Raw genomic sequence first — 119,360 nt, 5'->3', positions numbered from 1 at the left:
AATGTGCAGAGTTGCGTCCCTTGGGCACGCCAGAAACCTATGACTGTGGGTTCGAATCCCGGTTCGCCCCAATTATGTTTCTAGGTTTGTCAGCACCATACCCCATCTTCCCGAGGCAAGAGAGTTAACCGACTTTAAAAGTCCAGTTTCCACCCTTGCCGAACTAGGCTGGAATTCCTGGGCTCCACTGTAGCGCCACCAGTGGCTATTACGAGTTATGTCGCTTCTATGCCTCTCCTATGGACCAATCAGATTCCACCTCTCGTATCACTTGCATTTGCTTCAAACAAAACGGCGGCGCCCAGTCAAGACGATCTGTTCGATAATCAAGATCTATATTGTGATAAAACGAGTCTTACATCGCGAAGTTCATCAAATCACGGTGAGCACATTGATTAAAAACATGAAAAGATTTAGAAAATATCTGTTGACAACGTGTTAGCGGTGCACATGCTTTGCAAATCCTGCAGTCGACCGATACCTGCATGACGGTTTACGAACCGGATTTCGATTTCGTTGCGCGATTGGAAATTGGACTTTTATAGTCAGTTAACTCACTTTCCTCGGGAGGAGGCACCATACCCATGCTCGTGGGTTTCACCGAAGTTGTAAACGTCTAAGACCTGTATCACTTGGGGCTTTGCTCCCACATTAAGCTGAGACGCCGTGATATGGCTGGAATAGTGTTAAAAGCGGCGTTAAACACAATTCACTCACTCCTGGATTAACATGATGCAATTGCTACTTTCTTTGGTGGCACAGGCCACAAGATGAGATTATGTTGCGTGACAAGAAAAGTCAAATGTACTGTTTGATATATATTTTCTTACTGTAGTGTTTATATTTATTATACAAAATTATACTGTTAATTGTTCTCAGTTTCATAAGAACTGCAGAAAACTCTGAGTGAGTGAGTGAGTTGGGTTTAACGCCGCTTTGAACAGAATCCAAGTTATATCCCAGTGTGTCAACTGAATGTGGGAGGAAAACCCGAAGTGATGCAGGTCCCATACACTTCCCACTTGGTGAAACCACCGAGCATGGGTATAGTGCTGACAAACCTGGAAACATAATCCGGGCAAATCGGGATTCGAACCCTCGATCATAGTTTCCTGGTGTGCCAAAGGGACAAAATTCTGCTCAGCAAATAACAATATGTTGAGAACCTGCAGTAATGTCAGAAACTCTACTCTGTGCTATTTCGATAACTCCTCTCCAACAGGAATTAATTTATCTTATTTGCATTGTCTATACTTGATCAACGTCCAAGGTTTCAGAAAGGTTCACATTCAAGGAAATTAATGCTATTGTCACATGTCCTTAACATTATTTAAAAAAATGTTCATGATACTAAAGAATGCCATATCAATAGTTGGTAAAATCATGTAAAGTCTAATTCCAATTAGTGTCTTGCAAAGTCATCGAATGTCCAGTCGTCACTGAATGTTTATTAGTCACACGTAGTGAGTGAGTTTGGTTTTATGCCGCTTTTAGCAATATTTCAGCAATATCACCGCGGAGGACACCAGAAATGGACATCACACATTGTACTCATGTCGGCAATCGAATCCGGGTATTCGGCGTGAAGAGTGAACGCTTTAACCACTAGGCTACCATACCGTCCTAGTCACAACTATTTTCTGTTTATTTTTACATTCTTCAACCAATGATATCGGAGAACCATAAATTATTGCCCATCAATACTGCGTGGTTTTTATATTTGCAGTGAGTAAAAATTTAAATCACATGGGCAATATATCGGCCAAATATCGAAAGAAGTGAGGTGAAATGGGGTTTAACGTCGCGTCCAAGATTATTGCACTTATATAGCGACAGACATGCACGTTTGTCTGTGGCTGCTTGTACTAGACCGGACTGATGCCGATTTATAGTGATAGCCACTTAAATACCATGCCGGAGTTTAACACTAATACCATACTCAGACACAGTATACTGACTCCCAGCCGACCAGTCCTTGTTTTAGCCCCTCAACGTCGAGCGCCAGACAGGGTAACAACAAGTACCATCTTTTAACGTTTTTTGGTATGATGCGGCCAAGGATCGAACCCCGGACCTTCCGCTCTCTTGGCGGACTCTCTACCACTAGACCATGGAGGCGGTCAAATAAATATCGAAGGAAAGTATAATAACCAGCAACATATTTTCATTAATAACTAGTTGAAGAATGATTAAAATAGTTTAAAGGTTATACCCATAAACAATGCCACAACATAAAATCACGGCTGTAGATCGGCAGTGACGTCACTTTGCAAGGTACCATGGGAATGTACTGAAGCTTTGTTTTTCACATCGTTCTCAGCAGGATTTAAAACCATTGCTTTAGTCGCTGGCGGTAGGCAGCAAGTTTAGCCAGCAGTAACAGATAACTACAGTAACAGTAACTACACCACAAAAAACGTTTCCATAATCACAAGAAGTCTCTACTAAAAAGAGTCGATTTTACGATTCTGACAATAGGATGACTATGTGTTTATGAGTCACTATAACATAGTGATTCCAAATTTTGTTCACGAAAAGGTGAACGTATCCTGTGCCACATGTGTCACAAACACATGCACAGGCAAGTTAATTGTTAATATGAACTAACTCCGGCATCAAACATTACGTTTGTCAGTGACGCGTCAATTGCGGATTGTCCTCCACCTGTATACCATCAAACTTTATGAAAGCTTTACTGAGGTCTTGAAAGTCGTACCCCTGAAGATCCGGGGTAAAATAGGTCTTCAGCAACTCATGCTTGCCGTAAAAGGCGAAAATGCATGTGGTAAGAGGCGACTAACAGCATCGGGTGGTCAGGCTCGCTGACTTGTTTGATACATGTCATTTGAGGATGTATTGATAAGGTAGACAAATTTTATGGATAACAGCTTCTTTGGTACTGTAAAAAGCGACGTTTCAGTATAGATCCTTATACCCTTGTCTGACAAATGGGGAAACACTGTCCCATTCAGCAGTCGGGGAGACAGGATGTTTTTTGTGAATACCTAATGCCCCATTTGAAATATTGTGAAACACTCATAATTCCTTTCACCTGACACTTGAATTTAGGAGCTGACAAACCTGGACACACATTCAGGCGAACCAAGATTCGAACCTAGGATAATGTTTCTGACATCCCCAAGGGATGCAACTCTGCACAGTGGAGTTGCAGTGCCTTCGACTTCTGAGCCACCCATACCCCTACTAGTCTTCAGAGGGTAAACATACCAAAGACAGAACATCATCTTTTGGAGGCAAGAATGTCCACTAGCCTATGCCAAAGTCTAGTTTTTCTTAATTAAGGCCAGTGGAGGTGAGGAGAAATGTAGTTTAATCATATTCAAGACTATTGCACTTATATATCAAACGTGCATGCACAGTGTGTGTGTGTGGCTGTATGTACTAGTCCGGACTGATGCAGATTTATAGTGCCAGCCCACTGAGATACCATGCTGCAGTTTAACACTCAGTATACTGACTCCCAGCTGACCAGTCCTTGTTTTACCCCCTTAATGCCGAGCACCAGGCAGGGTAACAACAAGTACCACCTTTTAATGTCTAATGGTATGACGTGTTGGGGATCAAACCCCCGACCTTCTGATTTCTTGGCAGACGCTCTACCACTAGATCAAAGAGGCAGTCTTAGGCCAGTGGATGTTGGAAAGATGGGGAGATGGGAAGATGAAACGTGTGGTAACCACTCTCCACCAATTACTGATTATCTTATGCAGTAAATTTATAAACAAAGAAAAGAGTTTCAATATTTATCCTATTTATACTTTATTGTCATCAACATTCAGATAAAACATTATCACATTATGCATATTCACAAAAATAATTCATTCAAATTTGTACAAGTAATATACATTTCATATTGTCAGATATATGATAAAAGGCAAATATGTTGAGATTATCTTTAACAAAGCATTGAAAGACAGCCCTTCAGCACCTAGACAAAAATTATTTTAAAAAATCCAAAATAATTCCTGAAAAATTCCAGCAAATCATGGACACAGAACACTCTGGAAAAGACAAGGTGATGGGTATGCTGGACCTAAAGGCTATATGTAAGAAGTAATCAAACATTTTTGAAAATATAGTATTAGTTATAAGATGCGTTCATATGAATGAGGACTCGACACTTCAATGCATATTTTGGAATTATAACAGCACTAATTGAACACCTACAAATACAAAATCTGTAAAAAGGCTGATTGTAAGTAGTTTTCAAAATGCATTTCTAAGTATTCAAACATGAACAAATCTTTGACCAAGCTAATTTTTTATGTGGTAAAAAATTATCTTGGGTCATGGAGCTAAAACCTTATAGTAAGGTTCTTGTTTTTAAGTTGACTTTTTCACTCATCTTTGCCATGTGTATGTACTTTATCATGCTTGAACAAAAATTGAAAGTGTTAGATAGAAAGTCTAACTGTCAAGCATTCAAACAAATCTTCAAACTATTCATTAAATTTAGAATCTGACATTCCGGGGGGCCAAATAGGGCCCATATCATACCTTGTCCTTTTACCTCCAATTTGACCTCCATATCACATATGCGACCCATGAAGGTCCGGGGAAGAATAGGTCTTCAGCAACCCATGCTTGTCGTAAAAGGTGACTAACAGGATCGGGTGGTCAGGCTCGCTGACTTGGTTGATGCATGTCATCGATCCCAATTGCGTGGATCGATGCTCATGATGTCAATCACTGGATTGTCTGGTCCAGACTTGATTATTTACAGACCGCCGTCAAATAGCTGGAATATTGCTGAGTGCGGTGTTTAACAACAAACAAACCAAACCATATCACATATGCAGTCCTCTGAATCACCGAAGTCCATTATTTTAGACCAAAGTCTAATTTAACTGTACATTAACATGTGCTGCTGTGGGACAATGTTATGCAACAGCAGTCCACCAAAAGGTTTGAACCTGGTTCCTGGTACAGGGAAACCATTGAAACAGGGAATGTTGTTGGATTATGATACATCATATGTCATACTGAACTCAAATTCCCTGGGTATTGAGGTTTAATCCCCTTGTTTCACTCACATGTTAGAGGGGGGGCAGGGGTGGTGGCCCAGTTGGCTTAGACGCCGTGATTCGCTGGGCAGCGTTGCATCCCTTGGGCATGCAAGAAACCTATGATTGTGGCTTTGCCCTGATTATGTTTCTAGGTTTGTCAGCACCGAAGTGGTAAACGTCTGAGGCCTGCATCACTTCAGGCTTTCCTCCCACATTAAGCTGACATGCCGTGATATAACAGGAATACTGTTAAAAGCAGCGTTAAACCCAACTCACTCACTCACTCACATGTTAGAGTAGACTTGTTTTCAAGCTTTAACAAGATGTGCTGCATTCCATAATGACATTCTAAGATGAATGAGTAAGTTTGTTCTTAATAATATTCAAGCAATATCATGGCAGGGTAAACCAGAAATCGGCTTCACACATTTGGCTATTTTTAGGAATCAAACCTCTGCCTTAAATAAAGACAAATTAAAATTGCCAAAAATAACTTGAGAAATCCCCTTAACAAATTATTTCTTGATTAAATATGGCCTGCACATTTATATCATTAACCTTTGAGCTTAAACAAGCAACACTTCAGTTACTTAGTGGCATCAAAGAATACCACAGACTTGGAACCAACAACACAGGCGTTATGAACCGTATTGGCCGGCACATCGATCATATCACCTGGTTCTAGAATAGCAGTCTGACCGTACATTGTGAACTGGAACTGACCACAGGTGATGGAGTCCTTCTTGGATACTGCATGGGTGTGGTCAGGGAAGTCTGTCCCTGGGGGGAATGTATACTGGATGCAGTTGTAGCCTTGTGACTTCAGCTTCTTCTTCATGTTGGGCACATTGAGTTCTCCATCACGGTCTGGGTTCCACTTCTCGATCGTCAATAGATTGGCCATGGTCTCTCCTTCAAGCAGATGCCTAAATACAGGTGACAAAATAGCATTCATTAGGCTTAAAAAAATAAATGAGTTGGTTCTCAGGCAATGACTTTTGAAAATATAGTGCGATAGGGCAGTGGTTGTTTTTAACCAAATAAACAGTTGTGTACCATCAACCTGGGAAAGGGCCTTCCTACATTAACAAGCATACAAACTCCTACTGATGCCATGACCATAACACAAGATGCGCAGTAAAGGGAAGTAACTGTGTTCTATATTGGATATCATTGTTATTAAGTATTAGGATTTTTTACACATTTTGTAAAAAGGACTAAGATGAAACGTAGGGCTGACTTTATGATGATAGGTGCAGTGGCTGAGAACCAAGTGAGTGAGTGAGTGAGTGAGTATGGTTTTACGCCGCTTTTAGCAATATTCCAGCAATATCACGGCGGGGGACACCACAAATGGCCTTCACACATTGTACCCATGTCGGGAATCGAACCCGGGTCTTCGGCGTGACGAGCAAACGCTTTAACCACGAGGCTACCCGACCGCCCCCTGAGAACCAAGACTATTATTTTTTTTTTTTTTTTTGGCCTCAATTTTTTAAATCAAATACCAAGTCTGGGGGTTTCATTATTTTCTGTTTTATGGTCTGCCTTACAGGGATGAGAATGTTTGTTTTAAAAAAACACACTGACAGTTAGCCTGGGTTGTGTGGGCCTATGTATGATTGATGGGTACATTATATGGCATGAATCACAAAAGAGACCCTTGGCGTAACGTAACCTGCAGAAATTGTCATCTCTGGTTTTATCAGCTTCATGTGGCGATGGGGTAGGTTGGTTCTTGACATGGTCATTCCTCATGGTGATAGAAGGCCCGGGTTTGAATCCCAACATATGTAAAATTTGCGAAGCTAATATTTTGTGTCTTCAACTGTGATATTGATGGAAGAAGGTGGTTGGCTGTTATGATTAAAAGTGCACAATTCAATCTGTGAAAATGCAAACATACAAATGCAAGCACATGTAGATATGAATATACATGTATTGCAAATGATTCTGTGGCATTTGGTTGGCAATGCACTGAATGACTGCACTGATTTGGTACTGTTGTCTACAGTTTTGTTAATGAATAAATAAGCAGTCTATTAATGTTGACATATTTCTTAGTAAGAATTGACTTCAAAATATTTTTGAGTTTATGGATTTATAACGTAAAAACTGGTGTGCATGTATGATTTTACAAAGTATGCACACTAGTTTTTAAGCATAAACCTCTATAAACCAATAAAATAAGTAAGTCTAAATGATAAGGGGCCCAGTTGGGGTGTCACGATACACGTTGTTTCCTGATACACAGGACGCATGGTAATTTGAACACAAGTTAAATTGATATCAGGCCAAGTAATGCCTTGTAAACATTACTCTGAAAATTGATATGGATTCAAAACATGAAGTGAGTGAGTGAGTTGGGTTTAACGCCGCTTTTAACAGTGTTCCAGTTATATCACGACGTGACAGCTTAATGTGGGAGGAAAGCCCGAAGTGATGCAGGTCTCACACGTTTACCACTTTGGTGAAACCCACGAGCATGGGTATGGTGCTGACAAACCTAGAAACATAATTGAGGCGAACCGGGATTTTAACCCACAATCATAGGTTTTTAGCGTGCCCAAGGGACACAACTCTGCACAGCGAATCGCGGTGCCTTAGACGACTGGGCCACCAGTGCCCCCTATAAATTTGTGATCCATCGGCACGCATGATCTATGAGAGCCTGATACTACCCAGGTCAAGAGCTACTCCATGAACCAAATGACCCCAGGCTTAATAAGTACACTTGCACTCATTAAAATATGCCCTGCTTCTAGTGCTGGGACAGGTAACTCAGGGACTCGGGCAGGTTGGGTACTGAGTTGGATCCGGGTACCCACATGACTACCTGGACCCGTGGTTAGTCACATGAAATATTGTTTAATGACAAAAATTATCTAGAACTCCATGGTTACACTACAAGCCGCTAATCTTGGCAGTTCTTTCTGATAAGGCAGGCATTCCTTCTGACTTTTATATGTTTGAATAAAGATAAAGCTTCAGTAAACTTCAGTGTATACGTGACCAGATGGTTTTATACATGTAGATCTATCTAAATACTTTTTTCAAGAGCTCCATTCAAGCAATTCCCATTTGGACATTTTTATACCCAACTCTTAAGACCTACAGCGGGTACCCGGGTAGGGTCAGGTAATGGGGTGTTGGGTACCTGGGTAGTAGGGCTGGGATGAGTCCAGATTGACTACCCGGGTACCCACCTCCCTATTACCAGACTACCCGGGTACCCACCTCCCTATTACCAGACTACCCGGGTACCAACCTCCCTATTACCAGACCCTACCCGGGTACCCACTGTAGGTCTCAAGAGATGTCTCAAAATGTCCAATTGGGAACATTTTTAGCATAGCCCTGGCAAAACGTATTCAAATGCATGTATTAAACAATCTGGTCATTCATACACTGAAGTTGAAATAAGTTATATCTTTATCCAACCATATGAAAAGTCAGAAGGAATCGGAGCAGTCAGAAAGAAATGCAAACATTATTCACTTGTAGTGTTACCATAGAGTTATAGATATTCTTGTCATTAAACAATATATCACGTGACTAACCCCGGGTCAGGGTAGTCCTGTGGGTACCCGGGTCCTACTCAGTACCCACCCGACCCGGGTACCCGAGTTACCCGTCCCAGCCCTACTGGGTAGTAAATTTGGACCCATCCAACCCCTACTTTCTTCTGTATCAAATGATAAGCCAAAGTAACAAGGGCATCCCATTATTGTAACACACTAAGAGTAAAAACTACAACAACCTACAGATCGATAGATATTGAATTTCTTTTCTATACTATGAATACACAAAAAAAACGACGCTTACATTTAAACAGAAATGTATTTGTTTTAGAACAATAAAAGACAGACACAAGGGGACAACAAGCATAAGTGTTTGTTTGTTTGTTAGTTTGTCGTTTAACGCTGCTCTAAGCAAAATTCCAGCTATATAACGTCGGTCTGTAAAATAATCGAGTCTGGACCAGACAATCCAGTGATTGACATCATCAGCATCGATCCACGCAATTTAATTGGCATCGATGATATGCATCAACCAAGTCAGCAAGCCTGACCACCCGATCCCGTTAGCCGCCTTTATCGACAAGCATAGTCACCTTTTACGGCAAGTATGGGTTGCTGAAGACCTAATCTACCCCGGAATCTTCACGGGTCACAAGCATTAGTGAATATCTCTGCAGCTTAAAAAAAGTCCAGAACAAATAACGTTGCGAAGTTGTGTGGCAGCGAGTTACCACCACTGAATGACAGTGACACCTTAAGGAATATATTGTCTTACAAACACCACAAACCACTGATGTTGACGGGGTTCTTACGCGAACAATCAGCTGATGGCAGCCTAGACTGAGAACGATGTTTTGTCAGCGGGTCACCCCACTGCTGTAACTTGGGTAAGGGGAGGTAATTATGACAAGCATAACGATTACCTTCCCTTGACACAGACTCCCCATCATGACGTTTGTGAGATCTATTATTAAAACACTATTTTGCAAAGATATTTAAGTCATGTTTTTGAATATATCTCTTTACAATAATTAACTTCCGTGTAGTTATACACCACATAGTGTCAGAAAATGACTGGAAATTATTATTGCTTTAGATCTCGATTTTGTTGAAGACAAAGATCTAAAGATTTAGTTGTAGATCTAAAGCTTTAACATCTTCGAATAAAAAAAAGATGAAAACAAATCAGCGTTTGAATTTTAAAAAAGTAACAAGGGAGCAACCATTTGTCAAAATGTCATTGATCACCCAAACAAAAATCCATTCTGATCTCAAACCAAAATCTCAGATAACATTGCGTGTCAGCTTGACTTTAGAGGGAAGCTCGAGCTGATTCAGGTTTAACCTTATATTAATGAAGCTGACACGGCGAGTGCCTGCCTGATTCACGCGCATGCGTGATGATGGCACTTCCACGTCATCCTGTCGTCTTGTGTTGTGTGACTTGCGTCTCTGTGTGTCAGAGAGAAACACAAATATGTCCACCTCTGCCGTTGTATTCTTAGAGCAAATACACCAAACCTGGCGACCTGTGTGTAATTCGGTACAATTTCCTGACATCTATTATCACCATGACCATATATACTGTGCTTCATGGCCCGTAACCATAGAAACCACGATGCTCTTACAATATCAGGTTGGGCTTCCAGTTCTGCGTTCTTTCGAATATTCTTGAGACGAACATCAAACATTTATTGCCAGGTCCAGGAGATTATTTTTGTATTTTCCCAAGTAAAAAGTCTTTGACCACGTGGACCATTTAGTCAGAAGTTTACCCCGTAATAGATTAGACTCTACAGTAAAGTACTGCAACTTTCTGTGAAATGAACGATGTATGTGTATGTTATGCAAGGTGCTGATGGAGCCGTTTGCCAGCCTAGTGGTTAAAGCGTTCGCTCTTCACGCCGAAGACCCGGGTTCGACTCCTCGCATGCATGGGTACAATGTGTGAAACCCATTTCTGGTGCTCCTCGCCGTGATATTGCTGGACTATTGCTAAAAGTGGCATATAATTATAATGATGATGATGATGATGATGATGATGAAGGTGATGATGATGTTCGACGATGAGAGTAGTGGGTTGTATGCCACTTTTAACAGTACTTCAGTTATGTGTGAAGCCTGGTAACGTGAGGTCAGTGTTGTCAACCATCTGTAACATCATGGCAAATAAACGCCGTCGGCGACGAAGCCCCATGTCGACATATAACAACACAATGCAGACACGAAACTGCATGCATATTTTACTTGAGGTACAACTCAGTAAAAACATTTTGATCCATTTTAAACAATATCTAGAGGTTTTCCCACAAATGATATCAGTGCCGTAAGCCAGCCGGGGGGGACAAGTGATACTTGTACAAATATTTGACCCCTCTGTCAAAAAAGTTAACTACGGCCTTGGATATTGCTTGTAAAGGTACACAAAACCACCTCTTCATTATTCATTTGTCCAGACCAGCGGATTATCACCAAGAACTGGTTACTCACAATGTATTCAGGAATCAACTGAACCGTTCCCATCTCTTCTGTTAAGATGCAAGGTATTTCGTACCAGTTTTCCTGAAGGACGGTCGATATTTGTTTTTTAAAAAAAGGAGAAACAGAAAGTGCAATATTCTTGACAATGTAGTTAACGGAAGCGCACGTAAAATACTGTAGCTTTTTATCTGACCCGTTTTCACGACCAGCTTCAGCAGCGCACACACTGCAGTGAGTGAATTGGGTTTTACCCATTTTGTTTGTACGGCTCGGAAATATGGGGCATTGAATATTTCGAATCCATTGAGAAAGTTCACACTTTGTATTTTAAGCAGTTTTTTATGCATTGGTAAATAAGTACTTGGTGAAACTGGTCGCTGTAGTATATATGCACATAGCCAGCTGCGTGTTATCAAATATTGGATAAATATATTAAAAATGGAAGCTCACAGGTACCCATTTCAATGTTACAAAATGCTAAAGCAATTAGATGGTGAAGGGAAAACAAACTGGGTGTCAGGTGTAAGAAGCATATTATTTAATACTGGATTTTCCTTTGTATTGACCTCACAAGACACTGGTGATGAAAAATTATTTTTGCTCAAATTTAAACATATTTGACATATTTCAGCAAAACTGCAACGAACAAGTTTCCTCTTCACACATTATCAAGCATTATGCTGGTATTAAATCATTGTTACAACCAGAAAAATATTTAAGCATATTACGGGATAAAACTCAATTGAGAGCTCTTTGTAAATTTAGAATATCTCTCCATAACTTCCTTGTCAATAAATATCGTAGAATCAAGGATAGTGATTTTGAAAATAATATATGCTCTAATCATACCAGCCAGGAAAATTATAAAACGTTGAGATTAAAGTTTCTACCTAATTTAGATATTACACACAAAGACAATCAATTGATGATCAATTTGTTGAATTCGACCAATGAAGAAGTTATCAAATCTTTAGCAATATTTTGAAACATGTATTTAGACTCAGGTGAATATATTATACTATGTTCAAAATCCCGTTGATTTTTATGTGTTTGTTAAAACTGAACTGTACTATGGGTCATATGGCCTTGAATACTGAATAAACTGTCTGTCTGTGAGTTGGGTTTAACGCCGCTTTTAACAGTTTTCCAGTTATATCACACCTGTCAGCTTAATGTGGGGGGAAAGCCCGAAGTGGTGCAGGTCTCAGACGTTTACCACTTCGGTGAAACCTACGAGCACGGGTATGGTGCTGACAAACCTAGAAACATAATCGGGTCGAACCGGGATTCGAACAATCATAGGTTTCTGGTGTGCCCAAGGGACGTAACTCTGCACAGCGAATCGCGGCGCGTTAGACGACTGGGCCACACGTGCCCCCGCACATACTGTATGTACGCCTACATTGTACTGCGGGTCACGAGGTTTACACTAATGTCTAAATTCTAATGATACACGGAAATAATAATAAAAAAGTCAGCGACGTATTGTTGGGAGGTAGTTTATTCACAACATCGAATTTACACCTAGCGTCTGTCGAGAGATTTGTTTAAACGCTGCTTTGAACAGTATTTCAGTCATATCACAGCGTGTCAGTTTAATGTGGGAGGTAAACCAATGGAGAATAGGCAAGATCATCTTTATCACTGAGGTGAAACCCGTCGTCCGGGCCTGACAGACCAAGAGTCATAATCGGGTAGAAATCAGCGGATCCTGGCATATAAGGGAAGCAACTCAACATAGCGTACACCACTAGGCCAACCGTTACACTGTTGTGTGGGCCTTCGTCCTCACGTACCAAGGGTACAGTGCCCCCATTCTATTAATAGAGATACCCTGGACCCCCTTGCACAAAGCGATAAGCGTTAAGATACTTTAACATAGGCTTACAATAGTCTTAGCGCTAAGATCGCTTTGTGCAAGGGGGTCCAGGGTATCGTCAACATCGCCTCGTTCCGTAAGTGACGTAATCGTCTCTCGCTCCTGTTTCTAACGTGGTTTCTCTGGCTCATGAGAATAATTTGACTTGACGGCTATTTATAGCGCCATGTCTTTCGTATCGGGATAAAAAAAAGCAAAGGTAACGAATGGGTCCAGGGTATTTATCCCAATAGAATGGAGAAAATACCCTAGATCATCGAGGATGGGAGTCTTTGAAAGTAAAGCTATTTTTAATAGTTATTATAACCAGTCACTTGCACTGTTTGCCTGGAACGTAAACAACAAACCACATAAAAGATTATGCACATATGGACAAAATATTGCTACCCCTACACTTTAAACAGAAACAGTTTTCTCATGTACATGTTACACAGTATAATGGTGGATCAGAAAAATATATATACAAATCCATTGGTTTAATTCATTTTCCATTTCGTTGTAGTAGTGGTGCGTTCGAGTGGGTGTCGTTTCTTCTAACGCCGACGTCCCATGAAGTCGAAGAGGTCGTTACTGAAGATGTTGTTCTTGGAGACTGGCTGTTGTTTGTTTCCTGAGGGGGTATAACACAACAAACATTGAGTGAGTGAGTGACAATGTAGACTGCTGTAGCAGAACGTCTATAACATGGCGACCTGCACTGGGGCATGCAATTCAGTCTGTTGAATAACAGCCAAACCCTGGACCTATTCTAAACCGGAATCCAAAACAGGATATAATAGTGAGTAAGTTACTATGGGTTTACGCCGCTTTTATAAAATATTCCAACAAAATCACGGCGAGCGACGCCAGAAAATGGGCCCATGTGGGAATCGAACCCAGGCCTTCGGCGTGACGAGCGAACGCTTTAACTGCCAGGCTACCCGACCGCCAGTGGATATAATTAAAGTCAGAATGAACAGAAAACGCTTCCTGGTATTGTTGTACCTTGTTTGGGTGGGGCCACGAAGTTGTTGAATGGCTGGAACCCCTGGAAGTACCCCTGGTGATTGCTCAGCTGGTTGAACATGGCGTGTGACACTGGGTTGGCGTGGAACCCTGTAGACGTTAAACAACACATTTCAGGAAAAAAGCTTTGTTTATCGTCATTGTCAATGGCCTTTGCCGGATGTTAAACCAAGACGGCAACTCGCATTTGCCGCCAACCAGAAAGCTAAACAGTACCAATTGCTTTGCTATTTATACCACGAATGACACACTTGCCCAACCCCCTACCCAAAACAAACCCCTCAAAACAAACGAAACAAACAAAAACAACAATAAGGCAACTACAATACAAAAAGCAAACAAAAACAAACGACACGCAACAAAAACAACACAAAAGCAACAAACAGCCCCAAAAACAAGAAGAAACAAACAAAAAAACATCAAAGAAAAAAATAAAATAAAAAAATAACTGCAAAGAATTAAACATACCACCTCCAAAACAGGGAAAAGAAAAAAAGAAAAGAAAAAAAGAAAAAGTGAAAAAAAGAAGTAAAAAAACCAACAGACCAAATATATATAAATACAATTGAAAAATATAAATAGGTAAATAAAACTTTCCGGGGACCTATCGTGAATGATTGGTTGAATTAAACAAGACATGAAGAGTACATGTATTTCAGTTTTATCCTACCTTACCAATATCAAAATCAGTACGAATTTGCTATTCGAACCCGCGATCAGGGTGTCCTTGCAGTAGAGGACGCAACTCTTGAGAACGGATTGTGGCGCCACAAGCCACTGTGCCCCTCGTTCCATGAGGGCCGTGAAGTAAAATCTTTACAAATGCTGAAGTGTAAGATTTACAAGAAAAAGAAAATACAGAAACAGCGAGTCCTCGATAACTCGAAGACCCGGATATATCGAATATATATCGAGTTACTCGTGGCTGGAGATTCTATCGAAAGCCTCAGTCACATCTTCTTTGTTTATGCCATAAGCGAGTTCAAGTTGACGATCGTTACTGCAGTTTTGATAACCCTTTATCATTGTAAAGTATAATCCTCGAGACATCGTTCCAGGAATTACAAAATCTATTTGAACGGATAGCTGGATGAACTTTTGTGATAATAAAACATTCGGACGTACTAGTTGCATTAGTAAGCATATAAGTGAGGAAGGTTTTGCGCTACTTCGAAAAGTATTTAATGATTTTGTAGACAATTTCGGACAATTCATGTCATTCGACACTTTTAAAACTGTTTCAATATGTAACCAATTGTTTAACCTAAATAGGTGTTGTTCAAGCTGTTAAACTGTACAGTCGAATGTTACAAAACTTTGTTTTTTTTTACAATCTCCCTCTTTACCATTTTATACGTATCATCTGAACAAATCTAAAATAGGTTCAAGTATTTCTATATTTACTATAACAAACTATACGGAGGAGTATTCTCTTTGCTAAATATTGAAAACACAGTCATGAAGAATATCAATTCTGTCTTGATACTGCAAGACAGACTGAGAAGAGGTAACTGATTCAGTGAAACCCCGTTAATCGGGACGGAACCGTTCAACATGAAATCCCAGTGAGTGAAGTCCGGATAAGACACGAAGAAATGTTTCGTCAGTAATATATAACCCTCCTGCAATAGTCCGGAAGGTAGGTCTATAAAACTAATGGCGGTTCACTGTGTATGGAAGTGATGGTGTTGGTGTTGGTGATGGTGATGGTGATGGTGATGGTGATAGGGTTTGTGTTGGTGATGGTATTGGTGATGGTGTTGGTGATTGTGTTGGTGATGGTGATGGTGTTGGTGATGGTGTTGGTGATGGTGTTGGTGATGGTGATGGTGATGGTGATGGTGTTGGTGATGGTGTTGGTGATGGTGATGGTGATGGTGATGATGTTGGGATGGTGATGGTGATGGTGTTGGTGTTGGTGATGGTGATGGTGTTGGTGTTGGTGATGGTGTTGGTGATGGTGATGGTGATGGTGGTGGTGTTGGTGATGGTGTTGGTGATGGTGATGGTGATGGTGATGGTAGGAAAACGTAGACCGAAATTCGGAGTTACAAATTCTTTTGTTGGCGTGACAAGTATTTTGGGGTGGGTCATGGATAATGAACATCTCTACCTACTTGTACGCTGAACTGCTTACTGATGAAATACATAGTTTGGGCAACATGCATAACTACTCCATACTTTAACATCGACTTGCAGTCGTAGTGCTATGCTCTCTTTGTGTTGGTAGTGTTAAATTCAGCTGAAGATGGATGTAAGTTTTTTAAAGATTCATTTATAATAAATTCAGATTTAGTTTTTCAAATTTACATTCTGGACACGCGCAATAATATTCCTTTACTCCTATTTGCCGATTTACAGCACTTTGAATTAGACATATAGTTATGAGCGTGGCATTTTTATCACACTATTCACCAAAAAGTCCCGACCAGGGGTTTGCTAAACACAGTATGGGGGATTGACCGGTGGGTATAGCGCTATCTTTCACATAATCAAAATTACAATTTATTAACATACAGTAAAGTACGGTTATAACGAACTCAAAGGGACCGCTAATTTTTGTTCGTAATAACCGTAGTTCGTTATAAGCAGATATACAGCATATATGCAACCAATGGCCGGGACTAAAAAATACGTTCGTTATACCGGTCAGTTCGTTATAAGCGTGTTCGTTATAAACGTAGTTTACTGTATATGCTATTGTTCCCGACAGTGCATGTATTGGTGAAAATAACTTTTAGTAAAGGATACTCGTGTATATAAACAATTTCTGGCCAGGTATGTTTTGTTTAAACTGTAGGTGTATTGGTCGACATGCCAATTCAGATGTTGGTTTACGATAATACTCATATAATTCATATAATTTTATTCCAACATTTTGCTGACAAAGTGTGATTGTCAGTTCAATGAAATTACCGCTCTGCTCGGGTGCAGCCATTAGTCACCACTCGCCCCTTTCCGTAACCCGCAGCTTGACCTGTAATACCACGAGTTGGTCACGAATGCACGAGAAGGGCACGAGTCAATATTCGGCTTGTCCCGGAATAACACGAGTTCGTCACGAATGCGGGTGCAGCATTCGGATGAAGTTAAACGTCAATGTAGGTTTCAAAGGGCGTAAAGTTTTGAATATTTTACGCCCGTTTCCGTAAGCTTCGCCCTGTAAACATTACGAGGATAATTGGCAAATTGGGTTTAACGCCGCTTTATATCTAATTAAAGTGAGGTTTCTTCCAACGAGCCATTGTAACCGAACTTAGTGAAGATAAAGTGAGTGAGTGAGTGAGTTGGGTTTAACGCCGCTTTTAACAGTATTCCAGTTTTATCACGGCGTGCCAGCTTAATGTGGAAGGAAGTGGTGCAGGTCTCAGACGTTTACCACTTCGATGAAACCTGCGAGCTCGGGTATGGTGCTGACAAACCTAGAAATATAATCGTGGCGAACCGAATTGCGGGGTCTGAGACCACAGGGCCAAATGTGTTTGCTCGAACGGAGTATTGTAAGGTATTGTATGCATTTAGTCACATGCAAAGCTAGTACTACCACGTGGTGTGGTTATGGTTAATGATTCTCGAAGTTAATGGTAGTTGTGTCAATATCAAGGAGGCAGTTGGTTAGTCTGACAGATAAAGTGTTCGCTTGCTATGCCGAATGTTCGGGTTCTCCTCCGTTAGATTGGCTGGAGTATTGACGAACCCTACATACTCACATCAACCAAGGCTGTTGTTAAAGATGTTGTTAGAAAGCCACGCAATACAGATTAGGATGTTTTTCATTAGTTACGAGTGGCACTTACCGTTGCCATGGTTACCAGATCTGGATCCACCTTGGCCACTAAACATGTTACCAAAGCCAGTAAAAAGGTCATTGTCGTTGGTCATGTCGTGACCTTGGAAAAGGAAAATCATCTTGAATTCCCCCTTTGTATTGCGTTCACAATTGTATCTAATTACATGTTGTGTTGTTGCAATGACAATATCTAGGCTTCTTAATACTTTTGTTTGTTTTGTTTGTTGTTTAACGCCGCACTCAGCAATATTCCAGCTATATGACGGCGGTCTGTAAATAATCGAGTCTGGACCAGACAATCCAGTGATTGACATCATTAGCATCGATCCACGCAATTGGGATGGATGACATGCATCAACCAAGTCAGCGAGCCTGACCACCCGATCCCGTTAGTCGCCTCTTACGACAAGCATAATCGCCTTTTACGGCAAGCATGGATTACTGAAGACCTATTCTACCCCGGATGTTCACGGATCTCCTAATACGTAAGACATTAGGAAGTACAATGAAAATGGTCATGTCACTCCACTGCCTACTAATTTGCCGAATTCTTTGCTGCATATGATGGGATGAGACAGTTAGATATTGGTTTGATTCTAAAGTTACTTTAAACTGGACATATACAATGCTTGGCCATGCCTGGGAGTCTCTGAACCATTGTATTTCCCCTTTCACACAGCCTCTACTGTTATGTTTTCTCGATACTACATAGGTTTAGAATGTCATGTCACTCCTTTTGAATTTAAATGTAGCTGCACTTTTTGTATCGAAGTTATATATTTTCAGAGACTAAACTTCAGTATACATGCCTGGCAGCAGTGGTGTTTAAGATAAAGCTGTATTCGAAATTACGATGTTCGACCTTGAGCCTGAATACACATTCGAAGGTGTAAACTGCCGGGCAAACACGTCACCGTTTTTGCCGTTTACACTTGAAAATTGGATTGGACATAATAATTACGAACGTTATCTCAACGTTACTAGGCTGAAAACAGTCGCCGAAACAGTGCAAACTTGAGGCACAAGACACAACTATGATATCCGTATTAAACACATCACCAACGAAAACATCTTTATATTTCTTGTTTGTTTCATTACAGCCACCATCAAACATTGGTGTGTACTTTCTCTTGCCCAGCAATTTAGTTCGGTCAAATTTACCATTACAGTTTCAACCATCCTTAATTCAACAACCGACTTTAAATTCCGATAAAGATATGTTTTGATGTTTACTTCTGAAATGCCGTCTTTCAATAATGAGAACGAACAATCCTAAATGCAGTGTTCAGCAACACCACAAGGGTGAGCCTTGTGACTGACCTGCATTGTTGGCAGCTCCAAGGTCGTGAGTAGAGCTGCCACCGGACGTGGAGCCGGCGTTGCTGGAGCCGGTGTTGTAGGAGTTGATGTTGGAGGAGGAGGATGTCTTGCCAGTGTTGGTGGAGCTGGACGTCCCGTGAGATTTAGCTCCAGACGCTGAGGTATCTTTGAGGTCATTCATCTGGAAGACGTGGAATTGTATACCATGTAATGCGTGTGTCTACCGTCCAGGAAGTCATGTTAAATGGAACTAAAAGGTATCCCTTTGGCCACAGGGTCATTTTGAACACTGGAAAAATATGTTGAAGTCATATTTTGGAATTATAAATAATTATTGGCAGTGTGTGAAACAATATGTTGTTGCTTGTTTCTAAATTGATATGTGCAATAGGGGCGGTCGGGTAGCCTTGTCGTTAAAGCGTTCGCTCGTCACGCCGAAGACCCGGGTTCGATTCCCGACATGGGTACAATGTGTGAAGCCCATTTCTGGTGTTCCCCGCCGTGATATTGCTGGAATATTGCTAAAAGCGGCGTAAAACCATACTCACTCACTGATATGTGCAATAACACCTGGACGATTGAAATAGTTGAGCGCGATGCTGTGAGAAAGTTGTGTTAGACGTTGCGCTTTATATAGTCTGTATAAGGGGAGACAACTCCATGTTCGACCAGTGCATGCTTCTTCATTGTATTCTGGCGACCGCTGTTCGTTTACTTAAATGTGTACATAGATATTCTTAATATCTGAGCGCAAACGTAGGTATATAATAATGCCTGAATAATACACTTCCCTATCCGCTGACGCCTCTCGGTTTGATGCCTCTGATACAGGTTTGATCCCTCTGTTACAGGTTTGATCCCCCTAATACAGGTTTAACCCCTCTGATACAGGTTTGATTCCTCTGATACAAGTTTGATCCCTGTGATACAGGTTTTACCCCTCTGATACAGGTTTTAAATTTCAAAAAAACCCCAACTCCTTCCTGTTTTATACCAAACACCTTGTAGCGGCAACGAACCTGATTGTGGAGGCTGTCTGTGAGCTGTCCAAGCTGGTTGTTTGTGCTGCCGTAGTTGCCATTGTTGCCATTGTTGAAGCCACCGAGGTTCTGGTAACCAGTGTTATCCCCATAGGTATCAAAACCAAATCCGAAGAAGGGATCACCACTCTGTTGAGAACCAGCACTGGGATGACGGTTCTGAGGCCTAACATTGCCATGGATGCTGTTGTATGCTGGCACGTTTGGGAGACTGAGGGCTGGGAGGGTGGGGACTTGGGGTGCAGGGTGGCCTTTGGCAGTGTTGAAGTTTGAGGGGTCAGGGAAAGGAGCAAAGCCTGTGAATCCAGTATACGACCCTTTGGCATTATGTGTGTCAACAGGGGTTGAAACTAGAGGACCGAACTCTGAACCAGGAACTGGACCTGAAACAGGATGAGAAGCAGGGCCGGAGCCAGTGGAGGAAAGAAGAGCGGAAGTAGGACCAGAAGCGGGGGAGGAGGCAAGACCGGAAGTAGGACCAGAAGCAGGGGAGGAGGCAAGACCGGAAGCAGTGCCGCCATTGGTGTTGCTGGGAGGAGAAGGTAGGATGGAGTAGGTGGCTTGACCGTTCTTGGCTGGTTCACTGGGAAGGCTAGATTTATCCACAGCATTCTGGGGGACGGCGTGGTTGGATCCGGAGTTTGTGGGGAGAGCACTGATGACTGAGGGATTCGGTACAACTGGTAAGCTCGATTGAGGGATGCCAGCAGGAATGTTCTGGATGGTATGTGGAAGTGAGTTTTGTTCTTTCGGGAGAGAACTAGCAGGGTTATTGACGACTTGGGTTGGAAGATTGTTCAATGGATTAACAGGTACTGGTTCAGACTGTTGCGATTGGGCATCTGTAGGGTTTGGACCAGGGAGAGATTTATTTGCGCCAATTGGTGCTTTGGTAACTAATACTGGTGGGAGGTACTCCGTGTGAGAGTGTGTTTTGAATTCGGATTCAGCATTGGGTAGAGTTAAACCTTGTGGGGAAACAAGGTTGACTGCAGAAGGGTCAGCGTTTGCTGGCGTAGGGGTAATGGATACTGGGGAAGCAGACTGGAATCCGGCCTTCAAATCTGTAGGACCTGTTGGAGATGGTGGTGGAGATATTGATTTGGGGACATTAGCGTTAGCTGGGGATGCTGGTTGATATCCGGTATTGAGATCTGCTGGAAGGAAGGGGGACCCAGGTCCACGCGGGGGTAGGGTAGGGATCGGGTTGGGAACATTAGCGTTAGGTTGGGGTGCTGGTTGATATCCGGCATTTAGATCTGCTGGAAGAAAGGGGGATCCAGGTCCACGTGCAGGTGGGGTTGGGTTGGGTTTGGGAACATTAGCATTAGCTTGGGGCGCTGGTTGATATCCGGTATTGAGATCTGCTGGAAGGAAGGGGGACCCAGGTCCACGTGGGGGTGGGGTTGGGGTTGGGTTGGGTTTGGGAACATTAGCGTTAGCTTTGGGCGCTGGTTGATATCCGGCATTGAGATCTGCTGGAAGAAAGGGAGATCCAGGTCCACGTGCAGGTGGGGTTGGGTTGGGTTTGGATACATTACCGTTAGCTTGGGGCGCTGGTTGATATCCGGCATTGAGATCAGCTGGAAGAAAGGGAGATCCAGGTCCACGTGCAGGTAGGGAAGGGTTGGGTTTGGGAACATTAGCATTAGCTTGGGGCGCTGGTTGATATCCGGTATTGAGATCTGCTGGTAGAAAGGGGGATCCAGGTCCACGTGCAGGTGGGGTTGGGTTTGGTTTGGGAATATTAGCGTTAGCTTGGGGCGCTGGTTGATATCCGGCATTGAGATCAGCTGGAAGGAAGGGAGATCCAGGTCCACGTGCAGGTAGGGAAGGGTTGGGTTTGGGAACATTAGCATTAGCTTGGGGCGCTGGTTGATATCCGGTATTGAGATCTGCTGGAAGAAAGGGAGATCCAGGTCCACGTGCAGGTGGGGTTGGGTTGGGTTTGGGAACATTAGCGTTAGCTTGGGGCGCTGGTTGATATCCGGCATTGAGATCTGCTGGAAGAAAGGGAGATCCAGGTCCACGTGCAGGTAGGGAAGGGTTGGGTTTGGGAACATTAGCGTTAGCTTGGGGCGCTGGTTGATATCCGGCATTGAGATTTAAAGGCAGGAATGGGGACCCGGGACCATGTACAGGAGAGGCTGGGGCTGGGTGATGGGCGTTGCTGGGGAAGAAGGGAGTTCCAGGGAAGTTGGAAGGCCCTGACGGGAAGGGGTTGTGAACAGGGTGGCCAGGTTGAGGGAGTTGCTGAAAGTTGAAATTTGTGTGAGGCTGTTGGTTCTGCTGGTTGGGGATTACAAGAGGTTGATACACATTGTAGGCACCTTGGGGTACCAGATTCTCGTTAAATGAGTTGGCATGCCCTGCTTTGTTAGATTGGACTGTTGATGGATTGGGCTGATCGTGGTCAGGTGTGGCCGGCTTGTTAGCAAAACTCAGAAGGTCTCCGCCGAAACCAACACCGTCTAAAAGATTCTCATGTTTGTCGTGTGGGGTGTTCAGGCCCTGTAGGAGTCCATTTGACATGATGTCCTTCAGCTTGTCGTTAATTGTGAAGTTCTTGCCGACGTCTTCGACCTTGACCCCGCAAGAAGCCTTGCAGGAGAAGGTCATGCCTTGGTTAGAGCAGGAAACGTAGTATCCGGGATGTTTGTCGTACTTCTTGCAGAGTTTGGTCTCTGGAACCAAGTTCATCATACATATTTACCATGCAAGTTCATCTGTCTAATTCTCATTGTGTAAGACAACGCATGACTTTCTTAGCAGTCTGTTTGTCAATGTGAAAACATGCCTGGCTACGGGGCGGTCGGGTAGCCTCGTGGTTAAAGCGTTCGCTCCTCACGCCGAAGACCCGGGTTCGATTTCCGACATGGGTACAATGTGTGAATCCCATTTCTGGTGTTCCCCGCCGTGATATTGCTGGAATGTTGCTAAAAGCGGCGTGTGAACCTCACTCACTCACTCACTCACATGCCTGGCTAGGTATGATAAGAAAGCAGAATTAGTTCACAATGATATCAATATAACAGTTTGAAAAAGCGTTTATTAAGATCCTTGTGTCACCATCTGATGGCGATATCAATGTTTCATGACTTACGTTGGGTATGGAGGTCAGCCACGAGATGGTGATATCGATGACGTCATGACTTACGTTCACTAGGGAGGTCCCCTATCTTGTCACACATTCCCGGTTCTATATCTATCCTCGGGGGAGGGTTGTACACGTCGTCGCATTTGTCATGGTTGCCGTCGATAGGACAGGAGTTGCAACCTTCAACATACAACATCACCTACATTAACCAGGACACAGGAAATACTTCCTTTCTGTAATAAATTTCCCTCGGTTAATGTTACTAAAAAAAGACCCTTTTTGGTTACAGATTTTTGGCCCATAAATTCAGGTCGGTTGGTCGAATTTCTTGTTATAAAAATCCAATTTCAAATATTGATTTACTCTCGTGATTCGTTATACTTCTTTGTGTATTATGATATATATATTTTACATTTGCAACAGGTACTATCTAAACTATTTTAAATAATTTATTTATATTGACGGTAAATGAGCTTTTTTCAACATTTGACCTATTCCTGGTCGGCGGTACCCTTGCTTTTTCCATTTAATTGTTTTGGAGTAGGTGGATTCGTAAACAAGTTTGACAGAAATAAAGTTATATATTCCTGACCACAAATTAAATTAAGTCTATAGTCACTCACCACAATAGCTAGTACAGTATAAGTATTATTAAACTTTGACCATGTGGCGCGATCTGTTTAATGTAAATATACAACGTCAACGCAAGAAAACAACCAGTCTCTATTATCCGCCGAAACAGATTCCATTGGGCGTAAAAGGTAAAATAGCGGAGAATATTTCATGAAAAGATCGCTGAAAAATCAGTGATAACACCAGGTGTTCGCGGACAGGCAAAGCATGCCTTGCCCACCCAGCAGCACACAAATCTCATAAAAACGTAGGTGTTTGTTTGTTGCCCGACGCTGCACAGCAGTAACCTTGACAAGTATGCCACTTCTATAGATTTCACTACAAGCGTAATTATCTATTCCAAACATGCATTAACATAAACAACGACCCTTTTCACCGTGAGAACAGTGTGCACCGCGTCATTAACGTGTCCGTTAGGATATCGTTTCATGTATATTTATGACACACTGATCTCTCACCCGTCACCCCCTCTACTGCCATTTCTATCCACTGAAGCTTATGGGAATGTTATACGCTTAACGCCCTTTGACCAGAATACCAACACACATTGGCTAACCCGTTGTTTGTAACGGTAAACTGATTTTAACGGTTTTCCGGAAGCCTTATACAAATATTTGAACATGATCCATGCTGCTTTTCTTAGGAAATATGTGGTAAAACATTCATCTGGCATAACTGCTTTGCTCCTAGGTAGTGTATCCCTTTAAGTTCGATAAAACAAACCGTTTCACTTATTGTAACGGGTTCATCTCAGAAGTGACTGACTGACTGACTGAGTATGGTTTTACGCCGCTTTCAGCAATATCCCAGCATTATCACGGCGGGGGACACCAGAAATGGGCTTCACACATTGCACCCATGTCGGGAATCGAACCCGGGTCTTCGGCGTGACGAGCGAACGCTTTAACCACTAGGTTACCCGACCGCCCCTCAGAAGTGCAAGTGTCAGCCAATTCAACAACTTTGATAATTATCATACCTATAACTGTAATACTAAATTTTAAATTTGATATTTTCAGTAGGCCAGTATCAACGATCCTACCTCCTGGTTCAACTTGGAAATAACTGGTGTTAGGCTAGGGACAAATGGTGATGGTCTCTTTGCAAGCGTTTAACAGACCACAAGAATAATATTTTTACACAAGACAGAACACCATGATACCTGTCCCACGAAAGTGAGATGATTTGATTAAAAAGTGTTTGTTTCTTGCTTTGCGCAGTATTCAGTATCAAGGGGGTCTGTAAATGAAAGAGTCTGAGCCAGTGGATGATATCATGAGCACTTTCCCACACCGTGGAGGTACGATGAAACACAATCAGACAAGTCGCCATCTTGATCTCGCCACTGGCAACAAGAAACATTTATAACCTCATGTCATGCACATGTAAAAATATATATGGTGCAAGAGAACAGTTTAATCAATATTGTGAGATATGTTATTCAAATTTCGATAACACTTGCATGTATTATACACATCGTTGATATGAAAATATCTAAATATTGTGTGCATTTCACCTGGCAATTCTAAAATTAGCTCAACATGCTTATATAGTTTAACTTCAAGCATCATTACACACGATGGCAAAAAGACTCCTTTATCGTTTCGTGTAACAACGTGCTGGTTTGGACAGTAAGAAATAAATTTCAGTGAAATACAGCATGAAAGATCATTTTGAACATCGATAAAATCTATCCCTGCATATCTTAGATTTGTTATAGGAGATGTCTCCTGATCTTATACAGTATAATAAAGGTGACATTATTCATTCACTTAATCGTGACAGTTAAAACATAGAGGATATTTAATGTGTTTTCTCAAATTCTCTTAAATTTTTATTTTCACATTTACATATTTAGTATTTTGCATTGTTCAAAGGGGACCCTGTAGCATACAGCTAGGAACAGCTTACGCATCCCCTCACCCCCCCTCCCCCAAACACACACACACACTGAGTCGCTGCCCCCGGGGCATATCCACACTGATGGTATTCTATACAATGCTGTGGTCGTAAATCAGTGTCTCCCGCTGGGGTGAACGGCCTTGTAGGGTTTAAGGAGAAGACATGCCTTGAGATACGTCAATTACTCAGTCTTTTGTGTGACTAAATTAAACAATATATTTTAATGGGCTGCGAAATAGTAATTTGAACTTTTTATGTATCGTCACCTACGGGACGTAACGGTGTTATAAACAGTGTGCGGGCGTGTCAGTTTGTATATGGAAGGTCGACCTTACTGCTAGGAAAATCGGTTGTAGTTTCTCGATTCAACTTTTAAAATAATCACCCCCTTCAACTTGAATCGGTTACTAGGTGGCAGTGTTCGATTTGGTTAGATGGTTGCAAGGTGGTCTTGTTCGATATGTGAGATGGTTGCAAGGTGGTCTTGTTCGATTTGTGAGATGGTTGCAAGGTGGTCTTGTTCGAGTTGTGAGATGGTTGCAAGGTGTTTGTGTTCGATTTTGTGAATCGGTTACAATGTGTTCGTGTTCGATTTGGTGAGATGGTTGCAAGGTGGTCTTGTTCGAGTTGTGAGATGGTTGCAAGGTGGTCGTGTTCGATTTTTGAGATGGTTGTAAGGTGGTCTTGTTCGAGTTGTGAAATGGTTGTAAGGTGGTCTTGTTCGAGTTGTGAGATGGTTGTAAGGTGGTCGTGTTCGAGTTGTGAGATGGTTGTAAGGTGGTCTTGTTCGAGTTGTGAGATGGTTGCCAGGTGTTTGTGTTCGATTTTGTGAATCGGTTACAAGGTGTTCGTGTTCGATTTTATGAGATGGTTGCAAGGTGGTCGTGTTCGAGTTGTGAGATTGTTTTAAGGTGGCCATGTTCGATTTGGTGAGATGGTTGCAAGGTAGTCGTGTTCGAGTTGTGAGATTGTTGTAAGGTGGTCTTGTTCGAGTTGTTAAATGGTTGTAAGGTGGTCTTGTTCGAGTTGCGAGATGGTTGCAAGGTGGTCGTGTTCGATTTTGTGAATCGGTTACAAGGTGGTCGTGTTCCATTTTGTGAATCGGTTGCAAGGTGTTCGTGTTTGATTTGTGAGATGGTTGCAAGGTGGCCGTGTTCGAGTTGTGAGATGGTTGCAAGGTGGTCGTGTTCGAGTTGTGAGATTGTTGCAAGGTGGTCGTGTTCGATTTGGTGAAATAGTTGCAAGGTGGCCGTGTTCGATTTGGTGAATCGGTTACAAGGTGGCCGTGTTCGACTCGGTGAGATGGTTGCAAGGTGTTCGCGTTCGATTTGGTGAGATGTTTACAAGGTGGCCGTGTTCGACTCGGTGAGATGGTTACAAGGTGTTCGCGTTCGATTTGGTGAAATGGTTACAAGGTGGCCGTGTTCGACTCGGTGAGATGGTTACAAGGTGTTCGCGTTCGACTCGGTGAGATGGTTACAAGGTGACCGTGTTCGACTCGGTGAGATGGTTACAAGGTGGCCGTGTTCGACTCGGTGAGATGGTTACAAGGTGGCCATGTTCGAGTTGTGAGATGGTTGCAAGGATGATAACCAGACTGGAACTTGATTTCTACTTGATGCGTTTCATACCATTTAACATGCATTTAATTAGAGCCCGGCAGGACGAACGTCTTCCTAACAGGTCTCGTCACTACTAACAAATGTTGTGCAGTACTTAAAAAATCGGATTTGTTTAAACTCTTCCTGGCACACTTGGTTGACTGCAAACCCTAATATCAAACAGGACACTAAACGAGGACTAGGCATGGAGCATGGTCTCTTGTTAAGGGCGCCGTACATATTCAATTAGAACTATTTCTCCAACCGTTATCATTACACGTTTGTTTTCCTTTACTTACCGTAATACATTAAATAAAATCGACAAAATTATTACCATAAGCATAAGACATCTCTGCTTAAGCAGAGCTCAATGCATGATTTCGACTATATCATGTGTTTATGAGTGAGTGAGTATGGTTTTTACGCCGCTTTTAGCAATATTTCAGCAATATCACGGCGGGGGACACCAGAAATGGGCTTCACACATTGTACCCATGTCGGGTATCGAACCCGGGTCTTCGGCGTGACGAGCGAACGCTTTAACCACTAGGCTACCCGACCGCCCCCACGTGTTTATGAATCACTATCACTAGTGCTGATACTACGCATTCGGTTTTTTACCAGGTTGTTTGAGCAATATTTTCCCAGTATATCAACAGCTTGTAAGTTTATGTGTCTGTCGTTTCGCGTGAAATATTAAAATAAGAAAGACCAATAACAAACGTATATAGCTGAAAGGACTACGCGGATACCCGCCCGGCAAGCATGCCTATCATAGTAAACAATATCACTGCTTCAAAGAAACATAAACAGACGTTTAATATCGTATATTCTTGGCGATCTTTAAATATTTTAACTGCACTGTTTAGTTTTCATAAACAATGTAGGTAGATATAAAACGTCTACGCCAGAGAATAACCAATCTCGACTGTCTGTCGTAAAGGGGCAACATTGTGATAAACATTATTTGAATGGATTACTAAATATCAGTGATAAAACCAGGTGTTCCGAGAAACGGGTAAGCATGTCCTGATCTACTGTTAGTACGCTAACAATTTGCAATAAAAGGTTAAGCGTATGACACGTATTGAACGTAAACAACGAATACAACTTTTTAATTCATATGCCTAATTTTAAAGTGCTAAATACGTAATGGTTCAACTGCTGGTATTTTAAAGGTGTCAACCTTCAGATACTTTTGGCAGTGCTCAACTGTATCTGTACTTTTTTGTAATCTCAGTACAGTGGTACAGATGGAACGGTTGGCAAATGCTCCACAATTCGCCATGCCAAGATTCGCCTGACAGAGTCTTAAGTTCAAATCCCATATTCGAACAGATGATTGACCATGGCCACTATGAATAGACATCTATCTAGACTCTATTGTTTAAACGATATAGACAGTTGGTTGGCAATTCGTCATGGCTACATTTTTCTGGACTTATATTTCAAATAATTTATACTTGCATTTGGCTGAACTATTTTGTCCGAAAACATGTGTCGCCAGCGGGACTCGAACCTTCATCGAATGAGCTGAGGACACATAGTAGTCGTCCTCGGCTACGGCGACACATGAACGAATTGTGTGATATAAACATTTTCAAATATTTGTATAATCCTTAAAGGTTAAGATAATGTTTATAATATTTTGTTTGCTTGTTGTTTATCTCTGCACTCAGCAATATTCCAGCTATATGATGGCGGTCTGTAAATAATCTAGTCTGGACCAGACAATCCAGTGATTTACATCATGACCATCAATCCACACAATTGGGATCGATGACATGCATCAACTAAGTCAGTGAGCCTGACCACCCGATCCCGTTAGTCGCCTCTTACGACAAGCATAGTCGCCTTTTGCGGCAAACACTGGTCGCTGAAGACCTATGGTTAAAATTTTATAATTTTCGGTGAAAATGTTCTACGCTGTAACGTCATGCTTGCATATAAGATGAGAAGGGCAGTTTCACGAGCCCATTCAGAGATTTGGCCAGTCAGATTCCAGATCCTCTGTGCTCAGCTACAGTAGAATCCACTGATAAGTAGTATAGCTATGGCATAAAAGGCTGGCAAATGTGGGCAATAAGTGTCAACAGTATATATTCAGTTTGAATACGGGGATCAATACACATATTAGAATGTTTACATACCATCCGATTTGGCGAATCCGGCCCATGTCGTGACTACCAGCGTTATAACGAGGTATAGGTTCATTCTGTAAGCAAATATTGAGACGATGATAGAAAGTTTAAGGTTTAATTAACTTCATTATGAAATCTGAGATACAATTATCTGTTTGTAGTTCATCAGCAGCGTTGTAGGTCAAATATATTGTCTTAATAACAAAGGCATGTGACTAATATTTTTGCAAATCTTTTTGCATGACCAAATTTTCTGTGCCCTTTCATCCATTGCTGATATGAAATACAGTACATTTAATTGCCTAACAGTGGACGTTTATCAATTAGTCGATCGTCCCTTAATACCGTACAAAATTAATGTTAAAATAACACCGTAAAAATGTTCAACGCGCAGATTTTTTTTATATATTTCGATGAAATAATTACATATATAATTAATGTATATAAATTCGAATAAGTAAGAAACGAACAATTTAATATTGAACAAACTTGGTTAATCTTTCACAAGTACAAACTAAAACTATTTGAATTAGAAACTTTTGCCGACTAGCTAATATTTCGTATGAAATGAAATAATTTTCTATTTTGAAAACTAAATTCATAACTGTGTTTCAAAAAACTGTTTTTAGAAATTCTTAACACTCACCTGTCGCGTCCACTTCTTTGTGGTGTGCAAATCTCAACAGTCATCCACGTCCGTTACTTCTTTTCTCTCCAAGACTGCTTGTTCAAGTGCCCGTCCCAACGTCTCAACACCTCACCACCCCGATTGTGAAAACTATCCAATCAATTGTGACAAGTTAACAGTATTTCTCTTAAATATAGCACCTGTCCCACCATAAATTTTAATACCTGTTCACATCTCACGATTTGACCCCTGATCGAGCTGTGTGGAAACAATAAAAAGAATAGGATGGAGAAGTGCACCTTGCCGTACACCTAGCAGGGGTGGAGACGTAGTGAGCTTTAGCACAATTAAGTCTTTTCTTAAATGTATTTGTCCATGCGACAAAGGGCTTTTCGGATTCTCTCTTGTCATTGTAATTTTCAGTTATCGTGATTTATAACAGGTGTAGCGGCATCTCCTTGCATGGAATCGATATCTGTCACGATACATATGGATTAGGGAGACACTAAAAAGGCTTAACAGAAACCAGAAACATAGTGTGGAATGTATACATACTAAGGCTTACGTAGAGCTTTTTGATGAAACTTTTACAGTTGAATAACAATGTATCCGATCTGATCTGAATAAAAGTTTGATTTATACAAGTATTCGACACATCCAAATACCGTTTCACTACGTCATTCACCACGCGAAAAACACAGAACTTGAACGAAAGCAGATAACAGTATAGAATAGTTTAGTCACACAAGCAATGAAGTGTTATTGTTAAAAGCGACAAAACGTTGCATATTCATATGAAATATCTGATAAAAGCAGAATCACACTGACTATATCATGTGCACATGTCTTTGAATTATTATCAACTTATGATGAAACCAGGTGTTCACGAAATAGAGAGCGTATCCTGCACCACAGTTCACAAACACATGCAAAGGCAAGTCACCTGACACCTGACAAAACACGGAATTCAAAGTCAAAATAAAGAATTGCATCGGACATAACTTTTGTCTCTAAAGCGACAAAATTGGAAATGTCTTCCACATGTCTATCTGAAGCCACACGTTCTGAGTCTTTGAATGTTGAAAACTTGATCAAACAACTTTATGTTGCGTAATTAATACAAAAATATAAAATGTTGGACTATGTTGGAGGCATTATTTCAGTATTACGCGATATCATATTTGATAGAGTACCACACAGACAAAGTGTTTGTATATAACGTGTTTTGGAAAATCCAACAAAGCTGCCTGGTCATGCTCTGTAGAATTGATTACAACGAGTGAGTTAGTGAGTGAGTTGGGTTTAACGCCGCTTTTAACAGTATTCCAGTTATATCGCGGCGTGTCAGCTTAATGTGGGAGGAAAGCCCGAAGTGATGCCGGTCTCAGACGTTTACCACTTCGATGAAACCCACGAGCAAGGGTATGGTGCTGACAAACCTAGAAACATAATCGGGGCGAACCGGGATTCGAACCCACAATCATAGGTTTCTGGCGTGCCACAGGGACGCAACTCTGCACAGCGAATCGCGGCGCCTTAGACGACCCGTGCCCCCGAAATAATCTCATGGATCGACAAAAGGATGGAGGGTGCGCCTGCTGCTGTTGGAAATACAGGAAACAAAATATCGCTGTAAGGAGCTTGGAGAGGCCCATGCGACGTTGATATACTTTCCTGAGAACTACTGTCCATTAACCAGATTGCAACTGCTGCTCACGATAAAATGGAAATAAACTGACTTGAAATCGTGGGAATATTCCTTCACTGTCTCGTGCATAATCACGAAATATAACCCAGCATGCAACTGGATAAATGAATATGTAGATTAAGGGTTCTAAAATCGGCCTCAAGGGTAAATGCAATGCGATCGAGTTGACTTCTGACAGGAAACTTGTGACTTGTGACGTGGAGTAACACAAACAAATCCAATTTGTTCTCATGCAAATGCCTCCCCCCCCCCCCCTCTCTCTCTCTCTGTGCTGTATTGTCTACATGCACATGCACAGAATCCCCACCATCATATAATCGACCGCCTCCGTGGCCTAGTGGTAGAGCGTCCGCCCGTGGAGCGGAATGTCCGGGGTTCGATCCCCGGCCGCGTCATAACCAAAAGACGTTAAAAGATGGTTCTTGTTGTTACCCTGTCTGGCGCTCGGCATTATGGGGCTAAAACAAGGAGTGGTCGGCTCGGAGTCAGTATACTGTGTCTGAGTGGGGTATTCATGTTAAACTGCGGCATGGTATCTCAGTGAGCTAGCACTATAAATCGGCATCAGTCCGGACTAGTACAAGCAGCCACACAAACACACACACGTTCATGCACGTCGCTATATAAGTGCAATAATCTTGGACGCGACGTTAAACCCCATTTCACCTCACCTCACCATCATATAACCGAAATAGTGGTCACACCGCCTCTAATACTATCTCACATTCGCACTGAATATTAAAAGAGTGAGTGGAGTGGGAGCTGGGTTAAAACGCCTCTGTGAACAGCATTTCATTTATATCACGGCGTGTCAGCATAATTTGGGAGGAAAACCCGAAGTTATCTGATGTAGGCCTCAGGCGTTTACCACGGTTGTGGTGCTGACAAACCTAACCACACTGTCGGGGCGAACCGGGATTCGAACCCATGAGCATTGGTTTCTGGTATGCTCAGAAAGAGAAGCAGCGGTGGACATCAAATTTCGGCGCCTCAGACGACTCGGCCACCCCCAACACTCGGTAAAGGAAAACAGTTGCTGTCACGAACCTTTTCGGAGATCCTATACGAGGACAAAGGTCAAGGTCACAAATACTGGTTGGTGTATTATGTTACACAGCAACATACATATATTGATATACTGGCGTCCCTGCGTTGACACGTATACGCAGTCGCAATGAAGAACTCACAACCCCTGTGACTAATCCAGATTTTGCCATATAATCCATACCGTCCCATGGCGGCTGGATAGCGTAATTAAATAACGTCGAACAGCGCGGGGTATAACCTTCAGTTGTATGTAAGTTAGTTCTGTTGTCGTAAATCACCATGAGGTGTTACATTTTTACGGTGGCCCTCAAGGGACATGGAGTCTGATTTTCAATATTTTGATATTTCACTTACTGTTATCGTAACCTTTTGCAAATCAACACGATTTGTCATACAAATGTGTCATAAATCATGTATAAAATAGCTATTGAATCGCTGAAAAGTAAAGCGAAAATGTCAAAAACTAAAATGAAAATGCAGAAAAGTATTTCCACCGCGGTGATAATATTATCACCGCGGTGGAAATACTTTTCTGTATTTTCATTTTAGTTATTGACATTTTCTCTTAACATTCCAGCCATTCAGTAGCTACATGAAAATACATTTTCCATGCTTTCGGTTGTTTTTATACATGATTTATGACACATTTGTATGACAAATTGCGTTAATTTGCGAAAGGTTACGATAACAGACTCCATGTCCCTTACGGGCCACCGTACATTTCCATGTCGGTTCTATTGTAAACTTCCGGGCAAATGATGTATGATGGTGGCAAAAATAAGATGTATTTGATACGGGTATCATGGATGTGTTTTGGACCTAAAGTTTGCTATGTTTCGGCGACTGTTTTCATTCTAATAGCATTTTAATCACGTTTGTTGAAGTAAAGAAATTGCAATGCTCCAACCCGACATTTTTTTAGAGCTGGGTTTTTGCTGGACAGTTTTCACGCTCGCATTTGACCTAGAATCACAGGTTGTCTAGTATAGTCGGTTATATACACAGTGTTCTGTACGCTAAGTGTCATTGGTATAATCATAGAATAGGTCTTCAGCAACCCATGTTTGTCATGAGAGGCGACAATGCTTGTCATAAGAGGCGACTGACGGGATCGGGTGGTTAGGTTAGCTGACTTGGTTGATGCATGTCATCGTATCCCAATTGCGAGGATCATTGCTCATGATGTATATCACCGGATTGTCTGGTCCAGACTCGATCATTTCCAAACCGCCGTCACATAGCTGGAATATTGCTGAGTGCGGCGTTAAACAACACACAAACAAAAGTTAACCATTACCACACCACGTGGTAGTACCTACTGTGCACGTGACTAAGTGCACACAATACCTTACAATACTCCGTTCGAGCAAACACTTTTTGCCCTTGTAGGGGCACGGATGACCCTGTGGTCTCAGACCCCGCAATTCGGTTCGCCCCGATTATGTTTCTAAAGTACACACGGAAATAAAAACAACAACTGTTTTTGCGATCTCAGATTTTAAATAAATGCAGTTAATATACAAAATATATAAATATTCAAACAACCCAATTAGTACTAATTGGGCATTGGCACAAATACAGCGTATCAAAGGTTTTTATGTCTTTTTACACGTAAAAGTGTGTAAAAATATGAACATAACAGACTATTGTGAAACTGAGCATAACCAGGTGTTAGTAGATCAAGGTGAATGTCCATGACCTATGACACCTAGACGACAGGTGAAAACAGGTGCTTGACAGCAACGTGCATGTGATTTGTCAGTGGTTAATGATTTGTAAGCGGCATTGTGGGATAGTGAAACATCGTCAAAATATCAGAACGTAAAAGTAACATATTACCTTCTCAAACAACAACTTACATGTCATTATTATAATGTACATAAACATAGCTGTTATTTTTATTGTTGTTTTGATAACTTTTTATCCAAGGCTAATTTGCATAATGCCTATAGCCTGTTTCTTCCATGTCAATTTGGACTTAGTTTTATTTTTGAATGTTGAAAGTGCCTACAAAATACCTCCTGTAAAGTACATTTTGTATTGAGTACTGAGATAAAACTAGCAAATCCAGACTAGTACTTTTCCAGTTGTTTTGTTATTTCGTATTTACATCTACATAATGCTTTGTGTTGATTATTAAATCCAGCAAAACAGGTTTTTTTTCATTTCCATGAGTACTTTAAGGCTGGTCAGCACAATATCCGAGCTCGTGGGTTTTACCGAAGTGGTACACGTCTGAGACCTGCATCACTTCACGCTTTCCTCCCACATTAAACTGACACGCCGTGATATAACTGGAATGCTGTTCAAAACGACGTTAACCCCATGGATGCCAGAGGGACATATATGTCCCTTCTCTTCAACCCCCACTATGAAGTCGAATACAATTCAAAATACATCACGCACGCAGATACACTTCACAGTTTGGAATAATGTGGGAAATTCTCTGTTCTGAGATATCATCCACTGGCATTTTCGGCGAGGCAAAAGTACTGAAAATGACCTCTGAAAAGTAGGTACATCGTAAATGTCGCCATTTTGTACACATCACCACTCACAGCGTTATTTACTACATGTTTTGAAATCTAAAACACAGTTTCTGTAAAACTGCCAAATTAAAAAAAATTGTCGCACAGTACTTTTATCGGTGTATGATAAAAAGGGGCGCAATTTGCTGTTTATCAAAGCAGAATAAATGATCGGACAACACAACAGTGCGGCGTTAAACAACAAAGAAACAAACATACAGTAAACTACGGTTAAAACGAAATCGAGGGGACCACTAATTTTAGTTCGTAATAACCGTAGTTCGTTATAAGCATACACATAGCATATATACAACAAATAGTCGGGACTAAAACATAAGTTCGTTATATCAGTCAGTTCGTTACAAGCGTGTTCGTTATATACGTAGTTTACTGTATATGCAATCAGTTAGAGAGAGAGAGAGAGAGAGAGAGAGAGAGAGAGAGAGAGAGAGCATATTTGTGTTTCCAGGTCAGAGAACTCTATATTTTCCTTCGCCCGGAGAGCGGAAGGTCCGGGGTTCGATCCCCAGCCGCGTCATACCAAATGACGTTAAAAGATGGTACTTGTTGTTACCCTGTCTGGCGCTCGGCATCAAGGGGCTAAAACAAGGACTGGTCGTCTCGGAGTCAGTATACTGTGTCTCAGTGGGGTATTCATGTTAAATTGCGGCATGGTATCTCAGTGTGCTAGCACTATAAATCGGCATCAGTCCGGAGTAGTACAAGCAGCCACACACACACATATACACGTGCATGCCCGTCGCTATATACTTCACCTCACCTCACCTATATTTTCCTTTATAATCAATAAAATACGTGGTATTTTTAAAGATATAGGTGATTTTACTCGATTACGTTTCAAAAAGGGAGCGGAAGCGCTCGTTAAATCTCCAATATGATCACCATCATCAATAAACGGAATTAAGAAAAAACAACGCACCTTTCGTGAACTGGTATGCGGCTGTCGGTGCATTACCTACTCTGAAAAGTATTATCTAATACTGATTATAATATATTTCCAAAAACAGTAAGTTAGTGTTGTAAGAAATATATGACATAATGATCTTTAGAGGGAGTTTAATGCAATTGCGCAACAAAAGCGAAACACATGGTACAGTGGTCAATTCGCCCCTGAGGCTTGCTAAAATCCGATTATCGCTGGTATATGCCCTGGGATGACCTGGTATGCCCTGTTATGTCCTGTTATGCCCTGTGTATCCTTCTTGATTTGTCAGTACCATACACGGTATGCAGTTCTTTGTCGGAAGATGCAACATCAGCTTGATAGCTTGTGATACGAAGAAGAAGAAAAGAAGAAGAAAATATTTTATTAAGGTGTCGCATGATATACATACATAAGGTTAAACGGTTAAAAACAATTATTGTATATCATCCGGCCGATATGGCCTATGGGACACCAAATATCTCATAAGTACAAATAAAAGCACATAGTGTGCTAAAAACACAAATGTTAAAAAAAAAAAAAAAATACATTCAAAATAAACGAGTGAGTGAGTGAGTGAGTGAGTATGGTTTTACGCCGCTTTTAGCAATATTCCAGCAATATCACGGCGGGGGACACCAGAAACGGGCTTCACACATTGTACCCATGTCGGGAATCGAACCCAGGTCTTAGGCGTGACGAGCGAACGCTTTAACCACTAGGCTACCCGACCACCCCTTAAAATAAACGATGTAAAACGTGTAAGAGGCACGGGTGCGCGACATGTATCCCGCATTAAGTAAATGATTGGAAAGATACAGGTAAATAAAATAGATGGATACAACTACATGTGCAACTGTCATAGCAATGCGAGACAGACGACGTGCGCCCGGGCCTATGGCATATTACTAGTTATTGTAAAATGCTTTCTACGCTGATACGTACAAGAATAGTGCGTTCTCTTTAACACGTATTCTTTGACGATAGGATCGTGTCCGTGGTCTAGTGAACAGAACGTCTACCCGGAAACAGGAATGTCGGATGTTCAATCTCCGGACGTGTCATGTCAAAAACGTTAAAAGATGGTACGTGTTGTTACCCTGCCTGACGCTTGACTTTAAGGGGATAAAACAAGGTTTGGTCGGCTCGGAGTCAGTGTACTGTGTCTGAGTGGAGTGGCCATGTTAAACCACGGCGTGGTGTCCAAGTAGGCAAGAACTATAAAACCGGCATTAGTCCGGACTCGTCCGAACAGCCACAAACACACACGCACTCACGCCTGTTCACTAAATAAACTGGGCGGCAAAAGAAAGCAAAGGTCGAGTTCTATGATCGATAAAAAAAATAACAAGAAGAGGTTTTGTCGTGAATTGTAATATAATCTAGGGAAGGGTAACAAATGATTGATCAACCACAGTTTGAATCACATGTAATGTAAGCTCAAGGTAAACAATGGTGGGGTAAACAAATTCATTTTCAAAAGTTGTCTGAAATGTCAGCACAAATTGTCAGACACACTACAAGTTCATTGTCGACACAGTTGCCTTCAATAGCGTGTATGACCTCCAGCTGCCTCAATGCATGTTGTGATACGCCGCCTCATCGATGACGTCAGTCTTCTGATGACCTGGACTGGAATCCGTTGCCACTCGTCTCTCAGGGCCTGCTGCAATTCTTGTCTGTTGACGGGAGTCAGTCTTGCAGTATGAGGCTTGGCATTGTCGTGTTGAAACAATGTCCCCTGCTGTTGGTTTTGTAAGAACGGAAGCACAACTGGCTGCAACACTTGGTCTATGTATTGCACAGTGTTCAGGTTTCCCTGTATAATCACCAAATCAGTCTTCTGATCTCCACAAATACCGCCCCACACCATGACACCTCCCCCGCCGAATGGATGGACCTCTCGAATACAAGCCGTTGCCAAACGTTCCCCTCTGCGTCGATAAAATCGTTCTCTGTCGTCATTTCGAAACAAGTTAAACCGACTTTTATCAGTAAACAGCACTCGACGCCAATTTCTCACTTGCCAGCGTCGAACCTGCCTCGCCCATCGCAGTCTCAGGCGTCGATGTTGAGCAGTCAGTACTATTCCTCGGAAAGGACGATACGCTCGGATTCCAGCAGCACGAAGTCGTCGTAGTACTGTACGTTGGCTAATGGGATGTCCCAAAGCTGTTGCTTCCGTCGCCGTCGCCGTCGCCGTTACGAATCTGTTTCGCAGGTGAATGACCGTCTTCCAGTGGTGTTGTCACTCGGGGTCGTCCGGTTCTAGGACTGTCCTGTGTGCTCCCTGCCTGCCTGTACCGTTGAATCAGCCTGGCTACTGTCAAAGGTGTACAACCAAACCTTCTGACAATTTGGACCTGTGTTGCCCCCATTTCGGCAATAACGACCTCTCTCTCTCTCTGCTCCTGTGGCAGTCGTGGCATTTCTTACTGTTAATTTCATCACGTGTGGTTATACCCTGCAGACGAACGCATTTATACAGCTAACATGCACGTGCAGTTTATGCCATAGGCGGGAAACCATTTTTCGTCACCGACCGAGCGCCGTCAAAGGTGGCACGTTCGGGTGAGGTGTTTTTGGTACCTGTCCCTGGGCAGTTATATTCCCAATACCCACTTTCCAATAGTTATCGCTGTTTTTAGGAAAATTACAAATTGACAACCTATACTTTCTTTTGCCGCTTAGTTTGGATAATTTGTATCTTCGTGACGTTTATTTGTGACGTCGTGGGTCGTTGCTCATAATATCAATCATTGGTATGTCTGGTCTCATCATATAGCTTGAGCTGTGAGGCGTTTAACAACAAACAAATACCTGAGTTTGTTATGGCATCAGTGGAGTCCATGTCCAGTTACAATAAAAGAATATTACAGAAAACAAACAAATATTATGACTTTTTGGTTGTAACATGCCAGATTTGTTAAGCCTACAAGTAATATCTTGACGACAGATCGACAAAACAGGTTGGGTTCTGCAGATTCAACACCCTAACTCTGCTAACCTGTCAAAAGGTTCGCAATGAGGTGAGGTGAGGTGAAATGGGGTTTAACGTCGCGTCCAAGATTATTGCACATATATAGCGACGTGCATGTACGTGTGTGTGTTTGTGTGGCTGCTTGTACTAGTCCGTACTGATGCCGATTTATAGTACTAGCTCACTGAGATACCATGCCACAATTTAACATGAATACCCCACTCAGACACAGTATACTGACTCCGAGCCGACCAGTCCTTGTTTTAGTCCCTTAATGCCGAGCGCCAGACAGGGTAACAACAAGTACCATCTTTTAACGTCTTTTGGTATGACGCGGCTGGGGATCGAACCCATTAGACTACGGAGGCGGCCGGTTCACAATGAATGACATTAATGGACTTTTAACGGTTTCTGGTTTATGGGCGTGCCTTACCAAAATAGTATTGTCATGCTACTCGCGCAATTTCTTTACACATTTCATCTGTAAATATTTGTATTTATGTCCTTTGTGTCCCATGTGACAATTGGTTTCCTGACAGTCGCTTGGCAGTTAGTAGTGAATGAGTTAAAATGTAAAGTCACGAAAGCATTATCACTGACACATATCCTTGACATTTAGCACACAAATCTAGGTAGCACAATACCAAAAAACAAAAAAAAACAATTAACAGACCACAACTTTTCCACTGTGTCAACATTGCCCGCATGTATGTATTGAACAGGGTCAGCCCTAAACAAGCGTCCTAACACCTACACCGCTTCCAGGGCCCTGACTCTGTGTATGGACAGGGTCGGACATGTCGGGGGAATGGAGCGATAATGTTACCTGACCCAACAGCGCATGAATATCTTCGGAACATGTATATCTATTTATGTCAAGGGTATGGCGTCAGGCTAACAACATGGCGCTCTTTGTATCCATGTTTCGGGAGGAAGGTAGAAATGAGAGTAGAGGTCGTTTGAGGAGCACGATTAGATGTACTTGCGTGTATGACTGAGAGCATATCGACCTTGCAGAGAACTTGTGGTGTAGGTAGGTATTGAATATAACAATGTGTAGCTTTACTGTGTGTATGTATGATGCGTACTGCTGGTTCGGCGCTACGGTAATAAGTTCCTGTCATCTACGACTTGTGCTCATGCCTAAAATTTAAATGCACCAATATACATATTTGTGTTGTCTCTTCTCGTCAGTCAAGAAGATGTGGTAGCATTCTATTATCACCAAGACATCTCTCAAGTTCGCGAACGCCCCCCCCCCCCCCCCCTCTCCCCCCCCCCCCCCCCCCCCCCCCACACACACACACGTCCCCAAGCGTGCACACCACATCGTAACTCTGTCTATCCTCATTCTGGGTAACGTCTTTCCCTCTTTAATTCGGCCTCTCTTTCTCATCCATTCTTTCTCTTGCCCCTTCTCATCTTTCTCTTATATGTCTCACTTCTTTCTCACTCTTGCTTCGCGCTCTCGTCTCTCGCTCGATCTCGCCCTCTGTCACTGTCTCTCTGTGTATCACTCTCTCTGTGGCCCCTCTCTCATCTCTTATTTCTCCTCACATCTCTCTCTTCCAGCCTCTTCCACCCTACCCTCATATATTTAATATCTCGCCCTATCTCTCTCTATCTCTCGCTAATCGCTTCCTCTCATCTACACTCCCTCATATTTCCCTCTTTTCTCTCTCATCTCTACTCTCCTTTTCATCTATTCTCTTTCTCCAATTTCTTTGCCTCTCACCCCTTTCTCTCGTTTCTCCTTTCAATACACCTCTCTCTCTCTCTCTCTCTCTCTCTCTCTCTCTCTCTCTCTCTCTCTCTCTCTCTCTCTCTCTCTTTTTCTCTCTCACCATAATAACTGTAAGTAATGAGTGATCGAATATTATATGTCGGAGCAGTGATCTGGCGTTCGCTTTTGAATACTCGTTACTGTATTTTTCATTTACCATTCAGAGCAATGTTGGACCCCCACAGATATCGCCTCCTTGTGGCGACGTGGGCAATCGTGGAGACGTCATTGTTCGGGGGAGTCATGTACGGATGGCCATCACTTGTCTACATCATCAAAGAGGAGGGACTATATTCTCACCTATGTACACCAAATATCTCGCAAAACTCGCAGACTGACCAGAATATGACTTCTGGCTCTACCTTGACATATAGCATAGAATCAACATCCCCGTCATACGTGCTATTCACTAGCAAGACACACTTACAGTACCCTCAAGTAACGTACGAACAGTATATGAATCGGAGTTTAAAGAGCTTCGCGGATGAACACAATTCAACTCAAGCAGCGGAAGGATTCGCTACCGGAAGTGTGAAATGTAAAGCCCAGGATTCAATGATTGCTTTAGGGCAGACGATTTCCGGTAGTGTGTCTTTCTTGGGAACTCTTCTCATTGGTCAACTTCACAGACAGATTGGAACCAAACGACTTCGAATCGGAATTTGGTAATATCGCATTTTAAAGAACTGTAAATGTAACTGGCAAGGAAATTACAACAGCCGATTATGTGTTCTAATATGACGTAACCATCCTTATTCACGTTGGCATTTAATGGGAGTATATTTTGATTCAGTGGTAATGGTATCAGTATACATGTATAATATGTCTACCATCAAAGGAAGTCATCTAGCAATACCCGCACACTGGAGGACCTAAAATAACCGACAGGCTCCGTCGTGTGTGGATAGAGCGTCTGCTCGGAGAGCGGAAGGTCGAGGGTAATCACAGCCCGCATCACCCCAATAAAAGTAAAAACTGGTTTTACTTGTTGTTACCCAGCCTGACGCTAAGCGTTGAAGGGATAAAACAAGGATTGGTAGGCTCGGGGTCTGTGTCTGAGTGGGGTATGGTATTTCGGTGGTCTGACACTATAACACTTTACCTGGTACAAGAAGGCACACACGCACGCACGCACGCACGCACGCACGCACGTACGAAAGCACCCACGCACGCACGTACGAAAACACGCACGCACGCACCCACACACACACACACACACATACGTGCATGCACGTTGCTATATAAGTGCAATAATAATGAACGTGACGCTTAATCACATTTCACTTCACTTCATCTGAATTAACACGTGGCCCAAAAGATCACAGTTGTTTCTTTTCTGCACAATACACAGTGATATAACTACATAAGGTTAAAGTGTAGAAAAACACACGACGCTTGAAGTTCGCTTTGGGATTACCCAGCGGTTGCAGTAAGTCTCGATGTCAACTTTCATGGAGTATTAGTTATATTTTTGTGGACCAATGTTTCAGCTATGTCCCAAACAAATTTCAGGTTCCTGTTTGTCTTCGGCTGCCTCTGTGTGGCGTTCGTGACGAATGGTGAGTTGAATTTGAAACACAAAAAAAAAGACTGTATTTGTATGATGCACCAAAATAGTCAATGTGTATACTATGAAACCCTCTGAATAGGATTTCATACCGTAATACCTGAAATCGCCCAGATCCACAAATGTCCGAATAAACGAATTGTGTGTATATGGTATATCGCGTTAACTATAAAAACACGTTGTAAGGAAATAATAAGAAAATCTTAATGTATGACATAATTTCAGCGTCTCCTTGGTTGGTATTCGTGGGGTACTTGACAGTCGGTCTATCTGGACTGGGGCTCCTCATCACCAATATACAGGTATGTAGTTAGAGCTGCAGGCTCCTCATCACCAATATACAGGTATGTAGTTAGAGCTGCAGGCTCCTCATCACCAATATACAGGTATGTTGTTAGAGCTGCAGGCTTCTCATCACCAATATACAGGTATGTAGTTAGAGCTGCAGGCTCCTCATCACCAATATACAGGTATGTAGTTAGAGCTGCAGGCTCCTCATCACCAATATACAGGTATGTAGTTAGAGCTGCAGGCTTCTCATCACCAATATACAGGTATGTAGTTAGAGCTGCAGGCTCCTCATCACCAATATACAGGTATGTAGTTAGAACTGCAGGCTTCTCATCACCAATATACAGGTATGTAGTTAGAGCTGCAGGCTTCTCATCACCAATATACAGGTATGTAGTTAGAGCTGCAGGCTCCTCATCACCAATATACAGGTATGTAGTTAGAGCTGCAGGCTCCTCATCACCAATATACAGGTATGTAGTTAGAGCTGCAGGCTTCTCATCACCAATATACAGGTATGTAGTTAGAACTGCAGGCTCCTCATCACCAATATACAGGTATGTAGTTAGAGCTGCAGGCTCCTCATCACCAATATACAGGTATGTTGTTAGAGCTGCAGGCTTCTCATCACCAATATACAGGTATGTAGTTAGAGCTGCAGGCTCCTCATCACCAATATACAGGTATGTAGTTAGAGCTGCAGGCTTCTCATCACCAATATACAGGTATGTAGTTAGAGCTGCAGGCTCCTCATCACCAATATACAGGTATGTAGTTAGAGCTGCAGGCTCCTCATCACCAATATACAGGTATGTAGTTAGAGCTGCAGGCTCCTCATCACCAATATACAGGTATGTAGTTAGAGCTGCAGGCTTCTCATCACCAATATACAGGTATGTAGTTAGAGCTGCAGGCTTCTCATCACCAATATACAGGTATGTAGTTAGAGCTGCAGGCTCCTCATCACCAATATACAGGTATGTAGTTAGAGCTGCAGATTAATCGTGTCGGAATTAAAGGTAGACAACTAGCGCCATCGGCTCCTCATCACGAATATACCTGTAGATAGTTAAAGCTTCAGGCTTTTCATGACGTAATTACAGGTATGTAATTAAAGCTGCAGGCTTCTCATGACGTAATTACAGGTAGATAGTTAGAGCTGGAGGCTTCTCATGACGTAATTACAGGTATGTAGTTAGAGCTGCAGGCTTCTCATGACGTAATTACAGGTATGTAGTTAGAGCTGCAGGCTTCTCATGACGTAACTACAGGTATGTAGTTAGAGCTGTAGGCTTCTCATGACGTAATTACAGGTAGATAGTTAGAGCTGTAGACTTCTCATGACGTAATTACAGGTATGTAGTTAAAGCTTCAGGCTTCTCATGACGTAATTAAAGGTAGATAGTTAGAGCTGCAGACTTCTCATGACAAAATTACAGGTATGTAGTTAAAGCTGCAGGCTTCTCATGACGAATGTACAGTTAAAGAGTTAGAGCTATAAGCTTCTACTGACGAATATACAGGTAGATAGTTAAAGCTGGAGGCCTCTCATGACGAATATACAGAGAAATAGTTACAGCTGTATGCTTCTCATCACAAATATACGGGTAGATAGTTACAGCTGTAGGCTTCTCGTGACAAATGTACAGGTAGATAGGTACAGCTGTAGGCTGAATATTCAGGACAGTAAGAACATACACATAGCTTGTAACTTTATTATTCACTTATTCACCGTGTCTCCTACAGGTGTCGTATCTGTTCTCCAAGACGAGCGGCACTGTGACATCCGTCATTTGCGGCGGCTACGATTTCGCCGGGTCCGTCATGCTCTTCATCAAAGTACGTTACAGTGTGTCCCTCTCCCCGAGAACAACTACTATTCTATTTATGAAATCAATACTTCATCAGTCAAAAAGGGACAGTTGACTATTGGACAGTTCAAGCGACACAGTACATGACATATTTGTTGCAGTTTGCCTACGAAAAAGGAGCGTCCCTCATGATCACACATCTTGTTCTGGCGGGGCTTAGTGTGATGACTGTCATCAGCGCCATCTGTTGGATGCCGTCGGGATTGTTTAAAAAGAATGACCAAGTAGCGCCACCTAACGACCAGGATCAGGAACAAGAAATGCAGCCATTCAGGGTCGAAGGTGACCACAAATGTGAACAATTAAAGACCACACACACACACACACCACACACACACACACACACACACACACACACACACACACACACACACACACGGTTATGTCGATCTACTCGTTAATACGGTTATGCCGAGCTACACGTTACTACCTGAGAGGAAATTCTGTTATGTGATAAGGTTCCTTAAAGTTGACAGTCACGATGTGGCTAAAATACTGCCGATCTGACTTTCAATCTTAACTCACCCACTCACTCACTTTAGGTGGAGATGGTGCATAGGTTGGATTTGTTTAGTTGTAACGTATATTTCATATTCACTTACTTCAACATTAACTTTACCTGCACATTCCTTAAAACTTTTGAAAGCCAATTACAATTCGAAGGTCTTGTTTGGATATTACGCTTTCGTTGTGAATTAGGTGTCGAAAGTGGGCATTTTAACTATAGTATGGTTTAGTAACAAAGAAATACAAATTCCTGTTTCTGGCAAAACGTAATCCATTTCTCGATTTAGTAGTTTGCCGTTGTTGTAAAAGAGTTGAAAGCGGTATCTCTGAATATTTGTGGAAATGAAAATGGGAACGTAATTAGAATAGATACATATACACACATCCAATAATATTATCTACATACCATTTCGGCTGGCCATGGCCAATTAAAAAGCATCGATGGTTATGTCCGTAATATAGATCAATCTCGATCACGGAACCGGTCTTTGAGCTTTGTGAGAGCTGTGTATTCCTATCTGGATGAAAAGCTCAAAAGCTGAAAATCGGTTCTATATCTTCATCATTCGCGGTTAGAATTAGTCTTCCTTGTCATAAGAGACGACAATCCGGATCGGAGGGTCAGGTTCGCTGGCTTTGTTGATGCGTGTCATCGTATCCATAGTTTGTAGATAGATGCTCATGATATCAATCGCTGGATTGTTTTGTCCATTGTCATATGACTAGTGCCGCGTTGTTCAACAAACACACAAACATATTTTAGAAACGGCCACACTGGCCTGAAAGCATCTTTCATGGTCACGACACTGAAAACAGAAAGGTGAGTTTGAAAGCTGAATAACTGGACCGATCTGGAGCTTTTTAGATTTAGATTTTTCAAAACCAAAGGGTTAAAGCAAAAGAATACGAAATCTTTGTTGCGTTGTCTATCGTTCCATCTTTTATTGATCAAAATGGAAAGCTCTGTTGTGAGACAACACAAGGGCTGGTATTAACAAATTTTGTATATTTCTAGCCTATCCCCACAATCGACTACTATCTGATATTGATACACTCTAGACGGGGACAGTGATCAACACCAGCCTGAGGGAGACAAGCAGCTACATCCGTCCAAAGAAGATACCGCCGGGGAGCAGATCCCGGGGGTGAAAAAGTACCTGCTGTCCCCCCTGTACCTGTTCCACCTTCTGTGGTACAACATCCTGCAGATCAGGTTCATCAACTTCACCTCCCTCCTCAACCCCTACCTCACCTACATAACCCGAGGCAACACACAACAGGGTAGGTCGGTAGTCTTTAAGTAGTTAGACCAGTATGTTAGAGAAAACATATTTTGATAAAATATAAATAAAAAATGATAATAGATTATGAAGGCAAATACATTTTGCCTTTTATTTTTTAGTTAAAACATGATTTCTCTCCTTGTAGGAAGATGTTTTAGCCAACAGAACAAAAACAAAGCAATTCCAAACCCCTGAACAGTGCTCTCTTGAATGAAAATAAAAGTCATTTCCACATGCATTGGTATTTCAGGGGAATCGTCATAGGTTTCCCTTCCATTTATAAGCGCAAGGGGGTTCAGATGGCCCAGTCGTCTGAGGCGTCACACATAGCTGTGAAGATACCGCATCCCCTGGGCACGCCAGAAAGCTATGGCCGTGGGTTCGAATCCCGGTTCGTCCCGATAATGTTTCTAGGTTTGACAGCACCATACCCGTGCTCGTGGGTGTCACCAAAGTGGTAAATGTCCGAGACCTCTATCACTGGGGCTTTCGTCCCACATCAAGCTGACATGCTGTGATATAACAGGACAACTTTTTAAAACGGCGTAAAATCCAACCCGCTCAATCCTGATTAGCGAATCTATGTATGAAACTTGCCGACAGTTATGACAAGGTATATGACTGAACCTTCTTCTACAGTCAGCCATTTCACCAACGTCTTCCTGTACGCCACCATGTTCGGTTACGTCACTTCCTGTCTGAGCGGCATCGTGTACGACTTGCAGAAGGCCAAATATAAAGGTCAGCATGCTCACATAGGGTTAAAATAGTTATGCCTTGTGCCAACCTCTTGTTTCATAAAACTGTATCCTATATTTGACGTTTATGTTTCAAGTAATTACTACAAATAAAGGCTTTTTAAAATACCATGATACATGGCCGTTTCATGGCTACGTCTTGCCCTTTCATCAGGTGAATACGGAGTAAGTGTATTGAGTTAATATATATTTTTGCTGAAATGTTTACACAAGGTAGGATTAATGTACAAAGATAACAAGATAAGGAGAAAACAAGTGTGATAAACGGAAGAGATGTGAAATTAAGTACAATGGAGGTGCAGTGGTGGAGCTGGATGTGGACATCTTGAGTGTCTAATTGTAAAAGCCATATAGCGCGGGCAGGTAGCATGGGTTGTATACTCCCCAGGGAGTTGAGAATGATAACTTGAATGCAAATGGTTCATTGGCCGGAGTACAAATAAACCGCATTTGAGCAGATATTAATACCTGGATAAGTGCGTTATGTCAATTTATAGACCTTTTTCACACTTTCGCCATCTTGGATCGAAAACGAGGCTTGGAGACCATAGCTCCATGCAGTGTGAGTCGCATCAGCTCATAGGGAACAGACAGCATGTTGTGCATTTCACTGATGGACATTTCAAACTAACAAAAAATGGTATCCTCTGTATCTAATACAGAAGATATTTCACATTTAATCATGAGGTCCAACTAAAATATGTCTGTAATACACTGGAATTAGTATTTTGCTGTCAGGATCCCGGAAGTGAATCGAAAGGTGCATTTCGAGATACGTATTTCAGAATTAGATTGTTTTAATATAACGTCGGCATATAGGTACAATGTGACAGTACATTCAATGACAGAAGTTTTGTATCGTAAATGAACCGCATAACATGAAACACGTCAGTGTACTTTTGCAAAATTGCCAGTCAATGCGAATGGTGAACTCGAGATCGAGATCGAGGTCATGTTTATTTCAGGTTTCATAGTGGTGTTTGCTACACAACGCACTATCGTTTTGCCATGAGTCCAGTTGACAAAAGACACTTTTTCTGCTATGATTTTCATTATAAAATATTACGATGTAAATGATATTTAGTTCACAAAATACTTCGTGTGTCAAAATAAATATTCAGTGTGTACAATGACCGATGATACTTTACTTGTTCTTCAAACATCACTTATTTAACTGATTATTGCTGATTGAGATTTCACCGTGCACGACAAAAGTAATAATGTGTGAACTGTTTAAAATAAGTTAAAAGTAAACTAAAAATTGATAAATATACATAATGCATGAAATTGAAGAAATATATGAATTGATACAACCACAAACTTCTTGAACACCCTCACCTAATCCTGTATGATGATAGGTAATTGTATATCAAATGAAGCTACTAATACATTTATCCTGAATAATTTGAAAATGTCTTGATCAGATATGAGTACAGATAAAATAACAAAAGATAAAAAGGAATCAACTTAAATTGGTAATCAAGCCAAGATAAACTATATGTATCGGTACAAATTATGTTGATGGAACAATCTGGATTTCTCATATTTTACAAGGAAAAACAAACCAACATTTTTATGTCTTTATTTCTCACAATATAAGTTTTCAAAACTTAAAATGGACCGGGTGTCTTTGTCAGTCAAAAGCACCCAATTAAATTCTAGGAGAAAATAATTTTCTTGCTTGTAAACAAATGGTACAATGTGCTTTTTTAGCGTCTGATAAATATTGGCCATGTTGTTTTGTGAGTGAATAAGGCTTTTCACTTCCTCATCCTATTTAAGTGAAATGTGACAGGAAGCACATTTGTTGATTGAATGAATATAGCTTTCCATTTCCTCGTCCTTTGACAGGACGCACATTGTAACCATTGTGTTACTGTCAGCAGAAAGCTCCTCCAGACATCCGTCACCCGGATACTAGTACTTCATTGTGTTGAATCGCTGGCCTGAAATGAATAATTCAATAATATTGTAATACTATTTCTACTTCAAATAACATTTTTTTTGTAAACAATGCATGTTCACCTTCTCTCAAAATATTGCTTATTTAGAAAACAACATTCTTCTGAAATAGAGACGTTTAAGGAAAATTAATCACAGTGTGTAACATTACATGCTACTTTAGAACAATCTTGAAGGCATCAATTTATCTGATATGTTTAAAACTCAAACAGTATATTCTGTGTAAACAGTAAACTCAACAGATGGATCAATTTAATGACTGTGTACTACAGCTCTTTATATCAATGTCACACAGAAATTCTCTCTTGTTTTAATGAAACACGTTTTGATATTTGTATTACAGGTATGTATTTAATCATGAAATACTTTGTTTAGTCTGACCATGCTGAAAACATACTTTCGCTAAAGTGAAATAAACAAGATTTTTATTAAAATCAGGTGAAATATCACGTTTTGTCACACCTACAGTCAGTCTGCCTCATTGACACTATAGTTTTCTGAGAAAGGTCATGAAGATCACAAGGAAAATATAAGACTTGAATTTATTTTGTCAAATGAAATGTTTATCTTTTCTTGTGGTTAACTAAAGTTGATATCTTGACATGGAAATATTAACTTTGTCAGATCACAAGATGAGATATTATTAAACATATCTTATTGTCCAAAAAGATAAAGGGATTGGGCACAAGTGCAGCACTTATTACCGCCTTCGCCCTATATACAGTTATACATAATATTGCATAATGAACATGAACAATTTACAGTTGAAGCTTCACATTGGGGAAACATAGTGCGCAATATATATATACAGTGCTCATATGAAGGATATGTACAATGTGCTGGAAAGTGAAGACAGTGTGCATCTCATACTCATACATATCCTAATATTATACATTTTAGTGTTGAATATAGATTTAACAATATTAATGATCAACAGTTTGGAAACAATAATTTGCTTGCTTCTGAATCTGTTAGTCGTTTCTATAAAGTTGTGTACAGGCAAGCATATTTTTGTATTCAGGAAAATATCTAAGTTTGGAGCAACAAAAAGAATACAATGTAGAGTTTTTGTCCTCCAAGATTATTGATAGCTGTCAGTAATGTCTCCCTAAAATCATCATACAAGGTACACTCGAAGATGAAATTGAATGAATTTTCACAAGGAGCATGCTATACAAGGAGCATGAAATAAATTCATGCTATCATCGTTATTTGACAAGGAAAGCAAATTTCTTCTATGTATTTATATTTTTTTTTATTTCTCGTTTTGATTGAATTATAAAAGTTATCAAAATTATCACATCACTTGACTTGACTGAAATAAACTAAAGTTCTAAAGATTATTAACGATAGTAAAATATTACATCAAAACAATATGATTATTGCAAAATGACACAGTAAGCACATCTAAATTCGTACATATAAATTGATATGATTAATAATCAATAATACATGACAATTGCTTGCACAAAAGAAATATTTTTGTTTTAAACGTTTCAAAACATATTTGTGGACATAATACCAGATGGGTTTCACAATTAAACAAAGCTAATAAATGAGTTATGATTGCAATACGCATTGGAATTAAAAATAATTCTGTTTATACTTTAAGTTTATAGTAATGTCAATATCAATTTATACATTTGAAATATTTGAATACAAACTGTTAAACAGTTATCTGTTTCTGTAAATTATATAAAAATCACATGTAGATTGACATCTACTGGCCATTAATTAGTTGGGTTTTTGTTAATTTCATGACATGATTAATTTGGAACAGTAAAGTAAATATCATTTTGGTAGAAATATTGTAACCAAAATTGCAGATCAAACTGTACTTTACTTCAATTATTTACACACCCTTTATGTAATAATTCAGTTGAAATATTACACCTCATGCTATCTAATCTGTCAACATTGACAATCAAAATAACAACTGTTCACAATCACAACAGCACAAGTAGATCTAGAGGTCTAATGTTCCATTGGAATGCATTTGAGTCCATTACAATTTACATCAAATACGCAACTGATGCAACATTCTGATTTGTTACGATTGTAAATTCTCAGTAGGTTACAATTTGATACATTATATCAACATATCAATTTAGTTAGTTTCTGACATATATCTAGATATGGTCAAAAGGTCAATGTTCAAGTACAACCCGCAAAGTTATTTAAACTCACAATAAATAGTTTGGCTTAATGGGATGTAAACAATGAATTATTCTTGCAAGATCTCATTAGCATTTGTATTAAGTCTGTTCAGCTACCATAAACTGCAATGGGAGTTACCAGGTGGTCATGGATATTTTAAATTGAAATCACAACAGAACGGCCAGACTCAAATTTATATCGGTAAGGAGACCAGATAACAGTAGAATAGTTTGTCAATGATAAGAATAAGAATAATGTTCAAAACTTACGATAAATGTACCGGGATGGTTAAATTGTGACAGTTTGTCCCGAGTGGGTGCTTTGTTGACATCTCCATGTGTTTCATGTGCTATCCGGGGCGGTCGGGTAGCCTAGTGGTTAAAGCCTTCGCTCGTCACGCCGGTGGCACCCATCACAAACACACGCATAGGTAAGTAACGTGTTCACGTGTTCACCTGTTCATCTAGTCATGTTGTTGTTTTACTCAATGCCCCATCTCCGTATTTTTCTTTATCCATGCATTGCTGGAGTACAAAAAAGTTCATCTGGTTATTTTCCTTCAAATGTTTATTTTCATTTCAATTCTGTAAAGGTGCGGTAGGGAAGGCTAGTGGTTAAAGCGTTCGCTCGTCACGCCAAAGACCCGGGTTCGATTCCCGACATGGGTACAATGTGTAAAGCCCATTTCCGGTGTCCCCCGCCATGATATTGCTGGAATATGCTAAAAGCGGCGTAAAACCAAACTCACTCACTCACTCATGTGCTATCCAGCCTTCACCTTTGCTCTCCAAGCCTCGCTTTCAAACCAGAAGTAGCGACAACACAACAAACTGAAGAAAAAACCTCATTCCTTTTTCCATGGATCATTTGGTGCCAAACGTGGTGCCCACAGTTACATCTCTATCTTCAGTTTCAGGACACATTGTCCAATATGAAAGCACATGTCATCTCCAGTTTACTGAGAAGACAAGGATGCTGGACTTCCTAATTGATAAAATCTCTGTGAATTTTAAGGAAAGGGCATTTAGGCAAGAATTAGGCATCCCCATGGGCACCAATTGTGCTCCCCTTGTTGATGATCTGTGTTTTATGTATATGAATCGAGATTGGCAATATATAAACAAGGGAATTTAGCAAAGAAGTCTAACTTTGCTTGAGGTATATCGTTGATCTGATATCGTTCAATAATAGCCACTGATGTACCCACCTGAACTAGAAAGAGTGAAACTGGCTCCTCCATGTCACATTTGGATGAATACGTAATAATTCAGACTAACAGGATGACAAAAAGGAACGACTTTGACTTTCCAACTTTCCCTATATGTCGACACATATTCCAACAGCTCCAGCCTTTGGTGTCTACATTACACAGCATTTGGGATACAATCGAACATGGTCTTTCAACGAAGATTTCAAGCGTGTCATACAACTCTTGCTAAAATTTCTACCTAACTCATCCCTGAGTTGTTTTTTCAGATTTGCCTTTGGATGTGTTTGGGCCACCGATGGGACAGGTGCACCTGGTATCGTCACTATTTGATAGTGAATCATAAAATGCTAATAATATAGTTGGAATCGTACAATGGACTTTTATTAAACAAGAGCGTGAATACGTCATTTCCTAATGCCACCGGAGGACGTTTTCAGCTATTTGCGGCCAAAACAAGGTTGTTGAAATACAATGATGGAACACATGGACTAACAAAACGTTCTAAAATGTCTTCAACGAGAACAGATTTCATCAATGCCACTGCTGTGTAATCAGTTCAAATCAATGTAACATTCTTATACTAACTATCCAGACACAATATTCCAACAACTGTGACAGTAGTTCTGTTCACGCCATCAACAACCATCAACATATCTCAAAATATATTCATACTGTACAAATCCTGAAATAATCCGAGAAATCTAACATCAACACAAAAGTACGCTAGTATGAATTAATGATGTCGTTAAATAAAGCTAGTTTTCCTCTCGTCTTTGCAGCACCAGACGACATAATAAGTAAAGATAAAAATATCTGATATTTTATTGATTTTTGTATATAAATAATATAATGATTATAGTTCGGAAGTTCGTCGGTGCATGATATAAGTTCGATGTAGTTCAAAATATTAATTAAAAGCGCTAAACACCTTAGTTGCCTAAATCAAGCTTCATGTGCTGGGGTGAAATCCCATTTTGTTTACTATCCAGCGAGAAAATGGCTACCTATCAACTTCCGGTTTGGCATGGATAGCGTTTACCCCTATGCTACCGGAACCACTTGAAACATATAGGCTTCCCACCCTGTCCAGCTACAAAAACAGTTCTAACAGTATTTTGCTTCTTTTAAATAAATTGAGGGCTCGCTCGATTGAGGCCGCGATTTGAATGTAGATCTGTCCTGAACTCTGGTGCAGAAGTAACATTTTCACTGCACACATAAACATCTGTTGTTTTTCTATCCAGCCTCGACACCTTTGAGACGGTCCCTCCTGCCAGCGGTTGTACCTTTGAGTGCGGCATCCTTCATTGGCGTCCTCCTGTCTGTCCTCATCCTCATCCCTCACCTGGAAGTCCTGTACGCCATCTTTGTCCTCACGACTGCATACAGATCGTTCCTGTACAGTGTGGCCGCGTCCTTCGTCAGCCAGGTGTAAGTGTTAATCACAACAACCTTCCCTTCTTGGCACCATTCCTCACTTCAATCACAAAAAGGGGCGGTCGTGTAGCCTAGTGATTAAAGCGTTCGCTCGTCACGCCGAAGACCCGGGTTCGATTCCTGACATGGGTACAATCTGTGAAGCCAATTTTTGGTGTCCCCCTACGTGATATTGCTAAAAGCGGCGTAAAACCATACTCACTCACTCACCCACCCACCCACCCACCCTCACTCACTCACTCACTCTTTCACTCACTCACTCACTCACTCACTCACTCACTCACTCACTCACCCACTCACCCACCCACGAATATATTTGCAGATGATAATTTATTTTATTTTTCAAATGGCCATATGGATTTATAGGTTTCCTGCTGAACACTTCAGCATCCTGTACACGGTGATGGTCATCTCTAGTGGCTTTCTCTCCTTCTTGCAGTACGCCCTGTTTTCCTGGTCGTACGCATACGAAGGGGCGTACACACACGTACGTACAGATCACGTAATGTGTTAACTGATGAGCAAGATGTAAGCTAAAGATAATATGGTCGGGATAATAATGATGCATTTGGTTACTAAATCTAAGCGGTATTTTAGTTAATTATCGCCTTGATTTAATCATAATTATGATCGTCGTCGTTATTGTTGATATTTTGATTGTTATAAATAATATATTATTACGATCACTAATACTATTGTGACGATCTTAAATTGTTAATAATCACCATGTTTAGTATATTGAAAATACCGGACTTCAGTTTTCGTCGGGTCTTAGAATTGGGTTTTAATCTACACCTGAAAACGAGGCACTGCTTCGGTAAACTATCATTTCCAATTGCGGGGTAAGAAATATACATATTCATTGTGGTAGAGTGTCCGCTCCGAGAGTGCAGGGTCCGGGGTTCGATCCCTGGCCGCGTCATACCAAAAGACGTTAACATATGGTACTTGTTGTTACCCAGTCTTGTGCACGGCATTAAGGGGCTAAAACAAGGACTGGTCGGCTCGGAGTCAGTATACTGTGTCAACGTGGGGTATTCATGTTAAACTGCGGCATGGTCTCTCAGTGAGCTAGCACTCAATCCTGACTAGTACAAGCTGCCACACACAAACGTACATGCACGTCGCTATATTTGTGCAATCATCTTGGACGCGACGTTAAACCCAATTTCACTTCACCTAACCATTTACCCGGTGCCATCGTTAGGTGAAGACCATTTAAGGTAGAAGGTATGTTGTCCTACGTTTGTGAGGCCTGGTCGTGGTGTCCTGTGTCTTTCATCCTTGTTGATTTTATTAAAGTCATTGAATGTGTGTTTAGACATAATCAACATATTGAGTGTTTGAGTTGGGTTTAACGCCACTTTGAACAGCATTCCAGTTATATCACGGCGTGTCAGCTTAATGTGGGAGGAAAGCCCGAAGTGATGCAGCTCTCACACGTTTATCACTTATGTGAAGCCCACGAGCACGGGTATGGTGCTGACAAACCTAGAAGTATAATCGGGGCTAACTGGGATTCGAACCCATAATAATAGGTTTCTGGCGTGCCCAAGGGACACAACTCTGCACAACGAAAGCTTAAAGGTGATATAAAAAAGTCAGTTAATTTGATGATGCTGATTAGATGAACAGTTGTTGATGACGAGAGTCGACTCTACATTACCAATCACCGTTGTCATCCTCCACAGATGTGTATCTTGATGCTGTGTTTGGTGCAACTGTCGTTCCTGCATCCCGTCTACATCGTCGTCAAGTGTCGTCGAGAGACAAGCGTCACCGTCAACAATAACGCCCTCAAACAGAACCTCTAATATTTCGTCATGTGATCATGTAATTACAATACTTGACCATCTTCCATAATTATGAAATCAAAAATGAGACATTGCCACGTTTTCGCCCTTGCTAAAACAGGCATAAAATATCAAAATTAACCAAAGCGCGACAAAGCTACAAATGGTCAAAATGGGCGTTGTCGCATTATCACACTCTGGCTAATTCTAAAACCTTTTATTTGTTTTCTTATGGGCAAATACGCGACAATGTCTCTTCTAGGATTCCAAACATGGCCCCAACAAAGGGATAACTCTATCATCTGTTTTTTAATTAACATCAAAAGGTGGCCCTTCACACAAAAAACACCTGCATTCAGTGTTGTTAGTCTGATGGCGACATTGATTGACTGCATTGCATTCCACTTACAATATTAGGTTCAATGTGTGCTTACGATTCTTGATTTAAATACAAATATATTTCGAAGGTATTCTATCTGTATCAGGAATAAATGGCTCATGAACTCAAATCAGTTCTGGTTATAAATGTGATGTTCACATGGGTATAGCTGGAATACTGCTGACTGCGGCGTTAAACAACATTCGCTTATTGTATATGTGATGTGTGTTTTGTTGATAGCTTACTGTGATATTTGTGTTCGCAGGGTGTGCAAATGTTCGTTATGTGTGTACTCGTACATAGAGAAAACACAATATCACCATAAATAGTTTTAAACATGGCACGCTTGACATCACATCACATTACAATGTAAAGAAAATATTACAATCTCAAGAATGCGTTGGACCGCCTCCGTGGTCCAATGGTAGAGCGTCCGCCCGGAATATACACGCCCTGATATAACTGGAATATACACGACGTTGTATAACTGGAATATACACGCCCTGATATAACTGGAATATACACGCCCTGATATAACTGGAATATACACGTCCTGATATAACTGGAATAGAAAACGCCGTTGTATAACTGTATACACACGCCATGGTGTAACTGGAATATACACGCCCTGATATGACTGGAATATACACGCCCTGATATGACTCTAATATAACACCCTGATAAAGCTGTTCAGTACTGTTCAAAGCGGTGTCAAAGCCAACTACGCACTCACTTGTAAAGCATAGTTGGTTAGTCGCTGTAGTCGTGGATGTGAGTGATGGCCATACACACCGTACTTAAACTTAAGCCTTCTCCCTTTGTAGTCCCTCAGTCACTCTTGGCAGAAAGCACCATCCAATAAAACAATCACCAGTCACTCATACAATCACTCGCCAAACTTAAAGCACTTCCTACCCATACACTCACGAGCAATCCATAGACGTATTGTCTGCACATACACACACTATCCACCAATACAAGCGGGGTCCATCTGTACGAAAGCTATCGAACCAACACTTGCACGAACTGCCTGAACAAGCACTCTCTGCATCTTATAAAAAACTATTCACCCGGACAAACATTGTCCACTTACACAAATATAAGCGACAAAAATAGTTCCATAATCATAAGAAAAATCTGCCCAAAGTAGAGTCCATTGTAAGATTCAGACTATGGAACGACTTCTGCCTCGTACATCCCTCCCCCTTAATATAAGGATTGAACGGCAATGTCTACATATATAACTTTTGGGATACGGGCTGCAGTCTTTCTCCGACGAAATCCTGAGCAGGTGTTCGCAAAAAGGTGAGCGTACCTATGACTATCATTTGAATAGAAGCAACTTGGAATCGCTGCTCTGATTGTTTTGGTGGACTGTGCCGTATGTTTCAGCGACAGATCTGTATGCTTGTCTTAATCTAGCTGAATACACTGTCAGTGTACTATTTCGTTACAATACAGATATCCAAGTTCAATGCAGAGGTATGTCGTAATGTCCTAATTTATACACGATATGAGAATGCATTCTGTGCATGTATACAATACAGCCGAGAGAGATAGAGTGTTATTGAGTATTTGATCCGGGGGTGACATCAGTTCCATTTGAACAAAAGTAATCCTAACCACCTATAGGAGGCGGGTACACACTGGACTTGCTGTCCAGGGTCAGGCGGGGAGTAGATGGTCATTAGTAAGTTCTTTTCACTGACTCCACTAGCATAATACGCCCTCGACAGAGACGCGAGTAAAAATTACTAGACTTCTTCTTGGACACTGTGTTAAATGCTTACCTCAGTGTTATTGAAAAAGAGGTCCCCTCGCAAAGAACTCACTGCGATGTAAATACTCCCGAGATAGTGGAACATGATTTAAAGGAATGCCCAGGCCACAATCATATGAGACTTTATTTAGGAAGTGCAGTTTCGGAGAAAGACAGCACGTTTTCTCTAATTACACTTTTGGGCCCCAATATATTTTATGGTTTAATTCATAGGGTTATTATTAGTGTCTGTATCGGTAACATTTGATATATTAGACGATTAAACCATTTTAAAGGTTTTCATTTCATATTTGATCTGCCGGAACACCCAACGGGATCAGACATTAACAGGGTTACAACCACCCCTTTATCACATCTGACATTTTGTACGTGCATTGCCTACCAAGATAACATGTTGAATTTGGCTGTTCAAGAAAAGGTGACAGTTGTTTATATACAGGGTTTGTGATTTATTTGGTAGAACCTCCACCCTCACCCCCACCTCCCACCCCGATCCGACACCTTTTTTAACTCCTGAATCCGCCCATGACCGTGACGCAGGTAACATGAGCTCTTCTTCACCTTTCTGAAACAGCGGCACGTCTTCGTCTCTAAGAAGCGACATTGTGGCCCCTTGTGTCAGCGATACCCACAAGACGTACTCGACTTACACGCACTGTTTACAGCCGACCTACTTTTCAATTGTATGAGACTGCACACCCCATATGAATTATACAATACAGCTTGTCCTTAAAACGAAAATATCTACTGCGCGTGAACGGACAAGGCGAAGGTCGAGTTCTGTCTGTGTACATGTACATAGAGACGCCTTCTGTACAAGCTCTCTCTTCTGTCATTCCTCGTACGGTAAGTACGTTAATCGATCTATTTGTGATAGATTATGTTTGTTTAGGGATTAAACAATGCTTGTAATGTATCAATGGATTCTGTAATGTGCTGGAATAGTGAATTTTTAGGTTGATGTAAATCTCGAGTTACTTCCTGGTTGTTATCAGCACCTGAATGATATAGGTTCCCTTGGACCCCGTCAAAATTAAAAAATCTATCTTCGTGTTGTCAGAAACATCGACACGAGAATGCCATGCGACTTTTTTTCGCTTTTCATAAATTGCCTTTGAAATAGAAATAAAATAAATTTGTCATGTGTTAGATTTTCTGTTTGACCAGTACTTTAATAACTTGTTTAAAATATCTGGTTACATCCCGGTTCCTATCAATATCTGAATGGTACAGGTCACACTGGTTCCCGTCAAAGATTGTTTGATACATGGAAATTTAATTTCAGTATATATCATGATCATTATGTCTTTTCCCAGACAAATATGTCGGATCTTGTCTCAGTGGCTGCGATCAAGGATCTTCTGACAGAGTGTCCAATATGTACAGAACACTTTGATGACGCAACACGAATTCCCCGTCGTATGCCATGTTGTGTACAGTCCATATGTCAGCCCTGTCTGGAAACCTACACTGGAGGTGCTGCAACCCTATCCTGCCCCATGTGTCGACGCGGACATAATCTGCCTGGTGGGGTGAAATCTCTGCCCAAAGAGACAGTCATCCTGAAGACTCTGGACTACCTCAAGATCCAGAAAGGTCTCCATCTTCCATGTACAGATTGCCCTGACAAGGAAACAGCTGTAGCCCAGTGTGACAACTGTGGAACATTTTTATGTTCCCTTTGTTTAAGTGCTCATAAACGGAATACGGTATCAAAGACCCACATTATAAATACCTTTGATGAGATGAAGGGCCGACCTGTACAGAGTTTCCGTCGTCTACATCAGTGTAGTCAGCACCAACAGCCTCTACAGTTCTACTGCCTCACTTGTGACAAGGTCGTCTGTGTGTCCTGCACTGTAGTAGATCATGATAAAGGGAAGGGGCACAACGTTGTGTCTGTGGATGAAGCACACCAAGAATGTTCAAAATCCTCAGATGACATTTTTGTCAAGATGAAGGAGACGTCAGAGAGATTGGGAAAAGCAGAAGCAGAATTAATGGAGATGATAGAAAATATCGAAATGTCAAAGAGGGTAGCAATAGATGATATCAACAAATCCTTTGACAACCTGATCAGTGAACTGAAGCAACGAAGAACAGTTCTCCTATCGGATGTTGAAAGAAAATCTGCTCAGAATCTTAAGCTGACAAAGGAGGCCTTGGAGTCAACAAGAGATTTGCAGACTAGAGTTAAATCTTCCACTGATTACACAAGACAAATGAGAAGTAAAGCTGACAAGATAGAGGACCTGCAAATGATGGGGTCATCAACTACCTCCTTGCGAGGCATGTTGGGGGAGACGCTACAGAAGGTGCCCTTTGTCAGGACTGGCGTCAACTATGTCCAAGCAAATATAAAAAATCTTCGGGATAATATCAAGACAGCAGGAATGGTCAGATCAGTCACATTCTCCCCAACAGAGAGGCCTAAACGCATGCCAGATACTGCAGTGTGTAACGCCTTAATTCTGGAACCTGCAGAGGTCCCTTCAGGTAGGTAGTAGAAAATTAGAACATATCTTATGTCTTACTACCCAAATGTTGCCAGTTAGTGCATCTAGCCTTTGTAGTAAGAAAAACGTAATGTGATTGGTTCAATCACATTGGATTTTGCATACTAACTGGTGCCCCAGTTATCTGAGATGTTGCAACTTGTTACACAGTACATGCACGTGGGTATGTGTGTTTGCTTGATCTAGTCCGGGCCACTGACAATTGTATAGTACTGGCTCCCTCAGATACGGTGCCACAGTTGAACATGAATATCCCACTCACACACAGCATACTGACTTCGAGCCGACCACTGTTTCCGACCTCTTTAATGTCGAGCGCAAGTCTAGGTAACAGCAAGTACAATCCTGTGTAAACTCCGTCCCCTTTACGCTACGACACCATTCTCCCGCAATCCACTTTATGGTGACGTCACATAGTCTCACCCCGATATTGGTTACGTCATCACTATACTATTCCTAGCATTTCGCTGCTCTTGGTATCTTCGCTATCATCTGTATCCATCACATTTCGATTACATTTCCCTACCTTGCCTCATGTCAATTTCCAACTGTCACTGTCCATTTCCGTATATGGTTTATACTATAACAATGAATGTTTCTTTTCTTGAACAGAGTATTTCTGGGCTCAATTAGTATATGCTATATTTTACATTTTATTTAAATCACCAAATTCATAGGCTCCTCCTTATCAGTGGGATATTTATTAATGTCACTATTGCTGCTCGCAAGACTAGTCGTCCATCGCCGCTGCTGCTGGCAACTCAAGTAGCCCATTTAACTACCTTTGCTTAACTACCCACAAGTCCTGTCTCACCTAGGACTTGAACTAAACATATTCTTCTCTTGTTTTTTCCGCCTGTCTGGGCAACATGTCCTTTCAGACACGTTCGGGGAGGGTGTGTTTCAATAATCCAGCAATATCACGGCGAGGCACACCAGAAATTGGCTTCCCACATTGTACCCACGTGGGGATTAATATGGAGAATTAACTCTTTAACTACGAGGCCACCACACCGTCCCTCTTGTTGAAGAGTATACGTAGGCTTGTTGCACCAGACAGGAACCTTTACTGATGCAGCTGGAATCGAACCCGGGTCTTCGGCGTGACGAGCGAACGCTTTAAGCACTAAGATACCGCCCCTATACATTTTGTAGAAATGACATGTTCTATGCCTTGTTTCAGTGGTGGAGCTGGACAGGAGGATGCCAGACCAGGAGATAACATGTGAGTTGTACCCCATGAGTGTTCCGTATCATTAATGATACTTTATTCATTAAAGTTTCTGTGGCGGGCACGGGTGGCCCAGTCGTCTAAGGCGCCGCGATTCTCTGTGAAGAGTTGCGTCCCCTGGACACGCCAAAAACGTATGATTGTTGGTTCCAATCCCGGTTCAACCCGATTATGTTTCTAGGTTTGTCAGCATATGTTTGTAGGTTTGTTACGTCCCTTTGGAGAACACACCAACTTCCTGTAGTCTCCGAGAATATGCTTTAAATATCAAAATCAAGGCAACCTGGCAACCTCGAAAGGACATTTGGTAATGTGTGAACACTCTGTGGATACGTTATGAACAAAACATGAAGGATCTAGCAACATACAGAGCTAGAATCGGAACCTTTTGTCATCCACACTGGACCCGCCAAGTCAGCCACGTTGACAGGTACACGCCATACACATGTCATGATAACTCAGATATGCTGTATCGCATTATTATATGCACTTTGCTGCTGACCTTTCGTTGTCCGCATTACTGATCAGTAATCAATATGTATTTTTGAATCTGATGTTTGATCACTTCACGGCGAAAGAAACTACATTCTTTTGTGTCTCATGTGACGTCACCAACCCGAGTTGTGACCTAGTTTTGTCACCGAATCTTGCCTCACCTGCACGTGAAAAGTGTTTCCTTGGGGGCGACGCGATTCCCGTGGGAGTCATAACACAGCTCCTACTGTGCTCTAACGATATAGAGACAAATCCAGGCCCAATAACTCTCCAAGAAGTACAGGAGAAAATACTGGCAGAAATAGGGAGCATGAACTCTGAGATACGAAACGTCAAAGCAGATTTAAGCATACAAATTTAAGAACTAAAGAACGACATCCACACTATCACTTCTAAATGTGAAAAACTGGAGGAATCTGTTACAGAATTACATCGTGATCTAAACACTATGAAACAGAACCATGATATAATGTATGATGACATTGATGCACTTTCAGGAAAGGTGGATACTGTGTTTGATCAGATGTAAAAAATTGATAAAGAACTAGATAGACTTGAGTCCTATAGCAGACGTGATAATATCATCATCCACGGAATACCGGAAGCTGCAGGCGATGACAAATCAATGGCATGTAAAGATACTGTGTTATCTGTCCTCAATGAACATGCTAAATTCAAAACGTGGCAACCATTGGACATAATACGTGCGCACAGACTTGGCGTTAAACGTGTAAATGCAAATCGCCCTCGCCCAATGATTGCTAAGCTACATTCGTCTGACGACAAAGTTCGTACATTGAAAGCGAGACCCACATTCAAGGAAGGGGGACTTGGAATTTCTAGTGACCTAACGTCACGTCAACGTCAACAGCTTCAGGCACTTAAGGGAACCAACACTTTCGGGTATTTCAAAGACGGTCGTTTTGTAACAAAACCCCGCACCATGGAAACATCATCAACAACGTTTAGCACTTCAAACACGACACGAGAAAGCCGATCTTTTCATAGAAGAACAGATGGAACAACACTGTCACATGCTTCTATCAGCTAGGATATCGGCCGAGGCCCGGATAGTTTTTCACAAGATACTAACACTATCAACACCGGTATTACGTTAAACGCTGATTGTCCAAGCGAAACATTCACCTTTCTAAGTTGGAATATTAATGGACTTCGGAACAAAATTGATGATGCTGATTTTATATCATACTTACAACAATTTAAAATAGCATGTCCTGTGGAAACTTTTGTCGACTGTAGTTTTGATAATAACTGGTTAGTTGGTTATGATATCTATTATAGTCCAGCAATAAAATTATCTGACTACGGAAGGCTGTCAGGTGGTATTTGTGTATGTGTCCATCAATCCGTCAGTAAATTTTGTAAGTTAATTAAATCAGATGTAGATAATCTCCTGTGCTTGAACATATCAAAAGTGTTACTTACAATTGACAAGAACGTAAACTTGCTATGTACATACATACCACCAGCTGGCTCGCCGTATTATAACCATGTGGTCTCAAATTGCAGTATCGATCATCTTGAAGAGTTTATGTTAGATAATCAGTCGCAGCTTAAAGATTCTATCAGTGTAGTCTGTGGAGATATGAATGCTCGTACTGGTCAACAAAACGATCCTCTAGTCGATATACCAAACGATTTTGTTCATAGTAACTGTTTCCATTCCCAGAAGATGAAAACGTATGTGTTGGAGATCGGAAATCCCATGACACCGTTATTAATAAATTTGGGCAGATACTGCTAGATATGTTGTATACACTTCAGTTGTTCATTGTTAATGGGAGAGTGTATGGGGATACCCTTAGAGAATTTACCTATTGTGGAAACCAAGGTGCGAGCGTTAATGATTATTTTATATGTTCCCCCGATTTCGTCGATTATATTAAGATGTTGAATATTGGCGATCGTCTAGAATCTGATCATTTCCCTTTGGAATTGACTTGTAAGTTCCCTCATATGAATCAAAAACATACCAAACTAAAATATGAGGGTGTCACTAAAAGAAACTAATATGGAATGACGAACTTTCGAACAACTTTCTAAGCAAACTACAAGAAAGTATAACATATTTTAAACAGTTACTTCTAGGTAAACTTGATAACAATATTGAGGGGGCAATTGATGACTTTGTTGAAATTATCCTAACTTCAACAGCTTGTATGAGAAAAGAATTAAAACTGAACATGGATAAAACTAAAACTTTTAATACTGGATGTAGAATTGCAAGGCGTAACGCCCGCAAAGCACTGCGAAGATTTAGAACAACCCGTACTTGTCTTGACAGAAAAAAAAATATTGCGAAAGTAGGAATAAATATAAAAGTTGCTGTCGGAAATACAAATTCGATATGCGTAGACATAGACAAGACAAACTGAAAATGTCTATTAACGACCCTTCTGCGTTCTGGAAACAAGTACGATCTCTTAAGAATAGATCTTCTGCTACAGATGGCATAACAAAGTCGCAGTGACTTAGTCATTTTAAGAAGGTTTTTTCAAATGATGCAATTTTCACTATGGCAACTGATGATATGCAAAATTATTTTAGTGAATGCTACACGGACGTTGATGAAGTTCTGCTATATTCACCCATTGTTGAAAACGAAATATCAGATGCGATAAATCACCTCAAGAAGGGAAAAGCAGCTGGTCCTGATGATGTAGTTATCGAAATGTTGAAGTGTTCTAAGTTTAAAGTTATGCCTTTTCTTTGCAAATGTTTTAACAAGCTATTTGAAAATGGAGTTTTCCCAAGCAATTGGTCATGTTCTATAATAATCCCCCTGCATAAAAAAAGGAGACAGGAGTGACCCAGATAACTATAGAGGTATTTCATTAATGAGCATTTTAGGAAAAGTATTTACTACAATATCAAACAATAGAATTTAAAAATGGGCGACCCTGCGTGATAAGATTCCTGAATTTCAAGCTGGCTTCAGAAAAAGGTAATTCCACCGTAGATCATGTATTTACACTTTATGCACCTATTCAAAAAACCTTGTCACGGCGTAAGCATAAACTGTAAGAAGCATTTGTAGATTTTAAAAAGGTTTTTGATTCTGTCAATCGCTTTAAGCTATGGACATGTCTACGAAAAGCTGGTTTACGTGGGAAAATGTTTACTATTCTAAAATCAATGTGTTCTAGTGTGAGATCATGTGTTCGTTGTGGGGATAGTTTAACAGATTTCTTTGATTGTCCTTTGGGCCTAAGACAAGGCTGTATTTTGAGTCCGATCTTATTTTCATTTTTCATTAATGAATTATATTACGAAATAGCTGCCAGTGGTAAACATGGTATCCAAATGTTCCCAGATTGGATAGAAATATTAATGCTTCTTTTCGCAGATGATGTCATTCTAGTGTCAGATACTGTTGTTGGTCTTTAAAGGCAATTAAATATTTTAAGTATGTACACCAAAGAATGGACATTATCAGTAAACTTAGAAAAAACTAAAATTGTGATCTTCAGAAAAGGTGGTCCAATAGCGTCGAAAGAGAGATGGTCATTCGATGGTCAGTTAGTCAATATAGTAGATCACTACTCATATTTAGGAATCTGGTTCTCACACACAATGAATTGGAAAAAATGTGCCCTTGACTTGTCCTTGCGTGCAAAGAAAGCTTTAATAAGTGTAATGTCTATTTCTCATAAAGTGGGATCGATGTCACCTAATATCTTCTTCAAGCTTTTTGATACCCAGATACAACCAGTTTTATTGTATGGTTCTGAAGTATGGGGATTTCAACGTTATGACTGTTTAGAGAAGGTTCATTTATTAGCATGTAAAAAGTTTCTTTGTGTCGGATCTTCTACACCAAATTGCATGGTTTATGGTGAATGTGGTAGATACCCATTATATATTAATTCTCAGATCAGATGTTTAAAATACTGATTTAAAATTCTTCATATGCATGAACAACGTCTCCCCAAATAAGCTTATAACATGCTTCTACATTTAGATAACATGGGAAAGAATACTCGGACATCGCATAAAAGAAATCTTTTATTTTCGCATGGTTTTGGTTTTATATGGCTATGTCAGTCAGTTGGAAATGTAAATATGTTTCTTAATGAATTTCGGAATGGGTCTATAAATATGTTCTACCAAGAATGGCACTACACTTTAGAGCATAGTTCACGTTATGAATATTACAAAACTTTCAAGACTTTACTTCAACCAGAAATATACTTATCAGTACTCACTACGGAAAACTTAAGAAAACAGTTAATTAAATATCGACTTGGTTTGCTAGACCTATTTGTAAATGAAGGAAGAAAACTGTCCATTGAAAAAATGAAAAGAATTTGTCCATTGTGTAATCTAGAGATAGAAAATGAAATTCATTTTGTGTTTGTCTGTCCATTTTACAATGATCTCCGAAAGAAATATATAAAAGATTATTTAATAGCAATGTCACCGATAAACGCCTTTGCAGTTATGCTGACGACAAAGAACGAATCAAATATATTAAATCTTTCTCTTAATATTAAGCATGCATTAGCCAAAAGAAATGAATTAATCAAACAACGTGTATATCCCAATGTGTAACAAATATAATTGTATCTACATGCGTAACTCTTTCTTGTATATGGGCCGGTGGCCTTTTGTACAATAAACTTCTTTGACTTTGACTTTGACCCGTGCTCGTGGGTTTCACCGAAGTGGTAAACGTCTGAGACCTGCATCACTTCGGGCTTTCCTCCCACATTAAGCTGACACGCCGTGATATAACTGGAATACTGTTAAAAGCGGCGTTAAACCCAATTCACTCACTCACTAAAGTTTCTGCGTGACGTTTGTCAGTACATAACTCCAGTGCAATATTTTTAGCAGTAACTAGTTTGCGTTATTGAAATAATAAGGATCCAGACCTAAAATAAATTTATCCTTTGTCATAAGGTACCCAGGTACCCAGGTAAAGGTGTGACGCAGCGTGAAGAATTTGATTATAAATCATGATTTATGTTTTAGTGATTTGACTTTATTGTGAACCGGAAACAGTGAGAACTTATTCCTGTACACTACAATGGTATGTATATTTGTATCTATTATGAATGTTACTCTTAACACAGGCCCTATGCTAGAATGGGACTCAGGAACGGCTGGTGATGGTATAAGCGTTTCTGGACATGTAATTACCAACACCTCACCAGCCGTCACTCCTCCTGATACAGGATGTCGGATTGAAGAAATCAACTCATGTCTTGCATCCAGACCACTGATGGTCCGAAACTATCCCGGTCAGCTTTACATGTATCAAGTAAACCTGAGGTTCTCTTTAAAAGAAGTGATACCGGACAAGAAGACGGCACTGGAGATAGCTCTGACCGCCTCCCCTGTAGATGCTGGCTGGAGTCAAGTCACTGGACTGAGTGTACGTGTTGTTACATGCTCAAAGCACAAGCAGCAGCTGTGTCTCCGGATTTGTTTCTACAATACCCTCCTCACTCATCGCCCTCTCATTCAAAACAGAGTTGGACAATCCTATGACCTACAACTGGGTTTCTTGTTAGATGGCGCCAATAACAAAATCCAAGTTCTTAATGCTACTGATAACACAGTGTACACCACCGTCACAGATGTTGCCTTTGACAGACCCATGTGGGTCATGATGTATGCTTGTCGTCCTTCAACCTTAGAGGCAAGAGTGGAACTGGTATCAGGCCACAACATCACAGGATCCTTCACCGACTACAATCGGTAGAATAGTCTCCAGCGTCAGCAATACACTCTGCATGTACAACACAGAGTCCAATGTCTGGAACCAGGTCATACGTATACGAAGTTTGAAGTTTTCAGGGTAGTCAAACATGATTGAAGTATGAAACAGATGTTGCATGCACTGTAATGGCGATTGTTTTGTAAATTTTAAAACCTGTCATACAAGAACGAAACGAAATATTAACTATGAATGAATACAAACACATGTCAAGAATGGTTAAATGTGATTCTTAACATATTACAGGTCTGTGGCTGTTGTTTAGACAATATCATTTACAAAGGTTATAACAGAAAGGTACAGTATGGATTTGGTACTATTTTATAAATGAATGTTTTCATGCTAACACTGAATACGTTTGAGGTCCCTGTGTGATTAGAGCAAGCATGCATTGATCTTGGTCATTCGAAGATTTACAGGCTTTGTGAAGCGATGCAGCCGAGAATAATACACTGTTAGTCCTACTATCAACATGTATCTTTTTAAACACGTATGTAAATTCTCATTTCCCTACGAGTGATCAACACATTATGTTTTTGTGTAAGTTGCATCAATATCTCTTAAGATGTAACAATGTAACGTTAATATACGTACATATACAGGTGTAGAACAGTACTATACCTGCAAACAGACATGGGTATTTATACCAAAGTTCCTACTGTAGATAGCTCTTTGTGGGATTCACCAAAGTAAAAAAGCATGCTGCTTTGTGAACTGTTGCAATGGTTAAACAAAGGGAGATCACCCGCGACTTACTGCTGTCAATGGTTGACTTACAGACAATTGTGTTTTCAATGGAATATAACAATGATTTTGTACCTGCTATTCACATCGTGTGTGTATTTAGCTGACATACTTTTTGTGAATAATTTAAAATGGTACATGACTTGATGGAGTTTCAAATATAATTTCATCTGTGTGATTAAATAGATTTCAGGTTTTATAATCTTTTCACTTTGCCTATGACTATATAGCCATGTGCCAACTGTTTGGAATACCTTTTTGATTTACGTTTGAAATGACATAAATGGTATTGTTGCCGCTTGGTATCTTGGCTTTTTCACTATTTGGAATATATGCTTTGTTGTTTTGATAACATAGTGATATCAGTCAATGTGCCCTCGCGTATTAAAAGTTTATTCTGTCGATTCCTGAATCAATATGTTTTGCGTCAGAACTTTTATTGAAACCCCAAAGGGACCTTTTAACACGGAGAAACACTATTTTGATCTTGTCGTAATTTCTAGAAATGTTTTATTCTACCCCCCATGACTCAACACTGTTAGTATCGAGTCTGGGGCGGACAATCCAGTGATTGACATCGTGAGCATCGATCCACGCAATTGGGATACGACGGCATTCCTCAAGCATTCTCATAGTTGTGAGAACTATTATGGAAATGCAAAAGGAATACACTTACCAAAGGAAAAAACTCGTAATTTCGAGAAATGTTTATACTTCCCACAATGATTTAGCACGACCAGTATCCAAAGGCTGGAATATAGATACTCAGTATGTGATTAAGTTCCGCATGTTTACGTCTCCTATATGTCCAGTCTGTTTCACTATAAGGACATTGAAGCAGCAAGTTCATATTGTATACTAACGTGATTTGTTTCATTTCTCATCCCTACTTACGTTCAATGGTGTTATGTAATTTCAAATATAATATAGAATTAGCATGTCGAGAGATTGTTTGCTGATTCTTGTGTCCGTGATGTTCTCTCTATAATTGTTATATCATTCCGCTCGTCTCAATATATCAGATATATAAACAGATTTGATCACATCAACATTTCGAAAGAGGAATTGGATGACGTTTCTACAAATACCATCTCATAATTTAGTTATAGTTTTATTAACATTATGATTTCATTGACGACATTCATTTTGGCAGAATTGAATGATTGATTAAATCTTTTGATTTGATTTAGCTTGTTTACTTTTTATTCACTCACTTTATGGTGACGGACATGAGCATACACTCACTTATAGTGACCGCCAAATTATAAAAAGCAAGAAATGTGTAAATGTGGTAAATCTGTAAATTCTCTACTCTCGACCACAAGGGGGACACCAGAAATGGGCTTCACACATTTTACCCATGTCAGGAATCGAACCCGGGTCTTCAGCCTGACGAGCGAACGCTTTAAGCACTAGGCTACCCGACCGCCCAGTTCACATTATAAGATCAAGGTCGTATATATGTACGTACTTAGGCTTTGAAATTATTTTCAATAAACCATATTTGGTAGTATGCTGGATAGGCATAATTGATTCTCTGAACACAATCCATGTTCCGGAATCTGGTATATTCAGGGAAATAAGTATCACAAGCATCGATAGGATACACTGTCGTTGAAAGATAAGTTACATTCAATAAGTCCATGCAGCAGGCTATGGCACAAATTCAGTTTATTCGGCTTAGGATGGAATTGGAGGCATTCGTGTTGAGATGATGTTTTCCAAGTGCATGCTTGATCATGGGGAATATAGGACACGTATGAATGAAAGTGAAGTTGATCTGGAAAATTGTCAGATACGAAAATGTTTTGTCATGACGATGTCACCAACATGTCAAAGTAAGAACGCCCCTCGTGTGCTACTATCTGTACGTTAGCATTCACACAGCGCACTCGTGGGTTACTGTCTGTAGAGTAGCATTCACACAGCCCCCTTGTGGGTTACTATCTGTAGTGTAGCATTCACACAGCCCCCTCGTGGGTTACTCTCTCTAGGGTAACATTCAAACAGCCCCCTCGTGGGTTACTATCTGTAGGTTAGCATTCACACAGCCCACTCGTGGGTTACTATCTGTAGAGTAGAATTCACACTGACCCCTCGTGGATTATTATCTGTAGAGCAGCATTCACACAACCCCCTTGTGGGTTACTATCTGTAGTGTAACATTCACACAGCCCCCTCGTGGATTATTATCTGTAGAGTAGCATTTACACAGCCCCCTTGTGGGTTACTGTCTGTAGTGTAGCATTCACACAGCTCCCTTGTGGATTACTATCTGTAGTGTAGCATTCACATAGCCGCCTCGTGGGTTACTATCTGTAATGAAGCATTCACAGAGACCCCTCGTGGGCTACTATCTGTAGGGTAGCATACGCACAGTCCCCTCGTGGGTTACTATCTGTAGGTTAGCATCAACACTGATCCTAGTTGGCTACTAACTATAGGGTAGCATACACACAGCCCCTCGTGGGTTACTATATGTAGAGTAGCATTCACACAGCCCCCTCGTGGGTTACTATCTGTAGTGTAGCATTCACACAGCCCCCGTGTGGGTTACTCTCTGTAGGGTAGGATATACACAACCCCCTCGTGGGTTACTCTATGTAGGGTAGCATACACACAACCCCCTCGTGGGTTACTCTCTGTAGGGTAGCATACACACAACCCCCTCGTGGGTTACTCTCTGTAGTGTAGCATACACACAACCCCCTCGTGGGTTACTCTCTGTAGTGTAGCATTCACACAGCCCCCGTGTGGGTTACTCTCTGTAGTGTAGCATACACACAACCCCCTCGTGGGTTACTCTCTGTAGTGTAGCATACACACAACCCCCTCGTGGGTTACTATCTGTAGTGTAGCATTCACACAGCCCCCGTGTGGGTTACTCTCTGTAGGGTAGCATATACACAACCCCCTCGTTGGTTACTCTCTGTAGGGTAGCATACACACAACCCCCTCGTGGGTTACTCTCTGTAGTGTAGCATACACACAACCCCCTCGTGGGTTACTCTCTGTAGTGTAGCATACACACAACCCCCTCGTGGGTTACTATCTGTAGGGTAGCATACACACAGCCCCCTCCTGGGTTACTATCTGTAGTGTAGCATTCACACAGCCCCCTCGCAGGCTACTATCTGGAGGTTAGCATTCACACGGCCCACTCGTGGGTTACTCTCTGTAGAGTAGAATTCACACAACCCCCTCGTGGAGTATTATCTGTAGAGTAGCATTCACACAACCCCCTTGTGGGTTACTATCTGTAGTGTAGCATTCACACAGACCCCTCATGGGCTACGATCTGTAGGGTAGCATACGCACAGTCCCCTCGTGGGTTACTATCTGTAGGTTAGCATCAACACTGATCCTAGTTGGCTACTAACTGTAGGGTAGCATACACACAACCCCCTCGTGGGTTACTCTCTGTAGTGTAGCATACACATAACCCTTTCGTGGGTTACTCTCTGTAGTGTAGCATACACACAGCCCCCTTGTGGGTTACTCTCTGTAGTGGGGCGGTCGGGTAGCCTAGTGGTTAAAGCGTTAGCTCGTCATGCCGAAGACCCGGGTTCGATTCCCGACATGGGTACAAAGTGTGAAGCCCATTTCTGGTGTCCCCCGCCGTGATATTGCTGGAATATTGCTAAAAGCGGCGTAAAACCATACTCACTCACTCACTACTCTCTGTAGTGTAGCATACACACAGTCACCTCCTGGGTTACTATCTGTAGTGTAGCATTCACATGAAACAGATGTCATATCAATGTATATTCCAACATAAGACTGAAACAATATCTGCACCACCATTACAATAAAGAGGATTATCGTCACATGGAACATATTCAATATTAATATAATGATTCTTATGTACACACTTACCAACTAATTGACAGAAGAAAAGCTATACAAATATAGATACATACAGTAAGTGACAGTAAGCACAATCATGGCGGCCTGTTGATGGCTGACACAACAAAATACAAACAAAATAAAAAAAACCAGCTGAAGTTGAAGGGACCTACGTCAATACTTCGAGTTATCCGAGGTTCGACACAACCGATTATAATGGATAAAGAACGAATTCAGAGATCAAGCTTTTACTTCGAGACCAGAGTTAGTTCGACACAACGGTGTTTTAACTGCATTTCATTGTAAAATGAATGGAAGTTTGTGTTGCAAACTGATTTGTTGATAAACTTTGCATATTGACTGTTCACTGTTTAACGAGACATCCATTAAGACGTCAAAGAGATATGGCAATGATGAGTTCAGGGACACAGTACATTCCTTACTTTCGTGTTTTATATAGAAGGCACTAACAGCCCAGTCATCGACGGCGCTGAACGTAGCCGTGCAGAATTGCGTCTCTTGGGTTTGTTAGGATCCGAAGATAACCATCGCTTGTGCGGAATTACAATAAACAAACTGTTCACCATAACATGTAAACACCAGAAATTACGGGAGAAATCGTAATTCGAGAATTCGCCAATTACAAATAATTACCAGAAACCGAGAAAAAACAATGAAAATACGTGAAAATAGCAAAAAGTACCCTATATTTCCAATAAAACTTTGTTTTAAAGGGACGATATGTACGATATTAACCCTTAATGTAAAAAACCCCTAATTGTTACATTGAGGGTTGCGGGTTGTTTCTCTTAATGTAATATTTTTTATATCAATAGTTAACACGTAAACCTTAATGTATCATTTCTTACATTAAGACTAATTTTACATTAAGGGTTGAAACACACGTCCCACCTGCACGAACGCTATCGAACCAATACATGCAAAACATTTTGTATGCTCAATGCCTACAATGATAACATTTTGAATTGGCGGTTCAAGAAGAGGTGACAATGGTTTATATGTTTATATACAAGGTTTGTGATGTTCTTGGTATAACCTTAACCCCTCCCCCTCCGACACCTTTTTTTAACTCCTGATTCCGTCCCTGGCCGTGACACTGCCAACATGAGTTCATTTTCACCTTTCTGAAACAGCAGCACGTCTGCCCGTCTGTAAGAAGCGATATTGTGGCCCCTTGATACCTACACGACGTGCTCAACTTACATTCACTGTTTACAGATGACCTACCTTTCTATTGTATGAGACTTAACACCCCATATGAATTACACATCACAGGTTGTCCTTAAAACGAAAGTAGCTACTGCGCGTGTACGGAAAAGGGCGTTGTTCGAGTCCTGTCTGTGTACATGCACATAGAGACGCCTCCTGTACAAGCTCTCTCTTCTGTCATTTCTCGTACGGTATGTATTTTGTTATGTGCTGGAATAGTGAGTTAGATTGATGTGAATCCTGAGTTACTTCCTGGTTGTCATCAACACCTGAATGATATAGGCCTCCCTGGACCCCCGTCAAAGTTTAATACTCTATCTTCGTGTTGTCAGAAACATCGACACGAGAATGCCATGCGACCTTATGTCGCTTTTCATAAATTGCCTTTGAATTAGAAATAATATAGATTTCAAATTTAGATTTTCTGTTTGACCAGTAGTTTAATAACGTGTTTTAAATATCTAGTTATTTTCTGGTTTCTATCCACATATGAATGGTACAGGTCGCCCTGTGTTCCGTCAAACGATTGTTTGATACATGCATTACAGTTCATTTATCATGATCATGATCATTATGTCTTTTCCCAGACAAATATGTCGGATCTTGTCTCAGTGGCTGCGATCAAGGATCTTCTGACAGAGTGTCCAATATGTATAGAACACTTTGATGACGCAACACGAATTCCCCGTCGTATGCCATGTTGTGTACAGTCCATATGTCAGCCCTGTCTGGAAACCTACACTGCAGGTGCTGCAACCCTATCCTGCCCCATGTGTCGATGCCGACATAAACTGCCTGGTGGAGTGAAATCTCTGCCCAAAGAGACAGTCATCCTGAAGACTCTGGACTACCTCAAGATTCAGAAAGGCCTCCATCTTCCATGCACAGATTGTCCTGACAAGGAAACAGCTGTAGCCCAGTGTGACAACTGTGGGGTATTTCTCTGTTCACTCTGCTTGAATGCCCACAGAAGGAATATGGTGACAAAAGCCCACACTATAAATACCTTTGATGAAATGAAGGGACGACCTGTACAGAGTTCCCGTCGTGTACAACAATGTAGACAGCACCAACAACCTCTACAGTTCTACTGCCGCAAATGTGACAAGGTCGTCTGTGTGTCTTGCACTGTAGTAGATCACGATAAAGGGAAGGGGCACAACGTTGTGTCTGTGGATGAAGCCCACCAAGAACGGTCAAAATCCTCAGATGACCTCTTTGTCAAGATAAAAGAGAAGTCAGACAGACTGAGCAAAGCAGAAGCAGAATTAATGCTGAAGATCGAGAACATGGAAATGTCAAAGAGGGTAGCAATAGATGATATCAACAAAACCTTTGACAACCTCAGCAATGACCTGAAGCAGCGAAGAACAGTTCTCCTATCGGATGTTGAAAGACAATCTGCTCAGAATCTTAAGCTGACAAAGGAGGCCTTAGAGTCAACAAGAGGTTTGCAGACCAAAGTTAAATCTTCCACTGATTATACAAGACAAATGAGAAGTAAAGCTGACAAGATAGAGGACCTACAAGTGATGGGCTCATCAACTCCCTCCTTGCGAGCCATGTTGGAAGAGACCCTACATAAGGTGCCCTTTGTCAGGACTGGTGTCAACTTTGTTCAAGCAAATATAAAACATATTCGGGATAATATCAAGACAGCAGGAATGGTCAGATCAGTCACGTTCTCCCCAAGAGAGAGGCCGAATAAGGTGCCAGATACTGCAGTATACAACGCCACCACACTGGAACCTGCAGACTTCCCTAATTGTAGGTAGTAGAAAATTAGAACATTATTTCGTGGTATTCACCAAATGTTGCTAGTAAATGCATCTAGCCTTTGTGGTATGAAAAACGTAATGTGATTTGTTCAATCATATTGGAATTTCACACTAGCTGGTGCCCCAGTTATCTTAGATTTTGCAACTTGTAACTAAGCACTCATTTGACGATGTGCATGCACAATGTCGAGCGCAAGTCTGGGAAACAGCAAGTACAATCCTGTGTATACTCCTTCCCCTTCTTTACACTATGACATCCACAATCCACTTGATGGTGACGTCACATCGTCTAACCCCGATACTGGTTACGTCATCACTATACTTTCTTCTTGCATATCCATCACATTTCAATTATATTTCCCTTCCCTGCCTCATGTCAATCTTCAACTGTTACTGTCCATTTCTGTGTATTTATTATATTAAAACAATGAATGTTTCTTTTCTTGAACAGTGTACTTGTGGGCTCTCTTAGCATATGCTATTTTCTACAGTTTATTGAAATCACCAGATTTATAGGCTCCTGCTTTTCAGGGGGATATTTATTATTATCACAATTGCTGCTCGCGAGACTAGTCGTCCATCGCTTCTGCTGGTTCTGGCAACTCCAATAGCCCATTTATCTACCTTTGCTTTACTACCCACAAGTCCTGCCTCACCGAGGCCTTTAACCAAACATATTCTGCACTTATTTCTTCGGCCTGCCTCGGCAACTTGTTGTTCTTCCAGACCAGTTTATAAACATATCTGGACATGCAATCACCAACACCCTACCAGCCGTCACTCCTCCTGATACAGGATGTCGGGTTCAGAGAATCAACTCATGTCTGGCATCCAGACCTCTGATGGTCCGAAACAATCCCGGTCAGCTTAACATGTATCAAGTAAACCTTAGCTTCTCTTTAAAAGAAGTGATACCGGACAATAAGACGGTCCTGTAGATGATTGCTGGAGTCAAGTCACCGGACTGAGTGTACGGTTTGCTGCATGCCTAAAGCACAAGCAGCAGCTGTGTCTCCGTGTAGACTATAATAACACCCTCCTCACTGATCACCCTCTCATTCACAGTTGGACAATCCTGTGACCTACAACTGGGTTTCTTGTTGGATGGAGCCAATGACAAAATCCAAGTTCTTAATGCAACTGATAACACAGTGTACACCACCGTCACAGATGTTGCCCTTGACAGACCCATGTGGGTCAAGATGTATGCTTGTCGTCCTTCAACCTTAGAGTCAAGAGTGGAACTGCTATCAGGCTACAACATCACAGGATCCTTCACCGACTACAATCGGTAGAATAGTCTCCAGCGTCAGCAATACACTCTGCATGTAAAACACAGAGTCCAATGTCTGGAACCAGGTCATACGTATGCGAAGTTTGAAGTTTTCAGGGTAGTCAAACATGATTGAAGTATGAAACAGATGTTGCATGCACTGTAATGGCGATTGTTTTGCAGTTAATGTAAATCTCAAAACCTGTCGCACAAGAACGAAACGAAATATTAACTATGAATGAATACAACATGTCAAGAACGATTAAATGTGGCTGTTATTTTAGACCATATCAATTATCAAGGTTATAACAGAAAGGTACAGTTTGGATTAACTACTATTTTATTATTGAATGTATTCATGCTGGCAGTGAATACATTGTGCTCTCTATGTATAATCGTTGGCATGCATTGATCTTGGTCATTCGAAGATTGATGGGCTTTGTGAAACGATGTAGCCGAGAGTAATACACTTTATAGTCTACATATCAACAGATTTCTTTTTTAACATGTATTATGTAAATTCCCATTTCCCGAGTACCGATTGATCACAACATTACGTTTTTGTGTAAGTTGCATCAATATCTCTTCAGATGTAACGCAAATACATGTACATATATAGGTACGGAAGAGTACTATACCAGCAAACAGACATTGGTATTTACATCAACGTTTCTACTGGTGATAGCTCGTTGTGGGATTCATGAAACGATAATATGCTGCTTTGTAAACTGCTGCAATGGTTAAACTAAGGGAGATAAGCCATGAAATACTGCTGGCTAGATTGTATTAAAGGCAAGTGTGTTTACACTGGAATATAACAACGATTTTTCCATGCTATTCACAACGAGTGTGTATTTAGCTGACATATCTCATTCTATGAATGAATACACCACATGTCAAGAATGGTTAAATGTGATTCGTAATATATTACAGGTCAGTGGTTGTCATTCGAAGATTTGTGGGCTTTGTGAAACGATGTAGCTGAGAATAATACACTGTTAGTCAGAATATCAACAGGTATCTTGTTTAACGTGTAGTATATAAATTCTCATTTCCAGACTACCTGTAGATCACAAAATTACGTTATTGTGTTTCACCAACATATCTTTAGATGTAACAATGTAACGTTGATATATGTACATATACTGGTGTAGAACAGTACTATACCAGCAAACAGACATGGGTATTTACATCAACGTTCCAACTGTTGATAGCTCTTTGTGGGATTCACGATAACATGTTGCTTTGCAATGGTTAAACTAAGGGAGATCACCCGTGACCTACTGCTGTCCAGATTGAATTAAAGGCACTGGAATATAATTACGATTTTGGACATGCTATTCATAACGTGTGTGTATTTAGCTGACATACTTTTGTGAATATGTTAAATGGTGTATGTGTTTATTAAGTTTCAAATATATATATATTTATATCTTTTAAATATAGATTTATTTTTTTATAATCTGTTCTCTTTGCCTAAGATCGTCTGTCATGTGACAGCTGTAAGGAATACCTTATCTATTTCAGGTTGAAGTAGCATAAAAGGGATTATTGCCGCTTGGTATCTTGACCTTGTTTTTTTCACTATATGGAATATATGCTTTGATGTTTTGATAACATAGTGTTATCAGTCAACCTGCCCTGGTATGATAATAGTATATTCTGTAGATTCCTGAATCAATATGTTTTACATAAAAACTATAAAGGAAACCTCAAAAGAACACTCTTTTGATCTTGTCGTAATTTCTATAAATGTTTTATTCTACCCACCACGACTCAACACTGTTAGTATCGAGTTTGGACCAGACAATCCAGTGATAGACATCGTGAGCATCGATCCACGTAATTTGGATATGATGGCAAGCTTCAAGCATTGTTATAATTGTGAGAACTATCATGGAAATGCCAAAGAAATACACTTACCAAAGGAAAAAACTCGTAATTTCGAGAAATGTTTACACTTCCAACAATGATTTAGCACAACCAGTATCCAAAGGCTGGACTGTAGATACTCAGTATGTGATTAAGTTCAGCATGTTTACGTCTCCTATATGTCCAGTCTGTTTCACTATAAGGACATTGAAGCAGCAAATACATATTGTATTCTGACGTGATTTGTGGCATTTCTCATCCCCACTTACGTTCAATGGTGTTATATAATCAATATTTGTTGGACAGTCATTAATGATCTCCTGAACCAATCCATGTTCTGAATCTGCAATATTTTGGGACATTAGTATCACAAGTATCGACAGGATACACTGTCGTTGAAAGACTAGTTACATTGAAGAGTCTAGCGCGAGGGCTACGGCACTAGTTCAGTTTATTCGACTTTGAATATGAGATGTTGTTCTCCAAGTGCACGCACTGTCTTGGGCAACACAGGATACTTATGAATGAAACTGAAGTTGGTGTGGGTAATTGTATGTCAGATACGAAAATGTTTTGTCATGATGATTTTCCCAACATGTGTAAATAAGAAGCACCCCCTCCTGGGCTACTATCTGCAGGGAAGCATTCACACAACCCCCTCGTGGGTTACTATCAGCAGGGTAGCATTCACACAGCCCCCTCGTGGGTTACTATCTGTAGGGTTGCATTCACACAGCCGCCTTGTGGGTTTCTATCTGTAGGTTAGCATTCACACAGCCCCTCGTGGGTTACTATGTGTAGGGTAGCATTCACACAGCCCACTCGTGGGTTACTATGTCTAGGGTAGCATTCACACAGCCCCCTCGTGGGTTACTATATCTAGGGTAGCATTCACACAGCCCCTCGTGGGTTACTATGTGTAGGGTAGCATTCGCAAAGCCGTCTCCTGGGTTACTATGTGTAGGCAAACATTCACACAGCCACCTCGTGGGTTACTGTTAGTAGCGAAATATTCACACAGCCCCCTCGTGGGTTACTATCTGTAGTGTAGCATACACACAGCCCCCTCGTGGGCTACTATCTGTAGGGTAGCATTCGCATGAAACAGATGCCATATCCATGCATATTCCAACATAACACTGAAACAATATCTGCGCCACCATTACAATGTAGAGGATTATCGTCACATGGAACATATACAATATTTATAAAATGATTCTCATATACACAATTGCCACCTTATTGACATTTATACAAATATAGATATATACAGTAAGTGGCACTATCATGGCGGCCAGTATATAACTCACACAACAAAATACAGACGAATGGTTTCTCATGTTGTCTTGACATTACTGGGGTGCTTTCCAAAGCGAGGCTAACCGCAACTCACACACTGACACAATTATGATGCTCACTCAGTGATCATAAATACATGCCAGAATATTTGCATCATTTTCTTTCAAAGCTGACAAAAAACATATTCGGCGACGAAATTATCACTCTGAGGACCCGAGGATTCCAGGCAGAATGTATCCTAAAAATTCCTTGCAAAATGCGATAATGTTTTTGGGACAGGGTGAGCAATATGTAACGTGGCTGATTGTGTGCTATCGCACCTCCACTGAGTGGATCGTTGCTGGCCCAAATTTACTACCCGGGTACCCGCCCCCTATTACCCTACCCTACCGGGGTATCAACTCTAGGTCTCAGGAGATGTCGCAAAATGTCGGATTGGGAATTTTTAGCATAGCCCTGGCAAAACGTATTTCGATACATTTATTAAACAATCTGGTCATGCATACACTGTAGTTGACTTAAGTTATATCTTTATTCAACCATATAAAACATAAGAAGGAATGGGTGCATAGTCAGAAAGAAATGCGAATATTAATGACTTGTAGTGTAGCCATTGAGTTCCAGATAATTTTAATCATTAGACAATATATCACGTGACTAACCACGGGTTACCCGGGAACTACTCAGTACCCAAATGACCTGGGTACCCGAGTTACCCGTCCCAGCCCTAATCGTTGCTCATGCTGTCAACCAATAGAGTGCCTGACCCGGATACGATTATTTGCAGGCAACTTTACATTTGAATAGTGATGGCCGTGCATTGGCAGGAACCATGTCTGGGAGAGGGTGTTCAGCTGCGACGTCAACAAACACGACTACGTCTTAGCGTATAGAGTGATGCGGCATTTATAACAATGTCGGAGTTAAAACCCATATGACCACTAGATTTATTACTAGTTATTGGAATAAAAGCGACAAAACCCTTTCCACAGTCATTGATATAAATTGCCAATGCCAGAGAATAAATAACCAGTCTAGATTCCATTTGGCGTAAAGGGCAAACTAACTGTGAAAGTTGTGTGAATGGACCACTGGAAATCAGTGATGACACAAGGTGTTCCCGAAAAGAGTAAGCATGTCCTGCCCTACCGGAAGCACTCGCCATTCTCACAATTTGAATAAAATGGTAAGTATTTATTGCCTGATATCTCTCCCAGGAAATCTCCACCCAAAACAGTGTCCACTGGACGATTCCGACTATATCATAAACATGTGTTTATGAATCACGATCAATTAGTGACGATACCATTTGTTCGCGAAAAGGTGGGTGTATACTGTCCCACCGGTAGCACCCATCACAAACACATGCAAAGGCAAGTCTAGTGTTCTGCTGTTCACCTGTTCATCTAGTCATGTTGTTGTTTAAATCAATGCCCCGTCTCCGTATTTTCCTTTTACATTAAGACCTTTCTCGGATTTTATTACAAACACTATTGTGTCGAAGTTGAAGGGACCTACCTAAATACTTCGAGTTATCCGAGGTTCGACACAACCGAAAACGATGAATAAAGAACGTATTCACAGATCAAGATTCACCTCGAGACCAGCGTTAGTTCGACACAACGGTGTTTTAACTGTATTTCATTGTAAAATAAATGGAAGTTTGTGTTGCAAACTGATTTGTTGATAAACTTGGCGTATTTGGAATGGAAATCCTAATGACGCTTCACTGCCTACGAATGACAACTGTATTATTTTCCAAATTTAAGAGTTGCATTCGTCATGGCGTAGAATTATTATTAATTGATATTAGGAAATCTATTTATATTGTTCAATATTGACGCCATGTTTATATCTGTGTGAATTTACACATAAAGTGAAAATGACGAAAATGTTTTGTATTTACAATTACGATAAACAAGAGGGTGAAGGACATCGAGGCCTAGCGAGATAGACATCCATTAAGACGTCAAAGAGTAATGGCAATGATGAGTTCAGGGAAACAGTACATTCCTTAATTTTGTTACTAATATAGAAAGCACTGAAGGTCGTCTACGGCGCTGTACGTAGCTGTGCAGAATTGCATCTCTTAGGTTTGCTGGAATCCGAAGATAACCATCGCTTGTGTGGAACTACAATAAACAAACTGTTCACCATAACTAATGTAAACACCATAAAGTACAGAAGAATTTGTATTTAAGACTGTGAATTGGTTGATATTTAATTTGAAAAACGTGTTCAATACCAGTACAAATGAAAAAAATAAACTTGAAGAAATTAAAAGGGTTTTGAATTATGCTTTTCTTAAAATTCTCAGTATAGTTGGCTAAAGCACAAACCCAGTTGTATTTGTCAAAGTGTATTTCCCTGAGGCTGAACGGCAATGCCCACATGTATAATTTTGGGGATAAGGGTGGCAGTCTTTTTCCGACGAAATCAGGAGCAGGTGTTCACAAAAGTGCGACCGTCACAAATACATGCAAAGGCAAGTAAATTGTTCACCTTAAAAAACACGGGGACATTATTATGGTAAAAGTCAAGGGAATCGCATCGGACAAGCATTATAAACCCATACATTCACTAGCCATCGGCACAGGCAGTGATCACCCTTGCTTGCATTATCTACCAATACACGCGTGATACATGCATCACACATGCACCATCAGTACATGAACGTTCTATTCGCCCACACATTTACCATCCACTCAAATAAACACTCTCCACCCATAGAAGCAGCAAGGAAACGTAGACGTTATGACTATCATTGAAAGAGAAGTTACTTGAAATCGGTATGTTTCAGCGAACCCCTTGTAGGTTAGTCTTAAATTAGCTGAATACACTGTCAATGTTACATTTCGATACATATATAGATATCCTAGTTCAATGCAGCGATATGTCATATGTGTTGATGACCCAAACGTATATAAAATAAACCCTTCCTTTTCTGTATTTCTTAAATCGAATTCCTGTCGGTGAACGCCAAAAATATCAGCAAGCATATCCTGTGAACAGAATGTTCTGCTTGTTAAAAAACAGACGCATATATATGATGTTAAACTTATTTTGTTCATACACAGTGTTTCAGTCAATGTACGTAATAATATGTAAGGTTATGTGAATGTGCGGATTCCGTTCAGAAAAGACCCCCAGCAACTCATGCTTGTCGGATTGGTCGGGCTTTGTTAAATGGGACGCTCTTCATATCACTCACTGCTTTGTTTCGTTTATTGCAGTATGAAGCAAAAAGCAAACAGAGAGAGAGAGAGAGAGAGAGAGAGAGAGAGAGAGAGAGAGTGAGTGTGGTTTCATGCCGCTTTAGCAATACCCCAGCAATATCACGGCGAAGGACACCAGAAATGAGAGAGAGAGAGAGAGAGAGAGAGGGGGGGGGGGGGGGGGGAGGGAGGGAGAGAGAGAGTTAATTCAGCTATATCTATATATTATGGCCCATAGAGTGTGGACTGAGAGAGACTGTGAGACAAGAGGGGAGGAAGAGAGAGGGGGAGGAGAGAGAGAGAGAGAGAGAGAGAGAGAGAGAGAGAGAGAGAGAGGGGAGGAGAGAGAGAGAGAGGGTGAGGAAGAGAGAGGGGAGGAGGAAGAGAGAGAGAGAGGAGAGAGAGTGGGAGGAGGAGGAGAGAGAGAGACAGAGAGAGAGGGGGAGGAAGAGAGAGGGGAGAGAGAGAAGGGGAGGAAGAGAGAGGGGGTAGGAGAGAGAGAGAGAGAGAGAGAGAGAGAGGGGGGAGGAGAGAGAGAGAGAGAGGGGGAGGAAAAGAGAGGGGAGAGAGAAAGAGAGAGAGAGGGGGAGGAGGAGGAGAGAGAGACAGAGAGAGAGAGGGGGAGGAGGAGAGAGAGACAGAGAGAGAGAGGGGGAGGAAGAGAGAGGGGAGAGAGAGAGAGGGAGGAAGAGAGAGGGGGAGGAAGAGAGAGGGGGAGGAGAGAGAGAGGGGGAGGAAGAGAGAGAGAGAGAGAGAGAGAGAGAGGGGGAGGAGGAGAGAGAGAGGAAGAGAGAGAGAGAGAGAGAGAGAGAGACAGAGAGAGAGAGAGAGAGAGAGAGACTTTATATAGCTTTATCTATATATTATGGCACATAGAGTGTGACTGAGAGAGACTGTGTTTGATGTCATGATGACGCTATGTTTTGCCATGTTGGATGATGGACTAGTATGGACTAGTATGTAAAGCTTTTAATAAATTAGCCCTATCTTTGTGAGACATGTATAATGACGAAGGTTTCACTGACGCATAATTAGAATAAACTTGCTGAAACACTTTGACCTAACACGAAATCAATAACGAGAGAGAGACTTAAATTAGCTCTACCCATTTATTAGGGCCCATAGTTTGTGACTGAGAAAGACTGGGTCTATATGAAAAGCATGTGTTTATGAATCACATGAAAATAGTGTTTGATGTCATGATTGATGCTATGTTTGTATGTGTGTAGAAAGAATGCGACTCACCGACAATGTTTTGCATTTGCAATTTCGATAAACAGTATGTAATGTCAGATTTACGGGTGTTATTGTGTATTTGATCCGCGGGGACATCGGTTCCATTTGAAAAAAGTAATCCTCACCACCTACAGGAGGCGGGTACACGCTGAACTTGGGAGTTCGCATTCTTGCTGCTCCAGGGTAAGACGGGGACCATATGATCATGAGTAAGTTCTATTTACTGACTCCACTAGCACAATACGTTCTCGACAGAAACGCGAGTCAATAAATATTACTAGACTTCGTCTTGGACACTGTGTTAAATGCTTACCTCAGTGTTATTGATAAAGAGGTCCCCTCGCAAGGAACTCACTGCGATGTAAATACTCCCGAGACAGTGGAACATGATTTAAAGGAATGCCCAGGCCACAATCATATGAGACTTAATTTAGGAAGTGCAGTTTCGGAGAAAGACAGCACGTTTTCTCTAATTACACTTTTGGGCCCCACTATATTTTATGGTTTAATTCATAGGGTTATTATTAGTGTCTGTATCGGTAACATTTGATATATTAGACGATTAAACCATTTTAAAGGTTTTCATTTCATATTTGATCTGCTTTTTAAGGAAAGAGTACTTACTTTCACAATTAAAATACTGTTTACTTGTGGTTATAAAATATATATATATATTTGATCATGAAGCAGACTGGTTAATCATCACATCACCATTACTCACTTTGCTCTTGTATATAGTTATTTGTTGTGGTCGGCGCAAATATATCTTTAATTATCGCCCTAAAACTGAACATCAACCTACCTACACTTGCACACATTGTCATTCGTCACTGAATGTTGCTCACCTGATGTCACTGGTCTAAGGGGGGCAACTCTGCATAGTTAATTGCAGCACTGAGCAACCCGTGCCGGAACACCCAACGGGATCAGACATTAACAGGGTTACAACCACCCCTTTATCACATCTGACATTTTGTATGTGCATTGCCTACCAAGATAACATGTTGAATTTGGCTGTTCAAGAAAAGGTGACAGTTGTTTATATACAGGGTTTGTGATTTATTTGGTAGAACCTCCACCCTCACCCTCACCCCCACCTCCCACCCTCCCACCCCGATACGCCACCTTTTTTAACTCCTGAATCCGCCCATGACCGTGACACAGGCAACATGAGCTCTTCTTCACCTTTCTGAAACAGCGGCACGTCTTCGTCTCTAAGAAGCGACATTGTGGCCCCTTGTGTCAGCGATACCCACAAGACGTACTCGACTTACACTCACTGTTTACAGCCGACCTACTTTTCAATTGTATGAGACTGCACACCCCATGTGAATTATACAATACAGCTTGTCCTTAAAACGAAAATATCTACTGCGCGTGTACGGACAAGGCGAAGGTCGAGTTCTGTCTGTGTACATGTACATAGAGACGCCTTCTGTACAAGCTCTCTCTTCTGTCATTCCTCGTACGGTAAGTACGTTAATCGATCTATTTGTGATAGATTATGTTTGTTTAGGGATTAAACAATGCTTGTAATGTATCAATGGATTCTGTAATGTGCTGGAATAGTGAATTTTTAGGTTGATGTAAATCTCGAGTTACTTCCTGGTTGTTATCAGCACCTGAATGATATAGGTTCCCTTGGACCCCGTCAAACGTTAAAACTCTATCTTCGTGTTGTCAGAAACATCGACACGAGAATGCCATGCGACCTTTTTTCGCTTTTCATAAATTGCCTTTGAAATAGAAATAAAATAAATTTGTCATGTGTTAGATTTTCTGTTTGACCAGTACTTTAATAACTTGTTTAAAATATCTGGTTACATCCCGGTTCCTATCAATATCTGAATGGTACAGGTCACACTGGTTCCCGTCAAAGATTGTTTGATACATGGAAATTTAATTTCAGTATTTATCATGATCATTATGTCTTTTCCCAGACAAACATGTCGGATCTTGTCTCAGTGGCTGCGATCAAGGATCTTCTGACAGAGTGTCCAATATGTACAGAACACTTTGATGACGCAACACGAATTCCCCATCGTATGCCATGTTGTGTACAGTCCATATGTCAGCCCTGTCTGGAAACCTACACTGGAGGTGCTGCAACCCTATCCTGCCCCATGTGTCGACGCGGACATAATCTGCCTGGTGGGGTGAAATCTCTGCCCAAAGAGACAGTCATCCTGAAGACTCTGGACTACCTCAAGATCCAGAAAGGTCTCCATCTTCCATGTACAGATTGCCCTGACAAGGAAACAGCTGTAGCCCAGTGTGACAACTGTGGAACATTTTTATGTTCCCTTTGTTTAAGTGCTCATAAACGGAATACGGTATCAAAGACCCACACTATAAATACCTTTGATGAGATGAAGGGCCGACCTGTACAGAGTTTCCGTCGTCTACATCAGTGTAGTCAGCACCAACAGTCTCTACAGTTCTACTGCCTCACTTGTGACAAGGTCGTCTGTGTGTCCTGCACTGTAGTAGATCACGATAAAGGGAAGGGGCACAACGTTGTGTCTGTGGATGAAGCACACCAAGAATGGTCAAATCCTCAGATGACATTTTTTTCAAGATGAAGGAGAAGTCAGAGAAATTAGGAAAAGCAGAAGCAGAATTAATGGAGATGATAGAAAATATCGAAATGTCAAAGAGGGTAGCAATAGATGATATCAACGAAACCTTTGACAACTTGATCAGTGAACTGAAGCAACGAAGAACAGTTCTCCTATCGGATGTTGAAAGAAAATCTGCTCAGAATCTTAAGCTGACAAAGGAGGCCTTGAAGTCAACAAGAGATTGGCAGACTAGAGTTAAATCTTCCACTGATTACACAAGACAAATGAGAAGTAAAGCTGACAAGATAGAGGACCTGCAAATGATGGAGTCATCAACTGCCTCCTTGCGAGCCATCTTGGGGGAGACGCTGCAGAAGGTGCCCTTTGTCAGGACTGGTGTCAACTTTGTCCAAGCAAATATAACACATCTTCAGGATAATATCAAGGCAGCAGGAATGGTCAGATCAGTCACATTCTCCCCAACAGAGAAGCCTAAACGCATGCCAGATACTGCAGTGTGTAACGCCCTAATTCTGGAGCCTGCAGAGGTCCCTTCAGGTAGGTAGTAGATATAGAACATATCTTAAGTCTTATTACCCAAATGTTGCCAGTTAGTGCATCCAGCCTTTGTAGTAAGAAAAACGTAATGTGATTGGTTCAATCATATTGGATTTGCATACTAACTGGTGCCTCAGTTATCTGAGATGTTGCAACTTGTTACACAGTGCATGCACGTGGGTATGTGTGTGAGCTTGATCTAGTCCGGGGCACTGACAATTGTATAGTACTGGCTCCCTCAGATACGGTGCCACAGTTGAACATGAATATCCCACTCACACACAGCATACTGACTTCGAGCCGACCACTGTTTCCGACCTCTTTAATGTCGAGCGCAAGTCTAGGTAACAGCAAGTACAATCCTGTGTAAACTCCTTCCCCTTTACGCTACGACACCATTCTCCCGCAATCCACTTTATGGTGACGTCACATAGTCTCACCCCGATATTGGTTACGTCATCACTATACTATTCCTAGCATTTTGCTGCTCTTGGTATCTTCGCTATCATCTCTATCCATCACATTTCGATTACATTTCCCTACCTTGTCTTATGTCAATCTTCAACTGTCACTGTCTGTTCTGAAGCATCCGGGAACAAGGGTCCGGGAACAAGAGTCATGTTCCTGGACACAGTGGTTGATTCATGGGTACACAACAGCTTCGCGGAAAGCGTTAAAGTTGGCATGCAGCACGTGCTTCTTGCTGGATGAGCGCAAAATGCGCATGCTATAGACAGTTTATTTCAGTTGTCTTCTGGCATTCATAGGGGCAAGGAGTAAATGGATATCTCTCTCTAAGTTACCAAATAGTGAATTAGAATAGAATAGAAATAGTAGAGAGAGTTACCCATTTACATTGTTACCATACGGCAACTTCACTTTTAGTTTCAAATCCATTTCATTTGATCTTATCACATTTTCATTGTTCAGTTGATTACAAGGGGATTTCACGTTTAGTTGATTGCAAGGTAAGTTTAGTTTAGTTTAGTCTTCCACTGCGAACCATTGGTAGCAGAGCGTGGTTGCTCTGAATATGGGCTAGTTAGTTATAGTGACTGGGGTTGATAGTTCTTAGGGTCAACGTACGTCATTCAAAAATAGGATAGATTTTCAGGTGTAGTTTGATGCTTGTTTGTTCACAATGGCTGGCAAAGCAACAAGCATGTCTGATATAGCAAAGTCTGAATGTGGGATAATAAATCCTGAAAAGGCTACAAGTATTAGTGATGTAGATAAGCTGGAGTTAAAAATAGCTCAGCTTAAGAAACAGAAGACGGCAGCAAAGTCTGCATTGACAAAGGCTCAGAATCAGATGCTGAGTTTGATAGACCAAGAGGATCTCCCCACAAGGAAAGCAGTGAGGGATGAGATAGATAAGGTGAGTTCACTTCAGGCTAAAGCTGTTGACTTATTGTATGACCTGTCCAAGGCATACGACCAACATGGAGATTACGAGAATGCCAAGAAAACATGTAAGGAAATAGATGAAGTCTTAGAATATAGCGATGATGCAATACACAATGCAAGATTGCATTTGAGCAGCAGGTCAGATGACATCTCGTCTTCTGGTATAAGGTCAGTAATGTCGAGGATATTTCGCCCAATTAACACAAAGAAATACCAGCCTGTGAAACTTAAAGTCGCAGAGCTTCAAGAAGAACAGTGTGTTCCTTCTGTTCATCAGAATGTTGGTCATGGTGAGTCAGTTGCACCAGAAATAGATATGAGTAGAATAACAATAGAAAGGGAAGCACCTGCTTCTCCTGAAATAGAACGGGGGAAATTACATTTGCCATATGACCGGATAGATAGCAACTATGACCACAAAATGAAATCTTTCATTGAAAGAAATAAGACATCGCATACCAATAAAATTGGTGCTGATATGTGGAGCAAGATGAAACGGGTTTCAATTCCTGTGTTTCATGGCAACATTAAAGACTACGAAAGTTGGAAAGCTGCTTTCATGGCATGCGTGGACAGAGCTAATGCCACTAATGAGTATAAGCTGTTACAACTAAAACAATATGTTGCAGGAGAGGCTTCTAATCTCATATCAAGGCTAGGTCACACTGCTGCAGCTTATGATGTAGCTTTGGAACGGCTTGAGAGAAAGTATGGAGGTAAAAGAAGGCAGATTGCTTTGAAAATGGAGGAAGTTTATAACTTCAGACCCATTCGTCCTGGCAACGCCAAGGACTTAGAGAATTATGCCGAACTTTTAGACATTACTGTTGTCAGTCTTAGAGAAGCTGACAAAAATGAGGAATTGGGTGACGGGTGTCTGTACTCCCAGTTGTTGAGGAAAATGACCGGGTCAATGATAACAAATTACCAAAGATGGCTGTTTGAACTCCAACGTCAGGAATCGGTGGAGACATTAAGAGAATGGGTTCTGAAAGAATCCGAATTTCAAACCGTAGCATCTGAGGTGAAACTGGGTATCGTTGAAAGGCCCAATGATAGGGAACATAAGTCCAATCAAAAGTCAGGATCTTTCTTTGGCAGGAAACAGGTACAGCTCTGTCACTTCTGTCACGAGAAGGGTCATCAGATAGTAAACTGTAAAAGCTTCAAAGCTTTAGATATCCAGAAACGATGGGTCAAAGCCAAAGAACTTAAGCTTTGCTTTCGGTGTTTAGGAATCTGTCATGTTGGGAAATTATGTTCCACAAATGTGCCATGTGGTATTGAGGGATGTCGGTCGACACACAATAGATTACTACATGATAGCGATTGGGTAAACTCACGGACAAAGGACGCTTTGAATACAAGCAACAAATCTGAAGAAACTCGGATTGAGTACAAACAGACAACAATGTCTACTACGAGAAAGGAATATTCCTTTTCTTCGCTCAGGACAATTCCTGTTGTACTGAAAAATGGAACTCGCAAAATACAGGTCAATGCTCTTCTGGAAGACGCCAGCACACAAACCTATATCAATGAAGACGTAGCATCAGAGTTAGGTGTGCATGGTCAAAGACAGACTGTATCTGTGAATGTTCTCAACAGTAAGCAGGAAACCTTTAATAGCATGGCTGTTGAAGTGGGATTAGAAAGTGTTGATGGATCGGTGAAAATGAACATATCAGCATTGACTACAACAAAGGTCACAGGGATGATGAAAGTGATTGACTGGAACAAACATGCAAATGATTGGAGTCACTTGCGTAACATTGAGTTTCCAAAATTGAGTTCTAGACCAATTGTGGACATATTGATTGGAATGGACTATTTGGAACTTCATTGTTCTCTCAAAGATGTTTGTGGTCATCCTGGTGATCCTATAGCAAGGCTAACACCATTGGGGTGGACGTGTGTTGGTAAAGTACACGAATCAGAAATACATACTTCACATGTGACTGGCTCATTCTTTGCTCATGATTCACACACAACAAGCAACGAAATAGAGCTTGAGTCATTAGTAAATAGGTTCTGGGAGGTTGAAACCATTTCAGGGTACACGCCCTTTATGACACGAGATGAGGAACAGGCTGTGGATGCTGTAAAAGAATCACTTACCTATGATTCAAAGAGGTACACTGTTGATGTTCCATGGAAGGACAAGTCAAAGCTTCCTGAAAGTAATTATGATAGTGCTTTCAAACGTCTGAAACAAATTGAGAAAAGGTTATCCAAAGATGTTACAATTCAGAAAGCATATGGGGACGTGATATCACAGTATCTGAAAAAAGGATACATCACAAAAGTTCCTGAAAAAGAAGTTAACAAAAAATGTTGGTACTTACCTCATTTTCCAGTGGTCCGGCCTGAACGAAATACAACGAAGGTAAGGATGGTTTTCGATGCATCAGCAAAGAGTGATGGGGTGTCATTAAATGATGTTGTTCACCAGGGTCCGAAAATGCAAAATGATCTTGTTGAAATATTGTTAAGATTTAGAAAACATCCAATCGCAATCATATGCGACATTGCAGAAATGTACTTGCAAATCAAGATTACTGAAGCTGATCAACCGTACTTCAGATTTCTATGGAGATCAATGAACCTGGACGAAGAACCTGATGTATATGAATTTTCACGGGTAGTCTTCGGAATGAATTGTTCACCATTTCTGGCACAGTATATTACACAGGAACATGCTAAGGCATGCAAAAATCATCTTCCTTTGGCTGCAGACACAGTTGCTAAATCAACATACATGGATGACACAATGGATTCGGTAGAAACCGAAGAAAAAGCAATAGAGCTTTATGATCAGGTGAATGAACTGTGGACTACAGCTGGAATGCACGCCAGGAAGTGGGTCTCCAATTCATTGAAGGTCCTTGAATGTATTCCAGTTGCAGATAGACTATCTGAAATTAATATTCAGATGACTGAACTGCCATCAGTGAAAGCTCTTGGGTTGCTCTGGAATGCAGAGAGTGATAGGTTTCAATTCTGCTACAACATCCAAAATGATCACTTTCAAATGTCAAAAAGAGCTTTCTTGAGGGAGATTGCTAAGATATTTGATCCTTTGGGACTGTTAGCTCCATTTACCATTCGGGCAAAGATAATATTGCAACACATTTGGGTGTCTGGTGTAGGTTGGGATGACAGTCTGCATCCTGATTTAGAGGAGAAGGTCTTGCAATGGTATAGGGAATTGGCAGATTTGAAGTCTTTATATTTCCCAAGATGGATTGAATTTAGAACAGAAATAGCAAATACAAGCCTACATGTGTTTGTAGATGCATCACAAGATGCTTTTGGTGCAGTCATTTATCTGGTGAGTGTTAATGAACACAGGACAGCGAGTCAACTTGTAGCTGCAAAAAGTCATGTTGCTCCACTGAAGGCTATCAGTGTCCCACGACTAGAGTTGATGGCAGCGGTTCTTGGGGTGAAACTTCTGCTTGCTATTGCAAAAGGCCTAGAAATGTCACCTTATGATGCAAGGATCTGGTCTGATAGCATGAACGTGTTGTGGTGGATAAAAAGCCACAGTAGAAGCTTTAAGCCATTTGTGGCCAATCGTGTTGGTTTTATACAAGAAGTGACAAAACCCAGCCAATGGATGCATGTGCCAACTAAGTTGAACACAGGTGACATACTTACAAAAGGTTGTAAACCTGAAACACTTGGTACAAAAGCATGGCTACAAGGTCCTGAGTTTTTAAAACTTGATGTAAGCCAATGGCCAAAACAGATACATGCTTTCCAGAAAGTTGAGATGGAAAGGAAAACTGGATCAAATATGAAAGTGACAATGATGGTGCAAGATGTTGATCAGACATGGCGTTTGGATCCATGTAGGTTTTCCGACTGGAAAAGACTGTGCAGAGTCTTTGCATGGGTCTACAGGTTTCTCAGTAACTCTCGGACACAAAAGGATATGAGAAGGAAAGAAGAACTGGACCTAGAAGAGATTGAAGGAGCTGAAAGAAAACTAATTTCAGAAGATCAAAAGGAAGCATTTCCTAAAGAGTATTGGGCACTGTACCATGACAGCAGAATACCACCTAAGAGTAAACTCATAGGATTACAGCCTTTTCTGGATGAAACAGGGGTGATGAGATTAAATGGCAGACTGAGGTTTGCAGAAGTCCTGTCCTGGGAAGCAAGGTTTCCTATTATTCTTCCCAGAAAAAGCCCGGTGACAAAGTTGATAGTTAAACATCATCATGAAATGTGTCACCACATGGGAACAAATACCACATTAGCTTCATTGTCTTCCAAGTTCTGGATAATATCCTCAAGGGAGGAAATTCGTGAATGGGAAAATGCATGTTCTTGGTGCAAAAAAACAAAAAGCAAAGCCAGCACAACAACTCATGGGTAATCTTCCAAAGGTAAGAGTAGTTTGTTCAATGAGAGCATTTGTTCAAGCGGGGGTGGATTTCGCTGGTCCATTTCTTACTGTACAGGGTCGAGGTAAAAGCCGTCAAAAGCGTTACCTGTGCCTGTTCACATGCCTAGCTACACGCGCTGTACATTTAGAGATCGCTTTTGGACTAGACACAAATTCGTTCTTGAATGCTCTCTTCCGCATGGCACACAGAAGGGGAATGCCCAAGGAGATCATATCGGACAACGGAACGAATTTCGTTGGAGCTGTGAAAGAACTTAAAGAGCTGGTGACTTCATTAGATTCTGACATCACAAAATCGAAATTGGCAAACAGAGGCATTGTATGGAGATTTAATCCTCCAAATGCTCCTCACTTCGGAGGAATATTCGAATCGATGGTCAAGTCAGCTAAACGGGCTATTTATGCTGTACTCAGCTCAAGTGATGTCACCGATGAAGAACTGATGACTGCTTTTACTGGGGCCGAAGCTCTGTTGAATTCAAGACCACTCACATATCAGAGTGCCCACACACAGGATGATGTTCCGCTCACACCAAACCACTTTCTACATGGGCAGCTTGGTGGAGACTTCGCTCCAGAAATAGATTCCACTTCCTTTTCTCCCCAGAAGCGTTGGCGGAGGATCCAGGAACTCATCAGGCATATCTGGAGGAGATGGATGAGAGAGTGGCTTCCAACGTTGAATGTCCGGAAAAAGTGGGTCACGTCATCAAGAGACTTCCAAGTTGATGATGTGGTGATTGTCGTATCACAAGATAATCCAAGAGGAACTTGGCCAATGGGAAGGATATTGAAAACTTACCCAGGCAAAGATGGCCATGTTAGAGTTGTAGATGTTAAAGTTGGAGGGTCGAGATTGACAAGACCAGTTACAAAGATCTGTCCTCTCGAATATCGAGACTGAACAAGAACCAGTTGTTCAAGGTTGTAAATAGTGATGCAGTTTTCATGAACTAGTCATTGTTGTAAATAAGTTAGGTTTTTTGTAGTTTGTCAAATGCGTTGTTTTGATGACGTATTGTTCCAAATAGATGATAGACTGGGGTCTATCATGGAAGGGGGCATGTTCTGAAGCATCCGGGAACAAGGGTCCGGGAACAAGAGTCATGTTCCTGGACACAGTGGTTGATTCATGGGTACACAACAGCTTCGCGGAAAGCGTTAAAGTTGGCATGCAGCACGTGCTTCTTGCTGGATGAGCGCAAAATGCGCATGCTATAGACAGTTTATTTCAGTTGTCTTCTGGCATTCATAGGGGCAAGGAGTAAATGGATATCTCTCTCTAAGTTACCAAATAGTGAATTAGAATAGAATAGAAATAGTAGAGAGAGTTACCCATTTACATTGTTACCATACGGCAACTTCACTTTTAGTTTCAAATCCATTTCATTTGATCTTATCACATTTTCATTGTTCAGTTGATTACAAGGGGATTTCACGTTTAGTTGATTGCAAGGTAAGTTTAGTTTAGTTTAGTCTTCCACTGCGAACCACTGTCCATTTCCGTGTATGGTTTATACTATAACAATGAATGTTTCTTTTCTTGAACAGAGTATTTCTGGGCTCAATTAGTATATGCTATATTTTACATTTTATTTAAATCACCAAATTCATAGGCTCCTCCTTATCAGTGGGATATTTATTAATATCACTATTGCTGCTCGCAAGACTAGTCGTCCATCGCTGCTGCTGCTGGCAACTCCAGTAGCTCATTTAACTACCTTTGCTTAACTACCCACAAGTCCTGTCTCACCTAGGACTTGAACTAAACATATTCTTCTCTTGTTTCTTCCGCCTATCTGGGCAACATGTCCTTTCAGACACGTTCGAGGAGGGTGTGTTTCAATAATCCAGCAATATCACGGCGAGGCACACCAGAAATTGGCTTCCCACATTGTACCCACGTGGGGATTAATATGGAGAATTAACTCTTTAACTACGAGGCCACCACACCGTCCCTCTTGTTGAAGAGTATACGTAGGCTTGTTGCACCAGACAGGAACCTTTACTGATGCAGCTGGAATCAACCCGGGTCTTCGGCGTGACGAGCGAACGCTTTAAGCACTAAGATACCCGACCGCCCCTATACATTTTGTAGAAATGACATGTTCTATGCCTTGTTTCAGTGGTGGAGCTGGACAGGAGGATGCCAGACCAGGAGATAACATGTGAGTTGTACCCCATGAGTGTTCCGTATCATTAATGATACTTTATTCATTAAAGTTTCTGTGGCGGGCACGGGTGGCCCAGTCGTCTAAGGCGCCGCGATTCGCTGTGAAGAGTTGCGTCCCCTGGACACGCCAAAAACGTATGATTGTTGGTTCCAATCCCGGTTCAACCCGATTATGTTTCTAGGTTTGTCAGCATATGTTTGTAGGTTTGTTACGTCCCTTTGGAGAACACACCAACATTCCTGTAGTCTCCGAGAATTTGCTTTAAATATCAAAATCAAGGCAACCTGGCAACCTCGAAAGGACATTTGGTAATGTGTGAACACTCTGTGGATACGTTATGAACAAAACATGAAGGATCTAGCAACATACAGAGCTAGAATCGGAACCTTTTGTCATCCACACTGGACCCGCCAAGTCAGCCACGTTGACAGGTACACGCCATACACATGTCATGATAACTCAGATATGCTGTATCGCATTATTATATGCACTTTGCTGCTGACCTTTCGTTGTCCGCATTACTGATCAGTAATCAATATGTATTTTTGAATCTGATGTTTGATCACTTCACGGCGAAAGAAACTACATTCTTTTGTGTCTCATGTGACGTCACCAACCCGAGTTGTGACCTAGTTTTGTCACCGAATCTTGCCTCACCTGCACGTGAAAAGTGTTTCCTTGGGGGTGACGCGATTCCCGTGGGAGTCATAACACAGCTCCTACTGTGCTCTAACGATATAGAGACAAATCCAGGCCCAATAACTCTCCAAGAAGTACAGGAGAAAATACTGGCAGAAATAGGGAGCATGAACTCTGAGATACGAAACGTCAAAGCAGATTTAAGCATACAAATTTAAGAACTAAAGAACGACATCCACACTATCAGTTCTAAATGTGAAAAACTGGAGGAATCTGTTACAGAATTACATCGTGATCTAAACACTATGAAACAGAACCATGATATAATGTATGATGACATTGATGCACTTTCAGGAAAGGTGGATACTGTGTTTGATCAGATGTAAAAAATTGATAAAGAACTAGATAGACTTGAGTCCTATAGCAGACGTGATAATATCATCATCCACGGAATACCGGAAGCTGCAGGCGATGACAAATCAATGGCATGTAAAGATACTGTGTTATCTGTCCTCAATGAACATGCTAAATTCAAAACGTGGCAACCATTGGACACAAATACGTGCGCACAGACTTGGCGTTAAACGTGTAAATGCAAATCGCCCTCGCCCAATGATTGCTAAGCTACATTCGTCTGGCGACAAAGTTCGTACATTGAAAGCGAGACCCACATTCAAGGAAGGGGGACTTGGAATTTCTAGTGACCTAACGTCACGTCAACGTCAACAGCTTCAGGCACTTAAGGGAACCAACACTTTCGGGTATTTCAAAGACGGTCGTTTTGTAACAAAACCCCGCACCATGGAAACATCATCAACAACGTTTAGCACTTCAAACACGACCCGAGAAAGCCGATCTTTTCATAGAAGAACAGATGGAACAACAGTGTCACATGCTTCTATCAGCTAGGATATCGGCCGAGGCCCGGATAGTTTTTCACAAGATACTAACACTATCAACACCGGTGTTACGTTAAACGCTGGTTGTCCAAGCGAAACATTCACCTTTCTAAGTTGGAATATTAATGGACTTCGGAACAAAATTGATGATGCTGATTTTATATCATACTTACAACAATTTAAAATAGCATGTCCTGTGGAAACTTTTGTCGACTGTAGTTTTGATAATAACTGGTTAGTTGGTTATGATATCTATTATAGTCAAGCAATAAAATTATCTGACTACGGAAGGCTGTCAGGTGGTATTTGTGTATTTGTCCATCAATCCGTCAGTAAATTTTGTAAGTTAATTAAATCATATGTAGATAATCTCCTGTGCTTGAACATATCAAAAGTGTTACTTACAATTGACAAGAACGTAAACTTGCTATGTACATACATACCACCAGCTGGTTCGCCGTATTATAACCATGTGGTCTCAAATTGCAGTATCGATCATCTAGAAGAGTTTATGTTAGATAATCAGTCGCAGCTTAAAGATTCTATCAGTGTAGTCTGTGGAGATATGAATGCTCGTACTGTTAAACAAAACGATCCTCTAGTCGATATACCAAACGATTTTGTTCATAGTAACTGTTTCCATTCCCAGAAGATGAAAACGTATGTGTTGGAGATCGGAAATCCCATGACACCGTTATTAATAAATTTGGTCAGATACTGCTAGATATGTTGTATACACTTCAGTTGTTCATTGTTAATGGGAGAGTGTATGGGGATACCCTTAGAGAATTTACCTATTGTGGAAACCAAGGTGCGAGCGTTAATGATTATTTTATATGTTCCCCCGATTTCTTCGATTATATTAAGATGTTGAATATTGGCGATCGTCCAGAATCTGATCATTTCCCTTTGGAATTGACTTGTAAGTTCCCTCATATGAATCAAAAACATACCAAACTAAAATATGAGGGTGTCACTAAAAGAAACTAATATGGAATGACGAACTTTCGAACAACTTTCTAAGCAAACTACAAGAAAGTATAACATATTTTAAACAGTTACTTCTAGGTAAACTTGATAACAATATTGAGGGGGCAATTGATGACTTTGTTGAAATTATCCTAACTTCAACAGCTTGTATGAGAAAAGAATTAAAACTGAACATGGATAAAACTAAAACTTTTAATACTGGATGTAGAATTGCAAGGCGTAACGCCCGCAAAGCACTGCGAAGATTTAGAACAACCCGTACTAGTCTTGACAGAAAAAAAAATATTGCGAAAGTAGGAATAAATATAAAAGTTGCTGTCGGAAATACAAATTCGATATGCGTAGACATAGACAAGACAAACTGAAAATGTCTATTAACGACCCTTCTGCGTTCTGGAAACAAGTACGATCTCTTAAGAATAGATCTTCTGCTACAGATGACATAACAAAGTCGCAGTGACTTAGTCATTTTAAGAAGGTTTTTTCAAATGATGCAATTTTCACTATGGCAACTGATGATATGCAAAATTATTTTAGTGAATGCTACACGGACGTTGATGAAGTTCTGCTATATTCACCCATTGTTGAAAACGAAATATCAGATGCGATAAATCACCTCAAGAAGGGAAAAGCAGCTGGTCCTGATGATGTAGTTATCGAAATGTTGAAGTGTTCTAAGTTTAAAGTTATGCCTTTTCTTTGCAAATGTTTTAACAAGCTATTTGAAAATGGAGTTTTCCCAAGCAATTGGTCATGTTCTATAATAATCCCCCTGCATAAAAAAGGAGACAGGAGTGACCCAGATAACTATAGAGGTATTTCATTAATGAGCATTTTAGGAAAAGTATTTACTAAGAATAGAATTTAAAAATGGGCGACCCTGCGTGATAAGATTCCTGAATTTCAAGCTGGCTTCAGAAAAAGGGAATTCCACTGTAGATCATGTATTTACACTTTATGCACTTATTCAAAAAACCTTGTCACGGCGTAAGCATAAACTGTAAGAAGCATTTGTAGATTTTAAAAAGGTTTTTGATTCTGTCAATCGCTTGAAGCTATGGACATGTCTACGAAAAGCTGGTTTACGTGGGAAAATGTTTACTATTCTAAAGTCAATGTATTCTAGTGTGAGATCATGTGTTCGTTGTGGGGATAGTTTAACAGATTTCTTTGATTGTCCTTTGGGCCTAAGACAAGGCTGTATTTTGAGTCCGATCTTATTTTTATTTTTCATTAATGAATTATATTACGAAATAGCTGCCAGTGGTAAACATGGTATCCAAATGTTCCCAGATTGGATAGAAATATTAATGCTTCTTTTCGCAGATGATGTCATTCTAGTGTCAGATACTGTTGTTGGTCTTCAAAGGCAATTAAATATTTTAAGTATGTACACCAAAGAATGGACATTATCAGTAAACTTAGAAAAAACTAAAATTGTGATCTTCAGAAAAGGTGGTCCAATAGCGTCGAAAGAGAGATGGTCATTCGATGGTCAGTTAGTCAATATAGTAGATCACTACTCATATTTAGGAATCTGGTTCTCACACACAATGAATTGGAAAAAAATGTGCCCTTGACTTGTCCTTGCGTGCAAAGAAAGCTTTAATAAGTGTAATGTCTATTTCTCATAAAGTGGGATCGATGTCACCTAATATCTTCTTCAAGCTTTTTGATACCCAGATACAACCAGTTTTATTGTATGGTTCTGAAGTATGGGGATTTCAACGTTATGACTGTTTAGAGAAGGTTCATTTATTAGCATGTAAAAGGTTTCTTTGTGTCGGATCTTCTACACCAAATTGCATGGTTTATGGTGAATGTGGTAGATACCCATTATATATTAATTCTCAGATCAGATGTTTAAAATACTGATTTAAAATTCTTCATATGCATGAACAACGTCTCCCCAAATAAGCTTATAACATGCCTCTACATTTAGATAACATGGGAAAGAATACTTGGACATCGCATAAAAGAAATCTTTTATTTTTGCATGGTTTTGGTTTTATATGGCTATGTCAGTCAGTTGGAAATGTAAATATGTTTCTTAATGAATTTCGGAATGGGTCTATAAATATGTTCTACCAAGAATGGCACTACACTTTAGAGCATAGTTCACGTTATGAATATTACAAAACTTTCAAGACTTTACTTCAACCAGAAATATACTTATCAGTACTCACTACCGAAAACTTAAGAAAACAGTTAATTAAATATCGACTTGGTTTGCTAGACCTATTTGTAAATGAAGGAAGAAAGCTGTCCATTGAAAAAATGAAAAGAATTTGTCCATTGTGTAATCTAGAGATAGAAAATGAAATTCATTTTGTGTTTGTCTGTCCATTTTACAATGATCTCCGAAAGAAATATATAAAAGATTATTTAATAGCAATGTCACCGATAAACGCCTTTGCAGTTATGCTGACGACAAAGAACGAATCAAATATATTAAATCTTTCTCTTAATATTAAGCATGCATTAGCCAAAAGAAATGAATTAATCAAACAACGTGTATATCCCAATGTGTAACAAATATAATTGTATCTACATGCGTAACTCTTTCTTGTATATGGGCCGGTGGCCTTTTGTACAATAAACTTCTTTGACTTTGACTTTGACCCGTGCTCGTGGGTTTCACCGAAGTGGTAAACGTCTGAGACCTGCATCACTTCGGGCTTTCCTCCCACATTAAGCTGACACGCCGTGATATAACTGGAATACTGTTAAAAGCGGCGTTAAACCCAATTCACTCACTCACTAAAGTTTCTGTGTGACGTTTGTCAGTACATAACTCCAGTGCAATATTTTTAGCAGTAACTAGTTTGCGTTATTGAAATAATAAGGATCCAGACCTAAAATAAATTTATCCTTTGTCATAAGGTACCCAGGTACCCAGGTAAATTCGTGACGCAGCGTGATGAATTTGATTATAAATCATGATTTATGTTTTAGTGATTTGACTTTATTGTGAACCGGAAACAGTGAGAACTTATTCCTGTACACTACAATGGTATGTATATTTGTATCTATTATGAATGTTACTCTTAACACAGGCCCTATGCTAGAATGGGACTCAGGAACGGCTGGTGATGGTATAAGCGTTTCTGGACATGTAATTACCAACACCTCACCAGCCGTCACTCCTCCTGATACAGGATGTCGGATTGAAGAAATCAGCTCATGTCTTGCATCCAGACCACTGATGGTCCGAAACTATCCCGGTCAGCTTTACATGTATCAAGTAAACCTTAGGTTCTCTTTAAAAGAAGTGATACCGGACAAGAAGACGGCACTGGAGATAGCTCTGACCGCCTCCCCTGTAGATGCTGGCTGGAGTCAAGTCACTGGACTGAGTGTACGTGTTGTTACATGCTCAAAGCACAAGCAGCAGCTGTGTCTCCGGATTTGTTTCTACAATACCCTCCTCACTCATCGCCCTCTCATTCAAAACAGAGTTGGACAATCCTATGACCTACAACTGGGTTTCTTGTTGGATGGCGCCAATAACAAAATCCAAGTTCTTAATGCTACTGATAACACAGTGTACACCACGGTTACAGATGTTGCCTTTGACAGACCCATGTGGGTCATGATGTATGCTTGTCGTCCTTCAACCTTAGAGGCAAGAGTGGAACTGGTATCAGGCCACAACATCACAGGATCCTTCACCGACTACAATCGGTAGAATAGTCTCCAGCGTCAGCAATACACTCTGCATGTACAACACAGAGTCCAATGCCTGAAACCAGGTCATACGTATACGAAGTTTGAAGTTTTCAGGGTAGTCAAACATGACTGAAGTATGAAACAGATGTTGCATGCACTGTAATGGCGATTGTTTTGTAAATTTCAAAACCTGTCGCACAAGAACGAAACGAAATATTAACTATGAATGAATACAAACACATGTCAAGAATGGTTAAATGTGATTCTTAACATATTACAGGTCTGTGGCTGTTGTTTAGACAATATCATTTACAAAGGTTATAACAGAAAGGTACAGTATGGATTTGGTACTATTTTATAAATGAATGTTTTCATGCTAACACTGAATACGTTTGAGGTCCCTGTGTGATTAGAGCAAGCATGCATTGATCTTGGTCATTCGAAGATTTACAGGCTTTGTGAAGCGATGCAGCCGAGAATAATACACTGTTAGTCCTACTATCAACATGTATCTTTTTAAACACGTATGTAAATTCTCATTTCCCTACGAGTGATCAACACATTATGTTTTTGTGTAAGTTGCATCAATATCTCTTAAGATGTAACAATGTAACGTTAATATACGTACATATACAGGTGTAGAACAGTACTATACCTGCAAACAGACATGGGTATTTATACCAAAGTTCCTACTGTAGATAGCTCTTTGTGGGATTCACCAAAGTAAAAAACATGCTGCTTTGTGAACTGTTGCAATGGTTAAACAAAGGGAGATCACCCGCGACTTACTGCTGTCAATGGTTGACTTACAGACAATTGTGTTTTCAATGGAATATAACAATGATTTTGTACCTGCTATTCACATCGTGTGTGTATTTAGCTGACATACTTTTTGTGAATAATTTAAAATGGTACATGACTTGATGGAGTTTCAAATATAATTTCATCTGTGTGATTAAATAGATTTCAGGTTTTATAATCTTTTCACTTTGCCTATGACTATATAGCCATGTGCCAACTGTTTGGAATACCTTTTTGATTTACGTTTGAAATGACATAAATGGTATTGTTGCCGCTTGGTATCTTGGCTTTTTCACTATTTGGAATATATGCTTTGTTGTTTTGATAACATAGTGATATCAATCAATGTGCCCTCGCGTATTAAAAGTTTATTCTGTCGATTCCTGAATCAATATGTTTTGCGTCAGAACTTTTATTGAAACCCCAAAGGGACCTCTTAACACAGAGAAACACTATTTTGATCTTGTCGTAATTTCTAGAAATGTTTTATTCTACCCCCCATGACTCAACACTGTTAGTATCGAGTCTGGGGCGGACAATCCAGTGATTGACATCGTGAGCATCGATCCACGCAATTGGGATACGACGGCATTCATCAAGCATTCACATAGTTGTGAGAACTATTATGGAAATGCAAAAGGAATACACTTACCAAAGGAAAAAACTCGTAATTTCGAGAAATGTTTATACTTCCCACAATGATTTAGCACGACCAGTATCCAAAGGCTGGAATATAGATACTCAGTATGTGATTAAGGTCAGCATGTTTACGTCTCCTATATGTCCAGTCTGTTTCACTATAAGGACAATGAAGCAGCAAGTTCATATTGTATACTAACGTGATTTGTTTCATTTCTCATCCCTACTTACGTTCAATGGTGTTATGTTATTTCAAATATAATATAGAATTAGCATGTCGAGAGATTGTTTGCTGATTCTTGTGTCCGTGATGTTCTCTCTATAATTGTTATATCATTCCGCTCGTCTCAATATATCAGATATATAAACAGATTTGATGACATCAACATTTCGAAAGAGGAATTGAATGACGTTTCTACAAATACCATCTCATAATTTAGTTATAGTTTTATTAACATTATGATTTCATTGACGACATTTATTTTGGCAGAATTGAATGATTGATTAAAACTTTTGATTTGATTTAGCTTGTTTACTTTTTATTCACTCACTTTATGGTGACGGACATGGGCATACACTCACTTATAGTGACCGCCAAATTATAAAAAGCAAGAAATGTGTAAATGTGGTAAATCTGTAAATTCTCTACTCTCGACCACCAGGGGGACACCAGAAATGGGCTTCACACATTTTACCCATGTCGGGAATCGAACCCGGGTCTTCAGCCTGACGAGCGAACGCTTTAACCACTAGGCTACCCGACCGCTCAGTTCACATTATAAGATCAAGGTCGTATATATGTACGTACTTAGGCTTTGAAATTATTTTCAATAAACCATATTTGGTAGTATGCTGGATAGGCATAATTGATTCTCTGAACACAATCCATGTTCCGGAATCTGGTATATTCAGGGAAATAAGTATCACAAGCATCGATAGGATACACTGTCGTTGAAAGATAAGTTACATTCAATAAGTCCATGCAGCAGGCTATGGCACAAATTCAGTTTATTCGGCTTAGGATGGAATTGGAGGCATTCGTGTTGAGATGATGTTTTCCAAGTGCATGCACGATCATGGGGAATATAGGACACGTATGAATGAAAGTGAAGTTGATCTGGAAAATTGTCAGATACGAAAATGTTTTGTCATGACGATGTCACCAACATGTGAAAGTAAGAACGCCCCTCGTGGGCTACTATCTGTAGGTTAGCATTCACACAGCCCACTCGTGGGTTACTATCTGTGGAGTAGAATTCACACAGCCCCCTCGTGGGTTACTGTCTGTAGAGTAGCATTCACACAACCCCCTTGTGGGTTACTATCTGTAGAGTAGCATTCACACAACCCCCTTGTGGGTTACTCTCTGTAGTGTAGCATAGACACAGCCCCCTCGTGGGTTACTCTCTGTAGTGTAGCATACACACAGCCCCCTCGTGGGTTACTCTCTGTAGTGTAGCATACACACAGTCACCTCCTGGGTTACTATCTGTAGGGTAGCATTCACACAGTCCCCTCGTGGGTTACTATCTGTAGTGTAGCATTCACATGAAACAGATGTCATATCAATGTATATTCCAACATAAGACTGAAACAATATCTGCACCACCATTACAATAAAGAGGATTATCGTCACATGGAACATATTCAATATTGATATAATGATTCTTATGTACACACTTACCAACTAATTGACAGAAGAAAAGCTATACAAATATAGATACATACAGTAAGTGACAGTAAGCACAATCATGGCGGCCAGTTGATGGCTGACACAACAAAATACAAACAAAATAAAAAAAACCAGCTGAAGTTGAAGGGACCTACGTCAATACTTCGAGTTATCCGAGGTTCGGCACAACCGATTATAATGGATAAAGAACGAATTCAGAGATCAAGCTTTTACTTCGAGACCAGAGTTAGTTCGACACAACGGTGTTTTAACTGCATTTCATTGTAAAATGAATGGAAGTTTGTGTTGCAAACTGATTTGTTGATAAACCTTGCATATTGACTGTTCACTGTTTAACGAGACATCCATTAAGACGTCAAAGAGATATGGCAATGATGAGTTCAGGGACACAGTACATTCCTTACTTTCGTGTTTTATATAGAAGGCACTGACAGCCCAGTCATCGACGGCGCTGAACGTAGCTGTGCAGAATTGCGTCTCTTGGGTTTGTTAGGATCCGAAGATAACCATCGCTTGTGCGGAATTACAATAAACAAACTGTTCACCATAACATGTAAACACCAGAAATTACGGGAGAAATCGTAATTCGAGAATTCGCCTATTACAAATAATTACCAGAAACCGAGAAAAAACAATGAAAATACGTGAAAATAGCAAAAAGTACCCTATATTTCCAATAAAACTTTGTTTTTAAGGGACGATATGCACGATATTAACCCTTAATGTAAAAAAAACCCTAATTGTTACATTGAGGGTTGCGGGTAGTTTCTCTTAATGTAATATTTTTTATATCAATAGTTAACACGTAAACCTTAATGTATCATTTCTTACATTAAGACTAATTTTTACATTAAGGGTTGAAACACACGTCCCATCTGCACGAACGCTATCGAACCAATACATGCAAAACATTTTGTATGCTCAATGCCTACAATGATAACATTTTGAATTGGCGGTTCAAGAAGAGGTGACAATGGTTTATATGTTTATATACAAGGTTTGTGATGTTCTTGGTATAACCTTAACCCCTCCCCCTCCGACACCTTTTTTTAACTCCTGATTCCGTCCCTGGCCGTGACACTGCCAACATGAGTTCATTTTCACCTTTCTGAAACAGCAGCACGTCTGCCCGTCTGTAAGAAGCGATATTGTGGCCCCTTGATACCTACACGACGTGCTCAACTTACATTCACTGTTTACAGATGACCTACCTTTCTATTGTATGAGACTTAACACCCCATATGAATTACACATCACAGGTTGTCCTTAAAACGAAAGTAGCTACTGCGCGTGTACGGAAAAGGCGTTGTTCGAGTCCTGTCTGTGTACATGCACATAGAGACGCCTCCTGTACAAGCTCTCTCTTCTGTCATTTCTCGTACGGTATGTATTTTGTTATGTGCTGGAATAGTGAGTTAGATTGATGTGAATCCTGAGTTACTTCCTGGTTGTTATCAACACCTGAATGATATAGGCCTCCCTGGACCCCTGTCAAAGTTTAATACTCTATCTTCGTGTTGTCAGAAACATCGACACGAGAATGCCATGCGACCTTTTTTCGCTTTTCATAAATTGCCTTTGAATTAGAAATAATATAGATTTCAAATTTAGATTTTCTGTTTGACCAGTAGTTTAATAACGTGTTTTAAATATCTAGTTATTTTCTGGTTTCTATCCACATATGAATGGTACAGGTCGCCCTGTGTTCCGTCAAACGATTGTTTGATACATGCATAACAGTTCATTTATCATGATCATGATCATTATGTCTTTTCCCAGACAAATATGTCGGATCTTGTCTCAGTGGCTGCGATCAAGGATCTTCTGACAGAGTGTCCAATATGTATAGAACACTTTGATGACGCAACACGAATTCCCCGTCGTATGCCATGTTGTGTACAGTCCATATGTCAGCCCTGTCTGGAAACCTACACTGGAGGTGCTGCAACCCTATCCTGCCCCATGTGTCGATGCCGACATAAACTGCCTGGTGGAGTGAAATCTCTGCCCAAAGAGACAGTCATCCTGAAGACTCTGGACTACCTCAAGATTCAGAAAGGTCTCCATCTTCCATGCACAGGTTGTCCTGACAAGGAAACAGCTGTAGCCCAGTGTGACAACTGTGGGGTATTTCTCTGTTCACTCTGCTTGAATGCCCACAGAAGGAATATGGTGACAAAAGCCCACACTATAAATACCTTTGATGAAATGAAGGGACGACCTGTACAGAGTTTCCGTCGTGTACAACAATGTAGACAGCACCAACAACCTCTACAGTTCTACTGCCGCAAATGTGACAAGGTCGTCTGTGTGTCTTGCACTGTAGTAGATCACGATAAAGGGAAGGGGCACAACGTTGTGTCTGTGGATGAAGCACACCAAGAACGGTCAAAATCCTCAGATGACCTCTTTGTCAAGATAAAGGAGAAGTCAGACAGACTGAGCAAAGCAGAAGCAGAATTAATGCTGAAGATCGAGAACATGGAAATGTCAAAGAGGGTAGCAATAGATGATATCAACAAAACCTTTGACAACCTCAGCAATGACCTGAAGCAGCGAAGAACAGTTCTCCTATCGGATGTTGAAAGACAATCTGCTCAGAATCTTAAGCTGACAAAGGAGGCTTTGGAGTCAACAAGAGGTTTGCAGACCAAAGTTAAATCTTCCACTGATTACACAAGACAAATGAGAAGTAAAGCTGACAAGATAGAGGACCTACAAGTGATGGGCTCATCAACTCACTCCTTGCGAGCCATGTTGGAAGAGACCCTACATAAGGTGCCCTTTGTCAGGACTGGTGTCAACTTTGTTCAAGCAAATATAAAACATATTCGGGATAATATCAAGACAGCAGGAATGGTCAGATCAGTCACGTTCTCCCCAAGAGAGAGGCCGAATAAGGTGCCAGATACTGCAGTATACAACGCCACCACACTGGAACCTGCAGACTTCCCTAATTGTAGGTAGTAGAAAATTAGAACATTATTTCGTGTTATTCACCAAATGTTGCTAGTAAATGCATCTAGCCTTTGTGGTATGAAAAACGTAATGTGATTTGTTCAATCATATTGGAATTTCACACTAGCTGGTGCCCCAGTTATCTTAGATGTTGCAACTTGTAACTAAGCACTCATTTGACGATGTGCATGCACGTGTGTGTGTGTGTGTGTGTGTGTGTGTGTGTGTGTGTGTGTGTGTGTGTGTGTGTGTGTGTGTGTGTGTGTGTGTGTGTGTGTGTGTGTGTGTGTGTGTGTGTGTGTGTGTGTGTGTGTGTGTGTGTGTGTGTGTGTGTGTGTGTGTGTGTGTGTGTGTGTGTGTGTGTGTGTGTGTGTGTGTGTGTGTGTGTGTGTGTGTGTGTGTGTGTGTGTGTGTGTGTGTGTGTGTGTGTGTGTGTGTGTGTGTGTGTGTGTGTGTGTGTGTGTGTGTGTGTGTGTGTGTGTGTGTGTGTGTGTGTGTGTGTGTGTGTGTGTGTGTGTGTGTGTGTGTGTGTGTGTGTGTGTGTGTGTGTGTGTGTGTGTGTGTGTGTGTGTGTGTGTGTGTGTGTGTGTGTGTGTGTGTGTGTGTGTGTGTGTGTGTGTGTGTGTGTGTGTGTGTGTGTGTGTGTGTGTGTGTGTGTGTGTGTGTGTGTGTGTGTGTGTGTGTGTGTGTGTGTGTGTGTGTGTGTGTGTGTGTGTGTGTGTGTGTGTGTGTGTGTGTGTGTGTGTGTGTGTGTGTGTGTGTGTGTGTGTGTGTGTGTGTGTGTGTGTGTGTGTGTGTGTGTGTGTGTGTGTGTGTGTGTGTGTGTGTGTGTGTGTGTGTGTGTGTGTGTGTGTGTGTGTGTGTGTGTGTGTGTGTGTGTGTGTGTGTGTGTGTGTGTGTGTGTGTGTGTGTGTGTGTGTGTGTGTGTGTGTGTGTGTGTGTGTGTGTGTGTGTGTGTGTGTGTGTGTGTGTGTGTGTGTGTGTGTGTGTGTGTGTGTGTGTGTGTGTGTGTGTGTGTGTGTGTGTGTGTGTGTGTGTGTGTGTGTGTGTGTGTGTGTGTGTGTGTGTGTGTGTGTGTGTGTGTGTGTGTGTGTGTGTGTGTGCGCTTGCTCGATCTAGCCCTCAGATGCCGCAGTTGGACATGAATACCCCACTCACACACAGTTTACTGACTTCGAGCCGACCACTGTTTCCGACCTCTTTAATGTCGAGCGCAAGTCTGGGAAACAGCAAGTACAATCCTGTTTATACTCCTTCCCCTTCTTTACACTATGACATCATTCTCCCGCAATCCACTTGATGGTGACGTCACATCGTCTAACCCCGATACTGGTTACGTCATCACTATACTTTCTTCTTGCATATCCATCACATTTCAATTATATTTCCCTTCCCTGCCTCATGTCAGTCTTCAACTGTTACTGTCCATTTCCGTGTATTGATTATATTATAACAATGGATGTTTCTTTTCTTGAACAGTGTACTTGTTGGCTCACTTAGCATATGCTATTTTCTACAGTTTATTGAAATCACCAGATTTATAGGCTCCTGCTTTTCAGGGGGATATTTATTAGTCGTCCATCGCTGCTGCTGGTTCTGGCAACTCCAATAGCCCATTTATCTACCTTTGCTTTACTACCCACAAGTCCTGCCTCACCGAGGCCTTTAACCAAACATATTCTGCACTTATTTCTTCGGCCTGCCTCGGCAACTTGTTGTTCTTCCAGACCAGTTTATAAACATATCTGGACATGCAATCACCAACACCCTACCAGCCGTCACTCCTCCTGATACAGGATGTCGGGTTCAGAGAATCAACTCATGTCTGGCAACCAGACCTCTGATGGTCCGAAACAATCCCGGTCAGCTTAACATGTATCAAGTAAACCTTAGGTTCTCTTTAAAAGAAGTGATACAGGACAATAAGACGGCCCTGTAGATGCTTGCTGGAGTCAAGTCACTGGACTGAGTGTACGGTTTGCTGCATGCCTAAAGCACAAGCAGCATCTGTGTCTCCGTGTAGACTATAATAACACCCTCCTCACTGATCACCCTCTCACTCAAAACACAGTTGGACAATCCTGTGACCTACAACTCGGTTTCTTGTTGGATGTCGCCAATAACAAAATCCAAGTTCTTAATGCAACTGATAACACAGTGTACACCACTTTTACAGATGTTGACTTTGACAGACCCATGTGGGTCAAGATGTATGCTGGTCTTCCCTCAACCTTAGAGGCAAGGGTGGAACTGATATCAGGCCACAACATCACAGGATCCTTCACCGACTGCATATACAACACAGAGTCCAATGCCTGAAACCAGGTCATACGTATACAAAGTTTGAAGTTTTCAGGGTAGTCAAACATGATCGAAGTATGAAACAGATGTTGCATGCACTGTAATGGCGATTGTTTTGCAGTTAATGTAAATTTCAAAACCTGTCGTACAAGAACGAAACGAAACATTAACTATGAATGAATACAACATGTCAAGAACGGTTAAATGTGGCTGTTATTTTAGACCATATCAATTATCAAGGTTATAACAGAAAGGTACAGTTTGGATTAACTACTATTTTATAATTGAATGTATTCATTCTGGCAGTGAATACATTGTGCTCTCTGTGTATAATCGTTGGCATGCATTGATCTTTGTCATTCGAAGATTTATGGGCTTTGTGAAACGATGTAGCCGAGAGTAATACACTTTATAGTCTACATATCAATACACTGTTAGTCTAAATATCAACAGATTTCTTTTTTAACATGTAGTATGTAAATTCCCATTTCCCGAGTACAGATTGATCACAACATTACGTTTTTGTGTAAGTTGCATCAATATCTCTTCAGATGTAACGCAAATATATGTACACATATAGGTACGGAAGAGTATTATACCAGCAAACAGACATTGGTATTTACATCAACGTTTCTACTGGTGATAGCTCGTTGTGGGATTCATGAAACGATAACATGCTGCTTTGTAAACTGCTGCAATGGTTAAACTAAGGGAGATAAGCCGTGACTTACTGCTGGCTAGATTGTATTGAAGGCAAGTGTGTTTACGCTGAAATATAACAACGATTGTCCATGCTTTTCATAACGCGTGTGTATTTAGCTGACATATCTCATTCTATGAATGAATACACCACATGTAAAGACTGGTTAAATGTGATTCGTAATATATTACCGGTCAGTGGTTGTCATTCGAAGATTTGTGGGCTTTGTGAAACGATGTAGCTGAGAATAATACACTTTTAGTCTTAATTATCAACAGGTATCTTGTTTAACGTCTCATTTCCAGACTACCTGTAGATCACAAAATTACGTTATTGTGTTGCACCAATATATCTTTAGATGTAACAATGTAACGTTAATATATGTACATATACTGGTGTAGAACAGTACTGTACCAGCAAACAGACATGGGTATTTACATCAACGTTCCAACTGTTGATAGCTCTTTGTGGAATTCACCAAACGATAACATGTTGCTTTGCAATGGTTAAACTAAGGGAGATCACCCGCGACCTACTGCTGTCCAGATTGAATTAAAGGCAAGTGTGTTTTCACTGGAATATAATTACGATTTTGGACATGCTATTCATAGCGTGTGTATATTTAGCTGACATATTTTTGTGAATATGTTGAATGGTGTATGTGTTTATTAAGTTTCAAATATATATATATATATTTCTCTTTGCCTAAGACCGTTTGTCATGTGACAGTTATAAGGAATACCATATTTATTTCAGGTTGAAGTAGCATAAAAGGGATTGTTGCCGCTTGATATCTTGACCTTGTTTTTTTTTTTACTATTTGGAATATCTGCTTTGATGTTTGATAACATAGTGATATCAGCCAACCTGCCCTGGTATATAAATAGTATATTCTGTAGATTCCTGAGTCAATATGTTTTACGTAAGAACTATAAAGAAAACCTCAAAAGAACACTCTGTCTTGTCGTAATTTCTAGAAATGTTTTATTCTACCCACAATGACTCAACACTATCAGTATCGAGTTTGGACCAGATAATCCAGTGATAGACATCGTGAGCATCGATCCACGTAATTGGGATAGGATGGCATGCATCCATCAAACATTCTCATAGTTGTGAGAACTATTATGGAAATGCGAAAGGAATACACTTAACAAAGAGAAAAACTCGTTTGATTCTGTCGTTATTTCTAGAAATGTTTATACTTCCCACAATGATTCAGCACGTTCAGTATCTGGAATATAGATACTCAGTATGTGATTATGTTCAGCATGGTTACGTCACCTATATGTCCAGTCTGTTTCACTATAAGGACATTGAAGCAGCTAATACATATTATACTTACGTGATTTGTGGCATTTCTCAACTTTCAATGGTGTTATATAATCCATATTAGTGGTTTGTTGCACAGTCATTAATGATCTCCTGAACCAATCCATGTTCTGAATCTGCAATATTTAGGGACATAAGTACCACAATCATCGACAGGATACACTGTCGTTGAAAGATTAGTTACATTGAAGAGTCTAGCGCGAGGGCTGCGGCACAAGTTCAGTTTATTCGACTTGGAATTTGAGATGTTGTTCTCCAAGTGCACGCACTGTCTTGGGCAACACAGGATACTTATGAATGAAACTGAAGTTGGTGTGGGAAATTGTATGTCAGATACGAAAATGTTATGTCATGATGATTTTTTCCCAACATGTGTAAGAAAGAGCGCCCCCTCGTGGGCTACTATCTGTAGGGTAGCATTCACACGGCCCCCTCCTGGGTTAATATCAGTAGGTCAGCATTCACACGGCCACCTTATGGGTTACTATCTGTAGGGTAGCATTCACACTGTCCTCTCGTGGGTTACTATGTTTAGGGTAGGATTCACACAGCCCCCTCGTGGGTTACTATCTGTAGAGTAGCATTCACACAACCCACTCGTGGGCTACTATCTGTAGGGTAGCATTCACACAGCCGCCTCGTGGGTTACTTTCTGTAGGGTAGTATTCACACAGCCCCCTCGTGGGCTGCTATGAGTAGGGTAGCATTCACACCGCCGCCACGTGGGCTACTATCTGTAGGGTAGCATTCACACAGCCCCCTCGTGGGCTACTATCTGTAGGGTAGCATTCACACAGCCCACTCGTGGGCTACTATCTGTAGGGTAGCATTCACACAGCCCCCTCGTGGGTTAATTTCTGTAGGGTACAATTCACACAGCCCCCTCGTGGGCTACTATCTGTAGTGTAGTATTCACATAGCCCCGAGTGGGCTACTATCTGTAAGGTAGCATTCACACAGCCCCCTCGTGGGTTACTGTCTGTAGAGTAGCATTCACACAGCCCCTCGTGGGTTACAATCTGTAGGGAAGCATTCATATGAGACAGATGTCATATCCATGCATATTCCAACATAAGACTGAAACAATATCTGCGCCACCATTACAATATATAGAGGTTATCACGCGAGTGTGTTTGGGGATGGTAAATATCCTGCATTAGGAATAAACATTGTATTTAGCGAGCCTTGGCGAGCTAAATACATAGTGTTTATTCCCAATACAGGATATTTACCATCCCCAAACACACAAGCGTGATAACCTCTTTATCATATAATGTCATTCTTTAATTCTCTGCTTAAAAATCGCTTTCTCTCTCTTACAAACATAACCGAAACATTGCGAGTTTTCCTGCAATGCGCGCATTAATATTTATTACGTCAGAGGGTAAGTGACGTGTCAGTCGGACAGTGACAGCAGCCAATATAGTTCCAACTGAAATCTATTCGCGAAGCAACATAAACGCAAAACAACAATTGTTTTTAATTGCCTTTTGCGGCAATCCATCGGTCTGTTCGCTAGAGTAACTGCCCTTTGTCAAAGGGAAGCTACTCTAACCCTTGTCTCTGAGACGTCACCGCCACGTTCAGACCTGGTTGACAGTCGGTCTGTCCTGTCATAACGTAAGAAGTGTAGTCAGATGTAGACACAGCGACAAAACGCAACAAGGTAACAATTCAAATATATTTCGGCCAAATCCAACTTTTTTAATTTGTGGAGAAGGTTTCAAGCCGCAGAGGTCTACAAGCACAGACATGGCTACTGATCCCGCTTGGCTAGGCCTCGTGCCCTCGCAAAATTGTTTCGAAATTTATATCTCCAAAGTTGCCAAAACTTATAAAATACCTTATCTACGTCACAGTTAGACACTGATTTTCAGTATATAAGACTGTGTCTTAATAATGATAGCAATTATCCCTGTAGTTTATCCAGATTGCCGATGGTTAATTCTGACTCGATACCCGAATGACGAGGGCGACGCCATGTTTGTTTATTAACAGTGAAAGTAGTCACTACTTGACCTTTGATATTTGCATCTCTATCCGCATATGACCCCAACGGATATCGTTTTTATCCGTTGGCTTTATCCTGCCGAGAAACCTACTCATTATATGATAAAGAGGATTATCGTCACATGGAACATATTCAATAATAATATAATGATTCTTATGTACACAATTACCAACTAATTGACAGAAGAAAAGCTATACAAATATAGATACATACAGTAAGTGACAGTAAGCACAATCATGGCGGCCAGTTGATGGCTGACACAACAAAATACAAACAAAATAAAAAAAACCAGCTGAAGTTGAAGGGACCTACGTCAATACTTCGAGTTATCCGAGGTTCGACACAACCGATTATAATGGTTAAAGAACGAAAACACAGAGATCAAGCTTTTACTTCGAGACCTGAGTTAGTTCGACACAACGGTGTTTTAACTGTATTTCATTGTTAAATGAATGGAAGTTTGTGTTGCAAACTGATTGGTCAATAAACCTTGCATATTTGGAATGGAAATCCTATTGACTCTTCACTGTCTAACGAGACATCTATTAAGACGTCAAAGAGATATGGCAATGATGAGTTCAGGGACACAGTACATTCCTTACTTTCGTGTTTTATATAGAAGGCACTGACAGCCCAGTCGTCCACGGCGCTGAACGTAGCTGTGCAGAATTGCGTCTCTTGGGTTTGCTAGGATCCGAAGATAACCATCGCTTGTGGGGAATTACAATAAACAAACTGTTCACCATAACTTATGTAAACACCAGAAATTACGGGAGAATTTGTATTTGAGTCTGTGAATTGGCTGATATTTAATTTGAAAAACGTGTTCAACACCAGTACAAATAAAAAACCTTAAGAAATTAAAAAGTGTTTTGAATCATTCTCTTCTTCAAATTTACAGTACTGTTGGCTAAAGCACAAACCCAGTTGTATTTGTCAAGGTATATTTCCCTGGGTCTGAGTTAACCTTCGACCTAGACCTGCAGCACCCGCTCCTGATCTACAGTTGACGATGTTCCACTTGTGTCGCGATCTGCGACTTGAGTCGACATCACCTTCCAGAGTAGTAGTTTCCAATCAAACTTTGTTTACAATAAGGGGCGATATGTACGATATTAACCCTTCATGTAAAAAAACTACTTTTTACATTAAGGGTTGCGGGTTGTTACTCTTAATGTAATATTTTTTCAAATTAACAGTTAACAAGTAAACCTTAATGTAACATTTCTTACATTAAGAGTAATTTTTACATTAAGGGTTGTAACACACGTTCCATCTGCACGAACGCTGTCGAAACAATACATGCACCATCTTCCCAAACAATCGCTATCTGCCTCTCATAAAAAACTCTGCAAGCGGACAAACATTGTTGACTTATACAAATATAGTTCCATAATCATAAGACAAATCACTAGAGTCAAGAGTCTATAGTAAGATTCAGACTATGTAAAGACTTCTGCCCGAAGCCTCACATGCCATACCCCCACCCCCCTCCCCCAACCCCACCCCCCACCCAGCACCCCCATACCGCGTAAAACAAATGTAATTAAAAGGGCTGAACGGCAATGCCCACATATATAATTTTTGGGATCGGGGGGCAGTCTTTTTCCGACGAAATCATGAGCAGGTGTTCGCAAAAAGTCGGGCGTCAAAAACGCATACAAAGGCAAGTAAATTGTTCACCTAAAACGGGGACACATGGTTCAAGTCAAGGGAATTGCATCGGACAAGCATTATTAACCCCTACAATCACTAGCCATCGGCACAAGCACTAACCACCCTTGTATGCATTACCAGTATCCACCCATTCACGCGTGATACATGCATCACACATGCACTATCAATCCATGAACGTTCTTTCCGCCCACACCATTACCATCTACTCAAATACACACTCTCCACCTATAGAAGCAGCAAGGAAACATACACGTTATGAATGTCATTGGAATAGAAGTTACTTGAAATCGGCGACTTTGCCGTATGTTTCAGCGACCCCCTTGTACCTTAGTCTTAAATTAGTTGAATACACTGTCAAAATTAAAAAAATTAACCCTTTCTTCTCTGTATTTATTTAATCGAATTCCTGTCGGTGAACGCACACAGGATACACAGACAGACAGCCATAGATAGAGACACACCGACACAAACGCAGAGAGAGAGAGAGAGGGAGAGAGAGAGAGCGAGAGAGAGAGAGAGAGAGGGAGGGAGGGAGGGAGGGAGGGAGGGAGAGTAAGACTTTATTTAGCTTTATCTATTTATTATGGCCCATGGAGTGTGACTGAGAAAGACTGTAAGACTATATGAAAAGCATGCGTTTATGAATCACAATAAAATAGTGTCTGATGTCATGATTGACGCTATGTTTGTATGTGTGTAGAAAGAATGCTCACGGACAATGCTTCTTATTTTCAATTTCGATAAACAGTATGTAATATCCGACTTACGGGTGTTATTGAGTGTTTGATCCGTGGGGACATCGGTTCCATTTGAACAAAAGTAATCCTCACCACCTACAGGTGGCGGGTACACCCTGGATTTGGGGGATCGCATCCATGCTGCTCCAGGGTAAGACGGGGACCATATGATCATAAGTAAGTTCTATTTACTGACTCTACAAGCACAGAAACGCGTCCTCGACAGAAACGCGAGTGAATCAAATTTACTTGACTTCACCTAGGACACTGTGGGTTAAATACTAACCTCAGTGTTACTGATAAAGAGGTTTCTCCGCCATGTACATGTACTTCAGAGTGAGTGAGTATGGTTTTACGCCGCTTTTAGCAAAATCGAGCTCGGGAATCGAACCCGGGTCTTTGGCGTGACGAGCGAACGCTTTAACCACTCGGCTACCCGACCGCCCCGCAGTACTTCAGAAAGACAGCATCTTTTCTCTAATTACACTTAAGGGCCCCACTCTATTTCATAATTTAATTCAACAGGCTACATAAGTGTCTATATCAGGAAAGTTTGATATATTAGAAGATAATTGCATTCATACATTGGGTACTGACTTTTACACCATTTCAGAGGCTTTCTCTTTTTGTCTGATCTGCTTTTTATGTATACTTGCGGTTATAAAATATATACTTGATCCCGAAGCAGACTGTTTAATCATCACATCAACATTACTCACTTTTCTCTAGCCTATAGTTATTTGTTGTGGTCGGCGCAAATATATCTTTAATGATCGCCCTAAAACTCAACATCAACCTACCTACACATACACACATTGTCATTCGTCACTGAATGCTGCTCACCTGATGTCAATGATCTAAGGGGGCAACTCTGCATAGTTAATTGCAGCACTGAGCAGCCTGTGCCGGAACACCTAATGGGATCAGACATTAACAGGGTTACAACCACCCCTTTATCACATCTGACATTTTTTATGAGATAAGATACAAACATGAGTTTATTTTCATCTTTTTGAAACAGCGGCACGTCTGTTCATCTGAAAGAGGCGATATTGTGTAGATATATGCCGCCCTGTGTCAGCGAGGCCAACACGGAGTGATACACTGTTTACGGCTGACCTACTTTTCTGTTGTATGAGACTGCACATGAATCAATGATTGTCCTTAAAACGAAAGTACACATGTAGCTACTGCGCGTGTACGGAAAGGCGTTGTTCGAGTCCTGTCTGTGTACGTGTATATAGACGCCTTCTGTACAAGCTCTCTCTTCTGTCATTTCTCGTACGGTAAGTACGTTAATCGGTCTTTCTGTGATCGATTATGTTTATTTAGGGATTAAACAATGTTTGTGATGTAGCAATGGATTTTGTTATGTGCTGGAATAGTGAGTTAGATTGATGTGAATCTAGAGTTACTTCCTGGTTGTTATCAACACCTCAATGATATACACCTCAAGTCTAATACTCTATCTTCGTGTTGTCAGAAACATCGACTCGAGAATGCCTTGCGACCTAATTTCGTAATTCATAAGTTGCCTTTGATTTAAAAATAAAATAGATTTTAAATTTAGATTTTCTGTTTGACCAGTACTTTAATAACGTGTTTTAAATATCTAGTTACTTTCTGGTTTCTATCCACATATGAATGGTACAGGTCGCCCTGGATCCCGTCAAAGATTGTTTGATACATGGAAAGTTCATTCCAGTTCATATATCATGATCATTATCATTATGTCTTTTCCCAGACATGTCGGATCTTGTCTCAGTTGCTGCGATCAAGGATCTTCTGACAGAGTGCCCAATATGTACAGAACACTTTGATGACGCAACACGAATTCCCCGTCGTATGCCATGTTGTGTACAGTCTATATGTCAGCCCTGTCTAGAAACCTACACTAGAGGTGCTGCAACCCTATCCTGCCCCATGTGTCGACAGCGACATAATCTGCCTGGTGGGGTGAAATCTCTACCCAAAGAGACAGTCATCCTGAAGACTCTAGACTACCTCAAGATCCAGAAAGGTCTCCATATTTCATGTACAGATTGCCCTGACAAGGAAACGGCTGTAGCCCAGTGTGACAACTGTGGAACATTTTTATGTTCCCTTTGCTTAAGTGCTCATAAACGGAATACGGTATCAAAGACCCACACTATAAATACCTTTGATGAAATGAAGGGCCGACCTGTGCAGAGTTTCCGTCGGCTACATCAGTGCAGTCAGCACCAACACTCTCTAGAGTTCTACTGCCACACTTGTGACAAGGTCGTATGTGTATCCTGCACTGTAGTAGATCACGATAAAGGGAAGGGGCACAACGTTGTGTCTGTGGATGAAGCACACCAAGAATGGTCAAAATCCTCAGATGACATTTTTGTCAAGATGAAAGAAAAGTCAGAGAGATTGGGAAAAGCAGAAGCAGAATATATGCAGATGATAGAAAATATCGAAATGTCAAAGAGGGTAGCAATAGATGATATCAACAAATCCTTTGACAACCTGATCAGTGAGCTGAAGCAACGAAGAACAGTTCTGCTATCGGATGTTGAAAGAAAATCTGCCCAGAATCGTAAGCTGACAAAGGATGCTTTGGAGTCAACAAGAGAGTTGCAGACTAGAGTTAAATCTTCCACTGATTACACAAGACAAATGAGAAGTAAAGCTGACAAGATAGAG

General features: G+C 40.9%; 1 protein-coding gene and 3 pseudogenes across 1 annotated transcript; all 4 read left to right on the top strand.

Annotated features, from left to right (window-relative positions):
* Positions 1-41,213: 41,213 nt before the first annotated feature.
* Positions 41,214-56,378, top strand: LOC139455851 (equilibrative nucleobase transporter 1-like). The gene is made up of 10 exons (XM_071237396.1): positions 41,214-41,719; positions 42,567-42,613; positions 42,847-42,923; positions 44,659-44,751; positions 44,885-45,065; positions 46,350-46,571; positions 47,213-47,314; positions 53,905-54,091; positions 54,464-54,584; positions 55,789-56,378. The coding sequence occupies exons 1-10, from the start codon at positions 41,223-41,225 to the stop codon at positions 55,909-55,911; spliced, it is 1,650 nt and encodes a 549-aa protein (XP_071093497.1). The 5' UTR covers positions 41,214-41,222; the 3' UTR covers positions 55,912-56,378.
* A 2,356-nt stretch (positions 56,379-58,734) lies between these two features.
* On the top strand, positions 58,735-76,927 carry LOC139455128 (uncharacterized; annotated as a pseudogene).
* Positions 76,928-86,473: 9,546 nt separating this feature from the next.
* On the top strand, positions 86,474-110,248 carry LOC139455127 (uncharacterized; annotated as a pseudogene).
* Positions 110,249-117,927: 7,679 nt separating this feature from the next.
* LOC139455850 (uncharacterized) overlaps positions 117,928-119,360 on the top strand; it is a 20,296-nt pseudogene continuing 18,863 nt past the window's right edge.

Source organism: Haliotis cracherodii, unplaced genomic scaffold (genome assembly GCF_022045235.1).
Source record: "Haliotis cracherodii isolate W230 unplaced genomic scaffold, xgHalCrac1.p SCAF_11, whole genome shotgun sequence".
Lineage (NCBI taxonomy): Eukaryota > Metazoa > Mollusca > Gastropoda > Lepetellida > Haliotidae > Haliotis > Haliotis cracherodii.
Note: the sequence above shows the minus strand (reverse complement) of the source record. Positions and strands in the feature narration are given on the sequence as shown.

Excerpts from the sequence above, each read along its gene's own strand:
- LOC139455851 (XM_071237396.1), top strand. The coding sequence starts at position 41,223 with ATGTTGGACCCCCACAGATATCGCCTCCTTGTGGCGACGTGGGCAATC. Across the intron at positions 42,924-44,658 it reads TCCTCATCACCAATATACAG|GTGTCGTATCTGTTCTCCAA; the intron begins GTATGTAGTTAG and ends TGTCTCCTACAG. Across the intron at positions 47,315-53,904 it reads GCAGAAGGCCAAATATAAAG|CCTCGACACCTTTGAGACGG; the intron begins GTCAGCATGCTC and ends TTTTCTATCCAG.